Raw genomic sequence first — 141,024 nt, 5'->3', positions numbered from 1 at the left:
CAATTATTAAATAATCTCAGTCTTAAGAAGTGTTTTGATAACAAAAGCGACTGAAAGCTTATGGAATTAAGTTCTGGTAACTTTAAAGGAAGCAGCTCTCTCCTCACTATCTGGGAAGGGGCTGGAAGGACATTCTGGGGCAGTAACTGGGCAGAAGAAACCTGCTTTGCCTGTGGCTCCAGCTAGTTGTGCCTTGTCCCACGGGCTTTGGGTATGTAGGAGCACAGGTGGGGGGATCCCCAGGCCAGGGACTCCAGCTGCCTTATTCCTAGCTGTTCCCACATCCAATTCCATGCCCAACACACAAGTTCATTCAATGCCTCCTCAATAACCCTTGGAAGTGGCCGGGCGTAGTGGCTCACACCTGTAATCCCAGCAGTTTGGGAGGCTGAGGCGGGCAGATCACCTAAGGTCGGGAGTTCGAGACCAGCCTGACCAACATGGAGAAACCCCGTCTCTACTAAAAATACAAAATTAGCCAGGCACTGTGGCAGGCGACTGTAATCCCAGCTACTTGGGAGGCTGAGGCAGGCGAACTGCTTGAACCCAGGAGGTGGAGGTTGCAGTGAGCCGAGATCGTGCCATTGCACTCCAGCCTGGACAACAAGAGCAAAACTCCATCTCAATAAATAAATAAATAAATAAATAAATAAATAAATAAATAACTATTGGAAGCTAACATGCAGATTGCTACCCCCTTTTGCTGGTGTGGGGTTCAGTTCTGAGAGGCAGGGCAGACACCCATTGGGGCCTTTTGCTAAGGACTGAATTATGTCCTCCTAGAATTTGGGTGTCAAACTCCAAATCCCCAATGTGATGGTGTTGGAAATGGGGCCTTTCGGAGGTGATTAGGGTTTGATAAGGTCATGAGGGTGGGGCCCTCAAGATTGGATCAGTGCCCTTGTAAGAAGAGACACTGAGGCCGGGCGCGGTGGCTCAAGCCTGTTATCCCAGCACTTTGGGAGGCCGAGACGGGCGGATCACGAGGTCAGGAGATCGAGACCATCCTGGCTCACACGGTGAAACCCCGTCTCTACTAAAAATACAAAAACTAGCCGGGTGAGGTGGCGGCGCCTGTAGTCCCAGCTACTCGGGAGGCTGAGGCAGGAGAACGGCGTAAACCCGGGAGGCGGAGCTTGCAGTGAGCTGAGATCCGGCCACTGCACTCCAGTCCGGGCGACAGAGCGAGACTCTGCCTCAAAAAAAAAAAAAAAAAAAAAAAGAAGAGACACTGGGGAACTTGCTTCCCCTCTCTCTTGCCATGTGAGGACACAGTGAGAAGGCACCTGGATCTTGGACTTCCCAGTCTCCACAAATGTAAGAAATAAATTCCTGTTGTTTAAGCAGCCAGTCTGTGGCATTTTATTTATTTATTTATTTGTGTATTTATTTTAGAGCCAAGGTCTTGTTTTGTCACCTGGGCTGGAGTGCAGTGGCACCATCATGGCTCCCTGCAGCCTCAAACGGCTGGGCTCAGGGGATCCTCCTGCTTCAGCATTCTGAGTGGCTGAGAATACAGGTGTGTGCCACCATGCTTGGCTATTTGGTTTTTTTTTTTTAGAGATGGGGTCTTGCTATGTTGTCCAGGCTAGTCCTGAACTCCTGGGCTCGAGCGATCCTTCTGCCTCAGGCTCCCAAAGTGCTGAGATTACAGGTGTGAGTTACCACACCTGGCGATGGCATTTTATTATGGCAGCCTGAGCTAAGGTAGACAGCAGAGAAAGAAGCTTCCACGCATTCCTCTTTGGGGAACTTTCCAAGGCCTGCCTCCCTCCCCTGCAGGACACTGGAACACGTTCAGTGATAGGTGCTCTGGGCCTGAGGCTGTGCATCCCATGTCCCCAGAGCCTCTCTATTGCTAGAAAATCTTCTTTCTTTCCTTGTGATTAAGGAGAAATCTGCTTTCCTGGGCCTCTCCACCCCTGGGGCCATCTCTACTACTCTACTACTCTACTATTTGGGTTTCTAGAACCGTCTCATCTCCTTTGGAGACATCCTCTTTCTTTCTTTCTTCTTTCTTTCTTTCTTTCTTTCTTTCTTTCTTCTTTCTTTTTTTTTTTTTTTTGAGACAGAGTCTCACTCTGTCTCCCAGGCTGGAGTGCAGTGGTGCGATCTCGGCTTACTGCAACCTCCGCCTCTCAGGTTCAAGTGATTCTCCTGCCTCAGCCTCCCGAGTAGCTGAGATTACAGGTGCCCGCCACCATGCCCAGCTAATTTTTTGTATTTTTAGTAGAGACGGGTTCACCGTGTTGGTCAGGCTGGTCTCGAACTCCTGACCTCATGTGATCTGCCCACCTCGGCCTCCCAAAGTACTGGGATTACAGGCGTGAGCCACCGCTCACAGCCTCAACCTTTCTCCTAATCATCACCTTGCCCTGGGCTGGGTCCTAACTGCTGGGAACCCCCAGCAAGCCTCATCTTAACAAGCCAGAGCCACAGCCCAGATGAGGGAATGGGGGAATGACAGGAAGTCACCAGGCCACGGTTGCAAAGGTGGCAAATGGCAGAGGAGCTGGGACACACCCACAGGGTGTCTGAATGTGATTTTTTTTTTTTTTTTTTTTTGAGGTGGAGTCTCACTCTGTCGCCCAGGCTGGAGTGCAGTGGTGCAATCTCGGCTCACTGCAAGCTCCGCTTCCCGGGTTCACGTCATTCTCCTGCTTCAGCCTCCTGAGTAGCTGGGACTACAGGCGCCCGCACCACACCCGGCTAATTTTTTTGTATTTTTATTAGAGACGGGGTTTCACCGTGTTAGTCAGGATGGTCTCGATCTTCTGACCTCGTGATCTACCTGCCTTGGCCTCCCAAAGTGCTGGGATTACAGGCCTGAGCCACCGCGCCCGGCCTCTGCCCGTGATTTTAACTGCTCTTCCATGCCTCCGTGAGTGAATGAATGAATGAATGAATGAATGAATACCTGTTCTATTACCAGACTTTGTTTTTCAGAAATATAGCAACCCTTTGGAAAAATCATAGGTCCCATCACTAACCAGTTGAATTTAGTTATCAGGTCACTTTCTTGGTTAGAGAAGAGGAAAAGGAAGGAGGAGATGGGAAGAGGAAGAGGAGGAGGGAGGAGGGAGGACGAAGAAACTAATGAGACCCAGTAGTGCAGGGCAGAGGGTGTCCCTGGAGGAAGTTTCTCTTCACTGTGGCAATTTCCTGAGGCTTGGTCTTGGCCTCCCGCAGCAAACAGGGTCTTCATCTGCCCAGCATCTGAACCCTAACCGCAGAGAGTTGAGAGACAGAGGAGAGGGCCCCCCCAGGGCCTGTGGTTTGAGTGAGGAAAGCGATTGTGTAAAAGTGGAGAGCCTTTCCGCAGCTCAGTGCCAGTCCCTGCCTGAGTCATGCTTGAGAGAGAGGGAGGAACAGGCAGGATCCCGGAGCCACCTGGATTTCAAGCTGGCCGAGGCCTCCCGAGTGACGTGGCTGCGGTCACTGCCTGATGAGCTCAGGCAGAGGCGCCTGGGGACGGGGTAAGAGGTGAGAGGGAGGGCCACGGCAGTCCTGGGTGAAGCCCAGCCTCCGGTTGGAGACTCTGCTGTGGTGTGAGGTCCACCCCACCCTCCAGCACCATCTGGGGACACTCCAACCTCCCATTCCAATGGCTGTTCTGCCAAGGCCTCACCCTGGCTCTCTGGTCTCAGGCCTGCTGTGTTTGCTTGTCTGGGTGTGTGGGTCAATCTGTGCAGAGCTGGGGAACAAGTGATCACTGGGAGCAAAAACAGCTTTCAGCCAGGAGGGAGAAGCATTTCTCCCCGCTGGGATAATGGCCAATTCAGAGGCCCTAGACCATGCTGTCCCCAGGACCTGGGTGCATTGCTGATGATGAGATCCCAGCTGGGGGTCAGGGCCTCCCAGGACTGTCAAGCTGGGCTGCGTGGGTCCCTGGCTCCAGGGTTGGGGTGGGGCTGGATGGCGAGGGACATAGCTGGTCCATTTCAGGCTCCAACCTCAGAACCCTCTGGGAGTAAGATTACCCAGCCCTGTGCTCTGGGCTGAGCAATCAACTATCGTGCACACGCTCCTTTACTGTGGTTCTGAGATACTTAATTGGAATCCAGATACTCTGGGTAAGGTCAGAACATCCAGCTGGCCCAGCATGGGAGATCAGCTCGATGAAACTCCCGCACACTACTCTGGGCATCAGCAGAGTCAGTTCTCTGAAGAGTCTTTTTCACATCTATCACATAGAGAGGTAGGCAGGTTGGTAGGTGGGTAGATAGGTCAATAGGTAGGTAGGTAGGTAGATAGACATAGGGATCTATCTGTCATCTATCTATCTATCTATCTATCTATCATCAATCATCTACCTATCATCTATCTATATCTTACTGTAGTTTAGCACAGACATTGGTTGAGTCATGTCACTCCTCTGAACCTCAATTTTCTCATCTCCAAAATGGGGATATTAGGCCGGGCGAGGTAGCTCACACCTGTAATCCCAGCACTTTGGGAGGCCAAGGCAGGTGGATCACCTGAGGTCAGGAGTTCAAAGCCAGCCTGGCCAACATGGTGAAACCCCACTCTACTAAAAAATACAAAATAATTAGCCAGGTGTGGTGGCATGCACCTGTAGTCCCAGCTACGAAGGAGGCTGAGGCAGGAGAATTGCTTGAGACTGGGAGGCAGAGGTTGCAGTGAGCCAAGATCATGCCATCACACTCCAGCCTGGGTGACAAGAGCAAGACTCCGCGTCTAAAAATTATAAAATACAATAAAATAGGGATAATTATAGACCCACTTCCTAGGATTGCTACATGAGGACGATGAGCTGATCCACATAAAGCCCAGTGTCTGGCAGGTAAAGTTGGCCAGTAATGTCATCAACATTGTTATATAATGACAATTATTATCATTAATTTTATTGCCTAGTTGGTGTCCCAGCCTGAGCTGAAGCTCTGTCTCTTGGCCACCCTGTCCAGGAGGTTTTCTTGGGCCAAATCTTCTGCTTGGCTTAAGCCAAACTGTGGCTTCCCAACCTCTGCATCCGGCCCCCTCGCCAGGGTGCTGGTTGGTCTCTCCTCTCAGCTGCTGCAGTAATGTGCTTCACAGTGACAACACACCCACAGCTCCAGTGGCAGTTGATGGGTCCATGTGGCCAGAATCATGCCCGGAGAACAGCCTGGCAGGACACACGTGGCAAAGGGCTCGTCTGGGTCAGTGCTATGCTCTCTGTGCCAGGGAAAATCCAGCTCTTGGAGGGAGTGAGAGCAGGGAGGCCTTCATGGTGGTGGAGTTAGGGAATGGGAGAGACAGGGAAGCAATGAGGGGCTTGCACAGAAAATATCCTTTTACCCTAAGTACCCAGATGACAAGTGAGACCTGAAATGACCTTTGGCAGGGGCCATGGCTTCTGGTAGACCCCAGCGTTCGACAGAGCAGGTGGCAGAGCCGCGGGAACCAGCTCTAGTGCATGGCAGTTTGTCAGTTTCATTGCCATTGCTGGGCCAGACGCGCACTGAGGACCCCGGGATAAAGGGGTTCACAGTGAGGATGCTGGGGCCCAAGACCTCGTGGGCACAGGACCTAGGTGAAGACCCCAGAGCCGGGGAAGGGCAGAAATGGATTTCACTATAGGGGCTTCTTGTCATCCCCAGGGGTACATATTCTTCTGGCCACTCCTCCTGCTGGTAGCCCAGTCCTTGTCCCCGAGCCCAGCCTCCTCTGGGGAGTGGGTGTCAGCCCAGGTCCACATCCACCTTTCTGTCTCTTGCTTGCATCTTCAGTTCACACCTGGGGAGGGCCTGTTTGGGTGGAGCTCTGGCCGGGCTATTGACTTCATCGGCTGCTGACTGGCCTCACCACTGGCTGCCTGCAGCCAGGTGCTCATCCCTGCCCATCAGCTCTGGCCATGGTGGTGGGAGCTGTGAGAGGAGCATGTGGCTTGCACGTGAGGAGTGGTCGAGGGCTTCTTCCCTGGGGGAGATGTGTCTACCTCGGGGCAATGCGTCTACCTGTGAATGGGGAGGGACCCCTTATAGGGGCCCAGGCAGGTTCACATTCTGGGCCTTGTCCAGTACACCTTCTGGCTTCCAACCAGCCAGCCAGGCTCCTGGGGGACCCACCAACCCTCCCCTTTCTTCTCTGTGCTTCTCTCCTCACCTGGTAGACACACAGGTCTTCATTTTGCTTCTTATGTTGAGAGACAAACTTGTCCTTCCCTTCCTTCCCTTCCCTTCCCTTCCCTTCCCTTCCTTCCCTCCCCTCCCCTCCCCTCCCCTCCCCTCCCCTCCCCTCCCCCACTTCCTTCCTTCCTTCTTTCTTTTTTTCTCTCTGTCTCTCTTTTCTTTCTTTCTTGCACCTAGGCTGGAGTGCAATGGCATGATCATGGCTCACTGCAGCCTCAACCTCCTAGGCTCAAGCGATCCTCCCACCTCAGCCTCCCAAGTAGCGAGGACCACAGACGTACACCACCATACCTGGCTATTTTTTTTTTAACTTTTTGTGGAGACAAGATCTCCCTGTATTGCCCAGGCTGGCCTCAGACTCCTAAGGCTCAAACAATCCTCTTGCCTCAGCCTCCCAAAGTGCTGAGATTACAGGCATGAGCCACTGCACCCAGCCTGAGACAATGATTTCTCTCCCAGTCTCTACCCCATTGCACTGATAGTCAGTGGAGGGCTACAGACCTTCACATGTGAGTCTCTGGCCCTGGACCTCAGGCAGGGTTTGCTGGGTGTGTGTTTACCCAATAGTTGTGGGAAAGTGGGTGCTGACCTCACCAGGTGTGGAGGACAGGGTATTAGGTGGCTCCCACAAAACACTCCCTCCTCCTCAGGCTATGTTGGCAGGAGCACATCTAACCCTGGCGACCCAGTGTCATAAGGGGGATGAGTTAACTTCCTTGTGTGTCCTAAGTGGCTGCTGCATATTTGTTGACTGTCTGAGTAAATGTGGTTGATGGTGCACTCACTTTCTACCCCTTTTAGCTGGTGGGACTGGATAAAAGCTTGTCCTCTCTGTAAAAGCTTTGCCTCTGGGTTTAGCCTGGCCTGGTTGAGTCTCAGTTGTTAAAATAACAACAGCAATATCAATAGCAATGAGAGCTTACATGTAACACCAGGGTATGATTCCCTACCTGGACTATCTCAGTAATCTTAGAAGGAAGGTCTATTATCATGCCCATTTTAGAGATGCAAGAAGTGAGGCTCAGTATGGTGCTCAGCTAGGAAGCAGTAGTGCCTGGTGGTAACCAGGCGGGGGCTCAGGGCTTCTCTCCTTCCTGCTCCTCAGGTTAGTTGGCCTCTGCAGGACTCAGTTTCCCCTTGTCTGCAAGTGGGTTAAGAAGGTTTAATGTGACTGGGTGCAGTGGCTCATGCCTCTAATCCCAGCACTTTGGGAGGCAGAGGTGGGCAAATCATGAGGTCAAGAGATGGAGACCATCCTGGCCAAAATGGTGAAACACTGTCTCTACTGAAAATACAAAAATTAGCCAGGTGTGGTGGCGGTTGCCTGTAGTCCCAGCTACTTAGGAGGCTGAGGGAGGAGAATCACTTGAACCTGGGAGGCGGAGATTGCAGTGAGCCAAGATCGTGCCACTGCACTCCAGCGTAGTGACAGAGCCAGTCTCTGCCTAAAAAAAAAAAAAAAAAAAAAAAAAAAGGAAAAGAAAAATGTTTAATGTGGCCGGGTGCACTGGCTCACGCCTGTAATCCCTGCACTTTGGGAGGCCAAAGTGGGCAGATCATTTGAGATCAGGAGTTTGAGACTGGCCTGGCCAGCACGGTGAAACCCTGTCTCTCCTGAAAATACAAAAAAGTAGCCGGGCGTGGTGGCAGGCACCTGCAATCCCAGCTACTCCGGAGACTGAGACAGGAGAATCACTTGAACCCAGGAGGCAGAGGTTTCAGTGAGCTGAGATCACATCACTGCACTCCAGCCTGGACAACAGAGAAAGACTCCGTCTCAGAAAAAAAAAAAAGAAAGTTTAATGCATGAAGTGGTGACAGAAAATAAGCACTTTTCAAACAGTGAAACTCAGCCCCTGGTTTGGGATTATTATATTGGATGGAAAGGGGAGCTTTTTTATTTTTATTTTTATTTTTTTCCTTTTTTAACATTTCCCATTTCACAGGTGGAGGGAAGAGGGATTTTTGCTGCTCTTTCTGCATTAAGTTGGGGTTTGTAGAGGTGACCTTTAAGACCAGTTTGCTCGGCCGGGCGCGGTGGCTCAAGCCTGTAATCCCAGCACTTTGGGAGGCCGAGACGGGCGGATCGCGAGGTCAGGAGATCAAGACCATCCTGGCTAACACGGTGAAACCCCGTCTCTACTAAAAAATATAAAAAACTAGCCGGGCGAGGTGGCGGGCGCCTGTAGTCCCAGCTACTCGGGAGGCTGAGGCAGGAGAATGGCGTAAACCCGGGAGGCGGAGCTTGCAGTGAGCTGAGATCTGGCCACTGCACTCCAGCCCGGGCGACAGAGCGAGACTCCGTCTCAAAAAAAAAAAAAAAAAAAAGACCAGTTTGCTCAAAATCAGCCCGTGACTTGGGCACCTCCCTCAAAGGCAGCTTCATCTTGCTTTGTTTGTTTTGTTTTTGAGATGGGCTCTTGCCATGTTGCCAAGGCTGGAGTGCAGTGGCTATTCACAGGCGTGATCATAGCTCACTGCAGCTCGAGCTTCTGGGTTGGAGCAATCCTCCTGCTTCCTTCCGCCTCCCGAGAGGCTGGGACTATAGAACCGTGCCACCATGGCCGGCTAATTTTTTATTTCTTTGTAGAGATGAGGTCTCAAACTCCTGGGTTCTTTCTGCCTCAGCCTCCCAAAGTGCTGGGATTACAGGCGTGAGTCACTATTGCACCTGGCCCTAGAACATTTTATTACATAGTAAAAAGTAAATGACACTTGCCCATCTCTTTTTATAGAACTGTGCTGTCCAATATGGCAGCTACAAGCCAGGTGTGGTCACGGAGCACCCAAAATGTGGTGAGTCCAAATTGAGTACAACTGACACGTGCAGTGAGTGTAAAATCAACACTGGACCTTGAGACCTAATACGGGAAAGTTAAATATCTCACTAATAATTTGTCAATATTGGCAGGGCGTGGGGGCTCACACCTGTAATCCCAGCACTTTGGGAGGCTGAGGTAGACAGATTGCCTGAGCTCAGAAGTTTGAGACCAGCCTGGGCAACATGGTGAAACCCTGTCTTTACTAAAATACAAAAAATTAGCCAGGCATGGCAGTGAGTGCCTGTAGTCTCAGCTACTCAGGAGGTTGAGGCAGGAGAATCGCTTGAACCCAGGAGGCAGAAGTTGCAGTGAGCCAAGATCACGCCACTGCACTCCAGTCTGCGTGACGGGAACGAGGCTCCATCCCAAAAACAAAACAAAACAAAACAAAAAGAGTCATGGCCCCTCCATGAATTCTCACACTTGAGACAGTTTATAGACCCAGGACCTCTTGAATGAAGAGGAGGCCAGGTCCCCTTGGCGAAGGACTTTGGTATACTACTGAAAATTTATACTCTCAATCTTTCTCCCAACCTTCCCCCAAGGAGACCTTTACCAGGGTAACTGCACTGGGAAAGGAAATAATCAGATATCTCAGGGACTACTGGACACTGGCTCTGAACTGATACTGACACCAGGAGACCTCACCTGTCACCGTGGCCCTCTAGTCAAAGCAGGGGCTTATGAAGGTCACGTGACCCACGGGTTTTCACTCAGTTCCTTCTCACAGTGGATCCAGTGGGTCCTCGAGCCCATCCTGTGGCTATTTTCCCAGCTCCAGGTGCATAATTGGAACAGACATACCAGTAGCTGGCAGCATCCCACACTGATTTCCTGATGATGGGAAAAGTTGAGTGGAAGCAGTGAGAACTGCCTCTACCTAGGAAATCAAAGGCAGCACTTTATTCCTGGAGGGACTGCAGAGATGAATGCCATCATCAAGGAGAGGAAAGAGGCAGGGTTGAAGATTCTCCCACATCCCCATTCAACCCTCTTATTTGTCCTGTGCAGAAAACAGAAGGATCTTGGAGAATGACAGTGGATTATGATACATTTAAACAGGTGGTAACTCCAATTGCAGCTGCTGGTACCAGCCCTGATGACATTATTCTGATTGGACCTCGTGAGCAAGAAGTATTGGTAGCAATAGGTAATCTAGGTCGGGCGCAATGGCTCACGCCTATAATCCCAACACTTTGGGTGGCCGAGGCAGGTGGATCACCTGATGTCAGGAGTTTGAGACCAGCCTGGCCAACATGGTGAAACCCTGTCTCTACTAAAAATACAAAAATTAGCTGGGCATGGTGGCTCGTGCCTGTAGTCCCAGCTACTTGGGAGGCCGAGGCAGGAGAATTGCTTGAACCCGGGAGGCAGAGGTTGCAGTGAGCCGAGATCATGCCATTGCACTCCAGCCTGGCAACAGAGTGAGATTCCGTCTCAAAAAAAACCAACAAACAAAAACAAAACAAAACAAATTAGCTGGGTGTGGTGGCACACTCCTATAGTCCCAGCTACTCGGGAGGCTGAGGCAGGAGAATTGCTTGAACCTGGGAGTCAGAGGTTGTGGTGAGCCGAGATCGCGCCGCTGTACTCCTGCTTGGATGACAGAGCGAGACTCCATCTCAAAAAAAAAAAAAAAAAAGGTAATCTAGACTTGTTGGTAAGACATCTGCATGTCAAGGTTAGAAATAAATATGAGGCTGGGCGCGGTGGCTCAAGCCTGTAATCCCAGCACTTTGGGAGACCGAGACGGGTGGATCACGAGGTCAGGAGATCGAGACCATCCTGGCTAACATGGTGAAACCCCATCTCTACTAAAAACACAAAAAACTAGCAGGGCGAGGTGGTGGGCGCCTGTAGTCCCAGCTACTCGGGAGGCTGAGGCAGGAGAATGACATAAACCTGGGAGGTGGAGCTTGCAGTGAGCTGAGATCCGGCCACTGCACTCCCGCCTGGGCGACAGAGCGAGACTCTGTCTCAAAAAAAAAAAAAAAAAAAGAAAGAAATATGAGTAAAATTCAGAGGAGTTCTATATCAGTGAAATTTCTAGGAGTCCAGTGGTGTGGGGCCTGTCCAGATATCTCTTTTAAGGTGAAACATAAATGGCTGCTTGGCCTCTCCTACAAGCTAAAAAGAGGCAGTGTCCAGTGGGCCTCCTTGGATTGTGAAGGCAGCATATTCCTTATCTGGGTGTGTTAGTTACTCCAGCCCATTTACCGAGTGACCTAAAAAACTACTAGTTTGGGTAAGGTTCAGAACAGGGCCTTAGTAGAGACTGAACACCAAACCACGGACAATCAAATTACCACGTGGCGTGAGCTTCTCATCATGAACTGGGTGCGATTTGACCACCAAGCCATAAAGTTGGGTGTGCACAGCAGCACCCCATCATCATGCAAAAGCGGTAGACACATGGCCAGGCCAGAGCAGGCCCTGAAGGCACAAGTAAGTGACATGAAGTGGCCCAAATGCTAAGCGTCCCCTCTCCTGCCACCCTGCCTTCTCTCTTCAAGCATCCACGGCTCACAGGGAGTTCCCTGCTATCAGGTGGCCGAGGAAGAGGAGACTCAGGCCTGGTTTACAGATGGTTCCTCAGGATATGTGGGCATCCTCTGAAGGTGGACAACTGCAGCACTGCAGCTCCCCTCTGGGACGCCCCTGAGGGACAGTGGGGAAGAGTAATCCTCCCAGCAGGCAGAAACTTGAGCAGTGTACCTAGTTGTGCACTTTTCTTTTTCTTTTTGAGATGGAGTCTCTCTGTTGCCCAGGCTGGAGTGCAGTGGCGCTACCTCGGCTCACTGCAAGCTCTGCCTACCGGGTTCACGCCATTCTTCTGCCTCTAACTGGGACTACAGGCGCTTGCCACCATGCCCGGCTAATATTTTGTAGTTTTAGTAGAGACAGGCTTTCACAGTGTTAGTCAGGATGGTCTCGAACTCCTGACCTCGTGATCCACCCGCCTTGGCCTCCCAAAGTGCCGGGATTACGGGCGTGAGTCACTGCGCCTGGCCTCCTTAAACCATCTCTTAGTATTACCATGTCCTGTGGAAAATGACAATAACCAAATCTAGATCAGACTATGAATGGCCCAGACCCTTCAGGAATGAAGGTTTGGGTCACTCCACCCAGATAAAGAACCACAACTTGGCTGGGTGTGGTGGTTCATGCCTGAAATCCCAGCAGTTTGGAGGCTGAGGCGGGTGTGTCACATGAGGTCAGGAGTTTGAGACCAGCCTGGCCAACATGGCGAAACCCTACCTCTACCAAAAATACAAAAACTGCGTGCCTGTGGTCCCAGCTACTTGGGAGACTGAGGTGGCAGGATCACTTGAGCCCAGGAGGTCGAGGCTGAATTGAGCCAAAATCGTACCACTGGCCTCCAGCTTGAGTGACAAAAAGCACCCCAAAACATAACCAGCTGAGGTGCTTGCTGAAGGCAAAGGTTGTACAGAACCGGTAGTGGAAGAAGGTGGTTATAAATACCAGCTATAACCACGTGATCAGCCACAGAAACAGAGACTGTGATTGTCATTAGTTTCTCCTCCTTATTTTTCTATGCATGTGTGTCTGTGTGTGTGTGTGTGTGTGTGTATATATATATGTATATATATATCTTTGTTTCCTTTCCTCTCTTACTCTTTTATCATGTAAAGTAAGATGTATCATAGTATTTAAGCTATGGGATGTCAAGGAGAAGCGTAAACATCACTCTTCTCTTCTTCTTACCTCCTCTTCTGGGGAAGGGATGTGTGTGTTTTTGGTGTATGCAGGAGAGTTGCATCGTGTTAGGTGGAATTATGACTTTGCTTTGTCTTTACTTGGAGATTAAGTACGGTTTAGGAAATATCTATGGGGTACCTAGGTGGCAAGGGGTGAAGTTGTAACGGTTAGTCTTTTGGGTCAGTTTCACTGGCCAAAGTTGCCCAGATGACACATTGTCTCTGGGTATGTCTGGGAGGCTGTGACTGGCATGTGAATCCACAGACACAATACAGTGCGCTCCCCAGTGGCGGTGGGCATCGTCTAATCTGTTACGGGCTTGAATAAAACAAAACGCAGGTTGGATGTGGTGGCTCACGCCTGTAATCCCAGCACTTTGGGTAGCTGAGGCAGGTGGATCACTTGAGGTCAGAAGTTCAAGACCAGCGTTGCCAACATGGTGAAACCCCGCCTCTACTAAAAATACAAAAATTTGTCCGGGTGCAGTGGCTCACATCTGTAATCTCAGCACTTTGGGAGGCCGAGGCAGGCAGAGAGCCTGAGCTCAGGAGTTTGAGACCATCCTGGGCAACATGGTAAAACCCTGTCTCTCCTAAAATACAAAAAAATTAGCCAGACGTGATGGTGCACGCTTGTAGCACCAGCTGCTCAGGAGGCTGAGGCACAAGAATTGCTTGAGCTGGGGAGGCAGAGCTTGCAATGAGCAGAGAACGCACCACTGCACTCCAACTTGGGCTACAGAGTGAAACTTCGTCTCAAAAAAGATACACTAAAAAAATAAATAAATATTGGGGCCGGGTGCGGTGGCTCAAGCCTGTAATCCCAGCACTTTGGGAGGCCGAGACGGGTGGATCATGAGGTCAGGAGATCAAGACCATCCTGGCCAACATGGTGAAACCCCGTCTCTACTAAAAAAATACAAAAAAACTAGCCAGGCATGGTGGCGGGCGCCTGTAGTTCCAGCTACTCGGGAAGCTGAGGCAGGAGAATGGCGTGAACCCGGGAGGCGGATCTTGCAGTGAGCTGAGATCACACCATTGCACTCCAGCCTGGGTGACAGAGCGAGACTCCCTCTCAAAAAAATAAATAAATAAATAAAGACAGTAAATACAATAAATAAATAAAATACAAAAATTAGCTGGGCATGGTGAAAGGCACCTATAATCCCAGCTACTCAGGAGGCTGAGGCAGGAGAATCACTTGAACCCAGGAAGTGGAGGTTTCAGTGAGCTGAGATTGCACCAGGGCAGTCCAGCCTGGGAGACAGAGTGAGATTCTGTCTCAAATAAAAAAAAAAAAATAATAATAATAATAATAAGGCAGAGGAAGAAGGAATTTGCCCCTTTTTTCTCGCCTGCCTGCTTGAGCTGAGACATCTCCTCTCATCTTCTGCCCTTGGACTGAAATTTATACCACTGGCTTCCTGGTTCTCAGGCCTCTGGACTCTGAACTGCATCACCAGCTCTCCTGGGTCTCCAGCTCGCAGACAGCAGTTAATGGTACTTCTCAGCCTCCATAATCACATGAGCCAATTACATGGCATAGTAAATCTATCTATCTATCTATCTATCTATCTATCTATCTATCTATTCCCTGAGACAGGGAAATGCAGGAGGTTGTCACCCAGGAGGCTGGAGTGCAGCAGTGCAATCACTGCTGCACTGCAGCCTCAACCTTCTGGGCTCAAGTGATCCTCCCATCTCAGCTTCCTGAGTAGCTGGGAACACAGGTGTGAGCCACCACGCCTGGCTAATTTTTAAAAAATTGATTTTAGAAACGAGGTCTCATTATGTTGCCCAGGCTGGTCTTGAACTCCCGGTCTTTAGCAATCCTCCTCCCTCAGCCTCCCAAACTGCTGGCATTACAGATGTGAACTGCCATGTCTGGTTCCTATTTTTATATAAAAGGATATATTTATGGTCATGTGCCTCATGATGACATTTTGGTTAACATCTGACTGCATATACGGTGGTGATCCCATAGATGATAATGGACCTGAAGAATTCCTATCACCTAGGGATGTCTTAGCCATTGTACCACTATAAGGTTTATTAAAAAAAAAAAAAAAAACTTGGCATAGTGGCTCATGCACTTTGGGAGGCCAAGGCAGGAGGATCAATTGAGCCCAGGAGTTGAGGCTGCAGTGTGCCACGATCCCAGCACTGCACTCCAGCCTGCATGACAGCGTTGTCTCAAAAAAAACAAAATAAAACAAAAAAAAAGATAACTGTAAAACAACTTCAATTAGGTCCCTCAGGGAGGTTTCCAGAAGAAGCATTGTCATCATAGGAGATGACAGCTCCATGCATGTTGTTGCCCCTGAAGTCCTTCCAGTGGGACATGATGTGGAAGTGGAAGACAGTGATATTGATGATTCTACCCCTGTGTAGGCCCAGGCTAACGTGTGTGTTTGTGTCTTCATTTTTAAGAAAAAAGTTTAAAAATTAAAAAACAGGCCAGGCGCGGTAACTCATGCCTGTAATCCCAGAACTTTGGGAGGCCGAGGCGGGAGGACCACGAGGTCAGGAGTTCGAGAACAGCCTGGCCAACATGGTGAAACCTGTCTCTACTAAAAATACAAAAATTAACTGGGCGTGGTGGCACATGCCTGTAGTCCCAGCTACTCGGGAGGCTGAGGCAGGAGAATCACACGAACCCGGAAGGCAGAGCTTGCAGTCAGCCGCAATCACGCCACTGCATTCTAGCCTGGTGAGAGAGTGAGACTCTGTCTCAAAAAAAAAAAAAAAAAAAAAAAAATTGCATCCAGGCCTGGTGGCTCATGCCTGTAATCCTAGCACTTTGGGAGACCGAGGCAGGCAGATACCTTGAGGCCAGGAGTTTGAGACCAGCCTGGCCAACATGACGAAACCCCATCTCTACTAAAAATGCAAACATTATATGGGTGTGGTGTGGGTGCCTGTAATCCCAGCTACTTGGGAGACTGAGGCATGAGAATTGCTTGAACCCTGGAGGCGGTGGCTGCAGTGAGCTGAGATTTCGCTACTGCACTCCAGCCTGGATGACAGAGCTAGATTTTGTCTCAGAAAAAAAAAAAAAAAAATTGTATGTTGCTTGGCTGGGGTTAAGCACAAAAGAATGCTAGCTGCTATTTACTGCTCATGTTATTATTCATAATAACATGTTGGCATTCACTATATCATGAGAGGCCCTATGAAGCTGATGGTGTCTTCAGCTATCTCTGATGTTATCCTTGTGTGGGTTTTGATTAGGACGTGCCTTCCTTACTGGCCCTATGTTGAGTCATCCTGAGCTTGGAACCTGAGCCGGCTTCCTGCAGTCACACAGGGCCCTGCATGAAGAAGGACCCCCCAAGGCTTGCTTTAATGTTTTCTGTCCCTGTCTTGAAATTCTTAACAATTTTTGAACAACAGGCTTTGCATTTTCATTTTGCATTGGACTTCACAAATGATGTGGCCAGACCTGCTTGGAGTCACAATTCTTCCTGTGCCTATAGCAGTGAGGGGGGCCCCGCGAAGGACGGAGGCTCCCTCTAGTCTGAGCTGAGTCAGCAGCACATGGGGTAAGGCCCACCTAAGAAGGACCTTTACAAACTGCAACCAACCGGTGGTTACAGGGGCTGGAAAACCTGAAATGCAAGGATGAGCTCATGGGGCAGCACTTATTTTGCCTGGAAGACAAGATTTGGGGTGAACTGGGTGATGTCCTCCAATATCTGAAGGGCAGTGGAGAGGAAAAGCGAGTGTGTGTGTGTATGTACATGTGTGTGTTCTCTGTGGCCCTAAAAGGCAGATCCAGCTCACTATAAGGAAAGAATCTTGAAGAATTTTGAACAAGGAAAGTTGTGCAAGAAGGGAACAGCTGGCCTGAACTCAAACCTCAGCTCTCTCAGCTCTGCCTGGGGTTCAAGATCATGGGCTCTGGCTGGAGCCAGCCACATCTCTGTCCAGATCTGTTATCTTAGATAAGGTCATTCACTGACTTGATCCTTTATCTCCCTCTGTAACAGGGGCCTCATAATGCTGCACAGTACAGGGTGATGATGCTGGTATAAAATAGAAAGCACCTGGCTGGGCGTGGTGGCTCACGCCTATAATCCCAGCACTTTGGGAGGCCGAAGCGGGTGGATCACCTGAGGTCAGGTGTTCGAGACCAGCTTGGCCAATATGGTGAAACCCCGTCTCTACTAAAAATGCAAAAATTAGCCAGTGTAGTGGTAAGCGCCTGTAATCCCAGCTACTTGGGGGACTGAGGCAGGAGAATTGCTTGAACCTGGGAGGCAGAGGTTGCAATGAGCTGAGAGCGCCACTGCCCTCCAGCCTGGGCGACAGAGCAAGACTCCATCTCAAAAAAAAAAAGAAATATATATAGCACCTAAAGGGTGTTTGGCCATTAGGAGGTGCCTAACAAATGACACCATTGTTTGCTGATTTTTTTTTTTTTTGGTTGTTTGTTTTGTTTCGTTTTGTTTTGACAAAGTTTCACTCTTGTCGCCCAGGCTGGAGTGCTATGGTGCAATCTTGGCTCACTGCAATCTCCGCCTCCCAGGTTCAAGTGATTCTCCCGCCTCAGACTCCTAAGTAACTGGGATTACAGGCGCCCGCCACCACGCCCAGCTAATTTTTGTATTTTTAATAGAGATGGGGTTTCGCCATGTTAGCCAGGTTGGTCTCGAACTCCTGACCTCAGGCAAGCCGCCTGCTTTGGCCTCCCAAAGTGCTGGGGTTACAGGCATGAGCCACCACGCCCAGCCGTTTGCTGTTGTTATTACTATTACTATAATGAGTTCCCCGTGCCTGGCAAAGTTGCAGTTGAGATGAAACTCAGGAAGTTGCAGAGATGCCTCTCATTATCAGAAGTAAAAGAAGACGCACACATTTCCCCCTTGACAATTGCAGCATCTGGCATATTTGGATGATTAGTAAAAACCAATTGGTCAGGCGTGATGACTCACGCCTGTAATCCCAGCACTTTGGGAGGCCGAGGTGGGCGGATCACTTGCGGTCAGGAGTTCAAGATCAGCCTGGCCAACATGGTGAAACCCCGTCTCTACTAAACATGTAAAAAAATTAGCCTGGCATGGTGGTGCACACCTGCAATCCCAGCTACTCGGGAGGCTGAGGCAGGAGAAGTGCTTGAACCTGAGCCAAGATTGTGCCACCGCACTCCAGCCTCCAGCTGGGGCAACAGAGCAAGACTCCATCTCAAAAATAAATAAATAAACAACAAAAACAAAAACAGAAAAAAACACAAACCAGTCATAAAGTGCTGTCCCGTGAGAAAGGCCCTCAGGGAAAGGGGTGGTACTTCTTGCGGAATGGAGGTTGTTTGGGGGCTTGGAGGCTACTCAGAAAGTGGGAGTGGTTTGAAAACTCCAGCCAGAGAATGTGATTGTCATTAGTTTCTCCTCCTTATTTTTCTATGCATGTGTGTCTGTGTGTGTGTGTGTATGTATATATGCAGAGCTCCCCACGGGGCTCCTAGGAAATGGGTCCCTGATGTGTCTGAGAGCTGCACACAGGAATTGCCCATCTCCTCTGCAACCTGTGGGAACCGGCATCCATGGGCTGTGTGTGTGTGAGCATGAGACTGTATGTGCCTAGTGAATGCATGGACAGCCAGGCATGGGAGGGTCGTGGCTCCCTCTGACCCCAGAGCCTCCGCCTCGAGCCACACTCAGGGTGACAGCAGCTTCCCTGGAAACGGAAGTGGTTTGTGCTGAGACAAATATTTCTCCTTTTCCTCCTCCCCCATCTGCCTCTCCTGTGAGTTGGGTCCTGTCCCGTAGCTGCAGCCAGGAAATGCTCCTTGTGTGTCCACAGCCCTGCACATCAGCATGGGGATCAGAGGCCCAGAGTCCAAGGAGCAGCAGATGGATTCCGTCAGGGGCTGCTGGACTGTGGTCAGAACTCAGGCAGTCACAAGTGTGTTTGTCTCTCCAGAGACAGAAGGAGGGCACAGCATCACAATTGGCTCCAGGAATTCCCCCGCATTTAACGCACACGTTCAGGCCGTCTGTCTTTCCACAAATATTTACTAAGCACAGCTCTGGGTGCACACCATGCTAGGCACTGTAAATTCAGCCATGAACAAGACAGAAGCTCAGTTTTACTTTTTTCTTACCATAAAACTAATCATTTTCAAGTGTGCAATTCCGTGTCATTGGTACAGTCACAATATTTTGCAACCATCTTTACCATCCATTTCCAGAACATTTTCATCATCCCAGAAGAAAACTTTATACGCATGAAGTAGTCACTCCCATTTCCCCACCCTGCCTACCCCCTGGTAACCACAAATCTGCTTTCTCTGTATATATAGATTTGCCCATTCTGGACATTTTATATACGTGGAATCATCATAAAACATGTGACTGTGCACCTGTAGTCCCAGTTACTCCAGAGGCTGAGGCAAGAGAATCGCTTGAACCCGGGAAGTGAAGGTTGCAGTGAGCCAAGATGGTGCCACAGCACTCCAGCCTGGGCAACAGAGCGAGACTCCATCTCAAAAAAAAAAAAGTGACCTTTTATGTCTGGTTACTCTCCCTTCACATCATGTTTTCCAGGTTCATCCACGTCACAGCATGAGTCAGGATTTCATTTCTTTTTATGGCTGAGTAATATTCCATTGCGTGGATACCCAGTCTTTTCTTTCTTTTCGGGTTTTGTTTTTTGTTTTTTGTTTTTTTTTAACACAGAGTTTCATTCTTGTCACCCAGGCTGGAGTGCAATGGTGTGAGCTCAGTTAACTGCAACCTCTGCCTTCCGGGTTCAAGTGATTCTCCTGCCTCAACCTCCTGAGTAGCTGGAATTACAGGCACCCGCCACCACACCTGGCTAATTTTTTTTGTATTTTTAGTAGAGACGGGGTTTCACCATGTTGGCCAGTCTGGTCTTGAACTCCTGACCTCGTGATCTGCCTGCCTCAGCCTCCCAAAGTGCTGGGATTTCAGGCGTGAGCCACCGCATCCGGCCCATTTTTTTGTTTTGTTTTGTTTTGTTTTTGTTTGTTTTTGAGACAGTCTCGCTCTTTCACCCAGGCAGTGGCAGAATCACGGATGGCTCATTGCAGCCTTGAACACCTGGGGTCAAGTGTAGCTGGGACTACAGGTGCACCACCATGGCTGGCTACTTTTTTTTTTTTTTTTTTTTTAGTAGAGACAGGGTCTCACTGTGTTACCCAGGCTGGTCTCACACTTCCGCACTCAAGCGACCCTCCTGCCCTGGCCTCCCAAAGTGTTGGAATGACAGGTGTGAGCTGCCATGCCTAGCCCTCCAATCTTTTCTGACCACTGGAACTTTCTTATCACTGGAGCAGTCCTGCTTTTCCACATTTCTAAGAGGGGAAGAGCTCACTTTCAGTTTCCTGACTCAGGGAAGCAAAAAGTTAGAGAATGGAGGAACCCTGAAATTGCACATGGAAGGCTGGGTAGCAGGTCAGGTACGGTGGCTCATGACTGTAATCCCAGCACTTTGGGAGGCCAAGGTGAGCGGATCACGAGGTCAGGAGATTGAGACCATCCTGGCTAACATGATGAAACCCCGTCTCTACTAAAAATACAAAAAATTACGGCGGGCGCCTGTAATCCCAGCTTCTAGGGAGGCTGAGGCAGGAGAATGGCGTTAACGCGGGAGGCAGTGGAGCTTGCAGTGAGCAGAGATCACGCCACTGCACTCCAGCCTGGGCGACAGAGCCAGACTCTGTCTCAAAAAAAAAAAAAAAAAAAAATTAGCCAGGCGTGGTGGTGGGCGCCTGTAGTCCCAGCTACTCGGGAAGCTGAGACAGAAGAACAACATGAACCCGGGAGGCGGAGCTTGCAGTGAGCTGAGATCGCGCCACTGCACTCCAGCCTGGGCGACAGAGTGAGACTCTGTCTCAAAAAAAAAAAAAAAAAAGAAAGGCTGAGTAGTAAAATCAGCTGTCTCTTGAGAGCTTACCAGGTACCAGGTGCTATGGGCACGAGCCCACAGCCCCACAGCTAGAACAGGGCTGCCTGTGTGACGAGAACGTCCTCCACTACCAAAGGCCAGCTGTGGGGTCACGTTAAGGACAACCTCTAACTCAGGACTCAGGCTCCACATCTCTAAAATGGGCCTCCTGAGCATACCTCCCTGAAATCTGATGACCTCTGTGATTAGCCCAGTGTCGAGTGAGAGGACAATGCCCAGTGACCCTGTGGCCATCACCCATCTGACTGCTGTCCTTAAGCAGGGTGGCATCACCCCTGAAAGCCATCTTGGCTCTCTCAGGAATGAACTCCAGGGGCTGGGCTGGGCTTGGCAGCCAGGCAGGCAGCTCCCAATTAGTAGTTCCCTAACAGGGAGCTTCTAGTCCTAACCACTCATACTTGTCGATAAATATCAGCTTCTGTGTTCTTCAGTCCTGGATGGGTGTTCATGTGTCAACGTGCAAACTAAATTTAAAATGCACGATCTTTTCCAGTCCATACGGCATGGTTACCAAAGGTGGGTGTGTTGGGGTAATGCCTCAGTGGCCTTGTTCCAATCCCAGCCTGCCCAGCACCCAGTCCCTCTCAGAGACCAGCCTGCCCAGCACCCAGTCCCTCTCAGAGACCAGCCTGCTCAGCACCCAGTCCCTCCTCGGAGACCAGCCTGCCCAGCACCCGGGCCCTCTCGGAGACCAGCCTGCCCAGCACCCAGGCCCTCTCGGAGACCAGCCTGCCCAGCACCCAGTCCCTCTCGGGGACTAGCTGGCCCAGCACCCAGTCCCTCTCAGAGACACACAGGCCTCTCTCCTGGCTCTCTCCCCATCAGAAGACAGGCAGCCAAGCTCCCCTGGAGCGTTCTGGGAAGCAGGCGGGCAGGAGTCAGGACCCAGGGCCAAGCTTCAGGACCCAGAGCCAAGCTCCTGGAAGAGAAGTGGAGGTTTTCACTCATGTCAGTGTAGACTTTTTTGTTTATAAGGGAGAGAAATCCAAAACAAATTATTAGCTTAGTTCAATTTAACAAATTGTGGTTGTGGCTGTATATCAGGCACGATACTGGTGCCTGTAGTTCATTAATGAACCAAGAGCCCTGCCTCAGGAGGACAGATGTTAGGCAGTAGGGATAATAAGTTAGATGGTATGAGGCTGGGCATGGCGGCTCATGCCTGTAATCCCAGCACTTTGTGAGGTCAAGCAAGGCAGGCAGATCACCAGAGGTCAGGAGTTTAAGACCAGCCTGACCAACATGGCAAAAGCCCGTCTCTACTAAAAAGTACAAAAATTGGCCGGGCGCGGTGGCTCAAGCCTGTAATCCCAGCACTTTGGGAGGCCGAGACGGGCGGATCACGAGGTCAGGAGATCGAGACCATCCTGGCTAACACGGTGAAACCCCGTCTCTACTAAAAATACAAAAACTAGCCGGGCGAGGTGGCGGGCGCCTGTAGTCCCAGCTACTCGGGAGGCTGAGGCAGGAGAATGGCGGAAAACCGGGAGGCGGAGCTTGCAGTGAGCTGAAATCTGGCCACTGCACTCCAGTCCGGGCGACAGAGCGAGACTCCGCCTCAAAAAAAAAAAAAAAAAAAAAAAAAAATTAGCCGGGCATGGCCAGGCACGATGGTTCACACCTGTAAACCCAGAGTTTTGGGAGGCCGAGGCAGGTAGATCACCTGACGTCAGGAGTTTGAGACCAACCTGGCCAATATGGTGAAACTCCGTCTCTACTAAAAAATACAAAATTGGCTGGGCATAGTGGTGCGTGCCTGTAATCCCAACTACTTGGGAGGCTGAAGCAGGAGAATCACTTAAATCCAGAAGGCGGAGGTTGCAGTGAGTCGAGATCAGGCCACCTTACTCCAGCCTGGGTGACAGACCAAGACTGAAGAAAGAAAAGAAAAGAAAAGAGAAGAAAAGAAAGAAAGAAGGAAGAAGGAAGGAAGGAAAGAAGGAAAGAAAGAAAAAAAACTAGGGTATGGTGGTGGGTGCTACTCAGGAGGCTGAGGCAGGAGAATCGCTTGACCCCAGGAGGCGGAGGTTGCAGTGAGCCTAGATGATCGTGCCACTGTACTCCAGCCTGAGTGACAGAACAAGACTCCATCTCAAAAAAAAAAAAAAAGTTAGATGGTGTGTTACCGGGTGATATACGCTATGGAAAGGAAAGTAGAAGCAGGGAAGTGGCCTCAGGAGTGGGGAAGGCAGGGCAGACTGCAGGACAGATAAGGTGGCCAGGGGGAGCCTTATGGAGAAGGTAAGATTCAAGCCACGATTTGAAGGAGATGAGATGTCAGCCTCGTGGAAACCTAGGGGAGAATTCCAGGCAGAGAGGTCCGCCATAGCAAGGGCCCAGAGGCAGGGCTGTGTCTGACAGATTCGAGACCAGGACGGAAGGCAGTGTGGCTGGGCTGAGTGAGGGGGGGCAGAAGAAAATAGGAGTTCCAAGAGAAATGGGGAGCAGACAGGACAGGACCATGAGATGTTGTCCAGACGTTGGCTATTATTTATTTATTATTTATTTATTTATTTATTTTGAGACGCCGGAGTCTCACTCTGTCACCAGGCTGGAGTGCAGTGGCGCGATCTCAGCTCACTGCAACCTCCACCTCCCAGGTTCAAGAGATTTTCCTGCCTTAGTCTCCCAAGTAGCTGGGACTACAGGCTGGCACCACCACACCCAGCTAATTTTTTGTATTTTTAGTAGAGACAGAGTTTCACCATGTTAGCCAGGATGGTCTCAATCTCTTGACCTCATGATCCTCCCGCCTCAGCCTCCCAAAGTGCTGGGATTACAGGAGTGAGCCACTGTGCCCGTCCCAGACAGCTTTACTCTGAGTAAGATTGGGGGCCACTGGCCGGGCGTGGTGGCTCAAGCCTGTAATCCCAGCACTTTGGGAGGCCGAGACGGGCGGATCACGAGGTCCGGAGATCGAGACCATCCTGGCTAACACAGTGAAACCCCGTCTCTACTAAAAAATACAAAAAACTAGCCGGGCGAGGTGGCGGGCGCCTGTAGTCCCAGCTACTCGGGAGGCTGAGGCAGGAGAATGGCGTAAAACCCAGGAGGCGGAGCTTGCAGTGAGCCGAGATCTGGCCACTGCACTCCAGCCTGGGCGATAGAGCAAGACTCCGCCTCAAAAAAAAAAAAAAAGATTGGGGGCCACTGTGGTATTTGCTGAAAAGGAAGGAAATGATTTGACTTTTTTTTTTTTTTAAGCAAAAATGAAAAATCCTAGATTTCTAGGTTTAGCTGAGTCAGAGGCAGGTGGATCACCTGAGGTCAGGAGTTTAACACCAGCCTGACCAACATGGTGAAACCCCATCTCTACTAAAAATACAAAAATTAGCTGGGCGTGGTGGTGCATGCTGTAATCCCAGCTACTCTGGAGGCTGAGGCAGGAGAATCACTTGAACCCAGGAGGCGGAGTTTTCCATGAGCCAAGATCACTCCACTTCACTCCAGCCTGGGCAACAAGAGCGAACCTCTGTCTCAAAAAAATAAAATAAAATAGAATAAAAATCACTGTGCATTTATTTCCCCATCACTGGCTACAGAAAGCCTAGCAATACTCCCAAAGGTCAGGAACCAGCAGCTGAGGTGGGGCCACTTCCTCCTCTCTCTAAGCCTCCTCTGATGTTAGGGACAATCAGCCAGCATGAAGAGCTTAGTTTCTGATCCTCAGGAAATGCCAAGGAGGGCGATGGACTAAGTCACAGGATGGCTTTCAGCAGGGCAGTGCCTCTGAGCAGGGTTTCGAGTGGGGATAGGAACAACTTTCACTTTCATGGGTGAAAAAATATATAGTAAAGTAAAAAGGTTTGAAGATACATTCAGTGATTTTTTTCTCTTTTTGAGACAGAGTCTTGCTCTGTCGCCCGGGCTAGAGTGCAGTGGTGCAGTCCTGGCTCAGTGCAACCTCCGCCTCCCAGGTTCAAGTGATTTTCCTGCCTCAGCCTCTTGAGTAGCTGGGATTATAGGCACACGCCACCACACCCAGCTAATTTTTGTATTTTTAGTAGAGATGGGGTTTCACTGTGTTGGCAAGGCTGTTCTCAAACTCCTGACCTCAAGTGATCCGCCTGCCTCAGCCTTGCAAAGTGCTGGGATTACAGGCATGAGCCACCGGGCCCAGCCCATCTCATAACTTTTGACATATGCATTCACCTGGATAATCACCACCCAGGACAAGATGTAAAATATTTCCAGGGGCTTCTCTTGTCCTCATTGTTGTGAGCACACTGCTGTAGTTCCCATGGGCCTCAGGACCAGGCCACAGAGAGTGTCCCTCAGCCCCCAGCACTGTGCACACACCATCTCCTGTCCCCCACCCTCTGCAAGGCAGGGGACACCAAGCCCATCTTACAGGCAAAGAAACGGAAGCTCAGAGAGAAGTGACACCACCATCACTGTCACCCCCAACAGCCACCACAGCAGCTTCCATTGGCCAAGGGCAGCTTCAGGGAGATTCTTGGGGAAAGATCAGAGATTTTGTCCTCCTTGGCAGGCCCTGGCTTAGCGGGTCCATTTCAGCAGACAGTGAGGAAAAAATTCCTGTGCTGAGATCACGTCCATCAGTCATACGAATTCCCCTACACAGTCTCTCTTATTTTCGGCTCAGGGTAGCAGGAAGTGATCATCTGTTCTTTGCCCCAAGCTGGTTTTCCCAGCCTCTGCTTTCTATCTTGTTATTTCTTTCTTTCTTTTTTTTTTTCTGAGACAGAGTTTCCCTCTGTCACCCAGGCTGGAGTGCGATGGCTGGATCTCAGCTCACTGCAAGCTCCGCCTCCCGGGTTTACACCATTCTCCTGCCTCAACCTCCCGAGTAGCTGGGACTACAGGCGCCCACCACCTCGCCCGGCTAGTTTTTTTTGTATCTTTTTTTAGTAGAGATGGGGTTTCACCATGTTAGCCAGGATGGTCTCGATCTCCTGACCTCGTGATCCGCCTGTCTCGGCCTCCCAAAGTGCTGGGATTACAGGCTTGAGCCACCAAGCCCGGCCTCTATCTTGTTATTTCAGAAGACCAGTCAGGGAAGAGCCACTCTCCTCAGTCCAAGGAGGAGAACCCAAGGGCCCCTCCTGGGCTGCGTCTGGTCCACGATTCTGGGGGGTGGTACAGCCACCAGACCCCAACCTCAAAACTGAACTTTTTGACAAGGAAGGTAGCTGCCTGCAGGGGTTCCCACGGGCTGGAGACAAGACAGGCAGGCATTCTCTCTTCTCCGACAGAAATATCAGCCAGAAGCGAGCTTGCACAGCTCCTCCGACAACCAAAGATAAAACGTGTCTCAGGACATCTCGTACTTTCCATGATCTGTCCCTGACAGTATGGTGACCTATCATTTATCTTGTGGGGCCGGGACAGCCTGGCCTGGCAGCTCCCCACAGGAGTCAGTTTATCAAGCACATCTTTTGTTAGGATAAAGGACTGCCTGGCACACAGCAAATGGGCAAGGCACCACCCCCACCTTGCTCCCACCCACCTCCCCCAGCAGCAAGGGCAGGTTGTCTTCCTCCTGACAACCCTACTAGGTAGGGATCATTATTCCCTTTAAGCAGGAGGAAACGGAAGCTCAGAGACTGATACTGAATGGAGGGCCTACCATGTTCCAGGGGCTTAATAATTATTTAACTCCCACAACTGCACTGGGGGGTGACTTAGGGTCAGCTTCATTTTACAGTTGAAGAAACTGGTTCAGAGAGGGAACCTGCCTGCCCGAGGCCACACAACTACAGCCGAGGGCTGGCTTTGGGATTGGAAGTGGCTAAATCTGTCTCTGGCAAATCTTCTCTTTGGTCTCTGCTGCTTTGGGGCATAGGTTAGACTGACACAGCTGTCCCTCTGGGCAGGTGCTTTCCCAAAGCACCTGGTCAAGCCCATGAGTGGAGTAGGCATGGGAGACTGGTTTTTCCCTTTCTCCTTTGCCCCGCTTCCCCAGGGCACCTCATAGCAAAGCCAAACATGTTGGCAAAAATAAATGAGCAAGAACTTTGTACAAGATCCCTGCCCTTGGCCAGGTGGAGTGGTGTAATCCCAGCACTTTGGGAGGCCGAGGCGGGTGGATCACAAGGTCAAGAGATTGAGACCATCTTGGCCAACATGGTGAAACTCCGTCTCTACTAAAAATACAAAAATTAGCTGGGCGTGGTGGCGCACCTGTAGTCCTAGCTGCTTGGGAGGCAGAGGCAGGAGAATTGATTGAACCTGGGAGGTAGAGGTTGCAGTGAGCCAAGATTGCACCATCGCACTCCAGCCTCAGTGACAGACCAGGAGTCCATCTCAAAAAAAAAAAAAAAAAAAACCCTGCTCTTGTGGAGGTCCTGCCAGAACCCAGAGAAGGTGACAGGATGCAGCAAGGTGCGGATTTTTTTTGAGAGGGAGTCTCGGTCTGTCGCCCAGGCTGGAGTACAGTGGTGCGATCTTGGCTCACTGCAACATCCACCTCCCAGGTTGAAGCGATTCTCCAGCCTCAGCCTCCCAAGTAGCTGTGATTACAGGTGCGTGCCACCATGCCTAGCTAATTTTTGTATTTTTAGTAGAGAGGGGGGGTTTCACCATGTTGGCCAGGCTGGTCTCGAACTTCTGACCTCAGGTAATCCGCCCCCCTCAGCTTCCCAAAGTGCTGGGATTACAGGTATGAGCCACCTGGCCAAGGTGAGGATTCTGAGGTAAGGGATTCAAAGAATCTTAGGAAACAAACGTTGATGCTTGCTTTCTTTTTTTGAGACAGGGTCTTGCTCTGTCACCCAGGCTAGAGTGCAGTGGCGAGATCACGGCTCGCTGCAGCCTCAGCCTCCTGGGTTCAGGTGATCCTCCCACTTCAGTCTCCTGAGTAGCTGGGACTACAGGTGAGCGCCACCATGCCCAGCTAATTTAAATTTTTTTTTTTTTTGTAGAGACAGAGTCTCCCTATGTTGCCCAGGCTGGTCTCAAGCTCCTGAGTTCAAGCAATCTGCCCGGCCTCCCAAAGTGCTGGGATGACAGGTGAGAGCCACCACACCTGGCCCAGTGACGCTTTCTACTGAAGAGTCCGTTGATGGGTCTTTTGGGGAGATCTTGTGATGAAGAATCAAAGCATGTGCCTGGGAAAAGAGTCCCAGAGTAGTCAAGTGATGCTCAGGAAGTCAGTGGAGCCACGTGCTGGTTCCCCATCCCTGCTATAGCAAATTACCACAGACTTAGTGGCTTAAAGCAACACAACTTCATTCTCTGACAGTTCTGGTGGATGCAGCCTGAAGTGGGTCTCACAGGGCTAAAATCAAAGTGTCGGGAGGGCTGCGTTCTGTCTGGAGGCTCAGGGGAGAGTTTGTTTTGTCCCCTTTTCCAGTTTCTAAAGGCCCCTGGTATTTCCTTGGACCGCGATCTCTCCTTTATCTTCAAGGCCAGCAGGGTAGCATCTCTCCTGTCTGACTCTTGCTCTGTCCTTTCATCTCCTCTCTTAATTCTGGATCTGTTTTTATATCTTTTCTCTAATTCTACTGCCTCCCTCTTGGAAGGGCCCTTCTGATTACACTGGGCTCACCCAGAAAAATTAGGATAATCTCTCCCATCTCAAGATCCTTACTAAATCCCTTGTGAAAAGTCTCTTTTGCCACACAGTCACAGTCATGGGTTCTAGGGATTGGGACATGGATGTCTTTGAGGGTGGAGGGCATCCTTCAGCCTGCCACAGATGGCAAAGTCATGTCCTTGTGGCTGCAGCTCCAGTGTCCAGGCTGAGCGTGGGGGCGCATGGCGTGGTCCTCATGCCCACTACCTACCCTGACTCTGTGGAGGTGGGCAGAAAGCAGCAATACTCACTACGTGCCGAGGTCCCGCCAGGTGCCCGGCCTCCTTACTCCCTAGAAGGCAGGCACCACCACATGCTCCCACACTACAGATAAGGAAACAGCTCTGAAACAGATTTGAAAGTATTTGAAGTTTTGCCAGGGAAGAGGGATCCAGAGCCAGGGACAGGGTCTGGGACACCCCGAGACTCTGTTTCTCGGAACTCCAGGGGCTGCTTATCTTTCTCTTCACAGGAGAAGGGGACCCGGCTGCCGGCTGCGCGGCCGTGGGGCGGGGCGTGGGCGGCGCTGGCCGCAGAAAGGCTCTCCCCGCCCCCTTTGTGCTTTCCCCGCAGGCTGCTCCTCCGTCGAGCTGATCACACCCACAGTTGAGCTGCGCTGACCAGAGATGCCTGCCCACAGCCTGGCGATGAGCAGCCCGGCCCTCCCGGCCTTCCTGCTCTGCAGCACGCTGCTGGTCATCAAGATGTACGTGGTGGCCATCATCACGGGCCAAGTGAGGCTGCGGAAGAAGGTACGTGCCTCCCTGGGAGTCCCCGGCCTGGGTTGTACTTGCTTCTCTCCATGTCCTGTCAGGAAAGCCCTGGGATAGGGAAATGTGGCCAAGGTGTGTGCAGGGCTGGGAGCTGGGCACCCCCTGCAGCCTCACCGGGTGGCTCCCTGCCAGCCCCACTTGTCAGCAAGGCCTGCACCTTCTCCTCTCTGGCTTAAGAGCACTTACTCGCTTGCCGTGCCACCGGGCTGAGTTCTTGGCATGGAGAGAGCTAGCGAGTGTCTGTGAGAAAAGCAGGTTCTGGAGGGTGGAGTGTGGGAGCGTGACAGCACAAAGCCTCTGTCTAACCTGGTGGCTTCCCGGCACGGGAGGTCTGATGTCTGGGTGGAGTGGGAACCGGCAAAACAGGAGTCCGAGAAATGTTGAAGTGGAAATTCCCAACTCTCGGCAAATGTCACTAACAAGCCCACTGCAGCCTCCAGAGGCCAGCTCCCAGCCGGGCACCACCGGGGTGCTCAGGGAGGAATTTCCCCACTAATCTGAGCCCCTGAACCAAAACAACATTAACGAGTCCCAGAGCTGGGCCGGGGCAAGTTCCAGCAGCGTCCGTCACACTGGACGGCGAGTCTGCAAAGTCATAGGCTGATCTCGTTGGCTGTCCTGGCAGCAGAATGCAGAAAGACCCCGGGTACCTGTTGCTTCCTCCCCAGGTATTTTAATAGAGGAATCTTTTCCTGAAACTGCCTCTGTCTTCCCCTGTGTCCAGTTCAAAGGCAATGTGAGGCTGGCTCTGGCACTGCATGCGGGTGGATCCTGGGGAGTGAGGATCTTGGCCATGAGCCAGGCTCAGGCCCTGCTGCAGGTACAGGCAGGATTAAAGGCAGGGCAGCTGCCCAAGTGATAGGATGCCTGGAGGCTACAGCTGCTGATGGCTTCTGACTTCTCCCTGTATTGGCTGGGTCCTGGGATATGGGATCTGTGCATTAAGCAGAACAGCTGCATTCACTCATTGAATCCTTCCCAGAGGACTGAATGTGGCCTGGAGCTGAGCATGAGATCCCCACCACAGCCCTGGGGAGCAGGGGAGGCCCCACAGTCATCCCATTTTCTAGGTGAGGAACCTGGGCTCAGAGAGGAGACATCACTTGTGAAGGTCACACAGCCCAGTTTGAACTCCAGTGTCCAGCTTCAGAGCCCACATCCTGTCTTGGAGGCTGGGATTCCTTTTTTGTTTTTTTTTCCTGCTGTCCAGGCTGGAGTGCAGTGGCGTGATCTCTGCTCACTGCAACCTCCACCTCCTGGGTTCAAGCAATTCTCCTGCCTCGGCCTCCCCAGTAGCTGGCATTACAGACACGCACCACCATGCATGGCTAATTTTTGTATTTTTGGTAGAGATGGGGTTTCACCATGTTGTCCAGGCTGGTCTTGAACTCCCACCCTCAGGTGATCCACCCACCTCGGCCTCCCAAAGTGCTGCAATTACAGGCATGAGCCACCACACCTGGCCGAGGCTTGGGTTCTTAACAGCAGGCCAACGATTCCTTTTTTTTTTTTTTAATTATTATTTATTTATTTTAGAGACAGAGTCTTGCTCTGTGGCCCAGGATGGAGTGCAATGGTGCAATCATAGCTCACTGTAGCCTTGACTTCCCAGGCTCAGGTGATCCTCCCACTTCAGCCTCCCAAGGAGCTGGGAGGTGTGTGTCGCCACGCCTCATTTTTTATGTTTTAGGCAGAGATGGGGTTTTGCCATGTTGCCCAGGCTGGTCTCAAACTCTTAGGCTCAAGTGATCATCCTATCTTGGCCTCCCAGAGTTCTGGGGTTACAGGTGTGAGACACTGTGCCCAGCCATGATTTTCTTTTAACATGAATTCACGGAGGGGAGGAGGCGAACCTGTCCCAGAGCCTTTCTGCCTGATTGGCAGGGACACCGCAGAAGGAAAGCCTCACTCCTTGGGCTGCTCGTGAGGTGTTCCTCATGACAACGTGGTCCCCTCTTATCTCTACTCTGGGCACTCAGTGTCATCCAGGAAGGACTTGCTGGAGGTGACAGTCGCAGGCCCTGGCTCCTCCACCCACCAGCCTGGGGACCTGGACAAGTCTGGGAGCTCAGTGTCCTCATCTGTAAGTGGGGGTCGTGACAGCAGTGCCAGGAGAATGCAATGCCCCACCAACGTTTGTCCTTAAGACTTGTAAGTGGCCGGGCGCGGTGGCTCAAGCCTGTAATCCCAGCACTTTGGGAGGCCGAGACGGGCGGATCACGAGGTCAGGAGATCGAGACCATCCTGGCTAACATGGTGAAACCCCGTCTCTACTAAAAAAATACAGAAAACTAGCCGGGCAAGGTGGTGGGCGCCTGTAATCCCAGCTACTCGGGAGGCTGAGGCAGGAGAATGGCATAAACCCGGGAGGCGGAGCTTGCAGTGAGCTGAGTTCCGGCCACTGCACTCCAGCCTAGGTGACAGAGCGGGACTCCGTCTCAAAAAAAAAAAAAAGACTTATAAGTAACTGAAATTAATGTGAGCACAGCAGCCTTAGGTCGCTTTCAAGGGAGAGCAACCAAAGGCTGGCCTCCACCCCAGCTAAGGTGGCACCTTGGCTGCTGATGCTGGGGGCTTCCTGGTCTTCACTGCAGCTGGCTCTGGCCTGGCTGGCTTGTATTTGAGTTGTATCTCCAGGGGGAGCAACCTGATGCGCAGTGGACTCCTAAGGCAGTGCTCACTGTATGCTGAGGCCCCTTGAAAGGTATCACGGATCCACAGACGGGGCCTTTGGTGATTCACTGATTTAAGGGCCAGCAGAGAGGAATTTGGAGTGCGAAGGTTCCAGTCTCGGAGATCTGAGCTGCATTCTTCTCTGGGGTAGGGTAGGGCAGGCCCACCAGGGAGGACAAACCAGCTTTCGGGGACAGTCATGAGTCAGAAGCACAGGATTTGCCGTCATCTGAACAATGTAGAAAACCTGCTGCTGCGATTCAGGCTCTGCTGTGGGGCTGGTGGGGTTTGACTGTCTGGATGCCGGCAGGGAACAGTGGAGCAGGGTCATGGGCCTCCGATGATCTCAGTGTGACTCTATGTCTCTGCTTTCCAATGAGAGAAAGTGACAATTCACTGAGCACCTCTTTGTGCTGGGCATTGTCCTAGTGGCTTCTCCAGGTCTCCGTCTCACTCGGCACACGGCACATGAGCTGTGATTTCTCCTGCGTTTACAGAGTTCAGGATCCTGTGGTTAATCAGTGTGGAGCTGGGTTTTCAGCCTGGGGCTCTCAAGACCCTCTCATGGCTTGTAGTGCAAAGTCCAAATTCTTCAGGTGCCACCAGGACCCTGATGATCCCTGTACCTTTATCTTGGGCCCCTGTCCCTTGCCCTCTATGCTCCAGTGTGCTGGTTTTCTGTTCTTCACACATGCCCAACTTCTTCCAGCCTCAGGGCCTTTGCATGTGCTGTCCCTTCTGCCTTGAATGTTGTTGCTCCAGCCCTCCCTTCATCTGGTTAATGTCAATGCTATTATTATTATTATTATTATTATTTTTGGAGACAGAGTCTGGCTCTGTTGCCCAGGCTGGAGTGCAGTGGCAAGATCATGGCTCACTGTATCCTCGACCTCCTGGGCTCAAGCAATCCTCCTGCCTCAGCCCCCCTGCCAAGTACCTGGGACCACAGGTGTGTACCACCACACACAGCTAATTTTTGCATTTTTTGTAGAGATGGGGTTTCATCATGTTGCCCAGGCTGGTCTTGAACTCCTGAGCTCAAGTGATCCACCTGCCTCGGCCTCCCAAAGTGCTGAGATTACAGACATGAGCCACCGTACCCAGCTTGTTTGTTTGTTTTAGAGATTGGCCTTGCTATGTTGCCCAGATTGGTCTCAAACTCCTGGAAGCTCAAGCAATCCTCCTACCTTGGCTTCCCAAAGTGCTGGGATTACAGGCATAAGCCACTGCAACTGGCTTGCTTTAGAGGTGGGGTCTTGCTATGCTGGCCAGGCTGGTCTTGAAGTCCTGGGCTCAAGTGATCCCCCTGCCTTGGCCTCCCAAAGTGCTGGGATTACTGGTGTGAGCCACCTCATCCAGCCCTAAGCCTCAGCTTTCATGTCACTGCCTCAGAGAAGCCTTCTCAGACCCTCAGACTGGGTCAGGTCCCACGTAAACGTTCTCAAGGCCAGCCGTGTCTTCTCCTTAACAGGTGAGACACCTGGCCTTCCCTGGTTCATAGGCAACTCCCCCAGCAGACTGTGAGCTTCATAAAAGCAGAGACGGGGGGCCTTTTCCTGGTGAGCTCTCAGCCCCCAGCACAGGGTAGGAATCGTGGACGATGGTTGGATGGGCGTGTGTGTAACTGTACCTCTGTCCTGCCACTGTGAACTCTGGTCATGGACAAAACACAGCCCCAGTCAACTAGGCTGTTTGTCTCACTACCAGTGACTCTCAACTGGTGTATTTCAGGCCTTTGCCAATCCCGAGGATGCCCTGAGACACGGAGGCCCCCAGTATTGCCGGAGCGACCCCGATGTGGAGCGCTGCCTCAGGCAAGTACTTCAGGCCCCCAGCCTGGCCACACCTGGCCACGGCCTGCCCTTTCAGACCTTCTTCTGCACACGGGGGGGCGGCTTGGAAGACTCTCAGGCGCCGAGGTTTTCTGTGTTCCTGATCTTCTCGGACTGTTTTACTTTATTCAGTGATTTAATTTCTAATGAACTTTGGAAAAGTAAGACGTGGTCATGACTCACAATTACAAAGTGAGAAAGGTGTCTTCAGTGAAAATTCAGTCTCCCTCCTGCCTCTGACTTCCAGGCACTACGCAGTTCTACTGGCCAGGGGCAAACACTCCTGCCAGTGGTCGTGCATCTTCCCATACAGACTTTCTGCATTTACAAACATGCATGCCACACTTTTCCCTTTGTGCCCCATACATAGAATCACCCTTTATCCACTGGTCTGTACGTGCTTTTTTTTTTTTTTTTTTTTTTTTTGAGACGGAGTCTCGTTCTATCACCCAGACTGGAGTGCAGTGGTGCGATCTCCACTCACTGCAAGCTCTGCCTCCCGGGTTCACGCCATTCTCCTGCCTCAGCCTCCTGAGTAGCTGAGACTACAGGCACTCGCCACCATGCCTGGCTATTTTTTTGTATTTTTAGTAGAGATGGGGTTTCACCATGTTAGCCAGGATGGTCTCAATCTCCTGACCTCATGATCTGCCCGCCTTGGCCTCCCAAAGTGCTGGGATTATAGGCATGAGCCACTGCACCCGGCCTTTTATTTTATTTTTTTTAATATGACAACAGAGATTGTTCCATATTGGCTTACAGAGGAGTCCCATTCACTGTATTGGTGCTTCAGCATTAATGCTGCCACTCTGTTGAATGTACGGCCCATAACTTCCCTAACCGATTCCCCTGCGATGGGCATTTGGGCTCTTTCTGTGTTATGAACAGAAGGCCCCAACACCTCCTTTTTTTTTTTTTTTTTTTTTGAGGCGGAGTCTCGCTCTGTCGCCCGGACTGGAGTGCAGTGGCCAGATCTCGCTCACTGCAAGCTCCGCCTCCTGGGTTCCGCCATTCTCCTGCTCAGCCTCCCAAGTAGCTGGGACTACAGGCGCCCGCCACCTCGCCCGGCTAGTTTTTGTATTTTTAGTAGAGACGGGGTTTCACCGTATTAGCCAGGATGGTCTCGATCTCCTGACCTCGTGATCCGCCCGTCTCGCCTCCCAAAGTGCTGGGATTACAGGCTTGAGCCACCGCGCCCGGCCTTTTTTTTTTGAGACAGAGTCTCGCTCTGTTGCCCAGGCTGGAGTGCAGTGGCGCCATCTCGGCTCACTGCAACCTCTGCCACCTGAGTTCAAGCAATTTTCCTGCCTCAGCCTCCCAAGTAGCTGGGGCTACAGGCGTGCACCACCATGACTGGCTAATTTTTGTGTTTTTAGTAGAGATGGGGCTTCACTATGTTGGCCAGGCTGGTCTGGAACTCCTGACCTCAGATGATCTATCCGCCTCGGCCTCCCAAACTGCTGGGATTACAGGCGTGAGCCCCCGCACCCAGCCTCAACACTTTTTTCATTTGCCTTTATGGGTATGTGTGAGCAAAACTGCAGGATGCAACACAATAATAAGACATTTTGCCAAGTGTGCACGAGTCTTTTCCCACTACTGGTGTGGGAGCCATTTTTCCATCCCTCTGACAACTCAACTGACAACTCATTGTATTGGCATATTTGGGTGGATCCCCACCAAGGTGACAGGTGAAAATGTATATCACATTTTCATTTTGCTTTGCACTTCTTATTTATTTATTTATTTATTTTTGAGATGGAGTCTCGCTCTGTCGCCCAAGCTGGAGTGCAGTGGCTTGATCTCGGCTCACTGCAAACTCCGCCTCCCAGGTTCACACCATTCTCCTGCCTCAGCCTCCTGAGTAGCTGGGACTACAGGCATTCGCCACCATGCCCAGCTAATTTTTTGTGTTTTTAGTAGAGACGGGGTGTCACCATTTTAGCCAGATGGTCTCGATCTCCTGACCTTGTGATCCACCCGTCTTGGCCTCCCAAAGTGCTGGGATTACAGGCATGAGCCACCGCACCTGGCCTTTATTTATTTATTTTTTTGGATATGGAGTCTCACTCTGTCACCCAGGCTGGAGTGCAGTGGCACAATCTTGGCTCGCTGCAGCCTCCACCTCTCGGGTTCAAGCAATTCTCCTGCCTCAGCTTCCTGAGTAGCTAGGACCACAGGCGCCCGCCACCACACCTGGCTAATTTTTTGTATTTTTAGTAGAGATGGGGTTTCACCATGCTAGCCAGGATGGTCTCGATCTCTTGGCCTCCCAAAGTGCTGGGATTACAGGTGTGAGCCACCGCGCCCAGCCTGCACTTCTTTATTCTTAGTGAAGTTGAACATCTTTTCATATGCTTAACATCCCCCTGGTCAATTAAAATGAATTTCCTCATTATAAAAATCAGAACTCATTACAGACGATTTGGGTAATATTGAGAAAGCACAGAGACAGAAAGGAGAACCACTCCTAGTCCTAGTCACGGTTCACACTTGTGTCTCTCTCCTCTTTGTCTTCTATATATAAATATTTTTCATAAAATTAGGCATGCATTAGGTACACTCAGTTTGGAGTTCTGATTTTCTTTTGTTAACATTATTTTGCAAACACTTTCCTTGTTGGTAAATGTTACTCAAACAATGATTCTTGGCCAGGTGCGGTGGCTCATGCCTATAATCCCAACACTTTCGAGAGCCGGCAGATCACTTGCGGTCAGGAGTTCTAGGCCAACCTGGCCAATATGGCAAAACGCTGTCTACACTAAAAATACAAAAATTAGCTGGGCATGGTGGCATGGGCTCGTAGTCCCAGCTACTTGGGAGGCTGAGGCAGGAGAATTGCTTGAACCTGGGAGGCAGAGGTTGCAGTAAGCTGAGACTGTGCCACTGCGCTTCATCTTGGGGTATAGAGCAAGACTCCATCTCCAAAAAAAAAAAAAAAGATTCTTAAAAAACTGGCCTTGTAAAATCCCATCAGAGACCAAATGTTAATTTCACATAATTACAGTCAATATTAAATTTTTGTTGGCAGTTTCTGCTCTGCCATTTTTCACCAGTGACCTGGAGAGTGAGGCGGTGGCACTTCAGGGGTTGAGGGTCATCGGAGGAGCTTGAAGGGGAAGTGGGGAGGACGGGGAGCTGGACAGGCTGAGGCCGGAGACAAACTGTCGCACAGGCCTCAACACATTTCCCTGCATCACAGGCGGAAATGGGTGGGACACTGTCATTTAAATAATACACATTTCTTTCACTTGAAAGAAAGTCTGTGGGTTTTTTTCTTATGTTTTTCTTGGCCATTGATGATAATATGTCCACTTGTGGTTTTAAAAAAATTACAGACCTGTGTCATGTAGGAAGTTAAATTGTTTGCTATTTCACCCTTTCAAATCCTTCACATGAGGTCCGTCTCTCCATCAATGCACACCTACTATGTCCAAGACACTGTGCTAAGCACTGGCTGTACTTTCATGAACAAAAGCCTTCTCCGTACATGACTTCCATTGGTGACTCTTGCCCCGGCTGTCTCGGCCCTCCTGGACAGTGGAGAAGGATGGAATGAGCTGTCCAGGCAGCAGGAGGCCAGGATGGTGGGTCACCCGGGGCCAGCTCACAGAAGCCACCAAGAGGATGCGTTTTGGCTCCTCCCAGGCTGCAGAGGTTTCGTGTAGCAACGCTTTCATGTGGCACAGGAGTGGCCAAGTGGCCTTACAGATACTTGGTTTATTTTTACTGGCTGAAACCAGGCCCCATGGAGAGACAATAGACCCGGGGGGTGCCGAGACATTTCCACCCAACCAATCTTTTTCTTTTTTTCTTTTTTTTGGAGACAGAGTTTTGCTCTTGTCGCCCAGGCTGAAATGCTATGGCACGATCTTGGCTCACTGCAACCTCCGCCTCCCAGGTTCGAGCAATTCCCCTGCCTCAACCTCCTGAGTAGCTGGGATGACAGGCACCTGTGACCATGCCAGCTAATTTTTGTATTTTTTTTTTAGTAGAGACAGGGTTTCACCATGTTGGCCAGGCTGGTCTCAAACTCCTGACTGCAGGTGATCCACCTGCCTTGCCTTTCCAAAGTACTGGGATTACAGGTAGAAGCCATTGCGCCCAGCCCAAAATAACCCATCATCTATAGTACTGGGGCTTAAATGGTTGAAATTCATTTCAGCACTTTCTGAGTGCCTCTTATCTAATAATACTTTATAGCCATTTGGTGAGGACTTACTGGAGGCCGACTGTATACTGGGTCCATGTCAGACCTGGGCAGTGCCTGGGTCCCCTGGGCCCTTCCTCCGCCACCTGATTTCACAGAACATCATGGAAACTTGAGCGTGCAGAACTAAGAGAATTCTATATCCTGCCGTCTGCTACTGGAGAACTGGCTGGAACCCGAAGGGGGAGACCACCTGGAAGCAAAAGTTGGTTAAATATTAGACCAGGGTTTATGGTATGATTCGAGTCACTCTTCTGTCAAACAGGAAAGCACTTCAATCTTGGTTCTTGGAGCATAAATCTGCCTTGCAGTTTAGCACAGGCTGGAGTCCAAATGTGAGCCTAGCTCTGGGAGAAGCCAAGGACCAGCCACCTTTTCAGGATACATATCCAGAGTTCCCGGCAATGTGTGTTTGGGCCAGAATCTGAGGTTGGGTGTATGGAACTGCACGGAGGGGTTATCTGTGTGGTCCCAAGGAAGGGAGGCAAATGCATAACCTAAGCTTGGAGCATTTCTGTTTGGAGCATATAGACTTAAACGGAGTGAACAGGTTTGTCAGGAAATTGGGTCCCAAAATGTCAGCCCTGGAAGTCCCTTAGATGTCATCCAGCATGTACATTTTGTACATAGTGAATGCAGGCCCAGAGTGTGAGAGAGATTTGCCTGAGGCCATGGAGCTAATGAGCACCGCAGCAGAACTGGAGGTTTCCAGCCTAACACTCCCTTCCCACTACACCATGAAGTGCTTAAAAAAAAATTTTTTTTTTTTTTGAGATGGACTTTCACTCTTGTTACCAAGGCTGGAATGCAATGGCGTGGTTTTGGCTCAATGCAACCTCCACCTCCCAGGTTCAAGCAATTCTTCTGCCTCAGCCTCCCGAGTAGCTGGGATTACAGGCACCTGCCACCACGCCTGCCTATTTTTTGTATTTTTAGTAGAGACAGGATTTCACCATGTTGGCTAGGCTGATCTCGAATTCCTGACCCCAAGTGATCCGCCTGCATCGGCCTCCCAAAGTGTTGGGATTACAGGCGTGAGCCACCTCGCCCGGTCTTTTTTTTTCTATTTTTTTATTTTTTATTTTTTGTGACAGGGTCTTGCTCTGTCACCCAGACTGGAGTGCAATGGAATCCCAGCTCACTGATGTCTTGACCTCCTGGGCTCAAACGATCTTCTCACCTCAGCCTCCTGAGTATCTGGAACCACAGGCACGTGCCACCATGCCTGGCTAATTTTTTAATTTTTATTGTCGTAGAGATGGGATCTTGCTATATTGCTCAGACCGATTCCAAACTCCAGGGCTGAAGTGATCCTCCCACCTCAGCCTGAGATCACAGGTGTGTGCCACCACACCCAGCCCCATAACGTGCTTTTTATTTATTTGGTCTGAGCATCTGAGGGCAGTCAGAAAGTCTGGCAAAGCCAAGAGGATGAAGTGAGCTTTAATGACGGTGTCCAGGACAGGGCTGGTGATGGCGATGGAGGAGATGGCGGCTTGCTTAAAATCTCCCTACTCAGCCGAGCACAGTGGCTCGCACTTGTAATCCCTGCACTTTGGGAGGCTGAGGCGGGTGGATCACCTGAGCTCAGGAGTTTGAGACCAGCCTGGTCAACATGGCAAAACCCCATGTCTACCAAAAATACAAAAATTAGCCAGGCATGGTGGGGCTCACCTGTAGTCCCAGCTACTTGGAAGGCTGAAGCATGAGAATTGCTTGAACTCAGGAGGTGGAGGTTGCAGTGAGCCGAGATCGCGCCATGCACTCCAGCCTGGGCAACAGAGACTCCGTTTCAAAAGAAAAAAAAAAAAAAGATCTCCCTACTCAGTGTCCAGGAGTGTTGTAAGCACTTTCCAGGAATCCACTCACTTGGCACTCTGAGGAGGGGCCTGGCACTCTCGGCTCTGCTCCTGAGGCTGTCCCTCTATGGGAAGGCGATTTCACTGTTTTGTATACCTGTCTTTGAAACGAAGCAGGCACTGCATTGTATCAATCCTGATACAAATTCAAGGAAATTGCCACCGTGGATGCCAGCAGGTGGTGGAGAGAAGAGGAGACCCTGTGGAACGACCAGCAACTGTCCCTGTCCTGGTCTTCTGGGGGTCACTGTCCTCACCGCTGTCACCTAGTGCCGGAAAATGCAGTTGGTATGGAAAAGTCTGTGGAGGGTGAGGGCAGGCCTGATGCTGCAGGAGGCGATACAAGTCCAGTCTAGTAGGAATTTGCTTTGGGTGGCTTTTACCTTAAACAAGTGGTTATTATTTGAATGATGCATTTCACCCGAGCATGTCCGTGGTACGTGCCTGCCTCCATGTCTCTCGGTTTGGAGCCTGGAGGTGGGAGGAGGGAGGTGAGCTTTCTTCCATCCTTCTTTGGTGCCTCCATTGCTCCCTGTCCCTGGCCACTGCAGCCTCAGAGGGGCCCCTCTGCGGTTTGAGACAGACCAGACCAGGGAGGGAGGGCTGGGCCAGCCCCAGGGGCTGACAGTCAGAGCTCCTGACCACCTCTCCTCCCACGCTGGTGACCGCTGAATTGCTGCCTAATGGCTGGAAATAGAAGGTGGGGCTCAATCCCCGCTTTTTCTGCAAGGCCTGCTCCTCCCCAGCCTGCAGATGTGCCAGGCAGAGCAGGGTCCACTTCTGCCACACACTTCTCCCTGTTTTGTTCCTCCTTCCCACCCTGTCTTCCCCAACTTCTTTCCTTCACCCACTCTTCAGGGTTTAGCTATGTTTGTGAACTATCTGTACTGTGATTCTCTTAACAGCTTTCTAAACATTGACTTACTCTTTTTTTTTTTTTTTTGAGATGGAGTCTCGCTCTGTCGCCCAGGCTGGAGTGCAGTGGCTCAGTGGTACGATCTTGGCTCACTGCAACCTCTGCTTCCCGGGTTCAAGCGATTCCCCTGCCTCAGCCTCCTGAGTAGCTGGGATTACAGGCGCCTGCCACCACGCCTGACTGATTTTGGTATTTTTAGTAGAGACGGGGTTTCGCCATATTAGACAGGATGGTCTCGATCTCCTGCGTGATCCAACCACCTCAGCCTCCGGAAGGACTTATTCTTAAAATATCAACACAAACTTTAAGGAATGGCTGAGTGAACAGATTGCATATGCTGGTTGTGCTTTTCCTGAAACTTTCAAATAAACATTACAAAGTCCTCATCCAGGTGGCATTCCCTTGGAATCACTTGTGACAGGCCGACCTCCTTTTGGGACATAATCAAAAATGGGTTTTCCAAGGGTGTCCCTCTAATCAGCCTGTATCGGGATGTGGGTACCCACAGCTCCATTGCCAGAGGATGGAGTGATTTTTGTTTTGTTTTGTTTTGTTTTTTGTTTTTGAGACAGAGTCTCACTCACTCTGTCGCCCAGGCTGGAGTGCAGTGGCATGATCTTGGCTCACTGCAACCTCCACCTCCCGGGTTCAAGTGACTCCCTGCCTCAGCCTCCCGAGTAGCTGGGATTACAAGCACATGCCACCATGTCCAGCTAATTTTTTTTTTGTTTTTTTGTACTTTTACTAGAGACGGGATTTTGCCATATTGGCCAGGTAGGTCTCAAACTCCTGTGCTCACATGATCCACCCACCTCAGCCTCCCGAAGTGTTGGGATTACAGGTATGAGCCACTGCACCTGGCCAAGGATGGAGTGATTTTGGAGGAACACCTATTACCTTTCCTCGTGAGTCCTGGTAAGGGACTTACTTGACTGGGAGGTGCCCCCAGTCTTTGGTTTCTCCCTCTCTTTTATTTGATTGATTGATTGATTAATTGATTTGAGAGAGAGTTCCTCTCTTTTTGCCCAGGCTGGAGTGCAATGGCATGATCTCAGCTCACTGCAACCTCCACCTCCCCGGTTCAAGCGATTCTCCTGCCTCAGCCTCCCGAGTAGCTGGGATTACAGGCATGCACCACCACGGCCGGCTAATTTTGTATTTTTAGTAGAGACAGGGTTTCACCATGTTGGCCAGGCTGGTCTCGAACTCCTGACCTCAGGTGATCTGCCCACCTTGGCCTCCCAAAGTGCTGGGATTACAGGCGTGGGTCTGTAATCTCCCTCTCATGTCTTCCCTGAAGGGAGTACCCCAGAATCTATCCAGAGCCAGCCTCTCTGACGCAGGCAGGCCACAGTGTTCCCCACTGCTGGGTGAGACCTGCCCTGCCACAGACTTGCTTTCCTTGTGTCTGGGTTGCAAGGTCAGGATCTGGCGGAAGAGGAGAAGAGGGGTTCATGTCAGTCTCGGGATATGGGGACCCAGATGCCAGGTGCTGTGTCCTGAATTTGGCCTGAGAAAGATCTAGGCTCTGCTGGGTTTACAGGAGTTCTGTACACTCAGATTGAATTCGTCTCCCACTCTTATTCTGCCTCACTCCCTCATGTGCGCCACACTGTAGCCATGGGCTCGCTTTTCTGCACATTGAACATGCTGTGCTTATTCTGACCTCAGGACCTTTGCACACACTGGTCTTCCTTCCTGGAAAGCTTTTCCCCTGTAGGGTCAGCTTCTCCTCATTCAGGCTTCTGCACAGATGTCTCCTTCCCTGCCCATCCCCACCCCAGACAAGGTGCAGAGCTTCCTACAGTGTGGAGTGGCCAAGCACTCCAGGCTCCCTCCCTGTCCTGCCCTCTTTCTTTTGGTCAGGCCCACACACCATCGCCCTGGCCCAAGAATCGTCTTGCCAGTGGGAGGGAAGAGAAGCATCCTGCAGCGGGTCCCCACACAGGTGCTGCTAGTCTGGGCCTGGCCCGAGGATACGGCATTATTGGTGGAATGCATGGCAGCAGGAAGGCCTGGAAAACATGCTTCTGTTCCTGCACCTCACACGCATGGCCTGTCCTTGGGGGAGGTCACGCCCTGGGCACTGAAGTCCTGTTTATTTGAGCTTCCAATGTGGCAATCTACGGGTTTAGTTGCTCATTCAGTCTCTAATTTATGGGACTCACCCTCCTCACCTTTCATAAAGGAAGCAGGCCATTAGTAGGAGTCTGGAAAATGTGAACCAGCTCTTAGCAGAAGAGGGTGAGTTTTCTGAGTTTTCTTTCTTGGTCATTTATTTATGGTGGGGTTATACAGAGCTCCCCCACCCCCGCCACATAAATGCACATGCTTGATGACTTTCAACAAAAAAGGAGGCAGGAAATGATGTGTAAAATGAAGAGGTTCACCGGGGGCTGGCCATCGGTTGACGCCAGTGAGTGGAAGCGGATCTTGTTATGATCGTCCCTGAAAGGATGGGTGGTACTTAGATTTAGGGGCAGGGGACATAGCCCGGCATTCATGTCAAAGGCCTGCTCTTGGGCTCTAGCCCCTTCTGTTCGGGAGGGGCCCAGGAAGCTGCATTCAGAAGGAGGATGACCTCAAGCCTGACTCAGAGAAGTCCTGCTCTGGAGGTAAAGAGCACAAACTCGAGTCAGAACTCGGTTCTAATCCCAGCTCCTCCACTCGTTGGCTCTGTAAAGCACTCAGCACCTCGGAGTCCCACTTTTCCTGCCTGGTGTCCAAGGGCTAGAGAGGAAGGTGGGGGAGAGCATGGCAGGAGTGGGGTCCTGGCAAGCCCTAGAGGTATGGTAAGAGCATCCTAGACCAGTAGCCCTCTGTGACTCCCAGCCCATGACATGGCCTCGCGGCCTCAGCTGCTTGCAAGCATAAGCTTGGAGCTGCTCTTCTTCTGGACTCTGGGGTATCCATCTCCTTGACCTGGCCATTAATGGATTTGAGTGTCTAGTATGCCTGAAATGACCCCCAGTGGGTCAAAGCCTTGTCAGGGCAGAGCACCCCAGCTTCCACGACACTCTCAGAAGGGCCTATGGCCCCAAAGCTAACACCTGACTGACTATACCCCTCTCGTCTCCCCAGGGCCCACCGGAATGACATGGAGACCATCTACCCCTTCCTTTTTCTGGGCTTCGTCTACTCCTTTCTGGGCCCTAACCCGTTTGTCGCCTGGATGCACTTCCTGGTCTTCCTCCTGGGCCGTGTGGTGCACACCGTGGCCTACCTGGGGAAGCTGCGGGCACCCATCCGCTCCGTGACCTACACCCTGGCCCAGCTCCCCTGTGCCTCCATGGCTCTGCAGATCCTCTGGGAAGCGGCCCGCCACCTGTGACCAGCAGCTGACACCTCCTTGGCCACCAGACCATGGGCCAAGAGCCGCCAGGGCTGTACCTGGGGACTTGGTCTTCCTTCCAGATTGTGGTGGGCCCTGAGTCCTGATTTCCAGGCGGCCTGCTGCGCATATGGGTCTCTGGGCCCAGTGGGCCTGTGTGTGTGCGCGTGTGTGTATATGTATGTGTGTGTGTATGTTTCTTAGCCCCTTGGATTCCCACATGAAGTGACTGACGGGAACCATTTCAAGACCGATTGTTAAGATTGACAGAAAATCCTTCAGCTAAAGAAACAGAACATCAAAAACACCACTCCCTCTCCCTCCCTAACAGTGAAAAGAGAGAAGGGAAACTCTAAGATTCCCAACCTAATGATCATCTGAATCCCAGGCTAAGAATGCAGACTTTTCAGACTCACCCCAGAGATTCTGGCCCAGCCAATCTAGAGGCAAGACCGGCCTGGTATTTTTTTTTTTTTTTTCCAGGACAGAGTCTTGCTCTGCTGCCCAGGCTGGAGTGAAGTGGTATGATCTGGCTTACTGCAGCCTCCACCTCCCAGGTTCAAGCGATTCTCCTGCCTCAGCCTCCTGAGTAGCTGGGATTACAGGTGTGTGTCACCATACCCGGCTAATTTTTGTATTTTTAGTAGAGACAGGGCTTCACCATGTTGCCCAGGAGGGTCTCAAACTCCTGGCCTCAAGTGATTCACCCACCTCGGCCTCCCAAAGTGCTGGGATTACAGGCATGAGTCACTGCGCTCAGCCACCATCTGGAGTTTTAAAAGGCTCCCATGTGAGTCCCTGTGATGGCCAGGCCAGGGAACCCCTGCCAGTTCTCTGTGGAAGCGAGGCTGGAGTCTTGGGTTCCTGTATGGTGGAAGCTGGGTGAGCTGAGGACAGGACTGGCTCCTCTGCCCTGGCAGACGCTTCCCTTGCCCTTGGCTTTGGATGTCTTTGCTGGAGTCTTCTCTCTGGCTCAGGTGTGGGTGGGAGGGGCCCACAGGAAGCTCAGCCTTCTCCTCCCAAAGTTGGAGTGCCTCCAAAGGGCTGTGGGTGGAGGAGTGGGAGCTTTGGGTGACCAGTCACTCAGAGGAACTTTCTGGTCCCTTCAGTTATCTTCAAGGTTTGGAAACTGCAAATGTCTCCTCGATGTGGAATCCTTATGTATGAGTGTGTGTGGTTTCTCCTAGACCTGTGACCTGAGATATGTGATTTTTAGTCATTAAATGGAAGTGTCTGACCACCTCCGCCCAGCACCTCGTCTTGGGTTGCGCGTTCTTGGTGTTCCCTGCTGCCCAAGTGGGACTGATGGTCCAACGCGCTGGGCGTTCTTGCTGGTGACTGTCTAGAGCCAGTGTGGCAGGACAGGGTCTCTGGCGCAGACACCAACGCGCCCTGACTGGGTGTTAATCACACAGCAAGCAGCAGCCTCCTGCTTCCCGTTGGGGCGGGCAAGGTGACATCTGGCGAGGGGAGCCAGGAGCACCCAAATCCTGCCCCGGTCAAGTCACCCCTCCCTACGGGGCTGCCCCGCCCGCGGGTTGCCATCAGCTCCGTCAACGAGGACACCGAGACTCCAGGAGGCCACCGCCCTGAAGTGCTGGGCCAGGTCTGAAAGGCGGGACTGCCAGGCTCCCAAAGCCCCTGTGCGGAGCCCCTGTGCTGCACGGCCTCACTTTCCCTGAACGCCCCCTCCCAGCACCCCGATGCCGGTGCCCCTCTGACGGATGTGACCTGCCGTGCCGAGGGTGGGGGGTTCTCCGGCAGCGCAGGGACCCCAGGCCCCGCCAGAAAGCGCCGTGAGTTCCCGGCTCCCGTTCGGAGCTGCGAGAGGAAACACTGCCCCCTGGTGGTAAGGAGACGCCTCTGTTTGGGGCCGCAGCGGCCCCAGGAGAGAAACGGAGAGTGCGCCATCCAGATTGAGCACCTACTGTTTGCTAAGCGTTGGACTGGGCATACTAGTTGGATTTTTTCACCTAATCCTTAAAACAGGCTGGGTGGGTTGGCTTATGTCTGTAATTCAAGCACTTTGGGAGGCTGAGGTGGAAAGATCTGAGCCCAGGGGTTTGAGACTAGCCTGGGCAACAGAGCCAGACTCCCTTTCTACCAAAAAAAAAAAAAAAAAAAAAAAAGCCGGGTGTAATGGTGCCTGCCCGTGGTCCCAGCTACTCGGGAGGCTGAGGCGGGAGGATCGCTTGAGCCTGGGAGGTTGAGGCTGCAGTAAGCCGAGATCCCACCGCTGCACTCCAGCCTGGGCAACAGAGGGAAACTGTCTCAAAAAAAAAAAAAAAAAAAAAATCCCTAAAACAATCCTAGGTGGGAGGGATTTCTGTTTTTTAGATGAGGAAGGTGAGGCTTTTTAGATGAGAGAGGCGAGGTTCACAGGAAGGAGGCTTGTAGGGGGTTCTCCTCACAGGGGAGAGGTGACTTGCCTGCTGTCCCTGGGCTGGGACACTGTAAGGCCAGAGGGAGGGCAGACCCCAGGGCAGGGGCCATCCAGGAGGCGAACCCAACGTGCATTTTTGTTGCTGTTTGTTGTCGTTATTGTTTTAGACTGAGTCTCACTCTGTCACCCAGGCTGGAGTGCAGTGGCACCATCTCGGCTCACTGCAACCTCTGCTTCCCAGTTTCAAGCGATTCTCCTGCCTCCACCTCCCAAGTAACTGGGATTACAGGCATGTGCCACCACACCCGGCTAATTTTTGTATTTTTAGTAGAGACGGGGTTTCACCATGTTGGCCAGGCTGGTCTCGAACTCCTGACCTCAAGTGATCTGCCCGCCTCAGCCTCCCAAAGTGCTGGGATTACAGGCATGAGCCACTGTGCCCGGCCACATCAGCGTGCATTTTTATGTTTATATTTTCCTTCCTGGGGAAAGAGGGGCTCTGTGGGCAAAATAACCTGCTGGGAACCCACAGGACCCAGGTGAGCAGGGGCATCGGATGCCCATGGCAATAACGTGAACCTGGGGCGTGGGTGATGGAGGTGGCGCCTGCCACACTGGAGCTGCAGAGACCACAAGACCATGAGGTCCCCTCCCCAGCACCGCCCCTGTTCTGTCAGCTTGCGAGTGCCTCCTCAGGGTGGGGTGGTGTCCGATGCTGGGGTGACAACCTCATCCTGTCCCCAGCCCCATGCTGCTTCAGCCTGGGGTGGGCAGGCTCCGCAGGACAGGGTCCGGCACAACCCCAAGTGCTCAGCGCCCTGATGGAGGCAGATGGGGCCTTCTAACCCCTGCTGGGGAGCGGCTGCCTGGGGAGTGGGCAACTCACCTGCAGTGGGGGGCGAAAGACCGGTTAAGGGGACCATCCAAGCCAAGAAAGTGAGGAGCAAAGAGAAGAGCTCAGCAGCTCTCCCCAGACCCCTCCACCTTGAGCCTGGGAAGCGGAGGGTGGTGGGGAGAGTGGGGGAGGGGAAGCGTGAGGGTTGATGGTGTGGAGGGGAGATGTACGGAGGGGTGTGGGGGTAGGGAGGGAGTGGGGGGGAAGGATGGGATATGAAAGGGAAGCGTGGGTGGTGTGGAGAAGGGGTGGGTATGGAACGGAGAGGTAGGGGTGGGGTGGGTGTTGGGGTGAGTGTGGGGAGGATTGGGGTATGGAAGGGAGACTTAGGGTGGGGTGGGGTGGGTGTGGGTGTTGCAGGAGTGGTGGGTATGGAAAGGAGGCTTGGGTTGGGCTGGGTTGGGGGTAGGTGTGCGGGAGCGGTGGGTATGGAAGGGAGGTGGGGCTGGGGGACAGGTGGGCCTAGAAAGGAGGTGGAGGTGTGGGAGGGTTAAAGGGATCAGCAGTGTGGGGTCACTGGAGCCTCTGGCCCTTATCGGGGAGTCTGGGGCTGGGGCTGTGGGTCACGCTAGGGTGGGCTTCGCATGGCTGGCTTTGTTTCCTAAGGGGACCTCTGACTCTGCCATGGGAGGACAGGGGGTGTGGACAGCCGAGCAGTGGACACAGTGGGCAGTGGCATGGCTGTTGCTTCCACAGTGGCTCAGACAGTGCCCTGGCTGCTCACCCAGGAGCTGGAGGACCCAGGTGGGAGGAAAGAAGGGAGAGGCAGTACCCAGGATGATGTCTGGCCTGCTATCAGGAGCCCACTGAATTTTTTAAGGGAGAGAAGGAAGCCCTGGAGGCCTGTGCTGCTCCCGCCCAAGATCAGACCCAACCCTCGGGGATGGAGAGGGCTGGGGAGAGGACTACTGGCTCCACAGCCAGGGTTCCAGAGAGCCAGTGCCCATCTCCCAGGCAGCAGTGGAGCACAGTGGGCCAGCGAGGCAGGGAGGGCATCTCATGGTTTTTTCTTTTCTTTTTCTTTTTTTGAGACAACAGTCTAGCTCTAGCCCAGGCTAGAGTGCAGTGGCATGATCTCGGCTCACTGCAACCTCTGCCTCGCGGGTTCAAGCGATTCTTCTACCTCAGCCTGCCAAGTAGCTGGGATTACAGGCGCCCGCCCCGCCACCACACCAGGCTAATTTTTGCATTTTTAGTAGAGACGGGGTTTCACCGTCTTGGCCAGGCTGGTCTCGAACTCCTGAACTCAGATGATCCACTTGCCTCGGCCTCCCAAAGTGCTGGGATTACAAGCATCTTTTTCTTTTTTTAACAGGTGGGGGCAGGGAGAGTCTTGCTCTGTCATCGGAGTTGGATGGATGCAGTGGCACGATTGCAGCTCACTGCAGCCTTGAATTCCCAGGCTCCGGCAATCCTCCCACCTCAGCTTCCTGAGTAGCCGGGACCACAGGTGTGTGCACCACACCTGGCTAAAGCACCTCATGGTTGATCGAATCTTCTGAACTGACCAGAGGTAGAGTGGGAATTGGCCCAGAATGCAAGATGACCTCAGGCACCGGCGGGGTTCTTCCTGACCTCATCCCCACGCCTGCAGCCCATCTTCCAACTGTCCCCAGATTTATCTCAACCCCTGGGGTTGGGGGCTCTGGGAAGGGTGGGCCTCAGCTGTCTATGTCTAGGAGGCAGAGGGCACTGAGCAGAAGCCTGGGGGGCCCAGAGCCTCGATTCAAGGAGGTAGGCAAGGACTTTTTCCTCTTGGGGGCAGTGAATGGGGCCAAGGTCCAGGCCTGTGAACTGAAGCCGCCCTGGTTGGGGCCCAGTGTCTGTGGCATCTTCTCCTAAGCTCTGAGTGAGCAGGGGTGCCAGAGCTGAGTTGCAATTCATGTAGACCCAAGGCCCAGGGAACAGGATAGCAACCTGGGGGCCTCTTCATGATAGGCCAATGAGATCTCATGTTACAGAAGCCTTCGTTCCCACCCCACACGCCTTCTTAGGAGGAAGCCCAAGGCAGGTGACAGCGGCTGTGCCCTGCCCACCTGAGCTCCCGCATCTCCTGTGACAGCCCCACTGAGGACCTCTTGGGGCTCCGTAGTCAAACAGGTTAATAGGTCTAATGGCCAAAGGCGTCTGAGAACCTCCCTGGTGTGTGAGGACCTTGTGGGTATGGATAAGGGCAGGCAATGATGACAGTGGACAGAGGGGCCTGCTGTTCACAGCCTTGGATGCTGGTCTGCGAGGCAGGGACCGAACCTGGGGACCCCCTGGGGAAGCAGAGTCCACAGGATTGAGGGGATTCCTAGGCCTCTGTGGGTGTATCCCAGGAGGATGCTGCGGGAACAGGTTTCCAGGTAGGCCAGGTGGGAAGGTTGCACTGTTTCTAATTCAAGGCAGTCCAAAGAGGGGATTATCTGTTGGGGCTGCTGAGAATCCAGGCAGGAGAGGCATCCCAGGAGAGGCATCGCTTGAATTGGAACGACGGGATATTTAAAACTTGTTTACGTTTTTACGCTGGGCGCAGTGGCTCACTCCTGTAAATCAATCCCAGCACTTTGGGAGGCCCGACCAGGCAGATCATTTGAAACCAGGAATTCGAGACCAGCCTGGCCACCATGGCAAAACTCCAGCTCTACCAAAAATACAAAGATTAGTTCGCGCACAGTGGCCCATGCCTGTAATCCTGACACTTTAGGAGGCCGAGGCGGGCGGATCACGAGGTCGGGAGATCGAGACCATCCTGGCTAACACGGTGAAACCTCATCTCTCCTAAAAATACAAAAATTAGCTGGGCATGGTGGTGCATGCCTGCAATCCCAGCTACTCGGGAGGCTGAGGCAGGGGAATCGCTTGAACCTTGGAGTCGGAGGTTGCAATGAGCCAAGATTGCACCACTGTACTCCAGCCTGGTGACAGATCGAGATTCCGTCTCAAAACACACACACACACACACACACACACAAACAAAGATTAGCCAGGTGTGGTGGCACGCGCCTATAATCCCAGATACCCAGGAGGCTGAGGCAGGAGAATCACTTGAACCCGGGAGGTGGAGGTTGAAGTGAGCCGAGATCGCACCACAGCACTCCAGCCTGGGCGACAGAGGAGACTCTGCCTCAAAAACAAAAGAAAGACTTGTTTAAGTTTCTGAACTTGTTAATTATATGTACTTGCAAGTCATGGTCGATGTCACAGGTTTAGAAACCACAGGAAAGCTCACAGAGGAAAATCTGCCCCTCCGGGACTCACCACGCGGAGGCTGACCCAGGCCGGGCTCCGGGCGCTCTGGGACTCCTGTTGAGGCATCTTGCGGTGAGGCCCTGGGTCACTGCAGTACCTCCCAGCTGGATCTCTGAGTCTACCCTGGGCCCTTACGGTCACTCCCCACCCAGAGTCAGAGGCCCCCATCACTCCTGTGTGCAAAACCCTCAGGCGGCTTTGATCCTGCTTGGAGGGAGGCCAAGTGCTCAAGAGGCCAGCGAGGTCCCTTGAGGTCGTCAGTGTGCAGAACCCCTTTACCTTCTGTGTCTTTATCTCATTGCCTGTGTCCCCCTGGGATGTGCACTTGAGGAGTACCGGGATTTAGGTCTGTGCTGTTCTCTTGCCCGTGTCCCTGGTTCCCTAGGGCAGATCTGTTAAGTGAAGAAACGGATGTGAACAATGAGTATGTACACACACGTGTGTATGAATATAATCAGAGGGGCTACAGGGAGGTTCAGGTTGATTTTTCCCCCACCGGACCAAATTGAACACTAGAGGGTTGTTTACATTCAGAATGGAATTCCACAGCAAAAGATATTTACAGAGGGTTTCTCAGCACTGGGGAGACGCCACTGTGTCACAGAGGTGGGTGCTGTCTGTGCTCGGGGCTCACAGCCTTGAAGAGACACCTCGGACTTGCTTTTTTGTCATCGCTTGAGAATTTCCTCCGATCATACATCTGCACGTACTCCTAGGGGTCTCGATGGTCAGTAGCATGAACTGCAACAGTGCCCTGGCATGGTACGCCATCATCCTGGAGACCCTCATCATTTATTTAATCAGCCCTTGTTGTTGGATTCTTAATTCATCAGGGTGCCTGAGCGCTCCATGCTTTCAATGGGCATCTTGGCACATCAATCTCTGTGCAAAGCGATGCAGGACAGGCGAGCCCCAAAGCAGGGCTCAGTCCGTCATGGTTCTTGGCTTTGCCCAGGAAATAATTCAAGGGCAAGCCATGGTACAGCAGAAGGAAACAGCTTTATTGAAGCAACAGTGTCACAGCTCTGTGACTGCTCCTGCAGAACAGGGCTAGCCCCATGGGTAGACAGGGGCAGCTCAGGGCAATTTTGCGGCCATATTTATACCTACTTTTAATTAGATTTTAATTAATGTAGATTAAGGGGTAGTTTATGCAGAAATTTCTAGGGAAGGGGTAGTCACTTTTGGGTTGTTGGGTCACTGCCATGGAAATGGGGTGTAACTCCTGGGTGTTGCCATGGCAATAGTAAACTGACATGGTACACTGGTGACCTGTGTTATGGAAAGCTGCTTCTGCCCCCGTCCCTGTTTTAGCTAGTCCTCAATTTGGTCCGGTGTCTGAGCCCCACCTCCAGAGTTGAGTTCCACTTCCTACCTCACAGCCATTTCGTTAAAATATGTTTCTTTCTCTCCCTTCCTTCCTTCCTTCTTTCCTTCCTTTTCTTTCCTTCCTCCCTTCCCTCCCTCCCTCCCCATCTCTCTTTCCTTTCTTTCTTTCATTCGTTCTTTCATTCTTTCTTTCATTTTCTTTCGTTCTTTCTCTCTCCTTCCTTCCTTCCTTCTTTCCTTCCTTCCTTCCTTCCTTCCTTCCTTCCTTCCTTCCTTCCTTCCTTCAAGACAGGGTCTTGCTCTGTCATCCAGGCTATAGTGCAGTGGCACAATCATAGCTCACTGCAGCCTTGACCTCCTGGGCTCCAGTGATCCTTCCACCTCATCCTTCCAAATAGCTGGGACCACAGGCATGCACCACCACACTTGGCCACGTTTTTGACTTTTTTTGTAGAGACAAGGTCTTGCTCTGTTGCCCAGGCTGGTCTCAAACTCCTGGACACAAGCGATCCTACTGCCTCAGCCTCCCAAAATGCTGGGATTACAGGCGTAAGCCACGTGCCCTACCTAAAATACGTTTCTAGAAGTAAAATTGCTGGGTCAAAAAGGCATGTCTGATTGTAAGACGTGTAGTACATATTGTCCTCCAAAAAGATGGTTCCAATTTGGACAGGATTTTTTAGAGTGTTGTCAATTTTCAGTACCCAAGTAGAGAAATTTACAAGCATATATATAAAGAATAGGGACCACCCAGAATCCCACCTCCCTGAGAAAATCACTGGTCACATTATGGTTTATGACTTTCCAGATTCTTTTACTATACATATATAAACATATATATGTAATATGGATATATGTGGATATATATATATCTAAAAGAGAGAGTGGGCCTGGGAGGTAAGCAATGTTTCTCCACCTCTAAGCCCCTTTTGATGATGTTATTGTGATGGTCCCTGGAGATGCAGGTTTGAGGCCACCCAGGTGATGGTAGCTGCCGCCTCAGTATTTACACCAGCCAAGAAGACTTTGAGTAGCTTCACTTTTAGAAGTTTGAATTATTTGAACTAAGGCTTTTTTTTTTTCCATTTTCCAAATATAAAATTATAACACAGAGTTATATTTTTTTATTATATTTGCTGACTGTCCAGAATTGAACTTGGCCAGGCGCAGTGACTCACACCTGTAATCCCAGCAATTTGGGAGGCTGAGGTGGGTGGATCACTCGAGCCTGGAGTTCGAAATTAGACTGGGCAACATGATGAAACCTCATCTCAAAAAAATATATATATAGATATAGATATAGATATGCAAAAATTAGCTGAGTGTGGTGTTGCATGCCTGTAATCCCAGGTATTTGGGAGGCTGAGGCAGGAGGCGGAGGTTGCAGTGAGCCCAGATGACACCACTGCACTTCAGCCTAGGTGGCAGAGTGAGGCCATGTCTCAAAAAATAATAATAATAAATAAAAATAAATTTAAAAGGTGACACTACATTGCAACCTCATTGGAGTGGATTTTTGCTGGCAAAGGGGTTGGATGGGAAGGTGTTGCTGCAGGGGGACAGGGAGGAGGGACACAGTGGAAAGAGGGGACCGAATTGTTCAGATTGTCTGAAGAATCTGGCCAGGTGCAGCGGCTCACGCCTGTAATCCCAGCACTTTAAGAAGTTGAGGCGGGCAGATCACCTGAGGTCAGGAGTTTGTGACCAGCCTGGCCAACATGGTGAAACCTTGTCCCTTCGAAAAATACAAAATTAATCGGGCATGGTGGCATGCACCTGTAGTCCCAGCTACTCAGGAGGCTGAGACAGGTGAATCGCTTGAACTTGGGAGGTGGAGGTTGCAGTGAGCTGAGATTGTGCCGTTGCACTCCAACCTGGGTGACAAGAGCAAAACTCTGTCTCAAATAATAGTAATAATAATAATAATAATAATAATCTGGGGTAGGGGACAAGGCGGGGTTAAGGTTGGATGGTGGCACTGTGGACACCTGGCCTGGGTGATTGGTCTTTGCTGCAAGGGCCCTGGGGAGCCAAGGGAGGCTTTAGGCAGGGAAGAGATGTGATCAAGGCTGTGGTTTGACAATTGGCCTGTTGACTGTGCAGAATGGCCAGGAAGGAGATAAATAAGACATGAGGCTGTGACTGTGGCCTGGCAAGTAATTAGAGCAGGGGCCTACCATCCAGTCTGCTCTGTGGCAGGTCTGGGGTTTCTCTGGGTGTTCCGTGGGCTAAGGGAGGCCAAGCTCAAGGTGAACTTTCTTTTTTTTCTTTTTGGAGAGACAGTCTTGCCCTGTCACCCAGGGAGAATGCAGTGGGGCAGTCTCGGCTCACTACAACCTCTGCCTCCCGAGTTCAAGCAATTCTCCTGTCCCAGCCTCTAAAGAAGCTGGGATTACAGGTGTGCACCACCACGCCCGGCTAATTTTTGTATTTTTAGTAGAGACGGGATTTCACCTTATTGGCCAGGCTGGTTTCAAACTCCTGACCCTCAAGTGATCCTCCCGTCTCGGCCTCCCAAAGTGCTGAGATTACAGGTGTGAGCTACTGTGCCTGGCCAAGGTAAACTTTCAAGCTTCATTCTCACCAGTGTTAGTTTTTTTATTGCTGTGTAACAAGTTACCAGCTTAAAACTACACACGCTTATGATCGTACAGTTTCTGTAGGTCAGGAGTCTGGGCAGGGCTCTGCTCAGGATCTCTCAGGGCTAACAATCAAGGTGTCATGCAGGCTGAGTCTCACTTGGAGCTCAGTGTCTTCTTCCAGGCTCGTTTGAATTGTAGGCAGAATTTGGCTACTTGTGGTTTTGAAGCTGAAGCCCTCAGCTCCTAGTGGCCTCCCCCTCTGCAGGCACTTCACAGCACAGCTGTTTGCGTCTTCCAGCTCAGCCGGAAAGTGGCTTTCTACTTGGAATCTCTTCTTTCAGGGACAACCTGGATCTTTCAAAAGGCTCGCCTGATTAGGTCAGGCCGACCAGGGAGAATCTTCTTTTTGCTTACATCAAAGTCAACTGATTGGAGACCTTAATTACATCTGAAAAATCCTTTCACCTTTGCCGTACTCTATTCATCAGAAACAAGCCACAGTTTTCCACTCAAGGAGAAGGGATTACACAAAGGTGAGGCCACCTGGGGTGGGGATCACAGGGCCATCTTTTTTTTTTTTTTCTTTTTTGAGACGGAGTCTTGCTCTGCCACACAGGCTGGAGTTCAGTGGTGTGATCTCGGCTCACTGCAACCTCCACCTCCTGAGTTCAAGTGATTCTCCTGCCTCAGCCTCCTGAGTAGCTGGGATTACAGGTGTGCACCACCACGCCTGGCTAATTTTTTGTATTTTTAGTAGAGACGAGGTTTCACCATGTTGGCCAGGCTGACCTCAAACTCCTGACCTCAGGCGATCCGCCTACCTCAGCCTCCCAAAGTGCTGGGATTACAGGTGTGAGTCACTGCGCCCGGCTGGCAAGGCCATGTTAGAATTCTATCTACCACACCGTCTCTCTTTTGAGTCCCCCTTCTGATTTCAAGGTGCATATTCCTGACTGCCTTATATCCCAAGCTCAAGCTCAATCCATTCCCACTTTTTCTTTTTTTTTTTTTTTTTTTTTTTTTTTTGTTGAGACGGAGTCTCGCTCTGTCGCCCAGGCTGGAGTGCAGTGGCCGGATCTCAGCTCACTGCAAGCTCCGCCTCCCGGGTTTACGCCATTCTCCTGCCTCAGCCTCCCGAGTAGCTGGGACTACAGGCGCCCGCCACCTCGCCCGGCTAGTTTTTTTTTTTTTTTTTTTTTTTTTTTTTTAGTAGAGACAGGGTTTCACCGTGTTAGCCAGGATGGTCTCGATCTCCTGACCTCGTGATCCGCCCGTCTCGGCCTCCCAAAGTGCTGGGATTACAGGCTTGAGCCACCGCGCCCGGCCCATTCCCACTTTTTCTAAGGTGTGAACTAAGAATTAGGAAGCTCTTGGAGAGCCATTATGCAGTGGCTCACATCCCAGCAGTTTGAGAGGCCAGAGCAGGAGAATCATTTGAGCCCAAGAGTTTGAGGTTACAGTGAGCAAGGATCTCACCACTGCACTCCAGCCTGGGAGACAGATGTTCTCAAACACACTGTTTCCAGTACCTCCACTGACCAAGTATCCAGGGGACACGTCCAGCTCTGTGAGAGGCACCAGGGGGACACAAAACACGGGGAAGAAAGCATATATATATATATTTTTTTTTGAGATGGAGTCTCACTCTGTTGCCCAGGCTGGAGTGCAGTGGCATGATCTCAGCTCACTGCAACCTCCGCCTCCTGGGTTCAAGAAATTCTCCTGCCTCAGCCTCCTGAGTAGCTGGGACTACAGGTGTATACCACCACGCCCGGCTAATTTTTGTATTTTTAGTAGAGATGGGGTTTAACCATGCTGGCCAGGCTGGTCTCAAAATCCTGACCTTGTGATCAGCCTGCCTTAGCCTCCCAAAGTGTTGGGATTACAGGTGTGAGCCACCAGTCCCAGCTGAAAGCACATTTTTTTAACCTTTGAAGAGCTTATTACGTACTTGAGGCTGTTACATTGACCTGATTTCTTTTTAAAGATTGTTTATTTTTCTATAAAGTTATTTTAAAAATATGAAGACTGGTAGATTGTGAGTCACCATAAAATTTAAGCTATTTGGCCTGGTGGGGTAGCTCACCCCTATAATCCCAGCGCTTTGGGAGGCCCAGGCAGGTGGATGGCCTGAGGTCAGGAGTTTGAGATCAGCCTGGCCAACATGGTGAAACCTCATCTCTACTGAAAATACAAAAAATTAGCCAGGCGTGGTGGTGCACACCTATAATCCCAGCTACTCGGGAGGCTGAGGCAGGAGAATCACTTGAACTCAGGAGGTGGAGGTTGCAGTGAGCCGAGATCACACCACTGAACTCTAGCCTGTGTGGCAGAGCAAGACTCCGTCTCAAAAAAGAAAAAAAAAAAAAAAAAAGATGGCCCTGTGATCCCCACCCCAGGTGGCCCCACCTTTGTGTAATCCCTTCTCCTTGAGTGGAAAACTGTGGCTTGTTTCTGATGAATAGAGTACGGCAAAGGTGAAAGGATCTTTCCTGGCCAACATGGTGAAACCCTGTCTCTACTAAAAATACAAAAAATTAGCTGGGTGTAGTGGTGCAGGCCTGTAGTTCCAGCTACTCAGGAGCCTGTGGCAGGAGAACCAATTGAACCAGGGAGGCGGAGGTTGCAGTGAGCCAAGATTGTGCCACACTCCAGCCTGGGCGACAGAGTGAGACTCAGTTAAAAAAAAAAAAAAAAAAAATTTAACCTATTCACATTTTGGCTTGTGTCTTTCCAGATTTTTTACATTGCACATATAAAATATGTGATAAACATTGATGTGCACATTCCTTCCCCCGCCCCCCGATTTTGAGCTTTTGATTATTTTTCAAAGTAGAGCTTAGAGATGGGTTTGCTGGGTGAAACATGCGAAAGTCTTCATGGCTCTTGGTCCCTGTTCCCTAACGCTTATGCTGATCTTTACGCTGTAACCCCTGCTGGTGGTTTGGGATTTGCTTCTTTGTCTTTCCAGAGGAAGCTGGGTCAGCAGCCCGCTGCCAGCCCTGGAGATCTTCCAGGAGAGCAGAGAGGATGGGGTGTGTTCTGCCACATCGCGGGAACCCAGCCCAGGGCCCTGCAGCGGCCCCCACGGCGCCCTCCAGGGGCGAGAAGCAGAGGTGCAGGAGCCGGAGGTACCATGTTGATTTTGGTCCCCAACTGGGGCTCCTAAGGCGGGTGGGCATCAAAGGAACGAGGGAAGAGCCTCTGGGCTGGGTGTGCCGCTTCTCTGGAGAGGGAAAGTGCCATTTTACCCCAGGAAGGGGAATACATACATTTTCTCAAACTCCATCCCTCACCCTGTGCTCCTCCACCGTAAACACTGAGGCACCCATTTATGGGCGGGAACTCTGTGCCAACAGCCCTGTGCAGTGGGTTCTGTAATTATCCCCATTTTACAGACAAGGAAACCAAGGCCCAGAGAAGTGCCTTGTCCAGGGTCACAGGACCAGAAACGCTAGTCTTTATGTCTCTGGTTTGGGTTTTTGCAAGAGCTGACTGTCTTTCCTTCAATCTCTCTCTCTCCTTCCCCCTCCCTTTCTCTCTTAAGTTCTTTTATTTCATATAAAAAAAATAAAAGCAGACACACGCAATGCCCTCTCCCAAGCTCAAGCTCACTTAGCCAAATGGGCAAAGGCAGCAAGTTCTCCAGCCCAGGGCAGGGCCTTGGGTACCTTGTCCTCATGGAAAAATGATATCCTGGGACGGGTGCCCAGGAAGCTGCCCACACAGCCCTGCAATTAGGGCTACAATAGCGACAGCAGTGTTTGAATATTTTCTCTTTTATAGGGAGGGCCACCTCGACCCCTCCCTCAGCTTCCCGGAGCAGCATGTGTAAACGATTAAGCCGGTTTGTTTTCTCTAGAGCGCTGGGAGGAAGTGACATTGACATCCTCATGGTCCAACGGCAGGGCCAGCGCCTCCATGGGAAGGGCCCCGGCTTTTTCTGAAGCCAGCCTTCCTGGAACGGGCCTCCCAGGCCCCCACCTGGTGTGACCTCATCGCTGCACAGGTAGCCTCAGCCTGGCGTTTCTTCAAGGTGGCCTCCCTTTGGGTTGGAAAGTAGAAAGGCATGAGATGCCTGCACCAGGCCTGGAGCACTGGCCAGGGGCCTGGGTTGGGGGTGGTGCTGTCCACTCATGAGCTCCCAGGTTAGTGCTTCTTGGGGGAAACAGCCTGCTCTTCCCGGCTGCCCATGAGTGCTCTGCTCTGGGCCCCCATGCTCTGGACCAATTGCAGGTACAGATCCCCCAGATGGGGAAAGGGAGCAAGCTTTGTGCCTAGGAGGACGCTCAAGCCAGGTTGGACCCCAGCTCTTGTCTGGGTGGGAAGATAGGCCTGTATCTTCCAGAGGCTTCCACCAGGCAGGTCCCATGGCCAGGGTCCGCTCTTCTTGGGCACTTCTGTGTTTCTAAGCCGAAACCGGCTTTTTTTTTTTTTTTTTTTTTTTAAGACAAAGTCTCGCTCTATCAGGCTGGAATGCAGTGGCCTGATCTTGGCTCACTACAACTTTTGCCTCCCGGGTTCAAGTGATTCTCCTGCCTCAGCCTCTCAAGTAGCTGGGATTACAGGTGTGCCCCACCATGTCCCGCTTTTTTGTGTTTTTAGCAGAGACGGGGTTTCATCATATTGGCCAGGCTGGTCTTGAACTCCTGATCTCAAGTGATCTGCCCGCCTCGGCCTCCCAAAGTGCTGGGATTACAGACGTGAGCCAACATGCCCGGTCCCCAAACTGGCTTTGAAGGCTCCCAGTCTCCCCAGCCCTTCACCAAGTCACCAATTCCTGTTTTTTGTTTTTGTTTTTGTTTTTTTGCTGCATCTGAAACATCTCCCAGGTTCACCAACTCTGTCCCCATCTGGCTCAGGCCACAGCCCCTCCCACCTGGACACCTGCCCTGGCCTCCGCAAGGGGCTCTCTCCTTCACTCTCAGCCCGCAGTCCCTCTTCCACATGGAGGCTCAGGGCACGGTCCTCCACCAAGCAAATCCCCTCCATGGCTCTCCACAGACTGGGTGACATCCAAACATCTAGTCCCGGCCACACAGACCTCGTTTGAGCCAGCTCCTGTTCCCCTGTTCCTTTCCACCTTCGCCCGGCACCAGGAGATCCAGCCAGGGAACAGCTCTCACTTGTCCAAAGAGACAGCTTCTGGCCTGCCCCAGGGCTACACTCACACAGTCCCCTCAGCCAGAAACAGAAACACTGTTGCCCCTCCCCCTCTTTGTCTGTTGAACTCTTCATCCTCCCAGGCACACCTCCTCCAGGAAGCCTGCCCAGATGCCTTCAACAAGGTTTGGGGCCCCCTTTCTGTCCTCCCTGGGCCCCTGCAGCACCCCCTCAGAGCCTTAGTGGTGCTGTAATTATTCCTTTGCCTTTGCTTACTCGTAGCATGATGCAGCCTCTGTGGCCAGGAACCTTGTGTTTCATAATATTTTTCAGTGCAAGAATGGCAAATGGAAGTCCAGAAAGCACTTACCTGAGGCAGAGGTCAAACTGAGTCAGAAAACACAAATCTGACTCCCCCTCCTCTCCCAGTCCAGGTCACAGGCCTGGCCCTCACAGTCGGGTGGGCCTGAGCAGCTGAAGACCTCAGTAGAATCCCCCTCCCCTCCACCCCAGCCCTCACTGGTGCCCCAGGCTCTCCTGCTGGTCAGAGTTCCTGATGCGGCCAGGGAGGAAGCCGTCCAGCCACCAAAGAAGAGAAGTCACACAGCGACTGGGCAGTCACTCTTCCCCAGGTGTCTGCACATCTGAAGGGGCCAGGTCCTGTGGTGGAAATCCGGATGGAGTACGGGGAAGAGTATTCAGGCGTGTACTGGGGGCAGGTGGGAGACGGTCCTCACTTTACTCACAAGTGTAGCTGCTGTACCTTCTAACTAAAGTGGGGGCCAGGCATGGTGACTCACACCTGTAATCCCAGCACTTTGGGAGGCTGAGGTGGGTGGATCAGGATCACCTGAGGTCAGGAGTTCGAAACCAGCCTGGCCAACATGGTGAAACCCTATCTCTACTAAAAATACAAAAAATTAGCTGGGTGTAGTGGCTGATGCCTGTAATCCCAGCTATTTGGAAGGCTGTGGCAGAAGAATCGCTTGAACCCCTGGAGGTGGAGGTTGCAGTGAGCTGAGCTCACGCCTGGGCAACAGAGCAACGCTCTGTCTCAAAAAAAAAAAAAAAAAAAGATAAATAAATAAATAAAGGTGTGCCCGTGCAGGCTACTCATGTGTGGAGCCCCATGGCTGGTGCTTTAGGGGCACGGCGAAGCTGTGTGGGCAGGGCGGGATATGGGAGAATCAGCCCAGCTCATTGACTCCATCGAGATTCCTTGCTGTGCCACCTGCCACCCCACCACCCCAAGGGCCTGGGTTCTCACCCACCGCTGCCCAGGGCTGACCGTCTTTGTGCCCTCTGGGATGGGGGAGTGTTGTCCTGCCTCCTAGGGGCTGGACTGGGGTGACTCTGAGTGGAAAGGCTCTCCTGACTTCCCTGGTGGATGTGGGGACAGGTAGAGGGGCTGGCTTCAGACCTTCCCTCACCCTGTTTTCTGCAGACCCCTCGTAAGTGGTGTCATTGGCTGGTGGCACCCCCAGTTACTGGCTGCAAATGGGTGGGTTGAGGGACTTGGATCTTCTGCTGGCCTCAACTGTCATGGAGTACACCACTGTCCTGGGAGCCTGGCTGGGACCTGCAGTCTGCACCTCAGTTTTCCGGGCCATTTCCCCAGCCCCTCCGTGGTCAAATGATCAGAGAGATCCCACGCCTTCTGTGTGCCCAGAAGCAAGGGACTGAATGTCCTTGCATCTGTCCCACATACCGTCTGGCCAGTCTAGGAATCCATGATCACCGATCCTGCCCCACAATAGGATGGGGAAACGCTCCCTGCCCAGGGTCACATAGCAAGGCTCTGCCCAAACATCTGGGTGTCCCCTTGGGCCTCAAGGTGGGAGATGGGGTCTAAAGTGGGTTTCTGTCCTCCTCTCCCAACCCGCACCCCCGAGCCCCCACTTCTGGGGGCTCTGCAGGGTGACCGAGGACTTTGTTCCTGGGAACAGTACAGATATGAGGGCGGTAGGCCTCCCATGGCTGCTGGTCTCAGCCAGGCCAGGGCAGTCCCCATGCCTGCTGCAGGGGGCCCAGGAAGGCCATCCAGCCCTGTGGGGTCCCAGCTCTCATCTCAGTCACCAACATTGTTTGCAGCCCTTACCCACCTTCCTGCAACCTTTTGGGTCTTAAAAAATGGTTTTATTTCTTAAAGACAAAAGCTTTTTGGTTTTAATACACAAACTAAATGAGGTCCTTGGCAGGCTTCCACCTTCCGGCCCAACCCCTCCAAGGGTTGTCGGCTGCAGTCTCTGGCGGCCGAGGACAGAAGAGCTGGGCCCGGCTGCGGGGGCCTCAACAGCCTCGCGGGCTCAGGAGTCCAGGCTGGAGAGACGGGCCAGGAGAGCCCATCCAGGAGAAGGTCACTTCCTGGGCGTCTGCCTCTTTTTCTGTTGCTGTCCACCCAGGGAGGTGGCTGGGTCCTGGTGGGACTGGACGTCAGTTCACCGTAGGCACCTGGCTGTGGTGCAGGCTGAACTCCTTGGCCTTGAGACGGAGGCTGGCGATGCTGTTGGCCATGTTGACCCCCGGGGTTGCAGGGCCTGAGCTCCCAGGGCTGTAGGGTGGCACTGTGCTGGGGGTGACATGAGACACAGGACACATGGGTGCGGGTGGCTTCTGGGTGTCAGTGTTCGACCCCAGCCTCTGGTCCTGCCACCCCCCTCCTTAGCTTGCTCTCCTGGGCAGACTTCACCCAGGATTGGGGGTGGTTTGGAGCTGCAGGGTTTGGGCAGGAGTCAGAAGTCCGCCCAGCTTGGTGCTGGGACACAGGAGTCTCCCTGTGAACCATGAGCTTCCTGAGGGTGGGGCCTGGGTGGGTCCTGTTGCTCCCCTCCATGAGTACCCTGGGCCTGGCTCACAGCAGGAGGGAGGTAGAATGAACAGGCACCTGAATTTAAGGATGCCCCTTGGGGCCCAGCATGGTAGCTCACGCCTGTAATCCCAACACTTTGGGAGGCTGAGGTGGATGGATCACCTGAGATCAGGAGTTCGAGACCAGCCTGGCCAACATGTTGAAACCCAGTCTCTACTAAAAATACAAACAATTAGCTGGGCGTGGTGATGGGCACTTGTAATCCCAGCTACCTGGGAGGCTGAGGCAGGAGAATTGCTTGAGCCTGGGAGGCGGAGGTTGCAGTGAGCCGAGATTGCACCACTGCACTCCAGCCTGGGTGACAGAGTGAGACTCTGTCTCAAAAATAAATAAATAAATAAGGATGCCCCTTGGTTTTCCTGCCCCATGTAAGGATGAACAGGGAGGGAAGTCAGGAGGGCGGTGAAGCCTAAGATCCCTCAAGCCGACCCACAAAATCCCTGTCCCCCTGCAGGACTATGGCTCCAGCAGAGCCACCCTCACAGCCCAAGGAGCAGATGGTGCTTCTGGAGCCGTGGGGTATGGTGGCCCGACTCTTGAGCACCTCCTGCCCACCTTGTCAGTCTTTCCAGCTTTGAGTCAGACAAAACTGCCCCAGAACTTGGCTCTGGGCCCCAGCCATGCCCACGGGCCAGGGAGACCATTTCCTCAGCCCTCCCAGCCTCAGTTTCTCTCCTGGAGGGTTGACACAGGGCACTGGGGCCCCCGTGCCAGCCTAGGAATCTTCCTGCAGGTTTTCTGTTCCCCCAGGGTGATGCCTGTACTTTGCTCCCCCTCCAGATAGGCCTGTTTTCTCCCGGCTCCAGGCACGCATGCTTGCACACTCCTTGGCACACGCAGGCACGTGCATGCACACTCACAGTCATGTGTGGACACATGCACATTGACACACACACGCAAACTTACAACATGCGCGTGCAGGTGCTCGTGAACACCCACTCACGGGCACACTTGCCACACATCACTTGGTGTGTACCCCAGATCCCAGGGGTCGTGGACAACATTCAAGCTCTCTCCAGACCCTCAGAGTCCAGGCTGGAAAAGCCTCTCTGGAATTCCCCCAGCTGCCCCCTCCCGGCCTAAAGGTGTTCCCGCTCTCACCTGTAGGGGGAGGAGGCTGTCCAGGAGAGATAATCTGGACTCAGGGCAGTGGGCCGGGGAGCCACGGGCTGCTCGATGGCGGCCTCCTGGCTGTAGGACTTGAGCAGCGAGGCGGAGCGGCTGGCCAGCATGGCCCTTTCGTTCCTGCGGAACTTGGCGCGGCGGTTCTGAAACCAGACCTGTGGGTGGGAGGGTGAGCAGGGTGCAGCATGGGCAGGGGGGACCCAAGTCCTTTTGGACCTGGGTGTGTGCCTGCTCTGTCACCAGCCCTGGGCTGGCAGCGTCACCTCTCTGAATCTCAGTTTTTTCATCTGTAGAATGGGGATGACAAATGACGCCTGCTGCTGGGTGTGTGTTGGAGAATGAGAACACCAATAAATGAAGGAATGAATGGAGGGGCACTCGGCCACTGGGAGTGAGGTGCTTGCTGAGCCCTCGGCCACTGGGAGTGAGGTGCTTGCTGAGCCCTCGGCGGGAGAGGTGCTTGCTGAGCCCTCGGCGGGAGAGGTGCTTGCTGAGCACTCGGCTCAGTGCTGGCATAGAGTAAGAACTTGAAACTGGAAAAGGACTTCTTTATCAGAACCCTTTGTGCCAGGCATTGCTCTAAGCACTTTACGAAAACTTATTTTTATTTATTTGTTTATTTATTGAAACAGGGTCTCGCTCTGTCACCCAGGCTGGAGTGCAGTGGCGCAATCTTGGCTTACTGCAACCTCTACCTCCCGAGTTCAAGCGATTCTCCTGCCTCAGCCACCCAAGTAGTTGGGATTACAGGTGCACGCCAGCGCACCCAGATAATTTTTGTACTTTTAGTAGAGATGGGGTTTCATCATGTTGGCCAGGCTAATCTCAAACTCCTAGCCTCAAGTGATCCACCCGCCTCAGCCTCCCAAAGTGCTGGGATTACAGGCATGAGCCACTGTGCCTGGCTGCTTTATGAAAATTTTAACTCTAATTCTTGAAGGACCCCTATAGCAAAGACCTATGTGATCCTTATTTTCCAGGGAGGCAGGAGCCTGCAGCACAGAGAGCTTAAATTACTTGCTCAAGGTCACACAGCCAATAAGTGACAGGGCGGGGATTTGAACCCCCATCCTCCTGGCCTCAGATGCTCCTGCTCTTAAACACCCCTCCTGGGCAATTGTGTAATCCTGGGAGAACAGTGTCTGGGCGCTCCCAGGCGCACGCTCCTACGGGAGGCCCGGGACTGAGCGCTCACCTGGACGCGCGCCTCGCTGAGGTTGACGCGCCGGGCTAGCTCCTCGCGCACAAAGGCGTCGGGGTAGTGCGTGCGCTCGAACACGCGCTCCAGCGCCTGCAGTTGGCTGCTGTTGAACGTGGTACGGTTCCGCCGCTGCTTCTTCTTCCGCTTGGCGGCGCTACCGCGCCCCGGGCTGGGACACTCACCTGTGCGGGGGGGGCGGGCGGGAAGATGGTCAGCAGGGCGGCCAGTGGCTACCTCACGGTTCAGCCCCCAACTCCGCAGTTTGCTCTGAGTGCTTTAGTGCCTTCCTCTGAAGAGGGATGGTCCAGCCCCGCAGCCCGGAATGCATTCCTTTAATTCACTCCCTCATTCCTTCCGGCATCCACCCATCCATTCACTCTTCAACACATACTTACTGAGCACCTACTATGTGGCAGGCCCAGTGCCAGACTCCGGGGAGATAATGGTGAACAAAAGCAGCCACACCCCTGCCCTGCGGAAACCCCAGTCTGAGCCAATTGAGATGGGACCACGGCAAGAGCCCTGGGGACAGGTGTCCCCTCCACCAGGGACAAGTGACCTGCTCAAGGAGGGCCCAGGAAACACCTGACTGTCCTCAGCACCCGGCCCAGGCTGTGGGGCATGGCACATTCTGCATGGACACCTGTTGCTGACGTGTAATAATAATAATATGTCATAAAGAGCAGTGGGAGTCAAGGCTCAGGACCCACAGATTCTAGGAAGCTCCCAGGAGCCCTAAGATAGGTGTCGCGATCCTCATCACTCCTAAGGAGGAAGAGTCAGAGAGGCTATGGTCTCGGACCCAAGCCCAAGGGCCCAGTGGAGTCATTGTTGGGGGAGGGTTCTGAATCCACCAATCGGGTACCAGAGTCCTCATCCTCTCCTATTTAGCCAATCAGGCAGCTGTTGAGAGCAGCCTTCTTTCCAGAGGGCCTACTAAGCCAGAGCTGTGCTGGAGCTGGGGAGAGACGAACCAGACGGATTCATCAGCAGGAGAGGCAGGCCCCGAATAAGCTTTGGTGGGGCCGTGAGGTGGGTCAGGGGCAGGTGTGGGCCAGGGCATGGGAGGATGCTCAGCTCTGGTGGGGATGAGGAGCTGGCCGCGAGGCCCCTCAGGAGAGGTGCAGCTTGCAGAGGGTTTGAAGGATCCCCAAGAGTTCTCCCATCCGCCAGAGAGTGAGGGAGGGTGTCCAGCCAAGGCCCAGCAGGGGTGGTGGAAGATCCCAGCAGCAGACCTGACCGAGGGTGGCACTGGCCTGTGGTACAGAACTAGCAGTTCTGGTAAGGAGGGTCCAGCAGAACCCTGGGGAGGTCCTGGGGTGGCAACCTCTGGGCCCAGCCTGTACCTGGGGGGACGGGGTGGGGCATCCAGCTACCGTTTCCGCATTTAAACTTTATCCAGGGGCCAAACCTCTGACCTTTCATCCTCTAGGGCCCAGCCTACTGGCCACTCCTCCAGGGCGCCCTCTCGATCCTGAGTCCACGTGGAACCCCCTTCCCTCCAGCACTTAGAATGAACCAATGCTGCCCGTTCAGCACCTCCCTGTGTATCTGATTTTCTCATTAAAAATGTCTATTTTAATAACCAGGTAACCACACTGGTTGTCACAGTAACAGATTCAAACAACACAGATGGGTATAAAGTAAAACAAAATACTTTCCCCTCCCCTATCCCACTCCCCACATTTTCTTTCTTTTTTATTTTTTAATTAATTTTTTTTTTTTTGAGGTGGAATCTTGTTCTGTCCTCCAGACCAGAGTACAGTGGCATGATCTTGGCTCACTGCAAACTCTGCCTCCGGGGTTCAGGTGATTCTCATGCCTCAGCCTCTCGAGTAGCTGGTATTACAGGCGCCCACCACCATACCTGGCTAATTTGTGTATTTTTAGTGGAAACAGAGTTTCACTATGTTGGCCAGGCTGGTCTCGAACTCTTGACCTCAAGCCATCTGCCCGCCTCGGCCTCCCAAAGTGCTGGGATTACAGGTGTGAGCCACCATGCCGGCCCCACTGCCCACATTTTCTAAGATTACAAATACAAGTTTAAAATGGCCAGGCGTGGTGGCTTACACCTGTAATCCCATCACTTTGGGACGCTGAGGCAGGTGGATCACTTGAAGCCAGGATTTTGAGACCAGCCTGGGCAACATAGTGAAACCCTATCTCTACTGAAAAAAAAAAAAGAAAAAAAGAAAAGAAATTAGCCAGGCATGGTCGCAAGCGTCTGAAATCCCAGCTACTCCAGAGGCTGAGGCACAAGAATCACTTAAATGCAGGAGGCGGAGGTTGCAGTGAGCCAAGATTACGCCACTGCACTCCAGCCTGGGTGACACAGCGATATTCTGTCTCAAAAATAAATCAATAGAAGTTTAAAATAAAAAAATTGACAAGCACACACTGGGGCTTCAACTTGCCTCTTTTTTTTTTTTTTTTTGAGACGGAGTCTCGCTCTGTCACTCAGGCTGGAGTGCAGTGGCCGGATCTCTGCTCACTACAAGCTCCGCCTCCCGGGTTTACGTCATTCTCCTGCCTCAGCCTCCCGAGTAGCTGGGACTACAGGCGCCCGCCACCTCGCCCGCCACCTCGCCCAGCTAGTTTTTTTTGGTATTTTTTAGTAGAGACGGGGTTTCACCACTTTAGCCAGGATGGTCTCGATCTCCTGACCTCGTGATCCGCCCGTCTCGGCCTCCCAAAGTGCTGGGATTACAGACTTGAGCCACCGCGCCTGGCCGCCTCTTTTTATTTAATAATATTCTGGATACTCTTCCATCTCAGTGAAACAAACCTAACCATCTTTATTGTGATTGTTTTTCCAAAACGTATTTTCCCTCTTGTTCCCTCTCCCCTACCTTCAGGAACCATTTTAAGAGTGAGTTTTTCCTTTATCCCTCCAGCATTGCTTTTTGCAAATATAACAAAATATGTGTAATATTTTCTCCCTTTCTTCTATCAAAAGAAAGCATAGCAGCCGGGCATGGTGGCTCATGCCTGTAATCCCAGCATTTTGGGAGGCCGAGGCAGGTGGATCACCTGAGGTCAGGAGTTCAAGACCAGCTCGGGCAACACGGCAAAACCCCATTTCTACTAAAAATACAAAAATTAGCCAAGTGTGGTGGCATATGTCTGTAATCCCAGCTACTTGGGAGGCTGAGGCAGAAGACTCACTTGAACCTGGGGGTTGTAAGTTGCTGTGAACCAATATCATACCACTGCACTCCAGCCTGGGCAACAGAGTGGGACTCTGTCAAGAAAAGGAAAGAAAGAAAGAGAGAGAGAGAGAAAGGAAGGAAGGAGAGAGAGACACAGAGAGAAAGAAAATAGCATGTACTGTTCACTTTTTGCCTCACCTAAAGATATTTCCCAGGGATTCTACCATTCAGCACACCGGAGCCCACCACGTTCCTTTTCACAGCTGCATAGCAGTCTGCTGTGCGATTCTGCTGTTTATTCAACCAGAGCCCTATTGATGGGCATTTGGAGGGTTTCCAATCTCTTGGAACTAGAAGAATGCCACAGTGCATGACCTCATGCAAATATGGTTTTCTATTTTTGCCAGTGCATATTTAGGACAGATTCCTAGAAGTGGAATTTCTGGGCCAATGAGTGAATGCCAGATGTGGCCAAACTCCCCCGTATGTCTCGTCTTATTTTGCGTTCCCACGGCCAGGTTTGGGGCGATGTGTTTTGCCTACAGTTTAGCCAACAGAAGAGCTTTGCATTTTAGTCCATACCTTGTATTTTTGTTTCCCCAGTTACATGTTCCCATGTTACACCTGATGTTGTTTGCACAGTACTGAGCATTTGTTCAGTGAACTGTTACTGAGCTTCTGGAACATGCCAAGCCCAGTGATGGCTACTGCTTAATATCTGCTTTTAATCAGTTCCCAGGTTAGGGAGGTTTACTGACTCTTGAGCAACCAACTGATTTGATGTAAGGTTAAATTGTTCCATGAGACTGTAAATGAGTCTGTGTGTGTGTGTGTGTGTGTGTGTGTGTGTGTGTAGGGTTGTCAGACAGGAATCAAGGAGGTGTCTGGGAGAAAGATGACCCTGAAGCAGCATTTGGAACACTGCTTCTCAACCAAGGGCTATTTTTCCCCATGAGACATTTATGATCATTAGGACTGGGGAAGGGGTGCTACTAGGATCTAATGGTAAAGAGGCCAGGAACACTGCTAAATATTTTATTTTTTGAGACAGGGTCTCCCTCCATCGCCCAAACTGGAGTGCGGTGGTGCAATAGTAACACACTGCAGCCTCGACCTTCTGGGCTCAAGCAATTCCCCCACCTCAGCCTCCCAAGTAGCTGGGACTACAGGTGCCTGCCACCATGCCCAGCTAATTTTTCTTTTAATATAGAGATGAGGTCTTACTATGTTGCCAAGGCTGGTCTTAAACTCCTGACCACAATCCTCCTGCCTCAGCTTCCCAAAGTACTGGGCGTGAGCCACCACGCTTGGCCTTGCTAAATATCTTTCCATACAGGCTCCCATGTCAATGAATTATTTTGTCCAAAATGTCAGTAGTACTGAGGATGAGAAACCCTGGTTTAGAGGGATGACTAGGAGGTTATGTTCAGCAGTTTCCCCCTTTGGGAAATACTTGCAAACACACGGGACCAGGTGGGGGCTGGGGGGCAGTGGTGAGGGAGCACGCGGTGGCCCTGCGCGAGCTGTTCTCATTGCCGGGACCGCTTCACTCTTCACTCTTCAAGCAAAGGTGAGGATGGATGAGAATGTCTGCTGCCTGTGGATGTCTTTCCACCCCCACCGCCTCGATGAGGAAGAAACTTTAAACCGAAACAAGAGCTCTTGCGCTGAAAACTGGGTGGTGATCAATAGCCTGAAAGCAGGGATGGAAGCTTCTGGAAAGCCCGTCATTGCAGGGGTGATTTCCAACCCCCTTTCAGGCAATTCCTCTTGGGCACACACCCAACACAGGAGGCATTTCAGCCAAAAAAGGAGACATTTTCGGGAAGTTTCTGAGCAATTCAAACCTGGGGGTGTTTAAATGAAAACCATTTTGCAGCCTTCGCCTCGCCGAGCGAGCGCCTGAAGAAACAGCTCCACTTTCATGCCAGTTAAGCTGTGTGGCGACGTGGAGCCAAAACCCTCACGCAAAGGCATTTACCCCAACCCCAGCCAGCCCCAGACCGCCCCCAACACCGGCTGGCGTCCCCACTGCTTCCCAAGTCAGCTCTGCCCAGGGTCGTGCCAAGGCAGCTGTGATGTGATGCGCTCAGCCAGAGCCAGTTGGGCCAGGAGTGGTGCCAAGTGCTCCACGTGTGGCCACCCACCATCCCCTGCATCCACCCTAGGAGGCACTGTGCCATATTATTTTATTACTTTTTTAAATTTTATTTTTGAGACAGAGTATCCCTCTGTCCCCCAGGCTAGAGTTCAGTGGCGCGATCTTGGCTCACTGCAACCTCTGCCTCCTGGGTTGAAGCGATTCTCCTACCTCAGCCTCCCGAGCAGCTGGGATTATAGGCTGGAGTGCAGTAGCACGATCTCGGCTCACTGCAACTTCCGGCTCCTGGGTTCAAGCGATTCTCCTACCTCAGCCTCCCGAGTAGCTGTGAGTACAGGCGTCCGCCACATGCCTGGCTACTTTTTTTGTATTTTTAGTAGAGATGAGGTTTCACCATGTTGGCCAGGCTGGTCTCGAACTCCTGACCTCAGGTGATCCACCGGCCTTGGCCTCCCAAAGCGCTAGGATTATAGGCATGAGCGACCAACTGCATCATTTTACACACAGGGAAACTGAAGCTGGGAGAGTGTCTTGCCCAAAGTCATACATCTGGGATTGAAATCAATGTCTGTTGGCCATGCACAGTGGTGGGGACCTGTAATTCCAGCTACTCAGGAGGCCGAGGCAGGAGAATCACTTGAACCCAGGAGGCAGAGGTTGCAGTGAGCTGAGATCATGCCACTGCACTCCAGTCTGGGCAACAAGAGTGACATTCCGTCTAAAAAAGAAGAAATCAGTGTCTGCTGGGAGGCTTGGCGAAGCCAAGGCTGCGAACCCCTCTTCACAGGGTTTCCTCCCTCTTCTACCTCGCTCCCAGGCTCCGCAGCGTAGGGGGCCTGTCACACGCTTGGTCCCAGCTCTCTGAACCCATGGGTGGGTGGGGTCAGGAGATGCCACGGTGGGAGGCCTCCAGCCTCACGTCACCCCTTCCATCTAAAGGAAGCCCTCACCCCTGGGAGGGTGTGGGAAGCAGCTTGCTGAAGGACACACCAAGCTGCTGTGAGGAGTTGAGTGTAGCTCAGTGCCAAGGACATAGTAATTGCTCAATAAATGTTCACCCCCTTAACATGATTGCTTTTGTGCAGCCAGCTTTGTATGAGAAGACAAGGACCTTCCTCCCAGCCTACAGCAGAAAGATGGGGCTGCACCCTGCCGTGGGCTGAGGCTGGGAAGGAACGCTGACGGGGAGAAGGACCCAGGCAGCACCTCCCGGGGGACCAGAACTCGAACCCACAGGTCTGGACTTAGCCGGGGGCTCTGGCGCTAGCCTCCGCCTCCGAGCGGATGTGCCGGATATGTCGCCCTAAGTTCCTGAACCACCTCCTGAGAAATGCATTGTGGTGGGCGTCTGTGTGCCTCTGGGGACTCCGGGCTTGGGCTTAAAGCATTTAGGAAATAAAGAAAATAAATACTCTCGAAGCCTCAGGCCATTGGCGCGGGGTCCCTGCCTTTTCACAGGGCCCCTCTCCTCCGGCCAGCAAGCCCTGGGTCTGCACTCTCCAAGGAGGGCTGTGCCCAGAGTTTCTTTTTGTTCAGGAAAAGTTCTGCTTTTCCCTGAGACTGAAACAAAGCATGAAACCGCCTCCCTTTGACCAGGCTGTTGAGCTGCTTTTGTGGAGGCCTGGATCCGGGAGAAGAGAAACAAGCTCAGATGGGGGAGGCCTGCCTCGCGCTCTCTCCTCCTTAAAACCAAAACGACATCGTCCCCGATTACATTACAATGAAAAAATGACTGGTGCACAGTTTTCTGCAATTAAATTATTTCACACGTACCATTTATTTGGCTGACTGGGGGCTAAAGACATTTAAAAACTCTGCTCTCAGCCAAATGACCAAGTGTTCCCACCGCCCTCCCCTGTGCCCGTGGTTTTTCTTATTCCGTGTAATTTAAGGGTCTAAATAGTCTGGAGGGAATTAACTGCAAATTCTTCCTAAGACAAATAAACTCAGCCTCTTCGTTCCTGCCTTTCTCAAGCTGTTGAGAGACACACTCTGTTTGTTTTTGCTTCAAATAGTCAGTTTGCGCCTGACCCCAGGGCTGAGGTGAGCTCCAACCCAAATAAATAACTTTTATTAATTAGCATTTATTCTGACCAAATAAGCAGCCCTCCCCACCACCCCCAACGTGATCTCTGCCAACAGGATCGCAAAAACAAACAACGGGTCCCTGGGACCTCGATGTGGATTTAACAAATTAACACTGGGCCTTCTCAGAGGAGCCTCAGAGCTGGAGAAATATTTACAGCTTGGAAACGTCTTAGGCAGGAAGTGGAGGTGGGGTAGGGTGGAGAGGCCGCGAGGCTTCAGTTTCCCCCTGGGATTTCTTGGTAGAGATTTGGGTTCCTTTGAAGGGCCCCTGGGAGAAGGGCTCAGGCAGGAACTCTGAAACCACATCCTTAGCCACTGCCTGGAAGCATCAGCAAGGACACAAGTGGCCCTGAGGGAGGCTTGAGGGACGATTCTTACCTCTCCCAGTAAGGAATGGAAGGCAGTACCGCCTAGTGGTTAAGGAGGTGGCCGGTCTGGGTCTGGCTCTCAGGCAGGTTCCCTTCAGGGAAGGGAGCACTCACCCCAGTCGGAGTGCCGGGGGTGAACCGTTAACCGCTCCCAGTCTCAAGAATCTCGCCTGAGGCCGGCACGGTGGCTCACGCCTGTCATTCCAGCACTTTGGGAGGCCGAGGCAGGTGGATTGCCTGAGGCCGGGAGTTTGAAACCAGCCTGGCCAACATGGTGAAACCCCGTCTCTACTAAAAGTACAAAAAATTTAGCCGGGTGTGGTGGTGTGTGCCTGTAATCCCAGCTACTCGGGAGGCTGGGGCATGAGAATTCCTTTAACCCGGGAGGCGGAGGTTGCAGTGAGCCAAGATCTTGTCACTGCACTCCAGCCTGGGCAACGAAGCAAGACTGTCTCCAAAAACAAAAAAAGAAAAAAAAAAGGGAGACAGAATATCACCTGAAAAATGGGAATAACAGGAGCTACCTCATTTAACCCTCAAAACAATCCAACACAGTTGGTCCCTAGTTCAATTTTACGTAGGAGGCACAGAGAGTTAAATGATATGCTGATGCCACATGGCCAGGAAAGGCCAGAACTGGGATTGAAACTCAGAGACCAGCACATAGTCCGGCGTCTTAGCCACTTCCCTACACTGCTGTCTGAGTCACCTCGGCATGGATAGCCAGCCCCAAGAGTCCCCCTGCCCAAGATCCTCACGGTGCTGGGATTCTGGGGGGGTCTCCCTGGTGGCTTAAGGGTAGATGGAACAACCAAAAGGAAGGAGGCTGAAGGCAACAGAAACATTCTTGGGGCTGCAGCACACGGCTTCAGGCATGCAGGCAGCAGGGCAGCGAGGATTAGAGACACATGCAGGCCTAGCCCCAAGCTTGTCCTTTGAGGGTGGGCCACAGTCAGGCTGGGCACAGAGAGAGCTCAACAACATTTGAAGACAGAAAAGAAGGAAGAGAAGAAGGGAGGATAGAGAAGAAACATGGTCCCTGGGGCCTTATGGAGAAGGATGCTGGGGCTGCTAGGCTATTCCAATCCCAGGAGTACAGCCCTGCCCCAGCCAGCACCCCGACCAAGGGGCTCAAGAGCTGACTTTCATTTGTTTTTTGAGATGGAGTGTCGCTCTGTTGCCAGGCTGGAGTGCAGTGGCGCAATCTCTGCTCACTGCAACCTCCCAGGTTCAAGCGATTCTCCTGCCTCAGCTCTCGAGTAGTTGGGACTACAGGTGTCCACCACCACGCTAACTGTTTGTATTTTTAGTAGAGATGGGGTTTCACCACGTTGGCCAGGATGGTCTCGTTCTCTTGACCTTGTGGTCCACCCACCTCGGTTTCCCAAAGTGCTGGGATTACAAGTGTGAGCCACGGCACCCGGCCAAGCTGGCTTTCAATCAGGCCAAGCTGGCCTCAGCCCCAGAAATTCAGGGACCAGGGGTAAGGCACAAAGGAGGGTCTCAGGTCCTCTAGTGCAAGTTACAAGGCACAGGTCCATCTTCACCTCAATGGACCATTGCTGGATGGGGCCATCTAGGGCACTCCAGTAGGCAGAGCCAGGGCAGGTGGCCTCAGGGCTGCACAGCCACTGTTCCAGGTCCCTGCCTCTTTGGGGTCACTGCTCGCATCACACACACCACGCCCTCTCACCATGGACCCCTGCCTGAGCTGGCAACGTCTCCTCCCTCTGTTGCTCACTTTCAGGTCTCAGCAGAGATGCTTCCTCCTCCCAGAAGCCATCCTGGACCCACAGCTCCCAGAAAGCCCTGTGCCTCTCCCATTGTAACTCTGTCACACTGTAGGGTAAGTGTGGGGTCATCGGTCCAGTAGGGGCTGGGACTTACTGTTTTCTGTCTCCTTGGAATGCATCACAGGGGGCCGGCACAGGGAACCTCTCATCAATCTGCGTTGAGTGTTGAGTGTTGAGTGAAGGAGGAGGCATGGGAACGGCCAGCTGAGCCTGCAGAGCCCGCCCTCCTGTGCAGGGGTCTAGGTTCCTCCCTTGGAGCCATGGAGGCCTGGTGAGGACACGTCCTCCGAGTGAGGAAGGGGCTGGGGGAGGCCAGCCACCACCAGCCACTGCCCTGCCACACTTTTAAGAATGTTTCACCTCATTAATTTTGAACAAAAACCCGTGACGCTGACACATTTTTATAGCTACCAGCCTGGAGAAGGAGAAACACATCCCGGGAAGGAAGGTGATGATGGAAGCCGCAGTGGGGTCCGAGGACAGGTCCCCAGGGGGCCCCATCCTATGGCTTCCCCAGGTCTCTGCACAGCACACAAGAGCAAGAGGCATGGGCCACCCCACCTGGGACTGCCGTGCTCTGACCTGCTCCCAGCCCTGGGGGCCGGTGGCCAGTGTGGCTGCAAGAATGGTGGCTAGTGTGGCCTCCGCAGGCTCAGAATGACCCTGGAGTTTGGAGGAGTCTAGAGGAGGTTCCCTCATGTCCCCCATAAACCTCAGCAGAGCCTTGCTTGGAGACAGTTGTGCGGTATCTGGGTCTCTCTGGGATCGGGAGCCTCACCCCTAAATCCATGACATGCACACATTTCCATGGGGCCACCAGACCCGCAAGAAACCCTAGCGGAGGGGCCAGTGACCCAGCAGAGCTGCCCCTGGCAGGGAGCACAAGCATCTTCCCACTTCTGGGCCTTGGTATCTGCTGTTCCCTCTAGCTAAGGCACCCTTCCCCCGTCCCCACTGCACCGGTTAAAGCTGACCCGGCCCTAGATTTCAGCCTACATGCCCTGCCCTGAGAGGCCTTCCCGGCTCCCAGACAAGCGCAGGTCTCCTTGTTACGGACTCCTAGGCCTTCTCCCTCTCCTGCACATCTGTAATTAACTAAAACAGAGAAATGACATGTTTTGGTTATCTGCTTCATGCCTGTCTATCCCACATTTGACTCCAAGATCAAGACGGGTAGCGATTGGGTTTTCCTTGTCAGTGCTGTATCCCCAGGACCAGGCAAGAAGTTTGGTTTCAAAAATATTTCTGGCCGGGCGCGGTGGCTCAAGCCTGTAATCCCAGCACTTTGGGAGGCCGAGACGGGCGGATCACGAGGTCAGGAGATCGAGACCATCCTGGCTAACATGGTGAAACCCCGTCTCTACTAAAAAATACAAAAAACTAGCCGGGCGAGGTGGCGGGCGCCTGTAGTCCCAGCTACTCGGGAGGCTGAGGCAGGAGAATGGCGTAAACCCGGGAGGCGGAGCTTGTAGTGAGCTGAGATCCGGCCACTGCACTCCAGCCTGGGCCACAGAGCCAGACTCCATCGCAAAAAAAAATAAATAAATAATAAAAAAATAAAAAATATTTCTGAATGAATGACTGTGTAAATGACGGAGTGGCTCACTCCAGAAAAGGATCTGAAATCTCAACTTCCAAAGCCAGGTCCCTTTATCTTCAAAAGGGCCAGACGATGGCTGTTAGATGTGACACCAAAAACACAAGCAACTAAAGCAAAAAAGATAAATGGAACTTCATGAAAGTTAAACAGTTTTGTAACTTTTATAACCATTAAGAAACTGGCCGGGCGCGGTGGCTCAAGCCTGTAATCCCAGCACTTTGGGAGGCCGAGACGGGCGGATCACGAGGTCAGGAGATCGAGACCACCCTGGCTAATACGGTGAAACCCCGTCTCTACTAAAAAATACAAAAAACTAGCCGGGCGACGAGGCGGGCGCCTGTAGTCCCAGCTACTCGGAGGCTGAGACAGGAGAATGGCGTGAACCCGGGAGGCGGAGCTTGCAGTGAGCTGAGAGCCGGCCACTGCACTCCAGCCTGGGCGGTAGAGCAAGACTCCGTCTCAAAAAAAAAAAAAAAAAAAAAAAAAAAAAAAAAAGAAACTGAAAAGACAACCCACAGAATAGAAAGGTTATTTACACATTACATATTTAGTAAGGGACTTACGTTTAGAAAATATAAAGAACCCTTACAGCTCAATAAAAAGACAAATAATCCCATTTTAAAATGAGTGAAGGATTTGAAAAGACATTTCTCTGAAGAAAATACACAAATGGCCAATAGGCACAAAGATGCTCAAGATCATCAGCCAGCAGGGAAGTGCAAATCAAAACCATGATGAGATAGATTTCACACCCACTCGGATGGTTAGAATCAAAAGACAAGACAACAGCCGCACATGGCGGCTCAGGCCTGTAAGCCCAGCACTTTGGGAGGCCGAGGCAGGTGGATTGCTTGAGGTCAGAAGTTCGAGACCAGCCTGACCAACATGGTGAAACTCTGTCTCGACTAAAAATACAAAAATTAGCCAGGCATGGTGGCAGGCTCCTGAAATCCCAGTTACTTGGGAGGCTGAGACAGGAGAATGGCTTGAACCTGGGAGGAGGAGGTTGCAGTAAGCCGAGATCACACCACTGCACTCCAGCCTGGGCAACAGAGCCTCCAGTAGGCAGAGCCAGGGCAGGTGGCCTGATAACACCAAATGTTGGCCAGGAAGTGGAGAAACTGGAACCCTCATCCACTGCTGGTGGGAATGCAAGGTACAGCTGCTGTGGAAAACAGTTTGGGAGTTGCTCACAAGGTAAAACACCGACTTACCATCTGACTCAGCAATTCTACTCTTAGGTACAGACCCAGGAGAAATGAAACATTTGTCCACACAAAAACCTGTACACAATGACATGTCCATAGCGGCATTTTTTTTTTTTTTTTTTGAGACATAGTCTCCCTCTGTCACCCAGGCTGGAGTGCAGTGGCACAATCTCGGCTCACTGCAACGTCCTCCTCCCGTGTTCAAGCGATTCTCCTGCCTCAGCTTCCCTGGTAGCTGGGACTACAGGCGCATACCACCGTACCAGGTTAATTTTTGTATTTTTAGTAGAGACGGGGTTTCATCATGTTGACCAGGCTGGTCTTGAACTTCTGACCTCAGGTGACCCACTAGCCTTGGCCTCCCAAAGTACTGGGATTACATGCATGAGCCACCACGCCTGGCCATAGCGGCATTATTTATTATAGCCAAAAAGTGAGAGCAACCCACATGTCCCTCAACTGGTGAATGAATAAATAAAATGTGGTCCATTCATACAATGGAATAGTATTCAGCATCAAAAATAAAAATAGTATTCAGCAATAAAAATAAATGAAACATTTAGAGAGGGTAACTGTGGATTAACCTTGAAAACATGATGCTAAATCAAAGAAGCCAGCCAGAAGGGAATATATGGTGCATGATTTCTTTTATTTATTTATTTATTTGAGACAGAATCTCACTCACTATGTCGCCCAGGCTGGAGTGCAGTGGCGCCATCTCAGCTCACTGCAACCTCTGCCACCTGGGTTCAAGCCATTCTTCTGCCTCAGCCTCCCCATTAGCTGAGATTACAGGTGCCCACCACCATGCCTGGTTAATTTTTGTATTTTTAGTAGAGATGAGGTTTCACCATGTTGGCCAGACTAATCTCGAACTCTTGACCTCAAGTGATCTGCCTGCCTGCGCCTCCCAAAGTGCTGGGATTATAGGCTTGAGCCACCGCGCCAAGCCCTAGTGCATGATTTCTTTTATATGAAATGTCCAGAATAGGCAAATCCACAGAGATGGGAAGTAGACTGGCAGTTGCTGGAGCTGGGGGGACGGCAGTGAGGATGCTGGAGAGCAACAGCTAAAGCGTGCAGGGCTTCTTTTGGGGGTGTGAAAATGTTTTAACATCGATTGTGATGGTGGTTGTACAACTGAATACTAAAAAATCACTGGACTGCACATTTTATCTTTTTTATTAAATTTTACTTTTTGAGAGGGTCTTGCTCTGCATCAGGTTGGAGTGAAGTGTTGCAATCATGGCTCACTGCAGCCTTGAACTCCTAAGCTCAAGTGATCCTACCACCTCAGCCTCCCCAGTAGCTGAAACTACAGGCATGCGCCACCATGCTCAGTTAATTTTTTTTTTTTTTAGATGGAGTTTCGCTCTAAAAAAGCCTGTTGCCCAGGCTGGAGTGCAGTGGCGCGATCTCAGCTCACTGCAACCTCCGCCTCCCAGGTTCAAGCGATTCTCCTGCCTCAGCCTCCCAAGTAGCTGGGATTACAGGCACATGCCACCACGCCCGACTAATTTTTGTATTTTTAGTAGCGACAGGGTTTCACCATGTTGGCCAGGCTGGTCTTGAACTCCTGACCTCAAGTGATCTGCCCACCTCAGCCTCCCAAAGTGCTGGGATTACAGATGTGAGCCACCGCATCCGGCCCTGGACTGCGCACTTTAAATGGGTGATTGTATAGTATGTGAAATACACGAAATAAAATCATTCCTAAGAACACACAGAAAAAGGAGGGAGGGTTGAGAGAAGCATTGAGATTGGAGAGAATGGCAAACAAAGGATATCTCCTGAGTCTCTGGGGGTGCCACAGGTAGTGGAGTGACAGGGGGTGAGGAGTGAGGTGGGCTGGGGTGCCAGGGAGGCCCCAAGAGACCAGGGGCCTCTGGGTTAGGGTCTTTGGGGAACCCTCAGTGACAGAGCCAGCAGGAGTGGCTCTTGAACTCCTGACCTCAGGTGATCCACCTGCCTCAGCCTCCCAAAGTGCTGGGATTACAGGCATCAGCCACCGTGCCCAGTCAGGAGTGGCTCTCACACAGACTGTCCCCATGTGGCTCTGTCACAGCAGCAGGCTCATGGTAGAGGGGAGCCAGAGTTGGGGGCAGGTGAGGCCAAAAGTTCTTCTGAGCCCAGGAGCCTTGAGAAAAGGGGTCTTCAGGGCCAGGCACAGTGGCTTGCGCTTGTAATCTCAGCACTTTGGGAAGCCGAAGCGGGCAGATCACCTGAGGTCAGAAGTTCAAGACCAGCCTGGCCAACATGGTGAAACCCGGTCTCCACTAAAGATAGCCAGGTGTGGTGGCACCTGCCTGTAATCCCATACTTGGGAAGCTGAGGCAGGAGAATCGCTTAAACCTGGGAGACGGAGGTTGCCGTGGGCCGGGATCGAGCCAGTGTACTCCATTTGCCTCCTGTTCACAGGCAATCAAAGGGTCAGGGGGGCTAAGGCCAGATGCAGCCAAGCGACTCTGAGGCCCTGGCTCCCCAGTGTGGCCCTAACAGGAGCCTCCCCCTCATATCCCTCAGTCCCTGAGTTTTGGTGCCTGACTACCTCCCTCTGCACTAGGAGTCAGGGGTCCGAAGTCCAGCTCAGTCTCTCCTCTACTCCTGAGACCCCAACACCAAGCTCCAAAGAGTGGGGGCACCTGCTGGAATGGGGTGCGGGGTGGGTGGGAGGCACGGAGTCACCCAGAAGGAAGGGGAGCAGCCCTCTGCTCGCGATTTGGTCTAAGAGAGGGGTTCCTGTCTGTTCTGTCTGGTTTTAATCTAAGGTTGATGGCCAAATGCCAGGTTTATTGTAAAGCCTACATTTTAATAAGGGGCTGGTATCGGGAGGAAAGCTGCCCTCGTTAACTGTTTCCAGACCACGATGAAGTTTTCTGCTTAGGGCTCAAGGTGGGGTTTTCTCTCCCATTTAAGAGCTCCTGGGCCTCCCAAAGCCTGGAGCCAGTTGGGAACCTGGGGTGAGGGCTGAGGCCCGGGCACAAAGACGTTCTGATTTCGTGTGGCTTGGTTTTGTGACAAACCTGCAAACGGCTCTGCGGTCTCAAACTTGTCATTCTTGTCCTCTCAAGGACTCAGGGTCTGAAGGGATCTTAGAGATCATCTGTCAAGGCCCCTCATTTTGCTGATAGGAAAACTGAGGCCTGCAGGAGCAGTGACTTGGCCATGCGCTCACAACAAGGCAGTAGGTCCCCAAGATCTGACCGCTGAGATGTGATGCCTACACATGCCCTTCCTTCCTGCTCCCATCTCTGTTCCCGGGTTTCCTGGGAGGATGCAGGAGAGAATGTTCCCGATGTAGCAACTGGGTTACAGGGGCTACCAGCAGCCCACCCAGACAGCAAACTCCTGCCTCCCCTGAGCATCTGAGAATGAGAAAAACTGCCCCATGTGTCCTCAGACAAGAGGTGTCTCCTCTTGCATTTCTTGGTTTCACCATTTGTATTAGGACAAAACAGTATCTCTCCCTCCCTCTCAGGTGGCGCAGCGAGGATGGCACGGCCCAGGGCTCTCCCAAGGGCATGCTCAACGTGGTGCTCCAGAAATGACAGCTAACCCCACTGTTATTTGTCCCACATGAAGGCTAGGCCTGGCCTGCTGGTTCTTCCCCATTTGAATCATGAATCCCCCTTGAGAACTCTGAGGAACTCTACAAACCCTTCCCTAGAAAAACACAGGCGTGCAGAAAAGTTTGCATGCAATGTTGTGGGGAGAGGTGGTTCACACACTTTGAATCCTGTCCACAGACCCCACCCTAAAGCACCAGCTCCATGGAAGAGTTCTCTCTGCCCTGGAAGAACCTGCCCTTCGGCCCCATCTTGGGGTCCCCTGGCCAGCCCTTCATGGCGAGCAGCCCAGACAAGGGCAGTGCCTGAGAGGCTGACGGGACCTGCCGTGACCCTGGCTCTGGGCAGTGCTGCGTTCCCAGAGAGGCCCAACTTTAAACATCGCTGGAGGTTTCTATGACCCATTTGTGAGTTCCGGGCAGTGCTGGAAAATGTGAGTCTGAGCCTCGCTCGGCGAAGCTCCAAGGGCGTCCTGAGTGTTTCTGCCGCGCCCCTCACCGCAGCGTGGGACTGTGGTGAGGCGAGAAGGGCTTCTTCTTCCACACCCTTAATTTTTTTTCTTTTTTGGTTTCCATTTACCCCACTTTATTATGCGCCTGGCACTGGGTTATGGAGCCCTGCCTCCTACAATGCGGAGGGCGCTGTTATTAAGCCCTGTTCACAGTCAGGGGCAATGAGATTCAGAGAGGTAAAGTACCGAACCCAGGTCACACTGCCAGTGATCAGGGTGATTTATGTCCAGACTGTCTGTCCTCAAAGTGGCTGGTATCTGGATGAAAGGTGCCCTTGGAAAAGTTAACCATTTCCAGACCAGGCGAAGTTGCTGCTAAGGGTCCCGTGTGGGAGATGAGCTCTTCCCCATTTAAGAGCTCCTGGGCTGCTCAAAGTCTGCAGCCAGGACCTGCAGGGAAGCCAGGGCGAGTGCTGGTGGCCAGGCACAGAGACCGTTCAGACTTCTGTGGCTTAACTGGCCACGCCTCTCTACCTGAACAAGTCAGAATGCTCGGCCCACACCCACCCACCTGGCTCCCCTGCTGTCTCAGCCTCCACCGGGTACCCACCAGCTGCTGTGCCCCGCCCAGGACAGCCTCACCAGTGGGGTGCACGCTCAGAGTCTGGGCACAGGGCCATCTTCGACATCTCCAACATGTTTCCAATCACATTGTTGCACAACAGCCAACCCTGGCACTAGAAAATTCTCCATTACAGTGGGTCCTAGTCCATCTCCCTGTGGTCCCCACGATATGCTGTGCTTACACTCTGAGGGGCAGCATACAGGACTCTCTTCCTGAAGACCACCTTGCTAACCTCTGAGGGCAGCTGTTCCGGCGCCTTCAGCCACAGCTCTGGGAGCTGACCTGCCCCCCTTGCCACACTTTGCCACGTGGAGACGTTGGCGCCAGATCTTCCGCATTTCTTAAAGGGGAGTCCACTGACAATTTGCCTGGGAATTCCCCGGGAAATTTGTTAAAGACAGAAATTCCCAACCCAAGGGTCCAGCTGGGAATCTGCAGTAGACACTCCCTTACCCGAAAGTTTAGGAACCACAAGCTTCAGAGCAGACATTTGGGAATGACATGGCTCAGAATGAAAGACACCAATCCACACTCTAGCTCTGTACCATCCAACATGGAAGCAACGAGCTGCATGTGGCCATCTCAATGAAATTCTCATGGATTAAAACGAAATAAAAATACAAATTCCATTCCTCAGTTGAACAGGCCACATTTCAAGGGCTTAATATCCACACATGGCCAGCGGCCGCCACATTGGACAGCACAGATAGGAAACATTTCCATCATTGCAGGAAGTTCCAGAAAGTTTTGAGACGGAGTTTCACTCTGTCGCCCAGGCTGGAGTGCAGTGGTGCGATCTTGGCTCATGGCAGCCTCTGCCTCCCAGGTTCAAGCGATTCTCCTGCCTCAGCCTCCTGAGTAGCTGGGATTACAGGCGCCCGTCACCAGGCCTCACTAATTTTTTTGTATTTTTAGTACGGATGGGGTTTCACCATGTTGGCCTGGCTGGTCTCGAACTCCCGACCTCAAGTGATCCACCCACCTTGGCCTCCCAAAGTGCTGGAATTACAGGCGTGAGCCACCTCGCCCGGCCTAAAGATATTTCAAAGGAAAAGATCTCCTATAAATCCCATGACACCAGCATATCTGTTTCATTCTTTGCATACTTTTTGTTGCATGTCCACATGTATCTAGCTATCACATGAACCCATTTACAGTGTGCATGAATATTATTTTCTGTTTTGGATGGGGCATGGATTAAGAGCCTAGGATTGTGATCAGACACACCCAGGCATGCTGCATATGGTTGCACAGGTTGTGCACTGCACAACTTCAGGAGTGCCATTCCCACAGACTCCAGTGTGACTGGTGTCCTCTGCAGTTATGCAGTGGACAACCTGCCCAACCATATCCCACTTTCCTGGAAATAGCTGCATTCCAGTTCTGGCTTTCCATGCCAGTTCTGTAAGCTCTGTGAGGCTCAGGGTCACCACTATAAGTGGGAACAGCGATACTAAAGTGCTTCGACAACACCTGGCACCCAGTCAGTGGTCAAGTAACATCAGCTATCGCGTTGGTGACTGCCATGACCTCACCATTTTATGGAGCAAAGTCAATGTGACGGTGCAGGTAGAGTGCTTCCCGTTGTGAGTGACACACAGTGAAAGATGGTCCCTCAAGCCCCATCCTAAACACTCTGCTGTATTTCCCATCTTCTTCCTCACGTCAGCGTGAGTGGCTGCATCACTTCCCCTAGTGGGGATGCCAAAACGGCCTTACCAGCCCTTCCCCTCTTGTGGGATATTTAGGTCTCTTGCGATTTTCCTCTATTGTAAACACTGTGAAAAACGTCTCATTTATTTGTGCTTCCGCTAGATTTCAAGACCCCAAATACATCACAGACGTTCTTCTAACAGTGCTCTCCTCTCCAGAAGGAACCTTCTTGCCACCAAGTTGGTCAGAACAGGCCAGTCCACAAAAGAATACAAGGTGACACACTGGCTAAGCACTGTGGCTCATGCCTGTAATCCCAGCACTTTGGGAGGCTGAGGCAGGTGGATTGCTTCAGGACAGGAGTTTGGGACCAGCCTGGACAACATGGTAAAACCCCCATCTTTTTACAAAAAAAAACAAAATTAGCCAGGCATGGTGGCACACACCTGTAGTCCCAGCTACTCAGGAGGCTGAAGTGGGAGGATCACTTGAGCCTGGGAGGTAGAGGTCACAGTGAGCCACAATTGTGCCACTGCACTCCAGCCTAGGTGACAGGTTGAGACCCTGTCTCAAAACAACAATACTGGCCAGGTGTAGTGGCTCTGAGATTATGGGAACATAATCTCAATTCTCTGTAATCCCAGCACTTTGGGAGGCTGAGGTAGGCAGATCACTTGAGGTCAGGAGTTCAAGACCAGCCTGGCCAACATGGTGAAACCCCGTCACTACTAAAAATACAAAAATTACCCAGGCTTGGTGGTGTGTGCCTGTAATCCCAGCTACTCGGGAGGCTGAGGCTGGAGAATTGCTTGAACCTGGGAGGTGGAGAGCCGAGATTGCGCCACTGCACTCCAGCCTGGGCGACAGAGTAAGGCTCCATGTTAAAAAAAAAAAAAAAAGAAGAAGCCAACAATAACAAACCAAAAAAAAGATACAGCACTGCAGTGAGGAAGAGCTGGATTCTGGCGGCAGGCTGCCCAAGTTCAAATCCCATCTTCACTGCTGTGTGACCCTGAGGAAGTTACAACCTCTCTGTGCTTCAGTTGTCCCATTTAGAAAATGGGGATAATAAGATCTTCCTCCCAGGGTTGTTGTGAAAATTAAATGAATGAGTATATATATAAGGTTCCTAAAGCAGCGCGTGGCACACAGTAAGTGCTAAATCACGTTAGCCATTAGTATATTTATCTGGAGTTAGATGCGTTTGCGTTCCCATCCCACACTTGCCATGTATTGGCTGTGCAGCCTTGGGGCAATTGACTTAACCTCTCTAGACTTCAGTTTGTAACCATCTAGTGGAGACTTGGGATGCTGAGAGGAAGAAGCAACCGTATGCCTGGCATGCTGAGGTCTCTCTGCTGAACAGCTGCTGTCGGTGCCTCAGAGACCAAGTTCTCTGCTCCCTGGGACACTTCCTCCCCAAAGCTCGCACTGACACACACAGAGCAGAGGCTGCCCTGAAGGTGCCCAAGGAAAGAGTTCATCCTTCAAGGATGCTTCCCAGAAAGCTGGGCTGGACCAGGCAGAAACCCACGGCACAGTCACACACTGGATTTTTTTTATTCTGGGTGGATGCATAGCAGGTCCTCAATAAATACTGAATGAATATGTAAGTGAATGAATGAATGAATGGATTCTGGCTCCTGATGGGAACATAATCTCAATTATCTGCTTGCCCAAACACCTGAAAGTCTGTATGCACTGTACACCATTACAAGCCTTCTCACTTCTGGACCCTCCTATCTGCAGAAACTAATATATTGATGTATATATGTACATACACACTATACACACACACACACACACACACACACACATTTTTGTTTGTTTATTTGTTTTGAGACAGAGTCTTGCCCTGTTGCCCAGGCTGGAGTGCAGTGGCGTGATCTGGGCTCACTGCAACCTCCGCCTCCTAGGTTCAAGTGTTTCTCCTACCTCAGCCTCCCAAGCAACTGGGATTACAGGCGCGCACCACCACGCCCAACTAATTGTGTGTGTGTATATTTTAGACGAGATTTCACCATGTTGGCCAGGCTGGTCTAGAACCCCTGACCTCAAGTGATCTGCCCGCCTCGGCCTCCAAGTTCTGGTATGATGGGCGTGAGCCACTGCGCCCGGCCTATTGATGGCTTTTTGAAATGGACAGGCCAGAGCATGGGCTAGGGAACTCGCCTCCCACAGGGAGAGGTTTCAGCCTGGCTTTGCTGGTGCTCATAGAGGAACAGACACAGCGGCCTTCCTGTGGGGAGGGGCCTCCAGCATGCCCTGGGAGGGAAGGGACAGTCAGGCTATCCTGATGGCCCTCCAGCTGGGCCAGTGTCCTCCCTCTACTTCCTAGAGTTTAGGGACGAACCACCTTGCTTCCTGAGCCCCCAGACGCCATAAGATTTGGTCCCAAGCCCAAGGTTCCATTTCTGGAGTCCAGCAGGCAGTGTGGACATCCTACCTTCTCCACATCCCAGCTCTGTGACTTTGAGCCAGTGACCGCTCCTCTCTGAGCCTGCTTCCCTGTGAAGTGGGCCCATGGGGCCTCAGATGGGATGGTAGTGACATGAGGGGCGTCCACCCGGTTCTGACAAAAGGCCAAAGCCTTGGCTGCCCAGTCAGGGTTGTCTCAACCTCTGCCCACACGCGCCTAGCAGGGATCAGTCTCTGCGTTGATGTGCAAGGCTGACATCCCCGCCCCCCCACCACCCAGCATCCCAGCTGCCCTTTTCCGGAACAAGGAAAGCAGGCGTGGCGGGAAAAACCCGCTCTTGCCACGTGTGTTTTACCAAACACTCTCCTCCCAAGCATGAGGAAGGGCTCCATACCAGGGGGAACTCGGTGAACTGCTGAGTCCCAAGCCCTGGGCAGGCCCTCTCCTCTGCAGCCAGACTGCGTTGGCCTGGCCCAGCCCAGCCTGGCAGCACCACTGCCTGGTCCTACGCTTCCTTTTGGTGGAGAACCATGGAGGCAGAACCTAAGTGCCCCCTCCCCATCCAACCACCCTTTTTTCTAAGCTCCCCTGCTGGGAGCTCCCAGCTCCACTGCTCACTTTATAGGCCCTGGGAGGGGGCCCAGAGAGCTGAAGGGGCTGGTCCGGAGAGGCAGTGCTCCCAGAGACTGCCTGGGGACCGGAAGGGTCGGTGCTGACAGCAGCCAGGGCCAGGGACCACCTTGTGGTTGAGGCAGACTTGGTGCGGAGCTGGGACCGGCCTCAATGAAGCCCTTGTACTCACCCAGTGGGTGAAAAGCCCCCTTCCGAATCCCGGCGCTTAAAAACCCTCCAACCCCCACGCTCCCCTCCCCCACCCACATTTTGGCGTTTCTCGCATGCCCCAAAGGCCTCATCTTAGGGGAAGCTCTGACTCAGAACTTTGAAAAATCTTACGCACAAACTTAGGAAAACAAACTTCGGGGGGCGGGGAAGCGTCCCCAGCCCTTTGTGGGGTGGAGACAGCGGGGGCGCTAGCAGGGGGGCAGGTTTCTGAGAAGCCATCTTTCCCTCCCCGGAGACAGGACCGAGGGGCGAGGCGGACCCCACCCGTCTCGTGGGTGGGGTGGCTTTCCCATCTGGGCGGGGCGCTGGCTTGCTGGGCGGGGGTCTCCCCTCCGCACGCGCAGGTCTGGGGTCGGTCCGAAATCCGGGGGGTGCCGGGGCCGGCGCGCCAGCCGCCGCCGCCCAGCTCGGCCATGTGCGCGCCAGCCCGTGCGTGCGAGCGCGCCGCGCCGGTGGCGGCCAGAGCGGCGCCGCGGCACATCTGGTTCCAGGCGAGCCCCTGGCGCCTGCCTCGCCGCAGTCCCGCGGCCCAGACACACAGACGTTAATAGATCCCGCGCCCACCCCCGCGCTGCCCGCGCCGCCGCCGCCCAGCTGCTCCGAGGGTGCGCGCCCCGACGGGGCGGGAGGGGGCGCGGCTTGGGGAAGGGGGAGCGGGGTGCAGCTCTCCCCCCAAGCCCAGCCCGCTCCCTCCTCGCCTTCCTTGCAGCTCAGACACCTCCCCCTCCACCCCCGCTCTCCAGGCAGGTCCCGGGTGGGAGCCAGGACTGACTGCTCTTTCCCATCCTGGCACCGAGTGCAGGGGAATCCAACCCCCGATTAGTGACAAAGGCAGTGTCCACGTGTCCAGCGCCGGCCAAGGCCAAGGCTAAGGGCCAGGCCGGGCCGAGCGCCTCTAGGCGTGTCTTCACACACCGTAACCCTATGAGGCAGGTACTGCTGCTACGGTCCCCATCTCACAGCCGGGAAAATCGAGACTGGGGAGGGAGGTCAGCCGCCCAAGGTCACACAGCGAGAAAGCTGCAGAGCAGAAATTCAGCTAGTTTACCGGATTCCGGCCCCAGGAGGGTCCGCGCTGCGCTCCCTCCTCAACTGCTAACGCACACACCTGGAACTCAAGGTCACCTTCACCCGGGGCGCCCCTCCCCTGCCCGCCCTCTGTCAGGGAGCCCCTCTGCACCTGCAACCCTGATCCCTTAGTGAGGGTCCTCCTACTCAAGCATCTGGGGGAAGTGAGGCTTTGTGGGGACTCTGCAGGAATTTGGGCAACTCCTTTCCTTTGGCAAGGCGGCAAGACAGCTGCTTATTTGGAATCCACCCCTTATAAAACCGGGAACCGGGGTTAGCTTTGCTTTTTAAAATATATATATATATATATATAAATTATTATTACTATTTTTGTTTTCGAGACGGGGTCTAACTCTGTGGCACAGGCTGGAGTGCAGCGGCGCGATCTGGGCTCCACTGCAGCCTTGAACTCTCAGGCTCAAGCGATCCTCCCAACTGAGCCTCTAGAGTAGCTGGGATGACAGGCGCCTGCTACCACGCCTGGCCAATTTTTGTATTTTTTGTAGAGATGGGGTTTCACCAAGTTGCCCAGGCTGGTCCCCAACCCCTGGGCTCAAGCGATCCATCTGCCTCGGCCTCCCAAAGTGCTGGGATTCCAGGCGTGAGCCACCATGCGCAACCAAACTGCCCTGCTTTAGAAGTACCATTCTACTATTCAGGGGTGTGTGGTTGTTTGGTTTTGAAAAGGGGGCTGTGAGCATTAGGAACCCCCCACACTAGATTCCATGATAATACATCTGAGTCTTAGCCAGTTGGTGAGTGGAAGTGGGTTTTGTCTTCCTCCCTCTCTTTCTGAGCCCCCTACCCCACTTTTTTTTTTTTCCTGTTTTCTTTCTTTTACTGTGGACTTTAGCCCCTATGGGGCATGTGTGCTTGCAAATTGCAAGTAATTTGTTGGCTCCAGATTAAACTTCAGCTTTCCGCCTTCTCAGAGGGGGCTTTATAAGGAAATGGGGCCACATCAAAGTGCCATGTTCACCCTTAAAATGGGAGAAGAGTGTTTTTTCTGAGCTGCTTACATGACAGCAGAGGTTCTGTTTAGAACTTTCCTATTAATGCTCTCTGAATTCACTTGGGGGGGCTTGTTAACTTGGGCTGTCAGAAATCCTGGATTTTAGGAAAAAAAAAAAACTCACTTTAAAAAAGTTCCCAGCTTAAAGGTAATAAGGCCCATCATGGCCTAGTGAATGTGCCCAGGCATCTGAAAGCAGCAGGAAAGTCCTTTTGACTTTCCAGCCACGTCTCCTGTTAAAGGTTTGGGGTGGCAGGGGCCTGGAGGAAGAGCAGCGTGGGGCAGGAAAGGGAGGTGCCTGCCAACTGGGGGCTCCTGGTCCAGCTCCCAGCTCTGTGCCAGGCTAAGACTGGGCCCTTCCCCAGCAGGCCTGAAAAGGGGGTAAACCAACAAGGCTGTGGGGTGTAGAAAAACCAAACCAAACAAGCTCATTGGTCAAGTGAAGCCCAGAGCAAGAGACCGGGAATTTGGAGGCAAGCGGATTCTCCGAGGCATCTGCCACTTCCACAGCCTGTCTCTTTGAAAAGACAGTTTCCACTGGGGCTAAAGAGAGCTGGTGGTAATTTCGGGTCACAGAACTCTGTCCTCGTACCTTTCCTTCTCCTCCATGGCCTCTCCTCCGTCCCCCTTAGCCAGAAACCTCTGGAGGGGGTGTTGATTACAGGCCACCGATCCACACTCATGGACTGTGGGGTGGAGAAGGGAAGAATCCTCCTAGAACTTCTAGAATGACCCTGAATCTTCATGAGGCCCTGGCCTTGGCCAGGTCCGGCCACCTGCCTGTGGGCTGTTGGGGTTCTCCCTGGACTGCTAGGTGACCCCAAAAGATTCATCAGTGAGTACTGGGACCCTGTCCCCAGACCTCGCTGAGCTGGCCTGCAGCTCGCCCCGTTCCTGCTCCATGGTGAGCCCTTTCATCTGGAAGCTGTAGGCAGGTGGGGCTTGAGGGGCTGGTAAGAGGGGAGCCGGTGGCTGAATCTCCCAGGCCAGAGGCCTGGCCCAGCCATGAGGCCTTCATTGGACCACCAGGGTAATGGCACACACCACAGTGTTTATCACTATTCTGAATGGGGCTCCCTCCACTGCCCCCCATGGACTCCCCTATGTGCCAGGCACTTTAAACACACACACACACACACACACAGACACACACGCACACACACACACACACACACCACACACACAGAGCTTGGAGGAATCCTCACTCCTGCAAACCCAGGAAGCAAGTATCAACAAGAGGAAGAAACAGGATCTGTGGGGTCAAGTGACTTCTCTAAGGCCACACAGCCAGTTGGTGAAAGAACTGGGACTCATCCACATCCTGAAGCACCAGATTCCAGCACCCAAGCTCCTAACCCCTGAACCACGCTGCCTCCCTGCAGAGCATACGAGTCTGCCTTCACCTCCTCCCCAGGAGGCAGCCGGCACAGAATGTCAAAGTCAGAAGGGACTTCTGAAGGGCTGGACACGGTGGCTCATGCCCATAATCCCAGCACTTTGGGAGGCTGAGGCAGGTGGATCACTTGAGGTCAGGAGTTCGAGACCGGCCTGGCCAACATGGCAAAACCCCACCTCTACTAAAAATACACAAATTAGCCAGGCATGGTGGTGCACACCTGTAGTGTACTTGGGAGGCTGAGGACAGGAGAATGGCTTGAATCCAGGAGGTGGAGGTTGCAGTGAGCCAAGATTGGGCCACTGCACTCCAGGCTGGGTGACAGACGGAGACTATGTCTTAAAAAATTAAAGGGGTGAGGTGGGGTGTTTTTGAGCACACTCAGGCCAGGGCTGGTTCACGGTGTCATCTCCCTGCCACTCCTGATCGCCTGCTAGTAGCTGCCTGGAACCCTGTGTTACAGAGGATTGGGAGGGCCTCTGGTTGGTGAGCTCTGTCTGCCATGGGCTCAGGAAGAGCTCCAGAAAAAGCCCAAGTGGGGACTCTGCCTTCACTCCCTGCTGGGGGCCCTTTCCACCTCCAAGGACACAGCAAACTATGTCACATGTGGCATCGCCTTACCATCCCTTGTCCCTCGACATGCTCATTTTGGGAAGTTCCACATAGACCACAGAAGGACATTTGAAGAGAATGACGTTCAATTCTGCCTTTTAAAATAAACAAGGAGCAATCTGGCATTGCCAGGAGGCAAACCCTCGTCCCTCTTCCAAGGCCTTGGTGGTGGCAGGAAAAATTATCCAACCTCTCTGGACATATTTCCAGTAGGGACAATATTCTGCCCCCTGCACATAAATACTGAATTAGCCAGTAATGATGGCAAGGTGAGTTTTGCCCCAAAAGAACAATCTTCTTTTTTTGTTGTTGTTTGAGACAGAGTTTTGCTCCTGTTGCCCAGGCTGGAGTGCAATGGCGCAATCTCGGCTTACTGCAACCTCTGCCTCCCAGGTTAAAGCGATTCTCCAGCCTCAGCCTCCCGAGTAGCTGGGATTACAGGCTGCCTGCCACCATGCTCAGCTAATTTTTGTATTTTTAGTAGAGAAGGGGTTTCACCATGTTGGTCAGGCTGGGCTTGAAGTCTTGACCTCAGGTGATCCGCTCGCCTCGGCCTCCCAAAGTGCTGGGATTACAGGCATGAGCCACTGTGCCCAGCTGAGAACAATCTTATTTTTTTAAAGACTCTTTACCATGAGAAACCTTTTTTAGCAAATTAAATTATAAACAACCTGATTTTAAAATGGACGGAAGCCCTGAGCAGACACCTCATCAAAAAGGCAGACAGATGGCAAGTAAGCATATGAAAGATACACCGTATCGTGTTATCACTTGGGAAATGCAAATTAAAACTACAGTGAGATACCACTATACGGCTATTAGAATACCCAGAATCCAGAACACTGACAACCAGATGCTGGCAAGGACGTGGGGCAACAGAAATTCTCATCCACTGCTGGCGAGAATGCAAAATGGTACAGCCACTTTGGAAGCCAGTTTGGCAGTTTCTTACAAAACTAAATACTTTTACCATACGATGTGGCAATCACACTCCTGGGTTCCTACTCAAATGAGATGGAAACTTCTGTCCACAAAAAGGCCTGCCCAGGGATGTTTATAGCAGCCAAAACTTAGAAGCAACTAACACGTCCTTCAGTAGGTGAATGGATAAACTGTGGTACATCCAGACAAAGGAATATTACTCAGCACTAAAAAAAAAAAAAAAAAAAAAAAAAAAAAAAAAAAAAAAAGGAGCTATCAAGCCATGAAAAAATGTGGAGGAAACTTACATGCATATTTACTAAGGGAAAGACGCCAACCTCAAGAGGCTATATACTGTATGATTCCAACTATGTGACATTCTGAAAAAGGCAAACCTTTGGAGATAGTAAAAGGATCAGTGGTTTTCAGGGCTGCGCGAGGGAGGGATGAAGAGGCAGAACCCAGGGGATTGTTAGGGCAGTGAAGCTACTCTGGGTGGTTTTGCAGTGGCGGATCCATGTCACTATGCATTTCTCCAAACCCACAGAATGAACAACAGCGAGAGGGAACCCCAATGTAAACTATGGACTTTGAGTGATGACCGTGTGCACTGTAGGCTCATTGACTGTAATAAATGTACCACTCTGGTGGGGGACGGTAGGGGTGGAGGTGGGGACAGAAGGTGGACGGGGAATCTCTGTACTTTCCACTCAATTTTGCTGTGAATCTAAAACTGCTTAAAAAATAAAGTCTAGGCTAGGCATGGTGGCTCATGCCCAGCACTTTAGGAGGCAGAGGAGAGTAGATCACTTTAGGTCAGGAGTTTGAGACCAGCCTGGTCAACAGAGCAAAACCTTGTCACTTCTAAAAACAAAAATACAAAAACTAGCCAGGCATGGTGGTGTGTACCTGTGTAGTCCCAGCTACTTGGGAGGCTAAGGTGGGAGAATCGCTTGAACCCGGGAGGCGGAGATTGCGGTGAGCCGAGATCGCGCCACTGCACTCCAGCCTGGGCAAGAGCGATTCTCCGTCTCAAAAAAAAAAAAGAGCTGGGACCGTAGTTGTGGTGCTAGTCATGTCTATCCAAGGGCTAGCAGCCCCCAGAGCTGCTGCCTTTGGGAGGGCCCTCCCAGGACCCCAGATCCTGGGTACCTTGATCAGGGTTCAGATCCTATCCATCGGTGTGATACAACTTGTGTGTCAACTCCATCACCCGTGCTGGGCAGCAGGAGCCTTTCTAAAGTTAGTTGTTACCCTCAAAATTGTGCGCAGAGGGCTGGAAAATCACATTTGAGAAAACTCGGGCCCCAACAACTAGGCCAACTCTCAGGGAGAGAATGATGCAGCCCTGAAAACAGAGGACCCCAGCGGAGAGGAGGACAGACTGGGTGAGGTGGGAGGGATGGAGGCAGCAGCATAGGATGGGGCCTCAGCCCTAGGTGCATGGGGCATCACTGGGTAGCAGTAGAGGGTGGAGTCTTTAAAAATAAGATGCCATTGACCAGGCGCAGTGGCTCACGTCTATAATCCCAACACTTTGGGAGGCTGAGGCGGGCGGATCATGAGGTCAAGAGACTGAGACCACCCTGGCCAACGTGGTGAAACCCCGTCTCTATTAAAAATACAAAAAACAGCCAGGTGTGGTGGTGCGCACCTGTAATCCCAGCTACTTGGGAGGCTGAGGCAGGAGAATCACTTGAACCCGGGAGATGGAGGTTGCAGTGAGCCAAGATCACGCTACTGACTCTAGCCTGGTGACAGAGCAAGACTTTGTCTCAAAAAAAAAGGCCGAGTGCAGTGGCTCACATTTGTAATCCCAGCACTTTGGGAGGCTGAGGCGGGTGGATCACGAGGTCAGGATATCGAGACCATCCTGGCTAACACGGTGAAACCCCGTCTCTACTAAAAATACAAAAAATTAGCCAGGCGTGGCGCCGGGCGCCTGTAATCCCAGCTACTCAGGAGGCTGAGGCAGGAGAATGGCATGAACCCAAGAGGCGGAGCTTGCAGTGAGCCGAGATTGCGCCACTGCACTCCAGCCTGGGTGACAGAGCAAGACTCCGTCTCAAAAAAAAAAAAAAAAAAGCCATTAGCTGGACGAAGTGGCTCACGCCTATAATTCCAGCGCTTTGGGAGGCTGAGACAGGTGGATCGCCTGAGGTCAGCAGTTTGAGACCAGCCTGACTAACATGGCGAAACCCTGTCTGTAATAAAAGTACAAAAATTAACTGGGTGCAGTGGCGCATGTCTGTAATCCCAGCTACTCTGGAGGCTGAGGCAGGAGATCGCTTGAAGCCAGGAGATAGAGGTTGCAGTGAGCCGAGACTGTGCCACTGCACCCCAGCCTGGGCGACACAGTGAGACTCCGTCTCAATAAATAAATAAATACATAAATAAGCAAAATAAGATGCCAAGTCCCCGACCCCACCCTGGAGAGTCCGACTCCACAGGTTCAGGGTGAGGCCTGGCCATCAGCATTCACTGAAAGCGCCCCAGCTCAGGCTACCGTGCAGCCAGGGCTGAGGGTCACTCACTGGTGACAACAAGAGCAAGGTCTCTGGGCATCAGACCAGTCTAGAGTTGAGGCCCAGCCCTATGGCCAGGGACCACTTATCCCAAATAAGCCTCGGTTTCTTCATCTGCAAAAGCGATACCTACTTACAGGGTTGGTACTGGTGATAACTCAAGCAACCACACACAGTGGGAGGTGGGAGGATGGGAAATGACGATGGATGCCGCTAACTCGCATGGAGCGATTCCTTCAAGCAGGGCACTGAGCCAAATGCCTGGTCACACCGAAATCTGGCAGTCCTGGGAGACAAGCATTATCACTTATTCCCCTTTTCCAGACGAGGAAGCCCTGGCTCAGGGAGCATGGTGACTTGCGCAAGTGGCAGAGGCAGGATTCCAGCCGAAGCAGGCAGGCTTCTTACTGAAGACCCCTGTGCTCCGGGAGCTCAGAGAAGAGCTTAGGAATGGAGAAGGCACGGAAGCTTGAAGGAGGAGAGAAGTGCAGAGAAGACAGGAGCACAAGAGTGTCTCTCTGCGCCATGAAGTCAAACCAGCACCCCTAAGCCATATGAGCCTACTTGCAGCCAATGACACAGAACATTCCTGGCCTCGTGCACACTTCACCTCTTTTCTGTGAGACTCAACCTGAAAAGATTCTATTCTGTATGATTCCAGCAACAGGGCAGGCACTTTCCTTTCCATTCTATGAATGAGAAGCCTGAGGCTGCGGAGGGGAGGATGCTAGGCCTAGAGCCACCCAACCAGAGGGTGGTGCTGCGTGAGCTGGTGAAGAGAGTAAACAATGGGCTCCTATTCATCCTACAAGAGCCAACTGGAAAAGCCCTCTCCTGATGCCCAGAACCCCTATGCACGTCTGCTTCAGCCTCCTCACACTGGGTTCCAGGCTTGGTCTCCTGTCCTAGCTCTGCTAGGATCCCAGGTTTCAGGTATTTTTGGGGGGCCCATGCCATTGAAAGGCAGGAGACAGTGACAGAAATGTGGACCCAGTGAGCCCTCCTGGCCATTCTCGCTCAGAGTCAAGAGACCTTGACCTGACATGGATGATGCTTCTTGGGAGAAACATGAGGTCGATACGCTACTGCGTGTGTTTGGCGGGGAGGGAAAAGAAGTCACTCAGGGCAGAGACTGTGGGAGGGAGATCATGGTCAGAGACCACACGGTAGACACAGGTCCAGAGTCGCTCTTCAAACAACCCCCATTACATCATGCGGCTCTTCCCAGTCCTCAAAGCCATTTCCTGACCAGGCACAGTGACTCACACCTGTAATCCCAGCACTTTTAGGAGGCTGAGGTGGGAGGATCGCTTGAGCCCAGGAGTCCAAGACCAGCTTGGGCAACGGAGTGAGATTCCCATCTCTACAAAATAGACAAAAATTACCCAGGCGTGGTAGTGGTATGCCTGTAGTCCCAGTTACTTGGAAGGCTGAGGTGGGAGGATGGCTTGAGCCCGGAGGCAGAGACTGATGTGAGCCAAGACAGCACCACTGCACTCCAGCCTGGGTGACAGAGAGAGACCCTCTCCCTGCTACCTCCAGCAAAGCCCTTTCTCATCCACCCTCAGTCACTGTGCAAGGGGGGTACTGTCATCAGGTTGCTTTAGAAAAGGAGAAACTGAGGCTCAGAGAGCTGATGCTGCCTGCCTAGGCCTGCCCGGCGAGGGTCTGAGCCAGTCTGTCTGCCTGCCCTTGTCTCCCGGGCCATGCTACCTTTCTGTTCTCCAAATCTCGGGTGTGATGAGTTCCCACGCCAACCAGGCTGCTAGGATTCCACGGAGTTGGCACAGTGACCAAAAGGGTGTAGTTTGTGAGTCACTCATTCATCCAGGCAGCATTTAGTGAGCACCGCCCTCGTGCCAGGCGCCACTGCTGACACAGCCCTGAACGTGCAGAGGGAAGCCGGTTGGTGCCGCACAAGCAAGTTAAGTTAGTGACGGTGGAGTGGCTGCGGGCCCTCCCTCTGGCATGCGGCTCCTCCCCTCCATGCCTCAGTTTCCCAGCCACTCATGGATCATTGTAAGGATTCTGAGATGATGCCTGGAAGGTGGTCAGGTGGTGGGACTCACAGGGATCCCTGGGGCCTTCCACACCCCTCACCAACCCCGAGGGACCCGCTAAACAGGCCAACACTCCTGTCAGGCCTCGAGGCCACTTTTGCCCCTTTCCTTCCACGAAGCATCTGTGCATACTGAATGCAGCCCACTTCCACTTCTTTTCTTTTTTAATGTTTTATAGAGTCAGCGGTCTCATTTTGTGGCCCAGGCTGGTCTTGAACTCCTGGCCTCAAGTGATCCTCCCACCTAGGCCTCCCAATGTGCTGGGATTACACCATGTGGCCTGCAGCCTGCCTCTGCCAAGGAGGAGCAGGGCACCTGAAGAAGCAGATCTGACCCCTTCACTACTCCCCCACCCCCTCTGCAGGGAGCTGCCCTGTGGATGGCTGTCCCTCAGCCAGCGCCAATCAAATATGGAAAAGAGCCTGCCTGCAATTGCTTAATTCTCCCCTGCCCAGGGCCTACCCCACCCGGGCTCCTCTGATTTCATTAGCATTCTGCCCAGACCCCACTCCCCTGCTGGACCCATCAAGGCCCTCCCCCGAAAAAATCAGGACATTGGAGTTTTTTCAGAAGGGAGGGAAGGGGCCTGGTTGGAGGAGGGATGGCAGGTGAGGGTGAATCCAGAGGCTGCAGATGACCAGGGAACCCCATTCTGAGCATGTCCTGGTGTGGGGCTAGGCGAGGGAGGCACCCAAGCTGCAAAAGTAAGAGGGTCAGCTGGGCATGGTGGCTGTCGCCTGTAATCCCAGTGCCTTAGGAGGCTGAGGTGGGAGGCTCATGCCTATGATCCCAGCGCTTTAGGAGGATGACGTGGGAGGATCACTTGAGCCCAGGAGCTCAAGAACAGCCTGGGCAGCCCAGTAAGACTTCTTTTAAAAAAATTAGCCAGTGTGCACCTGTGGCCAGCTACTTGGGAGGCTGAGGCGGAAGGATCACTTGAGCCCAGGACATGCAGACTGCAGTGAGCTGAGATCGCACCACTGCACTCCAGCCTGGGTGACAGAGTGAGACCCCGTCTCAAAAACAAAACTAAAGTAAGGAGGTCTGCGTCCAGATACCTGCACTGCATGGGCCCAGCCCTGACAGCGGACGCCTCCTTGCCTCTGCTCCTGAGGCATCTCACGGTTCCCCCAGGCTGGAAGACTTTTCCCACCTCTTCACAAAGCCCAACCCAGCCCTTACCTCTCTTCTTAGACAACACTTCCCGTAGAAACCCTTCCCTCACTGGCCCAGAAAGGCACAGGGGTCTAGCTGCGTCTCCACCTTCACTAACTCAACCTGTTTACACTGCACCAAGAACCACCCTCTGCACCCTCAGGGCTGTGTCACCAGTGGCGCCTGGCACATGGTAGGTGCTCAGTAAACACTGCATGGATGAATGAATGAATGACTCACAAACTACACCCTTAAGTCTTTGGGTGCACAATACCTAAGGCGCTGGGGCTTTTTAAAGGCCCAGGAAAATGGCAGACTGGAAATTGTTTTTAACTTAGCTCCCAAGTACAGTGAAGAAGGGAAACTGGCCGGGTGCAGTGAATCATGCCTGTAATCCAGCACTTTGGGAGGCTGAGGTGGGAGGATTGCTTAAGTCCGGGAGTTTGAGACCCCCATCTCTACAAAAAATTTAAAGAATTAGCCAGGTAGGGGTGGTGGGACATGTCACCCAGCTACTCAGGAGGCTGAGGTGGGAGGATCAACAGCCCAGGAGGTCGAGGCTGTAGTGAGCCGTGATCGTGCCACTGCACTCCAGCCTGGGCAACAGAGACCCTGTCTCTAAATAAATAAATAAATAAATAAAATAAATAAAATGAACAAAGTGAGTGAAACGTGGACTGCCTGTGATGGCGCAGCAAGCAGACAACCACAGTCCACCCTGTTTTTGGCTCCAGCGTACTTGCCACAGTAACAAGTACTGTGTTAACGTAACGTGAGGGGGATGCTGCCACTGGCAGGGGGCCCTGGGCCCAGCCAGACCCCAGCTTGCCCTGCTCCCTGGTCTGGGCAGTCCCTCCCAGGCCTGTGCTTGGGACCAGGTAGGGTGATGATGACCCCTCCACAGCTTCCTGAGCACCACTCAGCCCACGGGGCCCACCCTGGCCATAGTGATACCCTGAGCCCAGGGAGAGGGCAGGGGGGCGTCAGTGGCACACTGCCTGCCCTGGTAGAGGGGACAAGATGGTGGAAGAGTGGCCCAGTGCCAGCTGTCCAGGCCTCCTGGTTGCTTTGAGAGTCATGATTGACACAGGAACCCTGGAATGAGTTCCCTCAACTTCACCCCCAAGCTGAGTGACCTTGGGAAAGCTTCTTGACCTCTCCGAGCCTTGGCTGCCTCATCTATAAAGCAAGCACAATAACGGTCCCTCCGTGATTAGGTGAGACAATACATGAGATGTACTTGAAGCACTGCCTGCGCTGTTTAGAGAACTCTTTCTTTATAAACGTGAGCTCTGTTACACCCAGGAGCACCACGTGGAGAGCAGCCTCCCTCCATTCTCCGTCCAAGGGGTGCCAGTGAGGCCCCACCCCACACAGCCCAGCCCTCGGCCAATCAGCCCTCCGCTTCTCTTGGCCACTATGATTGGTTCAAAAGTGGGCAGGGACCTAATCATGGCACAGCCAGACTTTTTCGGAGATTTCTGGTTTCTTTTCTGTTGGCTGTGTGTGTGTGTTGTAACTGTGTCTGTGTGTGTCTCTGTGTGTGTGTGTTGTAACTGTGTCTGTGTGTGTCTCTGTGTGTGTTGTAACTGTGTGTGTCTCTGTGTGTGTGTTGTAACTGTGTCTGTGTGTGTCTGTGTGTGTGTGTGTTGTAACTGTGTCTGTGTGTGTCTCTGTGTGTGTTGTAACTGTGTGTGTCTCTGTGTGTGTGTTGTAACTGTGTCTGTGTGTGTCTCTGTGTGTGTTGTAACTGTGTGTGTCTCTGTGTGTGTGTTGTAACTGTGTCTGTGTGTGTTGTAACTGTGTCTCTGTGTGTGTGTGTTGTAACTGTGTCTGTGTGTGTGTTGTAACTGTGTCTGTCTCTGTGTGTGTTGTAACTGTGTTTGTGTGTGTCTGTTGTAACTGTGTCTGTCTCTGTGTATGTGTGTTGTAACTGTGTGTCTGTGTGTTGTAACTGTGTCTGTGTCTCTGTGTGTGTGTGTGTGTGTGTTGTAACTGTGTCTGTGTCTCTGTTGTAACTGTGTCTGTGTGTCTGTGTGTGTGTGTAACTGTGTCTGTGTCTCTCTGTGTGTGTGTAACTGTGTCTGTGTCTCTGTGTGTGTTGTAATTGTCTGTGTCTGTGTGTAACTGTGTCTGTGTGTCTGTGTGTGTTGTAACTGTGTCTGTGTGTGTCTCTGTGTGTGTGTGTGTGTCTCCTCTATAGGAAAGGGTGAAGCCAGAGAGAGAGAGAACCGAGGGCCCAGTGTCATTGCTTAAGCCTGGATCCAGAAGTGCCTGAAGTCCCACCCTGGAGTTCTAAATTAGGCTAATGAATATATCCTAGTTTTGCTTAAGCTAGCTGGGACCAGTCTTCTACCCACCATAGGTGACAGCCTTGACTGATACAATGCCAAAGCCCAACTATACCCGTACCCTTGTCCTCACCCTGGCAGAACTAGAGTAGTGTCACTCCCACTCTGGGAACCCCTCACTCTCAGGTCTGCGGACAGCACAGTGGCAGAGGGACTTGTGGACATGCCTCAGGAACCTTTTATCCTCTCCTCCCATCGCTGCCTCCACCACACGGGGTCCAGGGTCATCGGTCCCTCTCTGGGCGAATTTGGGATCTGAGTCTCTGCAGCCTTTTGGGAGGGGGGCTCCCGTTAGCCACAGCCTTGTACAGTAAGAGGGTAAGGATGGCAGGGCTCTGAAGTCTGATCCTGGGCTTTAGCCTTACCTCTGCAGGTGCTGGCTGTGCAGCCTGGGGGTGGCGCTCCCGTCTCTGAGCCCCAGAGGTCCCTGTGCTTCTCTTCGGTGGAACTTACCAGCACTGTAGTAAATTACCTGCCTGTGTATTTGTCAGTTACCTGCAAGCTCCCTAAGGGCTGGCAGGTGGATGTCTGCCCAGTGCCTGCACAGAGCAGGGGCTCTCAAGAAATACGTGCTGCAGGAAGGAGCCTCTGTTTCTCATATGTAAAATGGAAATGCCAATATCCGTCTACAAAGATGAGGGGAGATCATGTGTGTCGTATGTTTAGTCCATAGTGGGAGTCTCCTAAAAGGGAGATGATTAATTGCTGCTATGAAGGGGGTCCCAGGAGGCGTTCCTGGTGAGCAGTGACTTCACCCAAATAAGACTTAATGGTTGCCTGGCAGGAACTGGCATAGCCAGTGGAGGGAAAGATTTTTTATTTTTATTATTTTTTTTAGACAGAGTCTCACTCTGTCACCCAGGCTGGAGTATAGTGGCGCCATCTCAGCTCACTGCAACCTTCATCTCCCGGGTTCTAGCAATTCTCCCGCCTCAGCCTCCCGAGTAGCTGGTACTACAGGTGCATGCTACCATGCCGGATTAATTTTTGTATTTTTAGTAGAGACGGGGGTTTCACCATGTTGGTCAGGCTGGTCTCGAACTCCTGACCTCGGGTGATCCGCCCACCTCGGCCTCCTAAAGTGCTGGGATTACAGGCGTGAGCCACCGCGCCTGGCTGAGGAGGGGAGGATTGAGGGATGGGTCTGGGGTTTCCATGGTGGCGCTGGAAGACCTCTGACCCCGCCATAGGCCCAGGCTTTTGTCTGCTGTGCCAAAGACTGGGTAGGGCCAAAGATACCTGAGCTGTTTCCAGGATGTGGTGAAGCCATTGCTGAGAGGGGGTGGAGACACTCCCTGCCCTCCTCCCTCCAGCTTCGCCCTGGACCAGTCAAGAGACAAGGGAATAAACAAGTCCCTACTCTCACCGCCCCGCCCCAGGGTGGGGCTAGGGACAGAGGGATGGAGCTTTTGCCTTAATATGGAGCTAGTTTGGGTTGGGACAGTTCTCCAACCCCATGCTAGAGAGATGAGGGTCCTTGGGGGCCTGCGGTTGCCAGGGGTATGGCTGGATCCTCAGCCCCTCCTCTCTCAGGGGTCCTCACAGGAGTCACGAATAATAGCGATGGCAGTAATAATAACATCGGGAGCACAGCGGCAGCAGCTTTGTGAAGTGCTTCCCATGTCTCTGCATCCTCATCACCCACGCCTCTGAGTAGGTGCTGTCACTGTCCCCACCTCAAAGACGAAGAAACTGAGGTTGAGAGAAAAGAAGTCCCTTGCCCCAGGGAGCCAAGTGGGATCCATGTGACATCCTGGCCCCACTCTGGACCTCCTCTCCCTGGGGTACCTCGGGCACAGGAGGAGGCTACGGGCGTTTGGCCAACAGCTCCCCAGAGCTGCTTTCCTCCTAAGACCCACGCTGCCTCCTCAGGGACCAGCCTGTACCGTGGGAAGGTGGAGGGAGGAAAATTCTCGGCGCCACAGGCAGCCCTAAGCTTCCAGTCACTGCTGTGGTTCCCCATTTTGAATAAAGCCGCAAACACGTGCCCGTGATCCCCAGGGAGCCCAGAAGCCACCAGAACCTGGAGTTTCTTCTGCAGTGGGCTCCAAGCTGTCCCTGTGCTGAAGGAGACACATTGGCCTTTAGTGTTTCTGGAATGGGGCGCACTCCCCACACCGGGGCTCCCATCCCACACCATCTGCCCCCTGCTCAGACCCATAGTCACTTGGGTTTCCATCTGGTTCTGGTTTTGGGGGGTGGAGGGAGGGCGGGTTTAGGGAGGAGCAGAGAGGGGGCACCGGATGGAGGCAAAACCAAGACATTCACAACTTTTCTGGGTGCCCAGACACTGGCATCTCCCCACCTGCTGCCACATCCACAACCCTCAGGGCTGCTTTATCATCAGGGAACCTTTCTTTTTTATTGAAACGGAGTCTTGCTCTGTCGCCTAGGCTGGAGTGCAGTGGCATGATCCTGGCTCACTGCAACCTCCACCTCCCGGGTTCAAGCAATTCTCCTGCCTCAGCCTCCCGAGTAGCTGGGAATACAGGTGCACACCACCATGCCTGGCTAGTTTTTGTATTTTTAGTAGAGATGGGGTTTTGCCATGTTGGCCAGGATGGTCTTGAACTCCTGACCTCAGGTGATCCACCCGCCTCGGCCTCCCAAAGTGCTGGGATTACAGGCACGAGCCACCACACCCGACCAGGGAACCTGCTCTCTGATGGTTGCTTGGACCTCAGTGTCCTAGGCAGAAAGAGCCAGCACTGAAGCCAGCTCTCCCAGGGATGCCAATGCCACATCTAACTCAGCTTTGCCGGAGCCCGGGGACTGGCTCAGAGAGTGGGTGCGAGTGCGTGTACGTGCTCTAGGCACGCAGGGAGAACCCACCTGCAGTGCTCCAGGCTGCAAATCTGAACGTGTCAGCCTTCCTCCCCAAAGTCGTCTTAGCCACAGACCTTCTAGACGTTGTAATTAATCTCTAATTTGAATTTTTAACCTCAAACACCACATTATAAAAATAGTTGTGTTTTATAGATGGTATCTGCCATTATGTATGGTTACAATTTGTGCTGTGGAAAATAAAGCGAGATGCCTCCTTCTGCACAGGAATGGCGGTCACATCCAGCCAGAAGCTAGGTTCAGTGCAGTGGATCAGCACTGTCCTTCCAGAGAGGGGATCCCAGGTCGCCAGGTAGGGCTGGGCAGGGGAGAGGGATCTGGGTCCTGTGTGTGGGCTGGGGGCGGGTTGCTGGGCTGGGTAACTTACCTCCCTTTTGGAAAGCATAGTTAGGTACCAACAAAGCCATGAGGCAAGCTCCTGATGCCCAGAACTCTGTTCCTAATCTCAGCTCTCCTTCCTGTGGGGCTTGGGGAAACCTCTCCCTCAGTTTTTCCATCTGTGAAGGGAACGTGATGGTCCTAAATGGGACATCTGCCCTTCCTCCCAGGTGTCAAGGAGAGGGAGGGAGGGAGGGAGGAAGGGAGGGAGGGGGAGAGAGAGAGAGAATTTTTTTTTTCTTTTCTTTTTTTTTGAGACGGAGTCTCGCTCTGTCACCCAGGCTGGAGTGCAGTGGCATGATCTCAGCTCTCTGCAACCTCCGCCTCCCAGGTTCAAGCGATTCTCCTGCGTCAGCCTTCCGAGTAGTTGGGATTACAGGTGGACGCCACCACGCCCAGCTAATTTTCGTATTTTTAGTAGAGATGGGGTTTCATCATGTTGGCCAGCTGGTCTCGATCTCCTGACCTCAGGTGATCCCCCCTTCTTGACCTCCCAACGTGCTGAGATTACAGGCATGAGCCACCGTGCCTGGCTAAATTGGTGTTTACTAAGCACTCTTCAGGGGCGAGGCAGGCGTAAAGCTAAGCCCCTACCTGACTGGTCTCATCAACTCCTCTGCGCAGCCCAAACCCCAGGTACTATGATGATGATCATTTTGCAGGTGAGGAATTTGAGGAATTTGAGGCTCAGAGACATGAGTGCTTTGCCAAGATCACCCAGCAAGTGGAGCTGAGGTTGAGGCCAGAATCTCCACAGCGGAGCTGGGCCATTCCCCAGCACGTCCTGTCCCTGGAAAGAGGAGGCCCTGGAGGGGTGCCCTTGGGAGCTCTCTGGAGCTGGCTCTACGTTTCTCTGCCTGCATCACCACTGAGCGGCATGGGGGACAACAGAGGCTGCCCCGGCCCTAGCCTGCCTGTCTGGGTCAGGGAGCTGCTGTGGTTTCGTTCAGCAGCTCCTGCTCCAGCATTATGGAACCTTCTTACCTTTCCCTTGCTAAACTGGCCTGGAGTAGCTGGGTGAGGTCGCAGTCAGCCCAGTCCAGGGACTCCAGGTCAGCAGGGGTGGGGAACAGACCACAGTCAAGGGCCCAAGGCCTGGTGCCCCCATGTACTCACTGTGCAACTTGCTTTCCTGCGCCTCAGTTTTCTCAACTGGAAAATTGGGTCATAAAACTGCCGGCCTTTGAGAGTGTTTGGGAGGATTTAATGAGACGATCCATGCAGAGGGTGTAGCACTTAGCAGGTGCACCATAAATGGTCCTGTTGGATCATGGGGCTGATGATGATGGAGGTGGGCCATCACAGTCACCTCCCCGCTGCCACCATCACCCAACTTAACTATCCCGACTCTGCGGCAGCACCCCCGACTCCCTCCATTTCTTGTGAAATACGGGATTCAAGGTCAGATAGCCTGGGATGGCCTTCCTTCCTCATCTTGTGAACAAAGCTTCCGCCCCAGGGTCATCATGTGCCGGGACACACAGCCCTGGTCCTGGGTCCCTGACACCATGAATTCATCATCAGCCATGGCTGCCCAGTGCCTGGCTGCCTGCACCCCCTTCCCCACCTCCCCGATTGGTGCTGCCATCCTGCACGCGGTGGACTACGACATGGGGCATGGCCACCTGCCCCGCCTCTGGCTCTAAATGGCTCCTGGAGCTTTCCCCCGCTGGCTCAGGATCTGGGCTTCTCAGGCAGTGCAGGTCTCACAGCAGCTGGGCCAGGGGCAGCCAGTCAGGGGCTTGTGGTCAGCTCCTTTGGAGACTGGGGCAGCCCAGTGAGCTCTGGGCAACTGAGACACAACTGTCATCCCCATGTCAGACACTGGCTTCCCATGTGACCGAAGAGATGCTCACTGAGAGAGCCCCCAGAGAGGGCTGGAGTCAGTGGCCACTCCGGACACTCACACACAGAACGCATCCCCACTGCTCTTAATACGAAAGTCACAAATCTCAAACGAGGTCTGCCAGATCGCAGGCCCCCACTGTGCTCTCTCCCACCCTTTCTGCTCCAGAACAGCCATGCTCTTTCCAACTCGGAGCCTTTCTGTCTGCTGTTTCCTCCACCCGGCGTGCCCTCCCTGACCTCCTCTTCTGGACAACTCCACTCATTCTTGAGGTCCTTTCTGAAATTCTGCTTCCTCCAGGAAGCCTTCCCTGAACCTCCAGACAATGTAGGGGCCCATCGTCTGTTGTCATAGCATCCAGCATGTCTCCTTCATACCAAGGACCACAGCTCCCTTGTTTCCTGCAGGGGCCTCTGTGCCTGGCCAGGGCCTGGCGTGCCAGGTGCTCAACAATACTTGTGGAAGGAGAGAAGCGTTCACAGAATGCCTCCCCAACTTTTCCTCCCTTGACAGAGAAACCAGACCCTTGAAAAAGGCGTCCCCTAGCCCGGGGGCAGTGGCTCACATCTGTAACCCCAGCATTTTGGGAGGCCTTGGCAGGAGGATCACCTGAGGTCAGGAGTTCGAGTCCAGCCTGGCCAACATGACAAAATCCCATCTCTACTAAAAATACAAAAATTTGCCGGGTGTGGTGGTGCGTGCCTGTAATTCCAGCTACTCAAGAGGCTGAGGCAGGACAATCACCTGAACCCTGGAGGCGGAGGTTGCAGTGAGCCGAGATTGCACCACTGCACTCCAGCCTGGGTGACGGAGTGAGACTCCATCTCAAAAAAAAATAAAAAAAAATTGAAAAAAAAAAAAGAAAAGAAAAAGCAGCCCTAGCCTTGCATTTGCTGCAACAGCAACAGTTTTATTTAAACAGCAACCCTGCTTTCGGCTGGTATTAGATCTTTGCCTTTTCTTTCTTCCTTCCCAGTGAAACCAGAGTAGTCCGTTTTTACTTCTTGTCTCTAGCAATTTCCCGCTTTGAGTCCTGATACTCTCCTCCCCCAGGGATGTGGTGGTGGGGCGGTCGGCTCTGCGGGAGAGGCTGGCCTTCCAATTAAAACACGGTGTCTCTAGGAAACATGAGCTTCCCTAAGGCAAGGGCCCCTCCCTGGCCACCCCCCTCCCCATCACAGCAAGGCCTGGAGCCTCCCTGCCTGACCATGCCACGGACCAGTGTCTGCATGGGTGTGTTCCTGGAAATGGGGGGCCTGGAGGGGGGCCTTCCTCAGGACACTGCAGAGGTCTCCAGGTGGGAACCAGGAGCTGGGAAGGAATCCCCTATCCCTCCTGGGCCTCCCCCAGGGGAAGAACCTCGGCTGCTTTTAGCAAGAGAACCCCGCACGGCTCCTTGGCCATCTGAGGCACCGGCGTGGGGTGGTCAGTGTGATACCTGGGCTCTGGGGATCACTGCGTATTTCCTAGGTCAAGTCACTTTATCCTTCTGAGCCTCGGTTTCCTCGCCTGTAAGATGAGGATGAAGCTTCACCTCTCTCGTGAGGCTGCTGAGTGATTCAGTGGGAGGCTCTGCATAAATCCTAGAGCTCAGAGACTGGCAGATGGTAAGAATGGGATAGCTGGGGGCACTTTGTGCTGAGATTATGCCCTTTGGGACCAGGGCTGGCCTGTTCACTGGGATTTTCCCAGCACCATGCCTCAAAACAACACGCATGCGCGCTGAACAAACGCACAAACGAGGAGAATCCTATGCAGTTTCCTTGCAATCAAAATGCAGAGCAGGATCTTGGTGGGGAGTGTGGAGGCACAGAGTTTGACATACAGTCTCTTAGGAGGAAGGCAAAGGGGTCTCTTTTCTGTGGCTTCATCATGAGGGGAAATGAAACAAAATGCCCGTTTGTCTTTCTTCCCAACTTAGGGAGGTTTTCTCTGGATTTTTCTCCCTAGCCTAGGATGCAGCCCTTCCTTCTCCAGGTTTGAGGACAGAGCCCCTCTGAGCTGCGGGGATCACGCTTCGGGTTCTGGGGAGGCCCCAAGTCTCCCAGCACCCACACTTGGAATGATGTCTGCATCTGGAGGCCCCTCTGGCTTCCAAGCCCGCAGGGTTAGTGGTGGGGGCCTCGAGGGGTTGCCTGGCCACAGTGAGGGCTGGGGAGCTCACCCTCTGCGTCATCTGTGGACTGGAAGCCCTCTGAGGGCAGGGCCTGGTTCACACCCACTTCTGAATGCCTCAGTCCCTGCTTCACAGTGTTCTGAAAGCACATGGGCTCTGGCTTCTCCACCCCTTGTGTGACCTTGGGCAAGTCACTTAGCTTCTCTGAGCGCCGGGTTCCCCAGCTGTAACCACGATTGCAGATACTCTTTATTCTGAGCACTGTCTGGCTGTCTGCTGAGCACTCCACTTCCATCATCTCCCAAATCCTTAAAACCTCCCTGCAAGAAGGTGTGACTCTTGTCCTCCCCAGATGACAAATGAGGAGCTTGGAGAGAAACTGGCCATGGTCCCTCAGCGGGCCAGAGGTGGGGCTGGAGCTCAAGATCCGGTCATTGCTTCCCATGTTCTTGGCTATGTCACCCGATTCCCACCGTCCCAGGGCCCAACCCCTTGCAAACAGACCCTCAGACACAGGGTCTCAACAAGGAGCGGGGTGAATGACTGGAGCAGGAGGAAGGACAGAAGGAGAAGGAGGCTCCCAGGTCCGAGAGGGTCCAGTCCATTTTTCCGTGAGGCCTGGAAAAACGGGAGGGTGCCAGGCATTCCACATCCACCTGGGGTGGGGGTAGCCTCCACCTGAGGCTGGGTTGCCCACCGGCTGCCCACTGGCTGGACCGGCTGCCTGAAGCACCATCTTGAGAGCATTAGGGGCTGCTGTTAACAGCTGTTTTCTGTTACGTGTTATTTGTTAGTCTAATGAAAGGAGGTGCACTGGCTTTCAAGACCTTGGCGTTCTGCGGGGTTTTATATGGGAGGCCCGAGCAGAGCTCTGGCGGCGAGAGAGGCCGCGAGGCCCCTGCCAGGCGCGCCCGCCCGGCGGCTCCCGCTTTGATTCCGAGGTTTGCAGCCATCCGCGTGGTAATTCCAGCTCTGGTTAAATGTCATTTTTAATAACGCCATCTCTGGCGTGTAAACGTCTGCGCCCACGGCAAGAGGGGAGGCCAGCGAGGGGGAGACCAGCAGTGGGGGAGGACAGACAGGGAGGCGGGGGTGGGGGCAGGAGGACAAAGTCTGGGGCAAGGCAGCTGCCCCCTAGGGGCAGTGGATCCCCATCCCCAAGGGAGCCCTTTGAGGGGAGCCCATGGAGGAGGGAGGGTAGCAGGGGGCAGGAGGGGCTGGGAGGATGCCAGGAGGGGGCTTGTCCAGTGGCTCCAGCTCAGCAGGGGGGCTTTTGACTGCCCCCCCCACACCCTGACCCTGGCCACCGAAGCTAGAGGGGGTCAGGATGCTGGTGAGGAAGAGACAGGAATTGTCCCTATCACATCACCCCTGCATTCCAATCCCCTGGGCTGCCTTGGGCTGGTACTCAGTAGGTGCTCAATGGATGCTGGTGGATGGTCAAGAGCAAATACTTCCTCCTAGACCCGGCGGTGCAGCTTCGGCACAAAATCCAGTCCCTGGGGATGCTGGGGCTCAGCCTCAGTGCAGCCCCCTCCCTCTCCTGTATACCAGGTACTTCCGAGCCCTTCCAGGTCCAGAGCCAGCCTTACACATCCTGCGGCAGCTCTGCCCAGCCTCTCCACCCCCTCGAGAGGACGGCTTTCCACCGGGTAAACTGAGGAGGGTGATGGAGGTAGAGTCAGCTCTGGAGGAAGCACACAGCAAGGTGCAAGAATCACTAGGCAGGGGTGCTATCGAATGCAGATGCACAGGCCCAGGCTCCGAGTCCCATCCGGTGGGTCAGGGTGGGGCCTAGGAACACGCACCAGCTCCCTGCGTGATTCTAACATAGTGACTCCTGGGACCACACGAAATATGCCTGTAAACAAATATCCAACCTTCTTTTGCAGATGGGGACATGGAGGCTCAGACTAGTGACAGGGTGTGTCTCAAGCTATAGAGCTGGGCGAGGTGAGGCCGGAACCCCATGTCCTGACTCCTAGGCTGGGGCCCCCCTCACTGCCTCTTGGGCAGCAGAGTTACGGGAGGTCACCTGCCCTCACCTCGTCAAATCTCAAGCAACTGAGGTGTTTGCTCAGCTCTGAGGGGAGGGTCCCTCTGTGGAGGTTTCCAGGCCTCACAGCCTGGGCCTCCTTCTCTGTCACTGTCTCACTCCCAAGCCTTCTCCAAAGACCGTGAGTTTTGCAGCTCGCAGCCTGTTGCCCGGTCTCCAATTCTACAGGCCTCAGCTCCTTGGCTGCTCCATGACCCGTCGCCCCATTCACTCCTAGCCCTTCCCACCACCCCCAAACCGGAAGGTCCAGGCTGCCCATCCCACGCACAGAAAAGCAGAATCGATCACAGAGATAAACCAAAATAATATCTTCCAGGGCCTGCTTCATTTTTAGGACACAAGAAAAGATATCATTAGCCATCAAGGGCCCCATGTGGACCCATCCTGTCATCTTGGTGGCCCCCCCAGAGCCTGGCTGGGCACAAACAGCTTCCGTGATGTGGAAGGCAGGGCGGTTGGAGCCGGGCTCAGGGCAGCGAGAGCAACTGGGGACCCAGTGCTTTCTGGGTCTCCTAACAACCTTTACTTCCAGGACTTGGTGTGATTCCGTGGCTCCAGGGTGCTGGCCACAGCAGGGTGTCCCGGCACGCCCATGCTCCTTGCTTGGGAGGGTCAGCCGTGGCCAGCTCTGCCTCTCCCAGGCTGGGGATGCTCTGCCACCTGCCCCGCTGCCCGTGGCACCTCCCTACCTGCCAGATGCTAACCACCGGGCGCCCCATCTCTTCGTCTGTTCAGTGTGAGAGCCAGCGAGGTAACTTCCCCAACCTCCCTCTGTCTAAACAGGAAGCTCCCACAGCTCTCTCCTACTCACCACCTCGCAAAAGGCACTTAACCCTTGGCCCATACGGATGCAGATGCGTCTGCCTATCTACTCTCCAGCCGCTGTGACCGCCCTGACCACTAACAGCCAGGGCTCCACCAGGAGGCCAGGCTGGAGCCTTCATGATGGCAGGGGGGTGTGCCTGTTGTGTGTGTGTGTGTGTGTGTGTGTGGCATGGGGGGTGTGGGTCTGTGTGTGTCTTTGTGTCTGGGAGTCCGGGAAAGCCAGACCATGTGGTTCCCAAATGCCAGCCTAGGACAAAGTTTTCACTGACAAAATGAGAAAAATAGGGGAAACGAGTGAGCTTTTTGTGAAGCTAAATGAAGTCAACTTTGGGAACCTTTGTTTGTTTGTTTAGTTTTTTTTATTTTTTCGAGACAGGGTCTTGTTCTGTTGCCCAGGCTGGAGTGCAGTGGTGTGCAGCTGACTGCAGCCTCGAACTCCTGGGCTCAAGGGATCCACCTGTCTCAGCATCCCGAGTAGCTGGGGCTACAAGTGCATACTACCATGCCCAGCTAATTGTTTTTAATTTTTATTATTTGTAGAGACAAGGTCTTGCTACATTGCTCAAGCTGGTCTTGAACTTTTGGTTTTTTTTTTTTTTTTTTTTTTTTTTTTGAGGCGGAGTCTCGCTCTGTCGCCCGGACTGGAGTGCAGTGGCCGGATCTCAGCTCACTGCAAGCTCCGCCTCCCGGGTTTACGCCATTCTCCTGCCTCAGCCTCCCGAGTAGCTGGGACTACAGGCGCCCACCACCTCGCCCGGCTAGTTTTTGTATTTTTAGTAGAGACGGGGTTTCACCGTGTTAGCCAGGATGGTCTCGATCTCCTGACCTCGTGATCCGCCCATCTCGGCCTCCCAAAGTGCTGGGATTACAGGCTTGAGCCACCGCGCCCGGCCTGAACTTTTGGTCTTAAGTAATCCTCCGGCCTCAGCCTCCCAAAGTGCTAGGATTACAGGCCTGAGCCACCTTGTCCAGCCAAGAACCTTTCTTTACTCAGAGATGAAGATACTAAAAGGTTCTTTCTTGGATGAAAGGGTGGGGACATAAGGCCTGCAAGTAAATGGCTTTTCTTGGCAAACCTTTAACACTGTCCACTGTCTGCCAGTTCCTCTCAGTTACTGGGAATTTTACTGGACTTGAAAACTGGACTTCTGGGAACCACAGGCCAGCAGTGGAACTCAAGGATTGACACATTATAGGTGTTCGTAAAATGACTGTAGAATGAATGAGTGAATGAATGACCAAGTGCGGGAGCTGGGGATGGAGGGGGAAGGGAACCTGTCCTATTGCTGTTCCACAGAGACAGGGACCCTCCACAGCTCTCGTGCATCCGGGCAGCTGGAGACAGGTGAAGGAGGCCATTCCAGTTGTTTCTGGGCAGGAGGGGAAGGGCATCCCCCCTACACTCCCACTTCAAACACCCCAGCCCCGGGCAGTCCCCACTCTCCAGGCCTGACCCATCTCCCTCACGCCTGAGACGTGGCCCAGGCCAGGTTGCTGGAAATATTGAGGAGAACCCCAGCCAACCCCGGGCCACCCCACGACCCCCTGAATGCAGCCCGCGCCTGCCTGGCGGTGGACATCCCCAGTCAGGCCACCCCAGCATTCCTGGGAGCCAGGGGCAGCTTCGGGCAGTGGTGGTGATCAGGGGCTTTGGACCAGGAAGGCCAGGCTGGACTCTTACAGGAATAGGAACAGTGACCTTGACTTCTCCGAGCCTCAGTTTCCCTCTTCATAAAATGGGGATAATCACAGGACCTTCTTCACACGGCTCGCAGGAGGACAACTCCAGTGAGGCCTGTGACACCCCAGCTGACACGCAGAGCACACGGCTGCTGTGCCCATGAGGCTTCCCGGTCACTCTCACCACGTCCCCTCATGCCTTTCTTCAGCCCCACCATGGCCACCCACTTCTGCTCCACTGGCGCAGCCTCTGGCCCAGGTTGGCACATTGCTGTAGGGTGTGTTCAGGAAGGCACTGGGTCACCTTAAATCACCCCCAAGGTCCCCTTCCACCCTGGGTGAGCCACTGTCCTTTAGGATCTAGGAAACCATGGAAGTGCCCCAAGTTCTGCCACGTCCAGCCTGACCCCACATCCTTGCCCAGGACAGGCCACCCCAAACCTTCCTTCCTGCCCCTACCCACTCAGAAACGCCTAACATATGCACAGGTCCGTCCCAGAGCCCTGTTCTGTGCCGCCCCTCTGGGCCTGTCCCTCCCACCTGCTTTAGTCCCCAACTAGCCTCAGCCAGAATCTCCCCAACAGCCAGGCGGGCTCCCCTTCCCTGATTCCTCCAGCCCAAGGACTGTGCAGGAGAGGGAAGCCTGGACTTGCGATCCAAAACCAAATCCCTCCCCCGCTTTCACAGCTGTGAGGCCTCAGGCAGGTTGTTTTGCCTCTCTGGGCCTCCAAAATATAGGGATGACATCAGCAGTCTCTCCAGACTCACAGGCCCTCAGTGAGCATTTCCAGGAGCTGCGGTGGAGACACTTTACTGAGCAGATACTACGAACTAGGCATGGTACCCAGGACCCTCATCCACTCAGGGCTCACCACACCCTATGAGGGATACCACAGCCTTCGTTCTTATCCCACCGATGGCAACACTGACTTTCAGGGTTCTTTCCAGGCGTCAAGGGTGGTGTGTAAGCCGACACTGTCACTACTGCTCCAAGCTACTTTTCTGGAGTTTTCTGGGAGGGGACAGTGGTGGCTCCAGCCTGTTGAGCTTCTGCCCACAGAGAAGGGCAAGCTGGTCTAAGCCTCCTGTGCCAGGCCCCCAAGCTCCACCCAGATGATCTACTGGACAGAGGAGCAAGACGTCCTGGAACCACGAACAATTAACCAACCCTCCCTGGCGAAAAGGAGGCCGAGATGCAGGCCACTGTCCCGCCCCAGCCACGCTGGGGAGGCCCAGCAGCTCCCAAACGGAAAGCCCCCTGGACACTCAGCCTCTCGCTCACTCCTCCTCCCTCCCTGCTCCCGGGCTCCTGCTGAGACATGGTCACCTGCCTGAGGGTCCAGGCACCAGGCCCAGCTCAGACCCAGGCTCAGAGACCCCACATCCTGGGGAGACATGCCCATCATGGAGTTCCTAAGCCTGAGTCAAATCATCCTTTGTCGGGAGGGTCCCCCAACCCTTGTATGCCATCTCCCATTGTTCAGGTGGTGAACGAGGCACACAGAGGGGACATGACACCCCCAGGGTCACACACGGAGAGGACGGCAAAAGCAAGGACCCCAACTGGAGCATCCCAGCCCCCCAACCAGTGCTCACTGACTGCACGACTCCCCTTGTCCCAGGAAATAGAGAAAGGGGAAGCAAGGGGAGAGGGGAGGGGAAGAAAAGCAAGCTGTCTTTCAAAGGCTGCCCTTTGGCTCTTCCTCCGAAGCCTGGCTCTGGTCTTGCCCTGTTTCAGCATCAGTTACAGGGAGGCCAGTTAAAAACCGAAGTCAGCCATAGAAAACAGTATTATGGTCCCTTACGGTGGCTCACGCCTGTAATCCCAGCATTTTGGGAGGCCGAGGTGGGTGAATCACCTGAGGTCAGGAGTTCGAGACCAGCTTGGCCAACAGGGCGAAACCCTATCTCTACTAAAAATACAAAAATCAGGCTGGGCACGGTGGCTCACGCCTGTAATCCCAGCACTTTGGGAGGCCGAGTCCGGAGGATCAAGAGGTCAGGAGATCAAGACCATCCTGGCTAACAGAGTGAAACCCTGTCTCTACTAAAAATACAAAAAAATTAGCCAAGCATGGTGGCGGGCACCTGTAGTCCCAGCTACTCGGGAGGCTGAGGCAGGAGAATGGCGTGAACCGGGGAGGCGGAGGTTGCAGTGAGCCGACATCACGCCACTGCACTCTAGCCTGAACGACAGAGCAAGGCTCCATCTCAAAAAAATAAATAAATAAAAATAAAAATACAAAAATTAGCCAGGTATGGTGGCAGGCGCCTGCAATCCTAGCTACTTGGGAGGCTGAGGCAGGAGAATCACCCGAACCCAGGAGGTGGAGGTTGCAGTGAGCCAAGATCGCACCACTGCACTCCAGCCTGAGCGATGGAGCAAGACTAAGTCAAACAATTAAAAAGTAAAAAATTAAAGGTAGAACTACCATAGGATGTAGCCATTCCAATGCTGAGTAGATACCCCAAATCATTAAAAGCGGGGACTTGAACAGATAATTGTATACCCGTGTCTACAGCGGTGCTGTTCACAGTAGATGGGAACAACCCACATGTCTGTAGGCGGGTGAACGGGTACAATGTGGTCCGGTCCATCCGTACACTGGAATGTGAGTCAGGCTTCAGAAGGAAGGAGACTCTGATGCATGCTACATGGGTGAGCTCCGTAGATGTCACTTTAAGTGAAATAAGATGATCACAGAAGGGCAAATACTTATATACGAGATATATATATATATGTCCACTTATATACGAGATTCCTAGGGTAGTCACATCCACAGAGACAGGAAGCGGACTGCTGGGTGCCAGGGGCTGGGGGAGGGGGAATGCATGTTCAAGGGGGTGCAGTTTCAGTTTGGGAAGATGAGAAAGTTCTGGAGATGGATGGTGGTGGCGGGTGCACGACAATGTGAACGGACTTAATGCCACCGGACAACATTCTTGTAAACGGTGAAAATGGTCAATCTGATCTTAGGCATCTTTTACTGCAATAAAAAATAACTGAAGGTAGATCTGCCAGTCTCTTAACTCAGGGGTTAAGAGAGCCCTGGGGACCCCCACTACAAACCAGACTCACCCCTATTAACAGATGCACCGACAGCCCCCCGAGGGCGCCCACCTCACCCTGCCTTGCCCCGTGCCTTAGATGCAAGCACTTCATCTTCGCAAATCTATGGAAAGTGAATCCACGTGGGATCCCAAGGTTTCTCCTGCAGTGAATCCTGGGGTTTTCCAAAGCAGGTAGCAGCCCTGAGCGCTGGCTGCCCAGCCTTCCCGGGCCAGAGGCCTCACCCCTGCCCGGCTCTAGGGACTTTGTTTATTTTCCCAGTGTGTCCACGTCCCTGTTTCCGCCCTGCCCACAGGAGGGAATGCTTTAAAGAAAATCTCAGTTATTAATGTGGTTTCTTTTGTTGTAAGTCATTGCAAAGGCAGCAAACCAGGGTTTGTTTTCCTAACGTGCTTGGCATAGCTCAGCGCCTGGTGCAACCCTCAGCATTTGGCTGGGGAGGAAGGAACCCGCGACTCTGGTTTGTTCTGAGTCACTGTCAAAGCCACAGTCTTCCCGGCCATTTCTGGAGGGAGCCTCGTCTTAGAAAGTCACCGGCAGTGGCGGGCTTTATATACTGGTGGCTTTGTGCAAACAAAAAATTTTAAATTAAAAAAAAAGTTTGAGCCTGCTATCCCACATATTAATTCCTAACTCATTGGTGTCCCCCATTAACCCTCATTTTTCTTTCTTTTTTTTTTTTTTTTGAGACGGAGTCTCACTCTATTGCCCAGGCTGGAGTGCAGTGGTGCAATCTCAGCTCACTGCAACCTCTGCCGCCCAGGTTCAAGCAATTCTCCTGCCTTAGCCTCCCAAGTAGCTGGGATTATAGGCACCTGCCATGGCACCGGGCTAATTTTTGTAGTTTTAGTAGAGACGGAGTTTCACTATCTTGGCCAGGCTGATCTTGAACTCCTGACTTTGGGATCCAACTGCCTCAGCTCCCCAGAGTGCTGGGGTTACAGGCGTGAGCCACCATGCCTGGCTAACCGTTATTTTTCTTTTCTTTCTTTCTAATTTTTTTTGAGAATGAGTCTCGCTCTGTGGCCCAGGCTGGAGTACAGTGGTGCGACCTTGGCTCACTGCAAGCTCTGCCTCCCAGGATCATGCCTTTCTCTTGCCTCAGCTTCCCAAGTAGCTGGGACTACAGGTGCCCACCACCACGCCCGGCTAATTTTTTGTATTTTTAGTAGAGACAGGGTTTCACTGTGTTGGCCAGTATGGTCTCAATCTCCTGACTTCGTGATCCACCCATCTCGGCCTCCCAAAGTGTTGGGATTGCAAGTGTGAGCCACTGCACGCGCAGCCAAACCCTTATTTTTCTAATGGGACACTCTCTTTGGTGCAATCTCTTTCTTTTCTTTTCTTTCTTTTTTCTTTTTCTTTTTTTTAGATGCAGTCTCATTCTGTTGCCCAGGCTGGAGTGTGCAGTGGTGCAATCTTGGCTCACTGCAACCTCCACCTCCCAGGTTCAAGCGATTCTCCTGTCTCAGCTTCTCCAGTAGCTGAGATTACAGGCATGCACCACCACACCTGGCTAATTTTGTATTTTCAGTAGAGATGGGGTTTCACCATGTTAGCCAGACTGGTCTCAAACTCCTGACCTCTAGTGATCCACCCACCTCAGCCTCCAAAAGCACTGGGGTTACAGGTGTGAGCCACCACCACCGGCCAGACCAATTTTCTTTGGACCTGAAAACAACTCCAAGAGCCAGCGGAAAACCCACCTCCAAGCATGTCTGGATCCCTGGTGAGGGGCTGGGCTCTTCTTGTATGTCTGGGACTGGAGGATGATGCCGCAGCCCAAGACCCAGCCCACTGGCCTAGGGTCTGCAGTCCCCGCAATCCTAGCGAGGTTTGACTGCCCACTTTCTTTTTTTTTTTTTTTTTGAGACGGAGTCTCGCTCTGTCACCCAGGCTGGAATGCAGTGGCCGGATCTCAGCTCACTGCAAGCTCCGCCTCCCGGGTTCACGCCATTCTCCTGCCTCAGCCTCCCGAGCAGCTGGGACTACAGGCGCCCACCACCTTGCCCGGCTAATTTTTTTGTATTTTTTAGTAGAGACGGGGTTTCACTGTGTTAGCCAGGATGGTCTCGATCTCCTGACCTCGTGATCCGCCCGTCTGGGCCTCCCAAAGTGCTAGGATTACAGGCTTGAGCCACCGCGCCTGGCCTGGCTGCCCACTTTCAAAGGGTCCAGGATGGGGAAAGAGGGATCCCATCTCCCCCACCTTTGGAGCCTTCAGGACTTGGGAGTCCACAGCAAGTGGCAGTGGTGGGGTCGCCTGACCCAGAGGGATGAGTGGGAAACTGGCGCCTGCCCCGCAGTCCCCTCTCTCCACCTTCTGCCTGCAGACCCAGATCCAGACGACACCCCTGGTGGAGCCCAGGGACTCTCCCTGCCAGGGCTCCATCGTCCTCAGGGCAGAGCTAGGTAGCGTCCAAGACAGGGGCCAGCCCAAGAGTGCCTCCTGGAGCCTGGCTCAGATGCTATCCCACCTGATCCCACACCCAGTGTGTCCCAAGCATGCCTGAGTACTCCCAGTGTGCCCATGCCCCTTCTTAGGAGAAGGCCTGGAGGTCTCACGGGCTCTCCAGGAGGATGGCTAGCCCCAGGTGGCTAACCCACTGCACACCCAGCTGCCCAGAGGCTGCCAAGGGCCTTGTCTAGGCGCCCACATCCCCAGTTGACACTAGCCGTTCTGGGATCCCCGGGGAAACCCGCCACCGGAGACCTTCTACACTGTGTCCGGGAAAATCACGGCCTTCCCTGTCTGTCCCCACAGCAGGGGTAGGGCAGAAATGGGCATCCCGTCCCCTGGCCAGGACTGGAGTACAAGACACCCTTGGCCCCCTTCCTTCCCTCCTCACCCCTCTCTCCTCTCCTTTCCTTCATCTTCCTCTGTCTCTCCTCCCTCTCTCCCTCCTTTCCTTGTCTTCTCCCTTCCTTCTTTCCCTTCACCTTCAAGTTGTTCCTCCTTCTCTTCCCAACCCCTGGAGTCTCCCTTCGTCAGGGTAAAAGTGGGACCTCTCCTCTGTCCTGGGGTTGCAGGGCCAGCTGAGAGCCACTGAGGTCCTCAAATGACCTTGGGCCAGCAGGTCCATTCCCCCAGCACAAACCAGAGGGCACCTGTTTTCCTCCGGGCCAGAGTCGACATCTCCCTCCCCTTTTCCACTGGGGAGCTAAACCCCAACTCCTGGGAGGTCTGCTGGCTTCACACTCACCCCAGAGGGTGCAGCCAGCGGCCAGTCCACTGTGGCCGGTGAGTGGTGGCCACTGCCGTCAGGGAGCCAGTGGCTTCATCTCAGCCACAGGCTGACAGCAGCTGGGTGCACTCAGAAGGTGCCCCCTGAAAGGCAGGCGTGTCGCAGGCGTCCTCGTGGACGCACATGGTTTCAGACTAGGTTGCAGCCACCTCTGTTTTCCCTGTGCCTCCTGTCTCTGAAAAGCCGAGGAACGCAGCCACCAGCCTGGACACCCTGAGACCTGGAGGCTGGTGCGGGGAACAGGGTCCCCAGGAGCCGGTGGGAGGGCTGCTGGAATCAGGCCAGGGACCCAGAGCCCCCAGCAGGCCGGCCCATCCCCAGAGCTAGGGGACGGCCCATCCCCAGAGCCAGGGGACAGGGGCCTGGTTTCAGATCACCCGGCCCCCATCCTCAGTATGTGTTGAGCTGCCAGGACTTCGGTCCTCCCCTCCCCCGCTGAACCGTCCAGGGCTGGGGCCTTTGCTTTTTCTCCATCCTCCCCTGTCCCTCCCCTTCTTACCAAGGGCTCAGGACCCTGCCATCCTATGTCACTTTTTGAAAAAGGCCACTTGGGTGGGTTGTTTGTTTTTAAAGCTCCTTCCTGATGACCTTTGACCTCCGCAGGGGAAGAGAGGCCTGGCTGGGCCGTTCCACCGAGGCAGCTGCTCCCGGGGCAAACTGGAGGGTGGGGGTAGGCAGGCACCCTCGCCCCCCAAAGAGCCCGACTTAAGACCGAGGAGGAGCTGGGGCGGCGCTCGCTTGTGCCGGAGGGGGCGGGTTTGAAACCCCAACGTGCAGCTCAGCGGCTTTGCCCGACTCAGGTCGCGGTTTCCCTAGTTGTAACGCGGCAGCAGCCACACCCACTTTCCAGGCTGTTGGGGAGCCGAGCACTGGGGAGCGAAGGCAGCGCACTTCCCTGTGGGGACGCACCCCAAGACCCGAAGAGGGTCCCCCTCCCCCAGCCCCAAGTGCTGGTCAATCGCCGCCCACCGTCACTTACACGCGCCCCCGGAGGTCCCGCCGCCAACCACGCGCCCTGCATCTTCGCCCGTCCCGCGCCGGCTCCCCGGGCCCCGCGCCCCGGCCCCACCGCCCCAGCCCCACCGCCCCGGTCCCTGGTCCGCCGCACTCACCGTCCTGCGGCGCCGCCTCGCTGCCGCTGCTGCCCCCGGACGGCTCCCGTGCTGCACCCTCCCGCGCCTCGGCCCTGGCCCCGGGGCGTGCCGCCAACCGCCCGGCCGCCGCCACCTCCTCCAGGTCCAGGAGGTGGCTCACCGAGAAGTTCTTGCGCGCCTGGGCGCAGTCGCCCGGCCCCAGCGCGGGTGGCGGCGGCGGCGGCTGCGGCCCCGGGCCCAGCACCGGCTTGTCCAGGGTGAAGGCGGCGGCCGCGCTGTCCATGCCCGCGAGCGGCCCCGGGGGGGCCGGCGGGGGTCTAGGGCGCGGGTCCCAGGAAGCGTCGCGGGCGCGGGTCGGAGCGAGCGCCCCGGCCGCCCCGCGCTCTGCCCAGCTCCCGCCGCCTCCTGGCTCCGCGGCCCGCCCGGCGCTGACGTCGGGGAAACAAAGTTTCCGCCCTCCCCTTCTTAGCCACGGCCGCTGGCTCGGGAGCCACTGGTGCACGCGCTGCGCCGGCCACACGCCCCTTCTTGAAGCAAACCTCGCCCTCCGTGCTCTCCTCCGCCCCTCCTCCCCGCGCGCCTCGCCCGCCCCCACCCCGGCTGCTGGCGCTGGGGGCGGGGAAGGGGTGTCCTCCCTTCACCCTCCCCACCCACTTTTTAGGGAGTGGGAGGTTCCGTGTTTTGTCATTTTCCATCCCCTAAGTGTCTGGGAGGTGATGGCAGAGGGATTCCCCCCTCCCTTTACAATCGCCTCCACAGGTGGAGGGGGTGGCCCAGAGACAACGGGGAAGAGCCCCAACTCCCAGCTCCAGCCTCACTCCCCCCAGCGCCCCCAACAACGGCCCCGCCCGCCCGCACTGGCCAAGAGAGCTCTGTGCACTCCACCCGCCCCAAGGCTGTCTCTCTCAGCAAGCAGCGCATCCTCAGGCTCCTGGGGTGTACGCGACGTCCCCCCGCACCCCGCCTCTCCCCCGCTGCTCCCTGACAGGTCCCCCCACACACCCACACAACCGGTGCCCACCCCCCAGGAGGCCCCAGGCCCTTCCCAAGGAAAACCAAGGAGGGAGGCAGGCGCTTCGCTGCAGATTCCTAGCGCACACACAGGGGACAGCCAGCTTGAGACGGGTGACAGGAAAGAAAGAGGCAGATTAGGTGTCCGCTCTTGTTTTTGTTTTGTTTTTCAGTGAAAGCACAGAAAAGATGTGCGGAGTGAGCAGAGCTGAGACCCTAAGAAAGACCACGGCTCTTTCTCCAGAGCAGCCGCTCACCGGCCCATCCCTCTGTCGCCCTCACTACCAGGCATAAAGTCACATCAGCCAAAGTCGCCACGGGAGGAAGCCTTCAGGACATCCCTTCCCGGCTCCCACATGGAAAACCGGCCCACACACATCCCTGAAAGCCTGCGGACCATTATTTTTTTATTTTTTATTTTTATTTATTATTTATTTACTTATTTATTTATTTATTTTTGAGACAAGAGTCAGGCTCTGTCCCCCAGGCTGGAGTGCAGTGGCGCGATCGCGGCTCACTGCAACCTCCGCCTCCTGAGTTCAAGCGATTCTCCTGCCTCAGCCTCCCCGACTAGCTGGGATTACAGGCGTGCATCACCATGGCCGGCTAATTTTTGTATTTTTAGTAGAGGAGGGGTTTCGCCGTGTTGGCCAGGCTGGTTTCCAACGTCTGACCTCAGGTGATGCACCTGCCTCGGCCTCCCACAGTGCTGGGATTACAGGCATGAGCCTCCGCACCAGACCCAGAACACTATTTTTGAGGAAAGCCTAGCAATACATTAATCCTCACAGCGTGACTCGCTTGTGTTTCCCCCCCACCCATGCCGGAAAGGAAACGCCTTCAAAATGAGGCCGAGTAGGCCGGGCACAGTGGCCCACACCTCTAATGCCAGAGGCTCACGCCTCTGTGGGAGGCCGAGGTGGGGGTGGGGGTGGTGGATCACCTGAGGTCAGGAGTTCGAGACCAGCCTGACCAACATGATGAAACCCTGTCTTTTCTAAAGATAATAATTTTTAAAAATTAGCTGGGCATGGTGGCGGGCGCCTGTAATCCCAGCTGCTAGGGAGGTTGAGGTAGGAGAATCGCTTGAACCTGGGAGGTGAAGGTTGCAGTGAGCTGAGATCACGCCATTGCACTCCAGCCTGGGCAACAAGAGTGAAACTCCATCTCAAAAATATATATAAATTAATTAAATGAAAGAAAAAATAATAATTAAAAAAATGAGGCCAAGTGTCCCCAAAGTGTCTTTAGCCACAGCAATCCGTGCAGGCGCACACATGGGTAGGGAGGGTCTGGAGATGACGGGGTTCTCCTTCCTTGGACCTCTGCCCCAAGGAGGGTCCAGCAAGAAAGGCCAGCAAAGAGACACCAGTCTCCCTCATTCTAGGCGGCTGGCAGGAGCCCAGTCTGGGCTCCAGGACATACCCTGTGCTGCCCACAGTGTATGTGGCTGAACCACTTTCTGAGGAACTGAGCAGAGCAGGGCCACTACTGGGCTCAGGTGTCTGGGAGGACCCTGCCCCTGCACCCAGCAAAACATGCAGAGTGAAGGGGCCTTACCCAGGAAAAGGACAGCCCACCGATTGGAGGCTTCATCCCAGAGGCAGAACAGCTTTGTGTTGGAGATGAGGTTCCAGCCCCAGCTATGTCCTGTACTGCCATGTGGCCTCAAATTCAGCACCTTGGCCGGGCATGGTGGCTCACGTCTGTAAACCCAACACTTTGGGAGGCTGAGGTAGGTGGATCACCCGAGGTCAGGAGTTCAAGACCAGCCTGGCCAACATGGCAAAACCCCATCTCTACTAAAAGTACAAAAAACTAGCTGGCCGTGGTGGCATGCACTTGTAATCCCAGCTACTCGGGATGCTGAGGCAGGAGAATCGCTTGAACCCAGGAGGCGGAGGTTGCAGTTAGCCGAGATGGTGCCACTGCACTCCAGCCTGGGCAACAAGGGCAAAATTCCATCTCAAAAAAAAAAAAAAAAAAGGCACCTCCCCTCTCCAAGCCCCAGCTCCCTACCAGTAGAAAAGGCATAACGAAGAGCCTGTCTCCTGGGCACAATGGGGACTCCATAGTAGGTGAACTCCTGGGTCCATGACCTAGAACACACAGAGGATGACAGATGGGAAAACTGAGGCCAAAAAGAAGGTGAAAGCTCTTCTAGAGCTGGGAGAACCATGGAAATAGTTGGGTCTAAGCCCTTTTGTTTTACAGATGGGCAATTCGAGGCCCACAGCCAGGAAGTGCAGTGTTTCCAGCTCTCAGCATGGCCAGTGGCCACAGTGGCTTCTTCCATTCACTCCTGCAGTTACTCATCCTACGCATGTTAAGAGGTAACTCCATCTCTGAAGCATGATGGCTGTCTGGCAACCAGCCTGCTGGGTGCAGATCAAGACCTTGCTGCCGGGCGCGGTGGCTCAAGCCTGTAATCCCAGCACTTTGGGAGGCCGAGACGGGTGGATCACGAGGTCAGGAGATTGAGACTATCCTGGCTAACACGGTGAAATCCCGTCTCTACTAAAAATACAAAAACTAGCCGGGCGAGGTGGCGGGCGCCTGTAGTCCCAGCTACTCCGGAGGCTGAGGCAGGAGAATGGCGTAAACCCGGGAGGCGGAGCTTGCAGTGAGCTGAGATCTGGCCACTGCACTCCAGTCCGGGCGACAGAGCGAGACTCCGCCTCAAAAAAAAGAAAGACCTTGCTTGATCTTTGAGCAATCTACTTAGCCTCTTTCTCTTAGGGGCCTCAAATGTAAAATGAGCTGACTGGGTGTGGTGGCTCAGGCCTATAATCCCAGCACTTTTGGAGGCTGAGGTAGGAGGATCATTTGAGCCCAGGAGTACAAGACCAGCCTGGGCAACATAGTGGGACCCTTATCTCTAGAAAAAAAAAAAAAAAAATAGCTGGCATGCAGTCTCCAGCTACTTGGAGTCTGAGATCGGAGAATTGCTTGAGCCTGGGAGGTTGAGGCTACAGTGAGCTGTGATGGCACCACTGCACTCCAGCCTGGGCATCAGAGTGAGACCCTATCTCAAAAAAAGAAGAAAAAACAAGAAAATGAGCTGTTAGGAGGATTAAATAAGCTGATGTATAAATAAAGGACACCTGGTACCCAGTGAACATTGAATACATGTTAACAATGATTATTTTTTCAACATCTGGCTGGGTGTGGTGGCTCATGCCTGCAATCTCAGCACTTTGGGAGGCTGAGGCAGGCAGATCACCTGAGGTCAGGAGTTTGAGACCAGCCTGGCCAACATGGTGAAACCCCGTCTCTACTAAAAATACAAAAAATTAGCTGGGCATGGTGGCGGGTGCCTGTAATCCCAGCTACCCGGGAGACTGAGGCAGGAAAATCTCTTGAACCCGGGAGGCAGAGGTTGCAGTGATCCAAGCTCTCACCATTGCACTCCAGCCTGGGCAACAAGAGTGAAACTCCATCTTAAAAAATAAATACATACATACATAAATATATAAAATAGGTAAACATGTTCTGAGAAGTAGACAGGGCAGGGATGGTGAACTCAGACTCTGCAGCTGAGGGACATGGGTGTGAATCTACTCACTGCCATTTACTGGCTGCATGGCCTTGAGTATGTCACTTGCTCATCCTTTCTGAGTCTGTCCCATCGTCTGTAAAATAGGGATAGTAGAGGAACCAATCCAAAGCATTCTTGTGGATTTGCCATCATTATTGTTGCTGCCCATTCCCTTGCCCAGCCTGGGGATGAGAGCTGGGGTTGGAGCAGAGATGGCAGGATGGGGCAAGAGGCACAGGCTGCTGCACTATGCAATAAGGCAAAGCAGTAAGACAAGAAAAATGAATGAACTAAAAATAATTCAAATATATCTTTGTAGCTTATCTCTATATATTTAGATAGATGAAGAAAGTGCTATAGTATACAGTCTTACATATAGTTTTATGTTTAGGATTGTATACTATAGTCCTATGTTATAAAGGTGGAAGTATGTTTGCCATCTGTTTTATTTTTTTTAATTTTTTTAAATTTTTTTGAGACGGAGTCTCGCTCTGTCGCCCAGTCTGGAGTGCAGTGGCGTGATCTCGGCTCACTGCAAGCTCCGCCTCCCGGGTTCATGCCATTCTCCTGCCTCAGCCTCCTGAGTAGCTGGGACTACAGGCGCCCGCCACCTCGCCTGGCTAGTTTTTTTTTTTGTAATTTTTAGTAGAGACGGGGTTTCACCATGTTAGCCAGGATGGTCTCGATCTCCTGACCTCGTGATCCGCCCGTCTTGGCCTCCCAAAGTGCTGGGATTACAGGCTTGAGCCACCGCGCCCAGCCAACCACCTGTTTTATAACCTGCTGAGCATGAGCATCAGCTCTGATCCAGCCTAGGAATACACCCAAGGAAACTTCAAAGAATCCCAGGAGGGCAGAACTCAGGGACTCATCACCCCAAAGGGATATGACTAAAAATAAATCATTTAATGATGATTTTGATAAATCTGAGAGGCGAACACAGAAGAGGAAATGGAGGGCAAATAGGATTCCCATTCGGAACCTCTCCGATCAACTGTGGTTACTGAGCTGAGCACTGCAGCCAGCCAGGGAGAAAGGGAAGGGAAACCAAGAGAGGCCCCTGCTCACCAGACGGGATTCATGGAGAAGGAGCTGATTATTTACTGGTGGTTCCATCTGAGGCTAAGTTCTAGGTCTGACCTTCAGTGAAAATTCATATTTGCCTCAAAAGCTCGCATGTTAAAAATGAAAAGGTAACTTTTCTTATTGCAGAAGTAATATGTTATGGTTGAAATTTTAGAAAGCATCATTAGGATTAAGAGAATAAAAATCACCTATAACCCATTCCTAAAGGGCCTTGACACACACAGGAGGCATTCAAGACTTTTTCTTTCTTTTTTTTTTTTTTTTGATATGGAGTTTGCTCTTGTTGCCCAGGCTGGAGTGCAGTGGCGCAATCTCGGCAAACTGCAACCTCTGCCTCCCAGGTTCAAGCGATTCTCCTACCTCAGCCTCCCGAGTAGCTGAGATTATGGGCATACACCACCATGTCCAGCTAATTTTTGTATTTTTTACTAAAGACGGGGTTTCTCCATGTTGGTCAGGCTGGTCTTGAACTCCTGACCTCAGGTGATCCGCCCACCTCGTCTTCCCAAAGTGCTGAGATTACAGGTGTGAGCCACCACGCCCAGCCACTGTGGGCTTTCATTAAGGCTCCTAAACTCTTTAGACTTCAGTTTCCCCATTTTCTTTTTCCTTTTCTTTTCTTCTTCTTTTTTTTTTTCCTTGAGCAGGGTCTCACTCTGTCTCTGTCATCCAGGCTGGAGTGCGATGGTGCCATCTCAGCTCACTGCAACATCTGCCTCCCCAGTTCAAGCGATTCTCCTGCCTCAGCCTCCCGAGTAGCTGAGATTATGGGCATACACTACCACGCGCAACTAATTTTTATACTTTTTAGTAGAGACAGGGTTTCTCCATGTTGGTCAGGCTGGTCTCAAACTCGTGACCTCAGGTGATCTGCCCACCTCGGCCACTCAAAGTGCTTGGATTACAGGCATGAGCCACCACGCCCAGCTTCAAGACATTTTTTTAAAGTTGGTTTAATGAAAGGGGTTGGAGATAATCATCTTATTTATTCAATATTGAATTGAAGGCCTAGAAAAAACAATAAGACAAGAAAAAGGAATGAGCTAAAAGTAATTTGAGTCTAACTTTGTAGTTTATCTCTATATATCTAGATAGATGAAGAAAGATAGTCCTATAGTATCAAGTCCTAAATATAGGATTGTGTACTACAGTCCTATATTATAAAAGTGGAAGTATGTTTACCTCCTGTTTTCTTTCCTTGTCCTCAAATAGTCCATTCACCACTATTTTTAATGAAAGCCTAGCAATACATTATTCCTTATTGCTATACATGCACAGTTATTTTCTTAAGAATAAATACTTAGAATAGGGTGTGGTGGGCAAATAATGACCTTCCAAAGGTGTTTATATCATAATCCCTGGGACTCATGAATGTGTTAAAGGGGAATTAAGGTAACAGATGGAATTAAGCCTGCCTATTGGCTGACTTTAACACTGGGAGATTGTTTTGGATTATCTAGCTGGGCCCCATGCAGTAATCACAAGTGGAAAAGGGAGGCAGCAGAGTTGGTGTCAGAGTGATGTAATGTGAGAAAGACTCTGTTGTCTATTGCTGGCTTTGAAGATGGAGGAAGGCAGCCACAAGCCAAGGAATGCAGGCAGCCTCCTGCAGCTGGAAAAAGCAGGAAACAGGATCCAGAAGGAGCAGCCCCGCTAGCACCTGCATTGTAGCCCGGGACTTCTGACCCCAAGAAAGTTAAGATAATCAATATGTGATTTATTTATTTATTTATTTATTTATTTATTTTTGAGACAGAGCGAGCGCTCTATTGCCCAGGCATGATCTCAGCTCACTGTAACCTCTGCCTCCCAGGTTCCAGGGATTCTTGTGCCTCAGCCTGCCCAGTAGCTGGGATTACAGGCGTGCGTCACCATGCCTGGATAATTTTTGTATTTTTAGTAGAGACGGGGTTTCACCATGTTGACCAGGCTGGTCTCGAACTCCTGACCTCAAGTGATCCACCCGCCTCGGCCTCCCAAAGTGCTGGGATTACATGCATGAGCCACCATGCCTGGCCCAATTTGTGTTTTTAAAATCATAGGTTTGTGATAAGTTGTTGTTTTGTTTTGTTTTGAGACAAAAGTCTCATTTCATTGCTCAGGCTGGAGTGCAGTGGTGTGATCATAGCTCACTGCAGCCTTGACTTCCCAGGGCCCAGGCCATCCTCCCACCTCAGCCTCCAGAGTAGCTGGGACTAAGGTGCAGGCCCCCACACCTGACTAATTTTTGTAGGGATAGGGTTTCACCACGTTGCCCAGGCTGATCTCAAGCTCCTGGTCTCAAGTAATGCACCCACCTCAGCCTCCCAAAGTGCTGAGATTACAGGTGTGAGCCACCTCGCCAGCCTGTGATAAGTTGTAACAACAAATAGAAAACTAACACACTGGGCTGGGTGCGGTGGCTCACGCCTGTAATCCCAGCACTTTGGGAGGCTGAGGTGGGCGGATTGCCTGAGCTCATGGTGAAACCCCATCTCCACTAAAAATACAAAAAATTAGCCGGGCGTAGAGGCATGGACCTGTAGTCCCAGCTACTCAGGAGGCTGAGGCAGGAGAATTGTTTGAACCTGGGAGGCGGAGGTTGAAGTGAGCCAAGATTGCGCCACTGCACTCCAGTCAGGTGACAGAGCAAGATTCTATCTCAAAAAAAAAAACAAAAAACAAACAAACAAACAAAAAAAGCACTAACACACTCGGTCAAAGATTCTGCACAGATTGAAGACTTTTGATAATATTACCACTTTGTCTTCAGAAAGGTTGTATCAACTTCTATTCCTGGCAGCTTCTCTGTATCCTTGCTAGCATGAGCTACTACAATTTACTTTACATTTCTTTTCTTTTTTTTTTTTTTTTTTGAGACGGAGTCTTGTTCTGTGGCCCAGGCTGGAGTGCAGTGGCTGGATCTCAGCTCACTGCAAGCTCCGCCTCCCGGGTTTACGCCATTCTCCTGCCTCAGCCTCCCGAGTAGCTGGGACTACAGGTGCCGCCACCTCGCCCGGCTAGTTTTTTGTATTTTTTTAGTAAAGACGGGGTTTCACCGTGTTAGCCAGGATGGTCTCGATCTCCTAACCTCGTGATCCGCCCGTCTCAGCCTCCCAAAGTGCTGAGATTACAGGCTTGAGCCATCGCACCCGGCCAATTTACTTTAAATTTCAAAAGGTATTTCTCTGTTTCAATCTGCATATCTGGAGTTATTGCTAAAGGTAAGTGTCTGATATTTAATGGCCACTTGCGTTTCTCACTTGTGAAATGTCTGTTTATATTCACTACCCATTTTATTTTATTTTATTTTATTTTATTTATTTATTTATTTATTTTTGAGACGGAGTCTCGCTCTGTCACCCAGGCTGGAGTGCAGTGGCCGGATCTCAGCTCACTGCAAGCTCCGCCTCCCGGGTTTACGCCATTCTCCTGCCTCAGCCTCCCGAGTAGCTGGGACTACAGGCGCCCGCCACCTTGCCTGGCTAGTTTTTTTTTGCATTTTTTAGTAGAGACGGGGTTTCACTGTGTTAGCCAGGATGGTCTCGATCTCCTGACCTCGTGATCCGCCCGTCTCGGCCTCCCAAAGTGCTGGGATTACAGGCTTGAGCCACCGCTCCCAGCCCATTTTATTTTATTTTATTTTATTTCATTGAGATGGAGTCTCACTCTGTTACCCAGGCTGGAGGGCAGAAGGGAAATCTCAGCTCCTGTAACCTCTGCCTCCCAGGTTCAAGCGACTATTGTGCCTCAGCCTCCTGAGTAGCTGGGATTACAGGCACACACCACCACCAGGCCTGGCTTTTTTTTTTTTTTTTAGTACAGACAGGGTTTCGCCATGTTGGCCAGGCTGGTCTTGAACTCCTGACCTCAAGTGATCCATCTGCCTCGGCCTCCCAAAGTGCTAGGATTACAGGTGTGAGACACCACACCCGACCTCACTGCTGATTTTCCACTGGAACAGTTCTCTATTTCTTTTTTTTTTTTTTTTTGAGATGGAGTCTCACTCTGCCGCCCAGGCTGGAGTGCAGTGGCCGGATCTCAGTTCACTGCAAGCTCCGCCTCCTGAGTTTATGCCATTCTCCTGCCTCAGCCTCCCGAGCAGCTGGGACTACAGGCGCCCGCCACGTCGCCTGGCTAGTTTTTTGTATTTTTTAGAGACAGGGTTTCACCGTGTTAGCCAGGATGGTCTCGATATCCTGACCTCGTGATCCGCCCGTCTCGGCCTCCCAAAGTGCTGGGATTACAGGCTTGAGCCACCGCGCCCGGCCCAGTTCTCTATTTCTTACTGAGTTATATTAGTGTCATTCTTTAACCATCACAACCTCTGCAAGACACTTGATTGTCAATGACTCAAGGACTAGGCCTGTTTCACAGATGAGGAAACAGAGACCAAGGACAAGATGGAATCCTGCAGCCCTTCTGGTTCAGTTGATCAGCCCCTGCGGCCACAGACCTAAGATTCTGTTCTGAAGAAGGCATTTGAGCAGGGATGGGGCACAAAGGCACACAGGCGAAGTCGTGCTCGCTGCTGTGTGTCTGGAGAATCATAAACACTGCAGGCTGATGTGACTCAGACGTGACCAGGCGTGACCGTGACAGATCACAGCGTTCTGTAAATATTGTGTCAGGCTGAGATTACAGCAGGGCTCCCTGCTCATCCCAGACCCCAGGCTACCCCCTGGGAAGTGGAGGCTGAGCCCAGTGGGGCAGAATATCTGGCTATCTCTCTTGGCTCGCTGCCCAACCTTTCCTAGCCTTGGTTTCCTTCCTGAGGATCTCCTGACTGGGATACCCTGCTGAAGTCAGTGACGGGCGCTCAGCTCTTGGTGAGGTCAAAATATTACAACCCTTTGGAAAAGGTTCTGACCTACTTGCAAATTCAAAGATAAAGATGTGCTCCATAATAGCAGAGTCCCAGTTAAGGAGCCTTACTGTAAGCCCGGCAATGTATTAATAGTAAGACACTTGATCATCAATGACTCAAGGACCAGGCCTGTTTCACAGATGGGGAAACAGAGACCACTTGTCTCAAAGCCTCCTTATGACTCTCATGCAAGGAAGGGAAACTGAGGCTCAGAGAGCTTAAGCTCTGTGTCCCAGTAAGTTTGTCAGGCTCTCAACCATCACACCAAGTTGTCCCATGAGAATTAAGGACCAGGAAGTTATCTTTTTTCTTGAAGAATTACAGTCTCTCCTTTAAAAAAAAAAAAAAAAAAAGAACCAAATAATGAAACCTGGTTAACCTGGTGTATTTCCCTTTTTGCCTTGGCTACCAGGAAACCCAGAGCTAGTGTTACGACATAATCACAGTAGCTCTATCCATCCAGATGGCAAGTCAGTATATTAGCCCCCCTTTTCTTCTCCTCTCACATGGTTCTTGGTTTTCCTGTTTTCGTTTTAAATCTTTTGTAGGTGCTGGCCCTGCATTCGACACTCTCCCGCTGCCGGAGATTGAGTGGGTCACCTCACCTCTCTGGGTTTCAGTTTCCACCCCTGTGAAGCCGTAGGTAATAATAGCACCCACCTGCTAGGATTCTGAGAATCAAATGAAATGATCCATGTAAATAAAAAGCCTAGCAGGAGCCTCTATGTTGAAAATACTCAGTGAACATCACCTATGGATGGGAAGAAAGGCTTCCAGAAAGCCAACATAGAGAGAGAACCTGTCGTAAGTGGGAAGATCCTGCTGGGTTCAAGGCCGGTCCCACTGTGGGCTTGCTGTGTGACTCTGGATGACTCACTTACTTCTCTGAGCCTCAGCTTCCTCACTGTAAGCTGCTTGCTGTGCCCTCTTGATGCTGTAGCTGAGAGTCCAGAGACTTTGTGTGTCCTTTTCACCATGAAGTCCCCCAAGCCTTACACAGGAGAAGCCGCTACAGGAGGCGGGGGCAGTTGGCACATAGCAGGGCTCCCTACATGGCGAGCCCAAGAGCGTGCATCTGGTTGAATGGTGGTGGTCAGAATCTCCACTGCCCACCTGGCAGGAAATGCCTGGCACCAGGATGGTAGACTGTGCTTTGGCCAATGCTGTGGGGGCTGTTAGGTGGGTTGGAATCCTGAGGACCCAGCAGAGCAAGGACAGGCCCAGATCTGGGTGTGGAAACAAATGACAAGCTACTTTTAGGCGCCTACTTGGTGCAGGGCTCCAGGAGAGCATGGCTGTAGTCCAGGCAACCCCCTTGCTACCCCTCAGGGGCTGCAGGCTTCACAGGGAGCTCAATGGGAAACAATCCTGAATGATTCACACCACAGTGATTTATTGAGCACCTACTATACACTGAGGCATCCTGGGTGTGCACCGGGCCATGAACCCCAGTGGGCCTCTTGAGGAGACGCTATGGCCCAGCTGCAGCAGCCTGGCTACTGCAGACTGAACTCGGACGGGCTTGACCACTCTTCCAACAAAGACGTCTTCCAAACTGTGGGCTTTGGGTTTCTGGGACAGACACAGCTCCCAGGATGACCCTTGCTGGAGAATTCCTTCCAGTTACAGATGGAGAAACTGAGGCTCAGAGAAGAAAGGACTAACCGCAAATCCAGGACCCACCCCCAGCTACTGTTCTCCAAACTATCTCCTGGCAAACCTTCCCCACTCTCCCCTGTCGTTCGTTCGCTGGGAGTCAGGAGAAGGATGCCTAAGGAGAGGGGCACAGGCCGAGGCCTGGGGGAGCCCCAAGCCTTCCCAAAGCCTTCCGGAGCCCTCAGGCCCTGCCCTCCTCCCTCCCTGGGCCCTGCAACATCTTGCTGTGATTACCCTGTGGTGCAGTGGAGCTGTGTGAGGCTGTCTGCTGCACACAGCATGGGGGGGCGTGTGATGATGGGGAGTGCAGCGGCTGAGGACTAGGCGGGGCTGAGGATTGGGACCAGGCTCTCAGCTCACCGGCTTAATTGGGGATATAATAGTTATTATTATTTATAACTTACTCTTGAACCCTCGCCAGGAGGGTGTGTTCACAGCCTGCACGATCCAGGCAGGCGTTAAATAATTAAACCAAGGGCCTAATCGGCGGCGAAACTCCCCGTGGGCTCCCACTTCCTTAGTCCACTGATTGCTGATATTTTGGGGGTGAAATATGACCATGTTTACGATCAAAGAGATCAGAGTTCCAAAGGAAAGAAACGGAAAAAAGGAGGAGGAGGTGCGGACTCTTCCAGTTTTCTTTTCCTCTGACTTAGTGGTCTGGTAAAGTTTCTTTAGACATGCAAAGATTTACACACCTTTCTGCAGGGAGCCTTAAATTACTCCCCAATCCCTCACACATTTCCCCGAGCAGCGCAGGAACAGTAAGTCATTGAGAAAGGAACGGGCCTCCCCGTAATGACTCCGGCAGCCTTTGAGAAAGAGAATGTCTAATGACTTTTTTTGAAGTCGAGGTCAAGGTTTTTTAAATAAAACAATCTGTATTAATGCAATTTCCTTTTTAGCTGTGGCATTGGATTTTTTTTTTTTTTTTTTTTTTTTGGAAATGGGAGGCAAGGCGGGGAAGGACATCATTTTTCTCTCACCAGACAATGCGTCCCTAATGAGATACATTTATTTAAAAATCTGTATATCATCACCCTGTCAGGGCCTCCAAGCGGGACCCTGAGCCTCCGCCTTGGTTTGTTTCAGATTAGCGGGACGTGTGAATGGTCCTGCAGTCTGGCTGGCTGTCCCGGCCACTGGGCTTCCCTCTCCCTCTCCCTCCCGAGGAGTTCAGTGCAGAGAGCTGTATTTTATGACCATACCCTGCCCCGTCAGATCACCCAGATCTCAGTACAGCAAGTTTGGCCTCGGGTCCCGGCCTCGGGTCTTCCACCCTCCCACCCACACCCCACCCGCCTCCCCCTGCTCAGCCCTGAATCCTCAGATTCCTGGAGGCCTCCCTCCTTTGCCCCAGGAGGAAATAGTGCCAGTGACTCCGCCCCACACAGATCTGAGTTCAAGTCCCAGCTCTGCCTCTCACCAACCCACTCACTGAGCCAGCCCCCAGTTTCCTCAAACCTTCATGTCTTGACAACAAGAGTGGGGTCCACTAAACAGCAGCAGCCACTATCTGGGACTGGGTGGGGCCCTGGGGATAGAGCTGTGATCAGATGGCCCAGACATGCGGGGAAGTCACTGAGCCAATACTGATAGAGAATGCAGGAGCAAGAAGATCAGGGACCATAAGGGAGGGCAAGAGAGGGGTATCAGGGAGGGCTTCCCTGAGGAAGAGGCATTCAGCCCACTGTTTTTGTTTGTTTGTTTTTTGAGACAGAGTCTCACTCTGTCACCCAGGCTAAAAGGCGGTGGTGCCATCTTGGCTCACTGCAACCTCCACCTCCCAGGTTCAAGCGATTCTTGTGCCTCAGCCTCCCGAGTAGCTGGGATTACAGACATGCGCCATCATGCCCAACTAATTTTTGTATTTTTAGTAGAGACGGGGTTTCACCATGTTGGCCAGGTTGGTCTCGAACTCCTGACCTCAGGTGATCCATGCGCCTTGGTCTCCCAAAGTGCTAGAATTACAGGCATGAGCCACTGTACCCGGCCTGTTTCTTCTTTTCTTTTCTTTCTTTCTTTTTTTTTTTTTTTTTTTTTTTTGAGACAGAGTCTCACTCAGTTACCCAGACTGGAGTGCAGTGGTACAATCACGGCTCACTGCAACCTCAATCTCCTGGACTCAAGCGATTCTCCCACCTCAGCCTCCCTAGTGGCTGGGACTACAGACACACACCACACCTGGCTAATATTTTTATATATTATTTTATTTTATTTTATTTTATTTTTTGAGACGGACTCTCGCTCTTTCACCCAGGTTGGAGTGCAGTGGCCGGATCTCAGTTCACTGCAAGCTCCGCCTCTGGGGTTTACGCCATGCTCCTGCCTCAGCCTCCCGAGTAGCTGGGACTACAGGCGCCCGCCACCTCGCCCGGCTAGTTTTTTGTATTTTTAGTAGAGACGGGGTTTCACCGTGTTAGCCAGGATGGTCTCCATCTCCTGACCTCGTGATCCACCCGTCTCGGCCTCCCAAAGTGCTGGGATTACAGGCTTGACCCACCGTGCCCGGCCTATTTTTTATTTTTAGTAGAGATGAAGTCTGCTGTGTTGCTCAGGCTGGTCTCCAACTCCTAAGCTCAAACAATCCTCCCACCTCAGCCTCCCAAAGTGCTGGGATTACAGGTGTGAGCCACTGTGCCCATTCGAACCCACTCTTGCAGGTGGAGCTGCATTCAGTAGGTGTAGGAGGGCCAGGTCTAGAGGTGGCCAAGCAGGAGACCTAGCATGTGCAAAGGATCCTCAGAGCACCTGGCCTTACCTGTTTCCAGGGGCTGCAACTCACAGTAGCATTTTTGGTCACACTGTGCCTCACTTCCCCTGCATGCCAAGAGCTCAAGATATATATATATACATAAAATATATATTTATATATTTTTTCTATAAAAATTCTGTATTTTTATATATAAATTTTATATAAAAAAATATATATTTTTTGAGACAGAATCTCACTCTGTCACCCAGGCTGGAGTGCAGTGGCGTGATCTTGGCTCACTGCAACCTCTGCCTCTCAGGTTCAAGTGATTCTTCTGCCTCAGCCTCCCGAGTAGCTGGGACTACAGGTGTGCGCCACCATGTCCGCTAATTTTTATATTTTTAGTAGAGACGGGGTTTCACCATGTTGGCCAGGCTGGTCTCAAACTCCTGACCTCATGTGATCTGCCTGCCTCAGCCTCCAAAGTGCTGGGATTACAGGTGTGAGCCACTGTGCCCATTCGAACCCACTCTTGCAGGTGGAGCTGCATTCAGTAGGTGTAGGAGGGCCAGGTCTAGAGGTGGCCAAGCAGGAGACCTAGCATGTGCAAAGGATCCTCAGAGCACCTGGCCTTACCTGTTTCCAGGGGCTGCAACTCACAGTAGCATTTTTGGTCACACTGTGCCTCACTTTCCCCTGCATGCCCAAGAGCTCAAGATATATATATATATACATAAAATATATATTTATATATTTTTTCTATAAAAATTCTGTATTTTTATATATAAATTTTATATAAAAAAAATATATATTTTTTGAGACAGAATCTCACTCTGTCACCCAGGCTGGAGTGCAGTGGCGTGATCTTGGCTCACTGCAACCTCTGCCTCTCAGGTTCAAGTGATTCTTCTGCCTCAGCCTCCCGAGTAGCTGGGACTACAGGTGTGCGCCACCATGTCCCGCTAATTTTTATATTTTTAGTAGAGACGGGGTTTCACCATGTTGGCCAGGCTGGTCTCAAACTCCTGACCTCATGTGATCTGCCTGCCTCAGCCTCCCAAAGTGCTGGAATTACAGTGAGCCACCGTGCCTGGCCTCAAGTTATATTTTTAAACTCTGCACACACCAAGGTTATGGGACATCCATTCCACAAATATGTACCAAGCTCCTTCCTCTGCTCACCCTGGGCTGGACACTGGGAACCAGGTGGAGTGGCCTCTGCCCTTGGGGCCACAGCCAAGAGAGGAAGACTGAAGTCGGCTGTTCCACTAGCACAGTGGAGGAAGAATGCAGGTGCCACGGTGAAAGCAGGATTGGACATCAGTCACCCTGGCAGGATGGGAGCAGGGAAGGGGCCCCTGGCTGTCCGGGGACGAGGGCTCCTCTTGGGGGAAGTCTCTGCAGGGGCTGAAGCCAGCTTTGAAGCAGGTAGCAGGGCGCTGGAGTTGGGTTTTAGGAGCCAGTGTTGGGTCTTAGAGGGGAGAAGGTTACCCCAGAGGTTGCTTGCCCAGGCCAGAGGCCACGTTCTCCACCTGCAGGCCTGGCTGAAAGGCCTTTGGGAACCTCATGTGGGCCTGGGCGCTCTGGAATCTGGGAGGAAAGGGTAAGCTTGGAGACCAGGGACAGATGGCTCATGTCATATGCTGGAAACTGGCTGAAAGAAGGAACCAGGACAGTGTCAGATGGCTTGGCCTTGGGGGTTAAGGTGAGAAAACCATCTGCCTTGCCCAGGCCATGAACACCCACCCTGGCCCAGCCCAGTGCTGGGGCCTGGGGCCGGGAGGGTTCCTCCTCCAGCGAGGCAGAGAGAGAGGCCCCATTGCCTCTGCCCCCACCTCCTCTCTCAGTTCACTCCTGCCCAGGTGGAGGGCCCACTTCAACCACTGCAGACTGCCCAGGTGGAGCCGCCTTGCCCTGGCTCCTACTAGTACTCGGCACCTAGCACACCCCACACTTGCTGGGAGCTTCGGGCCCAACAACCACACTGCTGCCTCCCTAGAGCCTAGCCCAGTGCGTGGCACCAGCAAGCACGAACCCCACAGCTGCCAGATGACATCATCACAATCCAAGCGACCCGTGCAGCATGTCTAGACAATACCCAGACAGACTGAGGACCAGATCCCCACACTGCCACTCCTGGGCCTTGTCATCTTGGGCCAGTCACATCCCCTCTCATCTGCAAACAGGGATAATGACAGTATCTACATCCTAGGTGTGTCGGAGGGTTCACCCCACAAGGCATGTACCAAGCAACATATGGGCTCGATCAGTGCTGGCCACCCAAGGGATTCTTGGCCTGGGATGTTGGTTTCTGCAGTTCTCCGGGACTTGACTTACTTTGTCTGTCTGTAAAATGGGTCTTTAACCCTTGTCATCACTTACGCCTTCATAACCAAATCCCAAAGCCCAGCCTGGCCCACCTCCCCCTCCTTCCTGCCTCTGCCTGTCTCGGTCCTTCTTGATCTGTTTTTCTGTCTCTCTCTGTGTCCATCGCGGTTTCATTGTCTTTCATTTTTGGTTTCTGTCTGCCTCGTCTCTCTCTCTCAATCTGCCTGGAATTCTGCCCCAGAGAAAGCAATACTCCAAGGCTTGACTACATTCCCTTTTACAGCAATGACATGGGAAGAGGGAGAGAGAGAGAAAGAGAAGGGGAAAAAAAAAATCAAAGCCCACATATTGGTTCCAGATGTGGCCCTCTCTCTCAGCCCTCTCCAGCAATTTAATTAAATTCCCCCAGACAGCCAGGAGGGTTTCTTAATGATCAAATTTCCCCAGTTCTCCTCCTTGAACAGCCCTCATTCGGGCCCACTCCGTCTCCCTGACGGATGGCTGACCGGATTCTTCCTGCCGTCGGCTCTGCCAAGCAGGGCCGGTGGGGGTGGAGTGGGGGGGTTTCCCAGGGAGCACAAAGGACTCTGGCCCCCTGCCTCTGCCCTTGCCATTTCCAAAGGGGTCTGAGTGCTTCTGAACCCACCCTGGGTCAGGCTGCAGTGGCTGGAGGGGGCCCCAGCGGCCCCTGCCACAGAGCTCTGACCTTGGGGCTGGACGGCCAGCGACTGATGCCAAGTGGGTGCCAGCAGGGGTGAGATAGGGGACTCTTTGGGATCAGGACTCTGGGCCCACTTACCAGCCAGAGCTGGGGCAGGCTCAGACCTACCGGGCACCCTCCCCGGCCTCCACGGGGCAGAATGGGCAAGGTTTAGAGAAGGCGGGCCCGAGCTAGGATCACACAGATCTACTCGCCGGGCTGGGGAGAAGCGGGGGGCAGGCTGACCCGCGTTTAGAAGGCGAAGATCTGCCCCCCGGATAGGCCAAGGTGATTTTTCTTGGAAGGCTTCCTGCTAGGCTCTCAGTAGGACCCTTGACTTCCAGGGTGGAAGAAATGTAGGGGAACCCTGAGCCCACCCCTTCGTGTGCAGATGGGCAGTGAGCCTGAGAGAGAGCTAGGCCAGAGCCCAGGCCCCAGACTCCCTCCAGACGCAGGGCGAGACCCCCGAGGCGCTCAGCACCTTCCCACCCTGCCCTGGGCTGCTGACTTACCTCACCTGGGAGAGGTGGGTTCCATGTGGGCACAGGGGAAGAGCAGAGAAAGCGGGGTCCCGTGGCATCCCGTCCCAGGTTCTGGGCTGCCCACCTGGGGGCTTCCCCAGGGCCTGGCTCCACCCTTACGTGGCTGTCACAGGCCCATCCTCGACTAAGCACCTGGACTAAGCACCAGGAACCGCCTGGCAGTGTCTGCGCCAGGAGTAGGGGGCTCTGGTCAGCAGGGTGGGCTTCCTGGTGGCGGCGGGTAGGGAGGGGAAAGCAAGTCCGGCCATCAGAAGTACAGAGGTCTCTGGGGCTTGTCGCCCTGGGGGTTGGGGCCCCCGAAATGCTTTTTGGTGCTTCTTAGGATAGTAAACAGAATAAGGGAGGGGACAGAAAAGCCCTTCGCTGGCCTAGCCACTGTCCTGCCACACAGTCCCTGCTCCAGCCTCTGCTACCTCAGTTTCTCCCCTGAGCCGACAGACACTGAGGCCTCTGGGAGCCCAGGAATCCGGCCCTGCCCCTCCAGCCTGAGGACTGTGGCAGGAACAGGCAGGCTGGGCCTCCTGCAGGGACACTCCTGGGTCATGAGGGTCGGGGGTCAGGGTGGGGTCAGGGTGTAGGGGGAGGAGGAAAGGAAAGGAGGGGGGTGAGCCAGGCAGGAGGAGAAGGGCAGAAGCGAGGGACGTGGAGGGCGGCACTTCCATGACCACACTTCAGAAATATGCCCGGCCCTCGCCTATCCTGGTGCCCTGGGGACCTGCCCGGGGGCTGAAGTTGGAGGCTCTGAAATGGTCCTTGTGGTGATGGGTACGTTTCTGAATATCTCACTTTATGGAAATGCCACCAATCGAAAACAAAAGAGAAGAAATAAAAGGGGGCTTTCCCTAATTCTCCCCCTCCAGGGCCGTCTAAGGGACAGGACTGGCGGCCGACAGCCCCTCCTGGGGAGACAGCAGGCACCGTTGAGGGTGAACATGCTGGCATGGGGCCAGACCACTTCTCCCCGGAGCTGCCCAGCCTGGCACGTACGAGTGTGCGTGAGTGAATTGTATGATGACGTGCCTGAGAAAGTGGGTGTGTGAGAGTATGTGTGAGAGAGACGGTGTGTATTTGTGAGGGTGTCAGAGTGTGTGTGTGTGAGAATATCTGAGTGTGAATGTGTGTGCAGGAGTGTGTGTGCAACTGAGAGTGTGTATGTGTTTGTGAGCAAACATGAAAGGGTGAGAGCCAGGATATGTGTGTGTGTGTGTGAGTGGTGTGTGTGTGGTTTGTGAGTGGTGCGTATGAGTGGTGTGTGTGCTAGTGTGTGAGAGTGACGTATGTGTGTGAGTGGTGTGCATGGTGAGTGTGAGCGTGTGTGAGTGTATCTGAGTGGTGTGTGTGCTGTGTGTGAGTGGTGTGTGTGGAAGTGTGGGTGAGTATGACAGACACACGCAGGCAGGACAGGGGCCGGGCAGGGGGTGGGTGCCCTTCTTCAAGGGGCTCCAGTAGGGGTTGGAAGCCAGGCCCTGGGTGTGAAGCCCCCTCCCTGGGCCCCTCACTCGCTGACCTTGGCTTGGTCAGCTGTCTCTCCTAGATCATGACACAGGAGTCCTGGGGTCACTTCCTGGGGTGTCGTGATGAGCTGATGTGACTTGTTGAGCTTCTTATTGAATGCATGGGACTGGGACACACTCGGGCAGAGGCCACAGTTGCTGCCGATTGGCCATTCCTGCAGCCAGCCTGCGCGGGCGGGCGGGCGGACTCACAGCCACTCGGGAGGGAAGTGAGTGAAGCGTTCGTACAGGCTGGGGACCTCCAGGGTGAGTGGCCTTCGTGCTGAGGAGGAGGCTGTCACTCCATGGGCTGGGAGAGGGAGAAAGCTTTATGGACAGGCCCGGGTCCCCCCGCTGGTATTCAGGGCCTGCCTTCAATCCCAGGAGGGGTATCAGGGCCTGATTCTCTGCCCTGGGCTTACATCATAAGTCTCAGGTAAGACACACTCATTGGAGAAAAAAGAGGAAATATATCCATGCACAAAGAGTAAAAAGTCTCAGATCCCAACACCCAAAACAATCACCATTAACATCTCAGCATGGGACCTTCAAGAATGATTCCTGCACACACACGCGCACACACACGTTTTCCTAAATGGGACCATATGGTACCTGCTATTCTGTAATGGGCTCTGTTGGATTGCTATAGAGAAGGACCCCACGTGTTACCAGCTACCATCATTGTTGGACCCACAGGAGAGGCTGAGGGTCTATCCCTGTTTTTTGACCATTTTTCATCCTGTGTGACTCACCTGTGCATGTCCTTTGCCTATGTTTCTATTGGTGTTTTTGCCTTCTTGTTGTTGATTTTTAGCAGCTTTTTATATATTAAGGTCATCCCCCTCTGTATATTGGCGAGTCAGAGTGACTCCCAAACTCCCTGAGGACTAGGAGGCAGGGATAAAGCTGAGCTCTGGGTCCTTGTCCCCAGGACCCTCATCCTGCTGAAGATCCCTGGAGGTGGGTGGCAGGAAGGGGCTGGCCTGGCCAGGCAGTGAGCGGCAGTGGCAAGGAAAAGAGAGAGAAGCAGAGAGCCGGAACCAGAGGCTCTGAGTGACAGAGCCCTAATGGGAGGCAGATGGAGAAAACAAGGCTGCCCCTGCTGACAGGAGGGAGGTCAGGGGGCACGAAGCCCTCTAACGTTAGGAGCCTGGGCGGCGGGCAGGCAGCAGGGCCAGCTCCACAGGGTGGTGCCCCAGGGCTGTGAGAGGGCGGGGGTCAGCTCCCCCTCCTGCATGTCCAGACTCGTGAGCCCAGAGCTGAAGGAACTGTGAGGACGCTCAAGTCCTGGAGGCCAGAAGCGTGGAAAGGTTGCACAGACCAGGGCTGGAGGGCCAACCTCGCAGTGCAGCCTGGGACAAGCACCCAAACCTCTCTGAGCCCGTTTCTTGATAAATGGGGTGATAGTATCGCCACAGGATTTAGGGAGATCAGTGCACCAAATATTCAGCATATCTGGTGCCTGGCATACACAAGGGTCTCTGCAAATACAAGCGGACTCGTGTTATTGTTATTATAATGGTCCCCCTCACTCCTTCTCTGTCAGCGGAGCCCACCAGCCTTGTCAAGGAGCTTGTTATTGGCTCTAAGACTGTCAGAGCTGGGAGGGCCCTCAGGTTAGCGGTGAGGAAACTGAGGGCCAGAGACCAGAGGGTCATGCCTGGGGGTCACTCGTGATAGTGGGTTTACGTGTGCTCCCCAAAAAGATATGTTCCAGTCCTAGCCCTGGCACCTGGACTGTGACCTTGTTCAGAAAAAGGGGTTTTGCAGATGTAATCAAATTAAGACGTGGCTATAACGGATTTGGGTGGGCCCTATAAATCCGGGGACCCATGCCCGCTTAGAAAGGAGAGGGGGAGGCTGGGTGCAGTGGCTCATACCTGAATTTGACCTTTCAGCCTCCAGAACTGTAAAGAAGTGAATTTCTGTTGTTTTAAGCCATCAGGTTTGTAGCCCCTTGTTACAGCGGCCCCGGGACAAAAGCAGGGTTCAGACGAAGTCATCCCACCCAGCTCTGCCGGGACCCCACGAGACTACACCTCCCCGAGTTGCTCACCATGTGCCCTTGGGTAAGTCAGGTCTCCGTCTCCTGAGGGCTGAGGGCCATCACACAGGTGAGGAGACCAAGGCCTGACTCAACACGGGCACGGTGTCATGTGATCAAATGTGTTGTGTGATCAAACGAGAGAGGGGCTGTGAAGACCTGGGTCGCCTGAGAGCTGCTGTACTGTTCAGGGCCTTGTGATCCATTGAGAGGGTGGGGGACCCTTCAAACAGGGGGCAGACACTTCCAAACCCTCAGAGTCCTGCCAAGGCAGGTGCAACCAGGGCTAGCGTCCCATCCGGATGCTCATTGCTGTCTGGTGAGAATTTGGGCCCTTCTGATTTTTACAAGGCAAGTTGGAAATCTCCATTTCCGTGTGAGCAAAACGTCCTGATTTCACTCAGGAAGATACTTCTTTCCCTCAGCAAGAATCAAGGCAGACGTGTGCGGGGAGCCGTGGACCTTTGTAGTCTGCAGTTGCTTCTGGGAGGCCCAAGCTAGTGGGTCTTGAACC

General features: G+C 52.8%; 2 protein-coding genes across 3 annotated transcripts; one reads left to right on the top strand and one right to left on the bottom strand.

Moving 5' to 3' along the window:
* Nucleotides 1-3,347: 3,347 nt before the first annotated feature.
* Nucleotides 3,348-44,985, top strand: PTGES (prostaglandin E synthase). 2 transcript variants are annotated; one of them, XM_033193680.1, is made up of 4 exons: nucleotides 3,348-3,476; nucleotides 28,712-28,890; nucleotides 33,316-33,398; nucleotides 43,483-44,985. In XM_033193680.1, the coding sequence occupies exons 2-4, from the start codon at nucleotides 28,765-28,767 to the stop codon at nucleotides 43,730-43,732; spliced, it is 459 nt and encodes a 152-aa protein (XP_033049571.1). In that variant the 5' UTR covers nucleotides 3,348-3,476; nucleotides 28,712-28,764; the 3' UTR covers nucleotides 43,733-44,985. The 2 variants fall into 2 exon arrangements, with proteins under 2 accessions (XP_033049571.1, XP_033049562.1); XM_033193671.1 differs by lacking the exon at nucleotides 3,348-3,476 and adding an exon at nucleotides 27,520-27,573.
* A 16,387-nt stretch (nucleotides 44,986-61,372) lies between these two features.
* On the bottom strand, nucleotides 61,373-119,100 carry PRRX2 (paired related homeobox 2). The gene is made up of 4 exons (XM_033193662.1): nucleotides 118,590-119,100; nucleotides 64,448-64,635; nucleotides 63,229-63,407; nucleotides 61,373-61,827 (listed from the first exon to the last, which is right to left on the bottom strand). Exons 1-4 carry the CDS (start codon nucleotides 118,852-118,854, stop codon nucleotides 61,692-61,694), a joined length of 768 nt encoding a protein of 255 aa, XP_033049553.1. The 5' UTR covers nucleotides 118,855-119,100; the 3' UTR covers nucleotides 61,373-61,691.
* Nucleotides 119,101-141,024: the final 21,924 nt, after the last annotated feature.

Source organism: Trachypithecus francoisi, unplaced genomic scaffold, assembly GCF_009764315.1.
Source record: "Trachypithecus francoisi isolate TF-2019V2 unplaced genomic scaffold, Tfra_2.0 Contig01585, whole genome shotgun sequence".
Taxonomy (NCBI): Eukaryota; Metazoa; Chordata; class Mammalia; order Primates; family Cercopithecidae; genus Trachypithecus; species Trachypithecus francoisi.
Note: the sequence above shows the minus strand (reverse complement) of the source record. Positions and strands in the feature narration are given on the sequence as shown.

Coding starts and splice junctions, on each gene's coding strand:
- PTGES (XM_033193680.1), top strand. CDS start 28,765: ATGCCTGCCCACAGCCTGGCGATGAGCAGCCCGGCCCTCCCGGCCTTC. Junction 28,891..33,315: donor AAGTGAGGCTGCGGAAGAAG/GTACGTGCCTCC, acceptor GGTGTATTTCAG/GCCTTTGCCAATCCCGAGGA. Junction 33,399..43,482: donor GATGTGGAGCGCTGCCTCAG/GCAAGTACTTCA, acceptor TCGTCTCCCCAG/GGCCCACCGGAATGACATGG.
- PRRX2 (XM_033193662.1), bottom strand. CDS start 118,854: ATGGACAGCGCGGCCGCCGCCTTCACCCTGGACAAGCCGGTGCTGGGC. Junction 64,636..118,589: donor CGAGGCGGCGCCGCAGGACG/GTGAGTGCGGCG, acceptor CCCCCCGCACAG/GTGAGTGTCCCAGCCCGGGG. Junction 61,828..63,228: donor ACAGCCTCCTCCCCCTACAG/GTGAGAGCGGGA, acceptor TGTCACCCCCAG/CACAGTGCCACCCTACAGCC.